The sequence below is a fragment of the Pteropus vampyrus genome, unplaced genomic scaffold (genome assembly GCF_000151845.1).
Source record: "Pteropus vampyrus isolate Shadow unplaced genomic scaffold, Pvam_2.0 Scaffold74, whole genome shotgun sequence".
Classification (NCBI taxonomy): domain Eukaryota; kingdom Metazoa; phylum Chordata; class Mammalia; order Chiroptera; family Pteropodidae; genus Pteropus; species Pteropus vampyrus.
Window position 1 is genome coordinate 5,889,594 of NW_011888855.1, and position 141,580 is coordinate 6,031,173.

Here is a 141,580-nt window from a genome sequence, read left to right on the forward strand (position 1 = left end):
TTTTCACTCTTATAAATAGTATTATAGTGAACATCTGTAAACTTTGCATGTCCATGGTTATTTTAGAATAATTTCAGGGAGTGGAATTGCTTTGTCAAAAAATTTTAAAGGGCTTTATTTAAGAATATAAAGAAATAGGAAATTTCCTATGGGGGTGGCTCCATAGTGTAGTGGTTAGTACATCTGCTTTACGTGCAGAAGGTTCTGGCTTCGTGCCCCAGGTGGAGCCATGGACCATATCCCGGGGGCACTAGGCCCTGGGTGCCCGCTGCAAATGCGTGGGAGGAGATGCCCTGCCTTCAGAGATCCAGTTCTTAAAGGGAGACATCCTAGGTCAGAGGTGGAAGTGGGCGGGGGTAGAGGGCAGGAATTAAAGGGAGGGGAATAAATAAATAAAAAGATTTGCTATATGGTATGTGTTGAAAAAGTTTAAGTCCCACTCAGCCTCCTGATGAAAAGGTGCAAAATAAGAGACCTTAGTTTTAAGACTGGTTTTCCTGCAAGACAGAATGTGGTTTACTTATTTTCTAATGTTCAAAACTTCTGACTGGACTAAGCATTCTGTTTGTGATAAAGATTTCTTTTAACGGTTAGATATGACAGTTAATATGTAACCAGTTTTAGTGTTGTCTTTACAGTGTATGCTGATGGTAGCATATGTTTAGATATCCTTCAGAATCGATGGAGTCCAACATATGATGTATCTTCTATCTTAACATCAATTCAGGTAAGTGTGTGTTAACATATATCATAATTTTTCAAGATTCCGTGGGATACAGTCAGATCCTTTAGTAGCAATCTAAAGACCAAGTGAGCAAACTAACCTTCCCAGCACACAGATAATAACCAATGGCAGAGTTCAGAAGCCCATGATTTTCAGACAACTGGCCTCCTTTTTCGTTAGTGACCCCCTTAGGTCAGATCTACAATCATTTTCCTGATCGTGTCTAAGTGTCCTCACAGATCAAGTATTGTTTGCACCCATGAAGCATAGCCAGAGGTTGTGGAGAAGAATGAAAGATCTTGGGGACAGATAAAGGTGATTGCTTAGAAAAACCATAGGGACCTAAAGAAACTGCCAAGTGCAGAGAAGCATTGATTATGTTGCCCTATCCAAGAAATTGTCTTTCAAAAAAAGAAAGTACTGTAACTATTTGCCAAAGCACTCTGGCAGAATATGTTAGAGTTGACCTTGAGTGACAGTTTTGCAGAGGGGTGGAATGAGGGATGTTTATTAACGTGGATTTGAGAGAAGACAACATTTTGGTATGTGTAAACATTGTTTTTAACCTTCCTATTTCATTCCCTTGCTGCTAGATGTATACGTTTCACTGATTAAAAGAAACGAGATTCACTACTTGACTTACTGTCAGACATTTGCCAAGTAACCACAATAATAGAGCTTAACTTTGAAAACTGTTAGTTGCTAAGCTATTTATACGTATTATATATTAATCAAAACAAGCTGCTTATTTCCTGGTTTAATGTGCTAGTATGCTGAAGAATATTGTTCTTTTCTAATTTCTTTGAAATTATAGAGGTTTTAAGGCAATTGAGAGCTGTTTTAGAAGCTTAAGTTCTCTAGCAGCAGGAAACTTCTTACTGTATTTATCAAGCCATTTCTGAAAGTATTTAGACCTAAAAATATGTAAGACATACTAATTTCTGCCATTTCTTTATTGGATAATGTGTTATTTTGCATAACTTCTGTGCTCCTTACCTGACCCATGTTAATATACAGAGTAATTCTGCAGATGTTTTTTCTTCTCTCTTTCCTTCTAGTCTCTGCTGGATGAACCGAATCCAAACAGTCCAGCCAATAGCCAGGCAGCACAACTTTATCAGGAAAACAAACGAGAATATGAGAAAAGAGTTTCGGCCATTGTTGAACAAAGCTGGAATGATTCATAATAGACAACTGGTCTGTTAATCTTTTTCATCATTGTTGTGTATAATTTACCTCTCAGTAGAAAGGCTAACAAATTTTAAGTGCCACAGGTTTTAAGGATTCTGCAGAAAAAAAATCCTTCAGTTTAGAACCTACAAAAGCTTGTGTATCTTGATTAATGTACTTTTTATTGCATGGTGTGAACTAAGTTATTGCTTACATAAATTTGTAATATATCCTGTTTGTATTTTTTTCCAAGTGTATAATGTTGGTGTGGAGTTTTCATGACAGAATATACACATTTTGTAAATCTGTACTTTTTTCAAATATTGAATGCCTTATTTTTGAATTCTTTAGATTTTTAAATTGGAGAAAAGCACTTAAAGTTTTTTATAAATGACTATTACATGTAAAGCTGTTAAAATACATAACTTCAGTGCAAGAGACTTTGTCACTTATTTCCTTATCTGTGTAGGAGGGGTTAATAAGTCTCTAGCTCTCCATCAATTGATAGTTTCCAATTTCAAAAGAACAGATTTATATTTTATCAAGAAATTATTCAAATTTGATTCTAAACACCAGTTATAATCTCAGACTTTATTTTGAATGCACCTATATTGGTTTCAGTTGAGTAGTTCTAGACATAACTGACTTGATTCTGTCCAACTCTGTACTTGAGCCACCTGTTACTATTTTTTCATGCACTACTTACTGTTAAACTGTACCTTTTGCAATTTCACAGTTTGCACCTCTGCCTTGAGCAGAGAGCTGATGCGACTTATTTTGCTGCTTGATAGCACCTTAAAAGATTTCTGATAATGAAGTAAAGTAAAACTATAAACATTTACCAAAAATCCTTGCCCCCCTATTAACAATGAGTAAGAATTAGTTGCATTGGTTTGAGCAAGGCAGATATTTGGAAGGAATCTTGGTGTAATTTAAATATTTGAAAACTGCCTTTTAATGCAATTGCATATCTGTTTATTCTGGGAAAATGTTTTCATACCAAGGCCTGCTGAGTTGCTTTCTCTTGTGGAGATTTTTTTAATCTCCTCAGTGTATAAAAGTTGTATTGCATCTTAGTTTACTGGATAAATTTAAAACACAGTATTGTAGAAAGCTAATACAAAGCTTCCTATGCTTTCAAATAGTATAGAAAATGGAAAATATACAAGTAAATTCTGTTGAACCACCTGTGTAGTCTTTCTAGTAGTTAAAACATTTCAGTAACCCCAAGAGTTTCTTGTCATACTCATACTAGCTTAGTAAGCTGACAGCTTCTTCTCTATTTGAAGACTGATTTCTTCTTTACTGGAAGACTATAAGTTGGCAATATCTACGGCTTCTATTTATTTAGCAGAGTTTAACACTGGAAAAATTAAGTGCCGATGGTTCCCTTTAAAAGTTATTACTTGAGAAATTTGGGGTAAGTGTAAGATCTTAGGGAACTTTTGATGCAAATGAAGAGTTCACTCACTGGAATTATGGCCCTCCAAAAAGGTGCTTTATTTAAAGGTATTTTTTTGGTCATATTACATGTGTGATGCTTTTATATTCAGCTCTAAACTAAATATGCTTTCTGTAGACATTTACTCCAGTGAGTGACTCTTAAATACAGTAGCTATGAGAGTCTCCCCTCTTCATTACATGTTATTTGGATACTGCTTCAAAATCTATTTTTATCCTTAATATGTTTTTCCTCTTTCTAAAACTGAAACATTTCAAGTATTGACAGATAGTTATAAGGGAATTAAATCTTAGTTTGCAGAGAATCTGAGCTCTAACTTCCAAATTCAACACATGCATAAAACTCACACCGTTAGTCTGCATTCCCATTGGGAAAAATTCTTAGGAAAGTTCTCCCTCTCAATTACTCATAGTTTTTTTCTTTCACCCTTGTAACAGATTCCTATTTCTTTAGTTAAATACTAGATGTAAACCTTCAGTTTACAAAGTTGTCATACAAAAAATGCTTTTAAACTCCACATAAATCTTATAAACATATGGTATGGCAAGAGGCTAGAACTAAGTTATTTAGGTATGAAGTTGGATTCATGTTAAAGTGTTATTATATTACAGATAAGGAAACTTTACATTATAAAGAAATTAAGTGACTAGTTCTAGGTCAACCAGCTAGTAAATGATAGAGCTGGGCTTTGAATCCAGGCAGTCTGGTCTTTAAGCCAGTAACTATAATCTCTCTCAAGAGTTATTAAAAGATTGAGTTTAGTTTGAGAAATTCTACTGAACTTAAATATTCATCCCATTTTGTGAAAATTCTTTAGTTGATTTAGTTCTGTACAGACTTATATCTATCTAATGAAGTTTTCTTGACCACCATTTTTCACTTTTTCCTAGTATAAAGTGTGAATATGGGAGCACTTTCAGTCTCTAATACAAAGGACTATGGCTTATCAGTAGACCAAAAAATTTTCCCCTTCCTAGAAACAGCCTTGAGTCTACACCCCACCCTCCAAGAAATAAGTTCCATGAATATGAACAACTTCTAGAACTGATCTAAAAATTCTTACATAGGCGGAAGGTAGTGGAGAAATAAGCTATTAAAGGTGGCTTATTCAGTTAACACTTTTGTGCTCAGTAAATAAGGTACCTGTGTAATTAGTTTATCCATTTAGTACTCTTGAGAATGCTGGGGCTCATACCACAATTTAGAGCTAAATCTAAGATATTTTAATATCAATTCTCCCAAGTTTTAAGAGACAGAGACCAAATTTTTAGGTCTCGGTGTTTATTACAATTCCTTTCTATTGCATTTAGCAGTGCAAAGTCGCAAAGGAACCTGTTATGTGGGGATTGTGTATGTAAATAGAAAAAAATGGTTGGAAAGCTATTAAAGGTAAATGAAACTGTCCATAGGACAGGCGCCTTGTGCCAAGACATGCCCTGTTACTTCAGTTCCCATCTAGTTAGGAAAAACCTGATCTGTTGTCAGATAAGGAAAAAGATTATTTATCCTGTTCTAGTATATGACAGAGCACAGATATTACGAACAAAATCTTAAGAGAATTGACTTACTCTCTCTCTCTTCGAAAAGAATACATAATATGTGCCTTTCAGTAATGTCTCCACACCATCACTAGAGTTTTTTAAAATTTTGTCAGTAGTGTCTTGAGTTTTTTAAGTTTCCTGTTCATATCATAGGCTAGGGCTTTATTTTATTTGGACCAACAAGATGGATGAGACGTTCCCTTTACAACCTGTTTGGGTATGTGTCTCTCAGCTCTGCAACATGAGCTCTGTTGGTTGAAATCAAGAACCCTGGAAGGAAGGGCTCCAAGCTTCCTCTTTGGCATATGGAGGATTCAGACTTGAGTGTGAACCCTGCATGGACTGACTTTCAGGAGCTCTGCCATTGATTGCTAAACTTGGCCACATGATGCTCTTGTTTACCAGTGACTTCTGGAATATGTTTGGGAAGACTCTAGTGTATCTGCTGAGAGAAAGCAAACAAGGTTTTACCTGGTTAGCTACAAGTCTAATGCTTCTGTAGTCTGAGGGAGGTTAGCTGAACTCAAGTCTAACCTGAAAGACTGGGATCCTTAAAGTGCCTCTGGGTTGGGAACTTGTGTAGAGGGGACCAGAGCCTATCTCTGAAAGGACCACCAGAGGCTCCATTAGCCTGAACCATTTGGTTGTCATTCTTCCTAGAAGGCGAGCGGGGTCCTGTAGTGTCTTGAAGGCTGCCAAGGTGCAAACCTAAGAGCACTTAAGGCAGACCTCTTAATACTGCTTCCTGTTTGAAGCCCAAAGGACACAGTTGCCCCATTCCCTTCCCCCTTTACAAACAAGGCTTTTTGCCAAGAATACCAGAGCCTATCAGCTGAATTAGACAAACAGCACTCCTGAGCAGGAGTCACCTGCAGAGAGGCGTGCAGTTCTTTGGCTGGCCTCTGTAAGTCGTTTTACAAAAGTGAGTTGGGAGGTTTAATGTTTTTGTATTGGTGCTAGTACAAAGACAACAAGAAATAGGAAGCTTCTAGCCTAGTAACCATCCTGGGCTGAAAATAGGAAAGAATCCAGAGACTCCAGCCAGCCCATGACATCAGCTTCAGCTAAAGGCTTGGAATAACAGCTCCAAAGAAAAGCTATATTAGAAACCTTGCTGTGTTGTAGTGGACCTCAGCTGTAGGACTGTACCTGTGTGGGCACATACGGCTGTGGTTTCAGGTGGAGACTCCCTGGAACATCAGCTGGAAGGTTACCTTTAGAGTGAAGACAGTGTCCACCCCAGAGGTGGGTATAAAGGATCTTTTGCAGGCCAGGTCCATGAGGGCAGCACTGGGGCCTCGTGGTGGTGAGCTGAATCCATCTGTTAAGGGAGAAAGAGAAAGTTCCCCTCCCTGGCTTTTGTTAGCCCTTACTTACTGGTTCTTTGACCAGGGTTGGGTATTTTACACAGAGCAAATTGAGAACAGACCACAATCACCATGGCACCCTCTCAAGACAAAGTCTGAGACCACAATCACCATGGCACCCTCTCAAGACAAAGTCTGAGAGATCAGGCTGTAAGAGCAACAATATAAGTACCAAAGATTGAAACTTAAAGCCAAAAACTGAGAACTGCTTTCCAGACAGCCAATGGGACAGCAGAGGACTTCCAGGGTCCAAGCTTTGAATCCTCAAGATACTTTTTAATTAGCAGTTTTCTGTGGTTTTGTTATAAAAGTAGAACATAGTCATAAAAATATCATTTGGTAAACACAAAGGTAGATAGAAGCATGAGTCATTGTCTCACCACCTGAGAAGGTGAAAACAGCTGGTTTCATGGAAAGTGGGGACTGTAGGTGATGGTCCAAGCCCCACTGTTCCCAGCAGGCTGGGGCTCACAATTCACACCCACAGTGACAAGGAATCTAGTCAGTTTGACAGGGTGAGACTCTGGGGCAAGCCTCCTACCATGGAGCCAGTGCTAGAGCAAATGCCATGTTCACAAAATAGTGTATACCTACAGCCTTTGCAAGCCCTAGACACCTAGACCCAGGTGGTACAGGGTGCCAAGGCACTTAGTGTGTACGGAGGACTACAGTGGACACAAGTTTTGAGTAAGGCTGGTCATCTGCTGACCCCTTTCCACCATCCTGGATGTTTTGCTTCTGCCCCCTCTCCAGAACAGCTTGGCGTTTCACTGGTGCTGCATTGTTCAGTGCCTGCTGCTGTTCACTGTCAACATATCTACTGAGTACCTGATGGGTACATGTTAGGCCCTGCTCCATAACTTGAACCAAAAAGATCTGTCCTTTTGCAGTTCTGGGAATGGAGCCTGGTCTGGTGGGGTGATTGTGAGTGCTCATTTTTCTTTCATGTAAATTTAAGTTAGTTGAAACTTAATATCCTCCCAGCTTGGCCTCAAAAGGAAAGTAGGGCAGGAATGAAGCAGGGAGAGTTCAGTAAGTACTAGGTACTTTCGCAGAACATGAAATATTTTCCACTGCATCCTCCAGTAAAGATTAAAGTAGGAATCATACCCACTTTACAGATCCCTTCACTGAGGTGAAATAACTCGGGGAATTATCTACCAGTTCACATCTACTACTAGGTTCAGTAAAACATTCTTAATATAAGAAAATGTCAAAGGGGAAGGAAAATGCAGCCTTAAACAAAGGATGAAATTATAAAATACTGGTTAATTTAGTACTAGCATTCACAACAAAGCAAGAGCTTTAGTCACTGGGCCCACCAGTTTAAGGTTGACCTTACTCATAATTGCTTCACTGTTAGGTACCAAGACCTGCCTCAGGCCCCCAACGGCATGTTTCTCCTAGGCAAATAGGTTGGAGGGCCAAATTCACAGACAGTTTCGGTTTGTTAGCCTACTTTTCCTAGGCTGGGAAAGAAAGATGGGATTTGGACTGGGCCACCTGGCTTATATTCTAAAGAGGGAGGCCCCCTTTCTGACAGCACTGTCAAGGAAAAGCTCTGGTTCACATGCTCAGGTCTAGAATAGGTAAGAATTAGCTCCACCTAATGGGAGCTTAAAAGTTTCAGTGTTTACTTTTGATTTCAAAGGGCATCTGTTCAAGTGTTGCCACCACCTCTTGTCCATAGGCAAGCTTCAGGCCCACCTCCATCTCTGACAAAAGTATGTGCAAAGCACTCTGCTGGCATTGTGAGAAAATCTTCCAAACCAAAATGAGAAGGGCAGCCAACACTGCCACCCTAGCCCCGGGAATCATTTCTTTGAAGGGACAAGAGTAAACTTTGGAGAAGAAACCACCTTTCCTGGCTTGCTTTTTATTTAAATAAAAAATAGGTTTTGTTGCATGCTCTCCCTTTAATGTAAAGCCAGGCAAACCCAGAGTTTGTGTGTCCTCATGAGGGAAGATATTTTTTAGCAATTTCCATATGACCAAAATTCTATTTAGGTTCTAAAACTCTTGCCTCTTCAGATTTATGTTTACTCCAACCGAAAGGTGTCCTTAAACTAGTCAAGAATGAGAGCCATGACTAGATGACATAACTAGATGAAAGGCCCCAGATCCCAGAAGTTGACACTCTCTTCCTCTGCTGGGTGTCCAGCAGAGATTTTAGAGCTGGACAGTTGGGAAGCACCAAATTACCTGACATGTAGGGTAATATAAATATCAATCCAGATGCAACAAAGTGTATTTTCATGGCCATTTACTACAAATAACAAAGCACTGAAGCACGGGCAATTGATAGTGTGATTCCTCCCAGTGCCCATGGAATAGGTAAGCCATAGGTCCAAGTGGATCTTGGCATAGTTCAGAGGGAATCCTTTCCTCTCCAATGGTAGATCACATGGGCCACAGGCTCTAAGAATGTTTCAAAAAGCAATTTTCTGGATAACACGAAAAGGCATCACTATTAACTAAGCACCCTAAACTGTTCCATTAGTACTTGCTTCTCACAGGTATTGAGACTTATGTCTATAACAGAAAAAGATGCTCTCCTAGTCATTACCTAACGGGTAATACTTTACTGTGTCCCTTTCTAAAATCTCACTTGACCCTCACCCATCTGGGTAGGACCATATGGATAAAGGGGCCGGTATCTTTTAGCTTGTATCTGGTGTGAGCTCCTGTTTGAAAGTTGAGTGGGCCATTTTACCTACACCTCAGGGAGTGCTGCAATGCAAAAAAAAATTAGATTTCTATTCCAGAAAAACAAAGGATGAAATTATAAAATACTGGTTAATTTTATAAGATAGCCACAAAGGTTGTAAAGGTTAAGACAGAGGAGGAAAAAAAAATGGTGTAAATGATACAGGCTGTATTCATCCCTCTGGCAAACAAAGTTGTGACAGAAACAAGGAGCTGCAGCAAGGAAAAATTGCCTGGGATCTAGAGGAAAAAAACTGTAAAATCCAAGAAATCACCCTGCAACAGCAGAAGGTAGGACGGTGAGAGGATGCGGGGCTGCTTGGTCTCCAGTGGCTAAGTGAGATGGAGGCTGCAGCAGCAGCAGACACCTCTTAAAGGGGCCATGTCCGCAAGCAGATTTTCATGGTGACAGACCTGCTCGCTCTGAGCATCATTGCCCATTCGGCTGCACGTAGCGGGCACCAGGGACTTACAGGGAGACAATGTCAGAGTGAGGGCCGAGGTGAGACACTGTACAGAAGTGCTGGTATCCATTGTTCTCTATTGAACCCTCCCCATTTCCAGTGCATCGGACACAACGTGGCCATAGCCAAGATGTCATCAAACTGGATAACAGATTGTTCCACCCAGAGGATTCCCTGAAACCCACCTCCCCCAACTCACGGCCCTACTCAAGCCACATCCAGGTGTATCCTCAGCGAGTCAGGTGCTCTTTGCTGAGCAGCACCTAGACTCACACTAGAGGCAGCTGGCTCCAGTTTCTGGTGTGGCCTTGTGAGGAAACTATAAGCACAGCATCTGTGGATTGCCTGTTGAATCTTCACTGGTGGCCCTGGAGGGGCAGAGGCTTGGGCTAAATTTGGCCTGCAGCGGAACCCCTCCAAGGACTGTGCCACTGGAAACCTACCTCACAAATCCACACTAATAAGACCGGGAGACTTAGGAGCTTTGCTTAGTACACAGAAACAGACACAGAAAGGCAGCCAAAATGGGAAGACAAGCAGAAACCATATGAGAACAGAACAGTGATCCAGATATAATGGAGTCAAGTAATCTAACAGATGCAGAGTTTAAAACACCGGTTATAAAGATGCTCAATGAACTTTTGGGAAGAAGTATAGATAAATTCAGTGAGAACTTCATAAACATAAAAATGAAAATGGAAATTATAAAAGGGAACCAGTCTGAAATGAAGAACACATTATCTGAGATGAGAAGTATATTAAATGGAATAAACAAAGTAAATAAAGAAAAGGATCAAATGCCCTATCTAGAGGATGGGAAAGCCAAGGACATGCAATCTGAATGGCAAGAGATGAGATGCCAAGACTATAAAAATAAGGAGCATATGGGACACTATTAAGGGTCCAAATATCCGTCTGATTGGCGTAACTGAAGAAAATCAAGATGTTGAACAGCTGTTTGAAGAAATAATGATGGAAACCTTCCCTAACCTGGTGAAGGAAATGGACATAAAACTCCAGGAAGCTCAGAGAATTCCAAAAATCAGGAATCTGAAGAGGCCCACACCAAGACACGTCATAATTAAAATGCCAAAGGCTAAATACAAAGACAATATTAAAAGCAGCAAGAGAAAAACATAGTTACTTATAAGGGAAAACCCCTAAGACTGGCAGCTGACTTCTCAAAAGAAACTGTGCAGGACAGAAGGGCTTGGCAAAAAATACTCGACAGGATGAAGACCCAGGATCTACAACCAAGAATAATTTATCCAGCAAAGCTATCATTTAGAGTTGAAGGACAGATAAAGAGCTTCCCAGACAAAAATAAGCTAAAGGAATTTATCACCACCAAGCCAGTATTACAGAAAATGTTGGAGGGACTTCTTTAAAAAGAAAAAACGTGTATCAAAAACAGGAATAAAGCATAGTAACAACTACAGTCCTATCAATAAGTACCTCAAATGGAAAAGAATTAAGTGCTCCAACTAAAAGAGTGGATGAAGGGAAGGGAAAACAAGACCCCTACATGTTGCCTACAAGAGACTCACTTCAGATTAAAAGACACAGACTAAAAGGAAGGGGATGGAAAAAGATATTGCTTTGATGGACCTAGAAGGTATTTAAGTCAGACAGAGAAAGATAAACACTATATGATTTCACTTATATGTGGAATCTAAGGAATAAAAAGAACAAACTAATCAAAAACAGACTTGCAAATATAGTGTATAATTTGGTGATGAACAGAGGAGAGTTTGCGGGGCTGGGAGAATGGAGTGAAGGGTTAAAGAAGTACAAACTAGTAGTTGATAGATGGTCACAAGGATGGGGAGCACCACATAGGGATTGCAGTTAGCATTAATACGTTGGCTAGAGGGAGGGTCGGTGGGGGAGGGAGTAATTGGGGAGATCGTTTTATGAACTATATAGATGTCTAACCAATGTACTGTATACTTGAAACTAATTAAAATATAGAAAAAAATAATTTAAAAAAATAAAGGTAAGACAAAAAGAAAAACAGAGGCAGCTTAAACTGAGGAAATAATGAGAGAATACCCATTAGAAAATGGTATCAGAAATTTTGATTTTGGTTAATCAGAGAAGTCTTCAAAAATAAACTGAAGGAGATTGGGGCAGGAGGATGATCCGTCCACAATTTAAGGTTGAGGTATGCAATGGATACAGGATATTATTTTATTGGGACACTCTATCTTACAGGGAAAATAGAATCCATGATGAGAAACCTATGGAAAATGCATTTTAAAAGTGAATAATCACACTGATTTTTTTACTTTATAATTTGTTTTTTTAAGCCTCACAAATCTGTACAAATCATGAGACTGGAAAGAGCCTAGGGTACATTGGAGGAAAAGCAGCAGCTAAGGCTCACCAAGCACATGCCTGGCCCCCTGACATCTTAATTCTCACCACAGCTCTTTGTGGGAGCTATTTCTATGATCTCCATTTTCCAAGTAAGGCTTGGGGACAGAAGTGGCTTGTCCAGGGTTTTAGACCAGAGATCCTGATTCTTCATTGGTCTACCCTACTGGTCACAAAAGATTTAGAGACAGAAGCTGCACAGAGATGTGGCCCATTTAAGGTGTGCAGCCTGGCCTTAGCCTTGCACCATGGGCAAGAGTCATCTCACTTCTCTGCCCACAGACACCGTGCTCCCACAGCCAGCTCTCTTCAGCACTTCTGGTTGTTCAATTACCTGAGTTTACCAGTAAATTAAGCTAAGGAAGGATCCACCATCTTATTCACCACTATCCACAAGACCAAGCACCATGAGTGAATCCTGCTGTGATTGGCTATTACATTGCTGTCCCCCAAATGAAGTCCCTCTCTCAGTATTTATGGCTAGAGATAAGTACTTAGTAGTGGGTACTAAGCACGAAAGAGGAACAGGGAAAGGATAAAGAAGATATATTAACTAAAAGAGTAAAATTAATACCAGAATTTCAGAGCAAAGCAGCACTGCACTAAAATATTTCCTGAGAGGCCATGTGCATGGCAACTCAAGTCTAGAAGACCACGGCCTCAGGCTCCCTCCAGAAGAAGAGAATATGGGCTTTAATCGGCAGCCTGGGAGAACTTCTAGAGAATCTATAGATCGACTGACTGCCTGGACCAAGCTGTGGAATCTTGTCAGTTAGTTTTAAAATAAAGGCAGATTTTTATTTTTTTTTGGTAGGGCGCCTCTTCCCATGAACTGATGGGTACCCGAGGCTTGTGGTTTGACTCTCACTCATCTCTTTAAAAAAGATGAGTGTGTGTGGTACTGGGATATATGGATGGCATAAATTTCAGGTAGAAATAAGAAAATAAGGGATCTGGTTTGCCTCAGTAGGGGAAAAAAAAAGACTATAAAACAGTCACATTTAAAGGTACATTGTTGAGAAATCCAAAATAGTAAAATCCACCTGCCATTACATCAAGGTACATTGTTGAGAAATCCAAAATAGTAAAATCCACCTGCCATTACATCAACATAAAAAAAATATGCATTTTTAACAAAAAGTTCAACTGATATTCAAAAACAAAATAAAAAAGAGGATATAGTTTATAAATATGTAAATATCCATGCATTCTTTTACAATGATAGCTAGCTACTTGAAGAATAAGAACTTTTAAATTGACACTTTCATTCCAGCTGCCTCTTTCCTACATTTTGGTGATACCAGGAGTCTTAACAGCTGCTGCGGTCAATGTCACATTTGTCCCAGCCTCCTTTTGAGCCTGTAGTTGATGATGAAAATATGATGAATCTTCTGCCTTAGCTTTGATGCTGGGAGGAAAAAAAAAGGTTATATAGCTATGCAGTCTAGTGAATCAGATTCATAAAATATAGCAGTGATGCAATACTTATGTATGACCTACATGGTGAGTAGACTCAAATTATTACTATTTTACTACATACGAAAAAAAAATCAGCGGAACACTGACCATCCCATCCATCTGAAAGTCAGAACCTATTTTTTTTGTCTTGTCATCTGTGATCTATAAATGTTCACAATTTAAAGTGATAACAGAAATACTTAAAATATAACTTTTTCCTGGCATGTTCCACAATGAAGGGTTCTAAAAGCAGAATCACACAAACACTTATTGTTCTAAATTAAAATTAGTTGAATCCAGGTAGTAATTCACAACATTTCACATCAAGTCAGAATATTTAGGAGATGTGAAGGTTAAGTATTTCTGGATTTCACACTATTAGAAACTGTAAATGCTTGTCTTCAAATAGTGGCAAAGCAAAACAGATACATTCTTTCTGGGTTCTCTCTAGCACCTTTGATAAATTTAAACTTGGCTTTAGACAACTTTTAAGCAGGGTGTGAAGAAATCATTTTGGCTGTCACCTTGTATTTGAATGGATTTCCTTAACATTTAGCAGTGTGAATGAATCAACCTGAGTCTTTTTAGTAATCAGAGTTTTCAAGGTATGACCTATTTCCTAGCCAAACCTATTGCTCTAGTCTTTGAGAAATGAAAAAAGCAAAATTCCTCAGCAAAAGCAAAATATAAGGTCTTTCTACTTTTAGGAGAATGCAGTATGACCTAAAAAAACCATCTTTAGGCCAAAGGGAAGGAGATTCCCTAAGCTGTCTCTCAAATTTCTGATCAGACAGACCAAGATTATAGCAGCACAACAGCTGCCACTGGCTTTGGTTGCTGCAAGTATGGTCTTTGACACAAGTTGGCAAATGATTCATTCATCCTGGGCTCCAGGCAACAGACTGGCCTGTGGGATGAGACAGGTTTCCCGGCTTCTAGTGAATAAAGGGAAAAGGTAGTTCCACTGAGCATTTATCTTGGGGATACAAGACAAAACTTGATTTTACTAATCTGATAGGCTGAATTTTTTTTTTTTTTGAATACAAATACTTGTCACCTTAGAACCACATCTCCTTCCATCAAGGGTATGGCTGCTCCATTACCTTCGAGCTTGCCAAGACTGGACATAATCCAGAAATAAAGAACCTCCTGCAATGCAGGCAAACTTGTTTTTCTAACTTCTCTTTCACATTTCATATAGTCACTTTCTATTCTGCCATTTTCCCTCTTGGATAAAAATGTTTTCAAGGAAAATGGACAAGTAATTAAGCTGACAAATTCTTTGGGCCAATAATGACAGCTTCCTAGTCAATCACTCCTTTTTCTTCTTAAGACAATGCCTTGGAAACATTAACTCTGACAGTCATAGTAATGACACCCTTCCTGAGAGAGCTGCTACTCATTTGTTAATTATTGCTTATTAATGGGTAGAGCTGGTCAACCACAAAGGCTGCTGGTAGGTAGGTAATTAGGGATGACTGTTAGATAATTAAGATTGTTTGTTCAATATATTTGTGACTAAATCCCCTTCTTTCAAAAGAAAAAGCATATGCTGCAACTGTTTGACAAATACCACCAGAGGCCAAAGCTCATTTATTTTCTTACAAAAAAGTTGGACAAACCGCAGAGATGTACTTGCCCCAAAACTGCAGAATAGCCATAAAGTATTTTTAAAATCTTAAAGAGCTAATGTCCCTAAGTCATCTTCATTGTCTAGTCCTAAGATACCAACAATGCCAGGTGATTCATTTCTACTTGGTAGCTAGCTTTAAAACCCAACTAAAGTCCAATTTTAGAGCTAAAGATCAATTCTGGGCAGAACTACAACAGACATTTTCAGGTGCATGGCTCAACATCAAGGGTTTTTTTGTTTGTTTCTGGGCTGGCAATGTTGCTTAAGGTTTACCAGCATCTATTACATGTAAAAACCTCAAGCAAGACACAAAAGAACTGCTGCAAAGTCCCCATGGCTCTCTTTCCAGTGGGCTCTCAAGGTAGCCTTCAATGGAGAAGGGACAACCTTCAACATCGCCCAAATCTGTCATGGCACACGGATCAGATGACTCATTCTCAGGATGGGCTTGCCTAGAAGAGTCTTAACAACTGGCAAAACTGCGTGCCCTCTAAGTACCTCACTTTTCAGCATCAACTTGAGTTTTATTTTCAGTGGCATCAACAGTCTAAGATTAAATTTGGTTACTTACTGAGAAAACGTAAGTTATATTTGAAGGAAGCTGAAATACATGTAATACCAAAGGACTACAGAAGTATAGGCTTCCTGCAGGCTTCTTCCAGGTAGTTAGGTGCTAATGTTTAGTATGATGGCAAAGCTGGTTTCAAAGATGCCAGGTTCATGCCTGAGGACTCTTCTCAGGAGGGTACTATTGTGTAATGACAGTGTCAAAAACAAACATTCCAGGGCAGGGATCCCTTTACAGTGTATAACAGTTTAAAGAGATCTTTCCTCTCAACACACATACACTTCCTCACAGTGGTCTATGGATGTTAAGGATATGCATATCAATTACGAAACCATTTTAGTCTCTCCTGGAGGCTGCAGCCCAAATATCATGAAGTGATCTGATCTCAAATAGCCCAGCATGACTGGAAAGTGTACAGCTACATACAAGGCAGAGAAGTATACTGTAATAGAAAATTGATGTGAAAGATCTTAGGGAGGGCAGAATACCTTAGGAGTAAAACAAGGAAAGAATCTGCCACACGCAGTTAGGAAATAAAGGTTCACCCTATTCTCTGCCTGCCTCTCCCTCACAGGGTACACTCAGGCAGCCAGCAACTATCTAGCCACCCCCTACCTAGGCCCGAGGAACCTCATCACTCTGGGGCACTGAAGGACTGACTGCCCAGAGATTTTTTTAAAGTATTACATGAGGGGATCCAACCAGTCGCACAGAAGGGAAACTCTTTATATGCCCTGCCTTCCAAAATAAGACCCAACTAGAATGAGACAAGGGCTTACCTGTTTCTGAGGGCAGAACTAAGAAAGAGGCCAGCAGCCTTTTAATTTATTGTTTTGGTCAATTTTGTAAGCATTTTCTGAGCACCTTCTCTGGATTATGCTATAGTAGGTTTTGGAGTTAGAAAGACTAAAACTCTAGGCATCCCCTCAAGAACCTTCAAAAAGAGGCCCAAGTAAAGTGACAAAGAAACAAACTTTGGGAGACCTAGACAAATGATGAAGAGCATGTCTTGGGAGATTCTGAAAAACAGCTGGGTAGCTCAGCCTCACCATCTCAGCTTCTTTCTGCCACACTCTCCACAGCCCGGCCCCGGGATCCAGATACAAGGTTCTACAGGCAACAGCTCACAATGTAAAAAATCCACGGGCTCATATCAAACCCTACAGAATACAGAACAGCTATGATGTGTGGACATTAACCCATCTACATTCCCATCAGCAAATCGGAGAGGCCAAACAACACTAGTCAGTCTCTCACCTTTTGGGTTAAGAATGAGTTAATGTTACCAACCAGATTTTTTAATAAGTGGGAAATTGTAGCACTTTAGCCAATATTTTCTTCAAAAATCAAGCAAAAAGGTCAGAACAATGTTCCTAGAGGAACTGAAGAGGTTAGGTTTGTATGTTACTCCACCAACAATGCATAATTTATCATTCTGTGTTGTTATCTAGATATAAAGGTTTATACCAATTACGGAGAAATAAAAATGAAAGAGTTTAGATCTTTGGGATAGTAAACAAACATTCAGGAAACAATATATACTCATAGAATATTTCATCATACATACAGGGGCCTTTAACTGTACCATTTCAAATGTACTTGGAAATCCTATTTACCTTTTTCATTAATTCACTTCTGGTAGTAAACTGTGGCAGGTCTTCCACTTCAATCCCATTAGCCATTTCCATCACCTTCTCTAAAAGGTCTTTGTTGTAACTGCACAATAAAGAGTAGTAAGGTTAAGAACCTTGGAAGAATTACTTGTTAGTATGGCGCTAACAAGAAATTGCAGGCAAATGGACTGTAAACTCAACTCAGAGGACTGATTTGATACTACAGGGGAAAACCAATACATGTTCAGCAGCAGGTTAGTTAACAGTTCTTCCCACTTGGGGATACAAAAGTGGCTCTAGGAATGCCAATAGAGCAGGTGTTTCAAATTTACAAAACAAACAAAAGATTTACAAAAATAGAGGCGCTGTACATCTGGCAGTACATATTCGTGGATATGGTATGAGGGCCAAAAAATTTTTAGTTTTTGAACACATGGAATGTTGGTCTAATGAAAATAACATTATTTGTTTATTCTTCCACTTTTCTGACATTTGCTGAATCTTGGATCCTGTTAACTACAATTTCCAGGGGCACCTAGGAGACAGAGAAAAAGGATGGATGCAAATGGTGCTGCTTCTCAAAATCCTGTTCTAATAACTCCTAACATGTGAAATCAAAACCAGGTGGCTTAGGGCTAGAGGAGCCATGTGACCAGAGTCAGATAGCCACAAGGAGCACAGAAAGCAGGACTAAGCCAAGTCATCTCATCCTAATACAATTTCAGGAAAAGCTAAAATAAAAGAACGTGGGAGCCTCAAGATTTGCTACCACCTTCATGGTGGGGTAGGAGGGAGGGGTGCAAGGCATCTGTTATTTTCGTAAGAGGAAAGCAGTGAGGCGAAGGCTGGCTCTTGCTCAGGGTCCAGCCAACTGGGGAGTGAGGAGAAAAAGGCAAGAGCCACATATTACATCCAGCCATAAATCGTAAAATCCATCAATCCTGCCTGAAGCTGCAAGGCCCTTCCTTGGGATATCACTTCCCCTCTCTCAGCTTCACCGTATGTAAATTGGCGGTCTCAATTTCTATCTCTGCATTTGCTATGTGAGTGAAAGGAGCTAATGGACTTAAAATACACTGCAAAACTGATGGTTTGAGCTCATACTGGCAACACAAATAACAATGGCAAGTTTGGCGCTCAGCATGTATTGTGCTGTTGCTAGGTGGCAACCTGTTAAGTGTTTTTCACCCTTTAATATTGTAGTCATCACAACTCACTCTCTAAATGAGAAAACTGAGGCTCAGAAAGGTTAAATATCTTTCCAAGGGCTGGCTGGGGTGGGGATCAGCCATAATAGGCCTGGCCAGTGCGGCTGGAGGTAGGAGGCGGGGTCAGCCCTGGGCGAGGGCGGCAGGTCGGAAGACAGGGGGTCGAATCAGACGGCCGGCAGGGGTCCGCACCTGCAACCCAGGAAGAGGTGGTTGGCCCAGACCATGGAGAGGGACAGCAGCTGGTCCAGGCGGCCGCCGCCGTCGGGCGGGTCGCGGTAGTCGGGCAGGTGGCGCAGGATGAATTCCATGCGGGCCCTCCATTGCTTCTCGCTCTCCGAGTAGGAGCGGAACTGCTCGGCAAAGTCAGTCGCCTGCCGCACCCCCGAAATCAGCTCCTCCACCGCTGCGGCAGCCTCGCCACCCACCATGGCGCCCTCCGCCGCCTTCCCGACACGCACTGCGCCACCTCCCCGCGGCTAGAGGGGCCCCGGCGGCGCGCGACTGCTCCAGAGGACCGGCCTGGAGCGCCCTCGCCGGGCGCGGCGGCCTGACTGGCCCGGCCCCTCAGACCACCTCAGCTCCGTGGCTCCTGGGCGCAGGGGCGGTCGACCCCGCGGGGAACCGGTAGGGAAACTGAGGCCCCCAACCACGGCACCGGGCGCCCCTCTCCCATTCGACAGTTGGATACCAGCCAGAACTGTGCTGTGTTCTTTCCCTGGGGGTTCTTGGGCACCCGGCTCGCAGACGAATTCCCCCAGTTCTGAGGACTTATATGTGTAGCTGCTCCGGGTCTATCATTGGTTCCCACAGGTCCCAACACCCTACCCAGGTTGTGGCCCACCTTCTCAGAGCGAGTCATCCATCCAGTTAAATACCTGCCAGGCTCTTTGCCAAGTGCTGGGGATGCAGTGAGAGCAAACTCAGAGCCCTGCTCTAATGAACTTTACTATATCCAAGGGAGGCAGACATTAGTGAAATATCTAATTGCTCAAGTGAAAAATGTCAGTGTTGACAAATTTTCATAAGGAGAGGCCCAGAGTGCTAGGAGCATGAGTAAACAAGGGATCTGGCTGAGATGCGGGGGTCAGGGAAATGATGCTGGAGAGCTGAGACGTGAACAGGAGATAACTACATAAATAGGAGTAGGCCATGGCAAGACAGAGCCTGTCCTGGTAAGGGAACTACAAGAGCTGGGTGACAAGGTCCAAGAATAAGGGATCACAGAGCAGATGAGGCCACAAAGACCAGTAGGCCATGGTAGGTCCTAAGGGGAATGTGGAGCCACTGATGGATTTTAACCAGAGCAGTGATGCCTGTGTTTCCAAAAGAGATTGGAAGGAGCCAGAATGGATGAGTCCAGAGATGAGCAGGTGAGCTGGCGAGAATGTTTGTTTAGGGTCAGGTAACAAACTACCTGAGAGACAGAAAAGCTCTGTTTTAAGTGGTGCATTTCCCATCCTTGAAAGCATTCAAGTACAGTAACAAGGAAATCACTTGAGCCTCCAGCAGCCTTGAGTTCTTCTTCACCTAATAGGCTTCCTCATCATTCCCCATCAGCTGTGGGATAGAGTACAGAGCTGGGCCTTGAATTCAGGATTCAGGGCTCCAGTGTAGGCCCTATGTTGTGAGTGGAGCTCAAGGGCAGAGCTAACTGTGTTCTCTGCTGCTTCTGCAGCTTCTGATAGGACATCAGGGTCCCCAGCAGGCAGAAACCCCAGGCAAAATGGAAATACCAGGCAGTCTTAATGAGTAGACTGTGCTTCCAGATCCAGCACCAGGCCCAGTAACATCTCATTATTTTTAACAAAAGGGAGGCATGCTATTCTCACCCTGGTGAGCAGAGAGAAAGTGAACAGGGCTATGAAACTAAATCCAGACTCAGCTTCTCTACAGCAATCAGAAATAGGTGCCCGGAGCTGGGACCCCCAAAATGGTACAAATCACATCTCCTGAGGAGCCTGATAAAATAGCAGATTCCCAGGCCCATCTCTGGATGCTCAGAGCCAAGGCCCTAAGTAATCGATTCACCTGAGGCTGACCAAACTTTGAAAAATACTTGATGTTGATAAGCGTTCTCTGAACCAAATTCTTGGTCAGAGAATTATGCGGTGGAGAGGCTGGCCGAGAAATAGGAACCTGGGATCTGTGACCAGCGGCTGCAGCTACACACCATGGGTTGGGGGCGGAAAGGGGGAGGTGCGAAAAAGCTAAGGGGTCATCCAGAAAGTAGCTTATTTAGCATCATCTTTAACACTAATGGGACATAAGCATATATGTACCAACATATAAACATACTGAGACATGCATGTAGGTTATAAGAACCCCAAAGTGCACAAATAGGTATTTTTTAATAATAAGCTTTCAAAATATGAAGTAGTCTAGAAATGTTAGTATTAACATTTTATAGGATCCTGTGTCAAATTACTGCCCAGTTTATTGTTTCTAATTTGTTTTTATGATTCAGCTTTTCACAGAGTGGAGCTTTTACTTGTATAGATGGATCAGTTTTCCTACCTCATTTTTTTAAGCATCTTTGTTGAGATGCAATTCACATACTATAAAATTCGCCCATTTGAAGTATATAATTCAGTGATTTTGGTTTAGTCCCATATTTGTGCAACCATTAACACAAATATGGGACATTTTTACCACCTCAAAAAGAAAGCTCATACCCATTAGCAACCACTCCCCTTTCTCTCCAGCCTCTGGCAACAATAAGCTACTTTTTGTCTATATAGATTTCCTATTTTGCATATTTAAAATAAGTGGAATCATACACCATGTGATCTTTTATGACCGGCTCTTTCACTTATATATTTTCTAGGTTTATCCATGTAGCATTGTCAGTACTTCATTCCTTTTCATGATTGAATAATATTCCATCATATGAATACACCTCCTTTTGTTTATCCATTCATCAGTTGCTAGACTCTTGGGTAGTTTCTACATTTTGCCTACTATGAATAATGCTGCTATGAATATTCACATACAAATTATTGTGTGGACATATGTTTTCAACTTTCTTGGATATATAGTGGATGGCTTGATCTATGTTTAACTTTTTCAAGAACTTACAGATTGTTTTACACAGCATCTATACCATTCTACATTTCTACCAGCAGTGGAGATTTCCAATTTTCCTACATCCTCATCAACACATTATTTTCCCCTTTTTTGATTATAACCATTTTAGTGGGTACAAAGTGGTATCTCGTTGTGGTTTTATTTTGTTTTTCCCTATGCACTAATGATACTGAGCATCTTTCATATGCTTATTGGCCATTTGTATATCTTCTTTGGAGAAATGTCTATTCAGATTCCTTGCCCTTTTTAATTGACTTTATTTTTAGAGGAGTTTTAGGTTTACAGAAAAGTTGAGAGAAAAATATGGAAAATTTCCATATGGCCCACCACCACCACCACTACACACACACACACACACACACACACACACACACACACACACACTCCTCCACTATCAAATTCTCACTCTAGAGTGGTATAGTTGTTGAACTGACACATCGTTATCATCCCAAGTCCATAGTTTACATTAAGGTTCACTCTTGGTGTTGTATGTTCTATGGATTTTGACAAATATATAAAGACATATATCCACCATTATAGTAACACACAGAATAGTTTTACTGCCCTAACAATCCTAAGTATCTTTTGAGGAGGAAGTTTTTATTTCGATGAAGTCCAATTTATTTTTTCTTTTATGAGTCACTTTTTGGTCCTGCCTAAGAAATCTTTGTCTAATCTAATGACAAAGATTTTCTGTTTTCTTCCAGAAGTTTTATAGTTTTAGATTTTACATTTAGGTCTATAATTCATTTCAAGTAAATTTTTGTATATGATACAAGACATGGGTTGTCAAGAGCAGTAAAAAAGGATATAAGATTTTACCCTACTTGCAAGCTAACAAATTACCCTGCCACAGTTCAATGGATGCTGGACATAAGCCTCCTAAGACAGAGACAAAGAACTTTATTACAGCACAACAGGTAGCATGAGCTTCATGTTCACATTGGCTCTCCTTGTCCTTCAAGTTCCACAGCGGTTATGCCAAAAGGCCCAGGTGGATGAGTACAAACAAGTTCACACAGTAGGTCTGTATCACAGCTGAAGAACCACAAGCTTAGGGAATATCAATTTTTTATAAAGGACAGCAAGCAAACCTGCCCAAATTTTGCCCCAGAGCAATATATTACCTTTTTATCTGGACAGTAAACAAACTTGCCCTTTGCTCTAGAGGTAGACATTATCTCTAGGCTGTTTTGTGGGCAAATATCCTTGAAAAGACAGTCTGGAGCAAAAGGAGAGTTAGTATCTAATTCTTACAGTGTTCAGGAACATGAGATACCCATGGAGAATTACCTCCAAACGTAGTTTGAGATTCTTTCTCTCTCTCTCTCTTTTTTTTTTTTTGCATATGGTTGTGTAATTAATTGGTCGAGTACAATTTTTTGAAAAAACTATCCTTTTTTCGTTCAATTACCTTGATACCTTTGTCAAAAATCAATTGGCCATATATGTGGTGAGTCTCTTTCTAGACTCTCTATTCTGTTCCATTGGTCTATGTGTCTATCCTTTTATCAATACCATACCGTCTTGATTACTGTAGCTCAAGTGTTAGCCAACTTTTTCTATAAAGAGTGGGCTACATATAATCCCTGTTGCATACTTTTCTTTGTTTCTTTTTAAATTGTTTAAAAATGTAAGAAAGCATTTTTAACTTGTGGGCTTTTTAAGAGTAGACTGCAGGCTAGATTTGGCCCACGGGCCATAGTTTGCCAACCTGACTGTAGCTTTATAGTCTTAATATCAGATCATTTGAGTCCTCCAATTGTGTTCTTTTACGAAATTTTTTGAGCTATTTCAGTTTATTGCTTTTCAATACAAAATTTAGCATTAGTTTGCCAATTTCTAGAAAAACAGGCTGCTGGGATTTTAATTGGAATCGTATTGAATCTATGGATCAATTTGGGGAGAATTAACATTGAACAATATTGAATCATCCAATCTATAATCATGGTACATCTCTCCTTTTATTTAAGTCTTACTGATGTGGTATATTTTAAAATCCAGTGAACTATTAGATTTGTATGCATATTTACCATTTTATTCTTCATTTCTTCTCTATCTCTTAGTTTGAATCTGGTTTCATTTTCCTTCTACCTGAAAGTTTTGTTAGCGTTTTCTTTAGTACAGGTCTGCCAGTGGCATGCTCACTTTTTGTCAATCTAAAAATGACTTTATTTTGCCTTCTGTATTAGTTATGTGGCTGCATAACAAATTATTCCTAAATTTAATGACTTAAATTAGGAATGCAGAAGGGGCTTAGCTTGGGGTCTCTGATGAGGTTTCAATTCATTGTTGACTGATGCTTCATGTGTGTGAAGGCTTGTTTAGGAGTAAAGGCGCCACCTCCAAGATGGCTCACTTACATGGCTGTTTGCCACAGGTCTCACTTTTGCACTATATGGACCTCTCCATGGGGCTGCTTGAGTGTCCTCACATGGCAGAGGGGTCTTGCTTTAGAGTAAGTGGACCAAGAAAGAGGAAGGCAGAAGCCACAATATCATCCATGACATGGACTCATAGGTCATATGCCATCATTTCTAACTTATTCTATGCATTAGAAGTCAGTCACGAAGTCCAGTACACATTCAGGGGCAAGAGAATTAGGCTCCACATTTTGAATGGGGTGTCAAATGAATGTATTTCAAACCACCACACCTTCTTTTCTTTCTTTCTTTTTTCTCCTTTTTTTCTCTTCTCCTTATTTCTCCTTCCTCTTCCTCTTCTTTCCGTTCTTTCTCTTTCCTCCAGTCCTAAGATTATCTTCTAGAACATTCCTCACCAATTCTTTTGGGCCTGGAAAACTTAAGAGAATTCTAGAGAGTACTCTAGAAAATAATCTAGAGTGTTTCTCTTTAATTCTTTTACCACTAATTTTTTTGTCATATCTACATTGCATTGGTTACTGGGTCTAACATATCTTATATATTAATGTCTCTAATATTTCTCTGTTAAGCAAACTGTTGCTTTTCTGCTGAGAATAAAATTTTTTTTCATTTTGAGGAAATATGTATTAATTCCCATTTTACTAAATGTTTTTAATCAAAAATAAGTATTTAATTTTATCAAATGCATTTTCAATATTTATAAAGATGCTCATATGATTTTTTCTATTTAAAATTATTAATATGATGATTTATATTATTAGATTTTCTAATATTAGATCTTTTTTTCATTCCTAGAATAAACTCCATTTGGTCACAATATATTCCTTTTTCAGTGTGCCTTTGGATTCTATTTGCTAAAATTTAACTTAGGATTTTTGCAATGATATTTTAAAATGAGTTTGGCCTCTCTTTTCTTTATTTTTACAATTATTATATTTTGGTATCTATGTACTTATATTTGCTTTATAAAAAGAATTTGTTTTATTTTCTTTTTTTAGGCTATTTCTAGGAGCATTTAAAAACCACTGGAATCATCTGTTCTTTAAAGGTTAGTAGATTTGTAGAATTCTATAAAACATGGGCCTGATGTTTCTTGAGTTTTCTTTGGGGTAGAAAGGGAGTAAGAATTTGACAAATTTCGTCAAGTTATTTTGAAAAATTTATTTATTAAAAGTGTTATTTTAATTTATATAACATATCTATATGTTATATTTATGCATAATATTCAAATTATTTTGAAAAATATGCAAATTTGTCTATTTTAGTTTTCTATCTTTAGTTTTCTGATGAAATTGTATATTTCATACAAGTTTTCAAAATTATCTGCATAAAATTGTGTAAGTTATTTGCTTATGGTTTTTCTGTTTTGCTTTATTTTGCGTTTTACCTTCTAATCTTTGTATGAATATTTTTAACTTTTAATTTCTTATTTTGGGTATTAGTATATCTCTTTTTTATTATGATTAACTTAGCTTGTGACTTACCTAATTTATTGAATTTTTTCTAAGAACAAGCTTGCTTATTTATGTTATACTGAATATTTGCTATATTAGTTGATTAATTTCTGTATTTATCTTTATTAATTTTCCTTTTTCTTTCTTTTGCTTTATATTTAAATTATTTTTCTAGTTTTTTGAGCCAGCTGTTTAATTCATTTATTTTTCTTTCTTTATGTCTATGAATTTTCCTTTGACTACTACTTTAACTGTACTGATAGATCCTTCTATATGATATGTTCATTATTATTGTTTTCTAGAAATTCTGTAGTTTTGAATTCGTATTTTCTCTTTGATCATGGAGTTATTTAATATAGACCCCACACACACATCCAAATAGAAGGGTACTTTTTATTTGTTTTCTGAATATGTTATCAATGTCAGTGTTTATTGTGTTATTATAGAATGCTATCTATCTATATTATTTTTACAGTGGGAATTTAATGAAGTTTGGTTTGCGGCCTAACATAAAAGCTTTTGTGTGTATATGAATATTCTAGAGCACTGGAAAAGAAAATATATTCTCTAATCTCATGGCATAATGTATGATGCATATCAGAACATCTACCTTTTTTATTGTTTTGTTTGGACTCCTAGATCCTCATTTAATTTTGACCACTGGTATGTTTTAGATTAGTAAAAGTGAATCAGAGTCTTCTTTTTTTAGTGGATCTTGTCTAAATCTCCTTGCATCTCTATAGTTTCTATTATATGAAAGTTCCTACTGCATTACTTGATGCATATATACTCATAACTTAAATTTTCATGGTGAATTGTAGTCTTTAGCATTAAAAAGCACTTCTCTTTATCTTGTTTAAACCTTTTGTTCTGAATTCTGCGTTGTCAAATATTAAGATTTTTTAATGTTTATATTATTCTAGTATGCCTTTCTTTGCCCATTCTTTCATTATTAACTTTTCTAAATCATTTTGTCTTATACATATATAGCCTATAGTTGGATTGGGCTTTGTGATCTATTTTGAAAACTATTTTAAAAACATGAGTTAAACCTATTGATATTTATTGAGGTGATAGATATATTTGGTCTCAAATCTATTATTTTGTGTTGTGTTTTCATTATGTATTTGCCCTTTTTCTTAATGTGGTTTTGATATTTAGGAAGGTTTACAATTTTGTTCTAAAAGTTATATTTATAAAATACTGTTGGTCCACTCTCTTTGGGAACTATCATTTGGTTACCTACTATGAGCAACAGTAAAATTATCTTGTAATCTCACCCTCTACCCTTCGCTTCTCATCCATCACACAGTCAGTAGAATTATCAATATTAATGTTTATGTTACACATGCTTAAGCTTTTCCTTGATTCGGAAATTTTATTGTATTTATTATTTTTTTAATTAAAATTATTGAGGTGACATCAGTTAATAAAATCAAATAGGTTTCAAGTATACAATTCAACAATATTGCATGTGTGTTCACCATTCAAAGTTAAATTTATTTTTATCATCTAATATTCGACCCCTTTTACCTCTATCTACCTGTTCCCTCCCTGCTTCCCTCTGGTAACTACTCATGCAGTGTCCATGTCCATGAGTCTCTGTTGCTTTTAGTTTTATATCCCACACATGAGCGAAATCATATGGTTTTCAACTTTTTCTGTATGACTTATTTCGCTTAGTATGATTATCTCAGGGTCCATCCATGTCGTTGCAGATGGTAATATTTCATTTTTTCTTATGACTGAGTAACATTCCACTGTATATATGAACCACATCTTCTCTATCCGATCATAGGACACTTTGGTGGCCATGTCCTGGCCACCATGAATAATGCTGCTATGAACATTGATTTGGAAACTTTAAATACTGTCTTTTGAATCGATTAATTTGAGGTGATCAGTTAATTCGTTGTTTTTCCTACCTTCTCTCTCTCTGTTCTTCAATTTTTTATTAGCAGTGAGAAATTTCTGCAGTATTAAGGCATGTAACATCTGCATTCTGATCCTTCACCCTAACCTTCATATCTGTTTACTCTTATTTCTACAGTTAAATACATTCAATGCTAAAGGAAGGGCTTTTACCTGGATTTTTTCAGGCTTGCTCAGTGGTGCTGAGACTGCTGTTTCATGGTTCTAGTAGGTTCTTCAGAAAAGGCTCATGATAATAATATTCCCTGATTTTTCACAGGTTTTAAAATGTTCATCTACAGGTCTTATATTTGAAGATCAGTTAGGCTGGATAGAATCCTTGACTCATATTTCCCTTCCTTTGAGTGTCTTACCGGTGGTGTTCCACTGGTTGTGGTAGTTATTGTTGCCCTGAAGTGGAGGGGTGAACAGATGGGACCAGGGGAGTTGTTTCTCTTGTCATAATGACAGACCTCAAACATGGTCCCTGTGAGAAGTTACCTCTTCTCTGGATTTCAGAGCTTCGTTGAGGAGACCTTCTCTCATTCCCAGATTTCTTTACAGCCTTTGTTTCTAAGACAATATACTCACTTTTTAAAGTTTTATCATTTTTCCAGTGCTTTCCAAGACTACTCATTGTCCCCAGCAGTCTTGCTTTGTTCAATTAATGTCTTGTTCTCATAGTTCCCTTTCAGAGTGGTGTCTTCCCCTTCTGGAAGGGAATTGCAGGAGCTTTCTGAACTCTCTGAGGGTCGACATCCCATCCTCATGCTAGGTTTTTCACCAGGTTTCCTGCTTTTTTACCTTTGGCAGCTCTTATCAAAACTTTGGAGGTTGCATCTTTCTCCTGGTTTCACTAAATACGTAGTTGGCAGACTTGCTGTTGTCCTTATTAAGTGAGTCAATTCAAAACTAAACCACTGCTGTGTTCCTTCTGAAATGGAACATTTTCCTATTTTAAAACTATAATAAAAAATTTAATCAATGCTACTATGACTTATCCTTTCAACTAAATTTCTATGGACATCCAGGTTTTATTTTCCTTCTGATAAACTTCTAGCAGTGGAATTCCTGGTTCAAAAAGCATGAATACTTTTAAAGCTATTACTATGTTTTGCCAAAGTACCTTCTAGAAAGTTTGAGCTTAAGTTTCCATACCTACCAGCCACAGGCTTCCTCTTTAAAATTGGTGAATCATGCAAGACTGCAAATCACTGTTCTCAGATTTTTTAATTTCCAGACTCTCTTGAGCAAAACCTTCCTTCTTTTTGTTTAGCCCCCCACTTTGTGGCTGAAGCTCTGTAAAAGCCTTCAGCGCAGAGGCCCTGGCACAGAGACATGGGCTAGAAAAATAGCTATCCCTTATTCACCCTCCAGCATTTTCAGCTCTTCTGTTCTGATTTTGGTCTTGAAAAGGGCCAGTCCGACCAGAGAAAAAACACCCGTGGAAGTGGCTCAAGGAGGCCTCCTAGTGGGCAGTCAGATGAGAGCACTGAACCATGGCCCCAGGGTTTTTTTTCTTCCCTTCCCTCCACATACAAGCTCAGCAAGTGACCTAAATTCAGAGTGGTCCTAGAAGTGGCAAGGGGGGAAAATACCTACTTTCCCTTCATACACAACAAAACTGTTCTAAAACAGCCAAATGGACTGGAGCAGTGGTTTTATTCTTGCCCATTTTGCCTTGGAAAAGCTGAAAATTCAGGCGCACTAAAAATATCAAGTGGAGAAAGCTCTTGGAGCTCTTCGAGCTGGCTTCCCAGCATCTACAGAGGAAGGTTTTTCCAGCCAAAGGCTAGGAAACATTAAAAGCTTTGAAACCTTAAGATTCATGACTTTTAAAGAGGTGTCTATATTCTGAATATTATTCTCCAAGGGCTTCTCTATCCTAACTCACCAACAGCACAGGGCTCTCACAAGGACAAATAATATGTAAAACTTTTTTAGTCTACTTATGATAATTGCCTCAAATTAACATCACAAGGCAATTGAAATTACATTCCCCAAAGGCTTCCTACTACAGGAAGTTACCCAGTTCCTTACTGTAAAGGTAGTAATGACTAAATTCTGGTTAGCTTCTGTTTTGCAAGTTTGTCTGTTAATCTATTATTTATATTCATATAAGATGGTATTTCTGTATCAAAATGCATGAATGTTTTAACCTGTTGTAAATGTAAGCTTAAGTTTTTTTTTTTTTTTTTAAATAATTGAATTAGACAGGTCTTCTCTCTCTGCCAGAAATCTTCAAATTGATATTCTTATAACAGCAGTGAAGTGGCTGGCTGCTTTTACCTAAGTGAATGGATGTTCAGCATTCAAGATCACAGAAAGTTGTAGTTCTTTGCTATTTTGTACGCCTCAGGCCATACCAGGAGAAGTTCAGTCTGAGTGCCTTATTTTAAGCACAGCATTGATGAACTAAAGTGCTTACAAGGAAAGAATGGAGGAGGGGAACCGGGAGACCAGGTTACAGAGGAGCAGAGGACACAGTTGGAGAGGCTCTGTGACTGTCTTCAGATCTTTGAAGGGCTGTTTTGTAGAAGACAGCTCATTTTTTGCTTTTCAAAGCAGGCATAGGGCCAAAGAGTGAGAGCTGTATAGAGTCAGATTTCATCTTTAAATAGAAGAACTTTAAACAATTAGAGCTGCTTGAAAAAATACAAAATACCCCTTAAATTGAACTGAGCTCCCAGTCATTTCACATCTATAATAAGTTCATGATTAAACTAGATACATAACTACATATTTTACAATTTAGATAGATGATAGATGGATGGATGGATGGATGGATGGATAGATAGATAGATAGAGCCACAGCTCTTTGTTTTTAGGAAGCCTTGAAAATGTTTAAGCAAAGCAAACCGTTTGTTATTCTGCCTACTAGTTTTGTAAAATCAGACTGTGGCTGGTTAATCATCTTAATCCCAATTGGATTTCTGAAACCTGTTGCCTGCCTAGCTGCTGTTGACATCTACTCACGTAAGGAATGATTAATGGCAAAACAACAAAAATGCTTTATATTTGTGTTCATTTTTCTTTTTAAATATCTAGATTTTAGCTGTTTCTCTTTATACATTTATGTATATGTACTTCCAAATTATATATTTATAAATTCCAAAGATGATTTTAGCTTTCAGGAAGATGCACATAGTCTTAATTCTATTAACCCGGAAGAAAAGTTTTCCCAGCACAAATCGGGAAAAGTGGTTATATCCCTACCATTAATTGTTGGTGGTAGTGCATTTCCCCACGGGTTTGACAAAATCCTTTGAAAGTAAAACTCTTGATAAGCACATTGTAGACAAGATTAGGCACCTATGTAAATTAGCTTAAAGAGATAATTTTTCAATAAAAGGTGAGAGTTGATGACATGGGTGTGATCCCTCTCCTTAATTTACCTAAATTTAGGTCCCTTGTCATCCTGCCCTCCTCTCTCTCAGGAGAGAAAATGCAGCCCAGGTTCAGTGATGGCCTGTAGGAGTCCCGGGCTCAGCTTCTGCGCCCTCAGGGGACAGGTGGAAGGAAGAGTCTCAGGCCTTTGGCCCTCAGGTAGACCCTGCTGCCAGTCGCAGGACAGGCCCTGCACTCCTTGAAATGTACTTCTGAGCTCACAGAGACTGGCCAGGAGCTGGTTGACACCGCTCGGGACACATCTTGAGTAGATACCAAATCACCACTGGCATAGAACCAGGAAGTTTTGTCAGTTTCTATACATATCTCCCACACCGTGAATATTAATTGCCAAAGAACTTTCTGATTCCATTATCTTTTTAGCCACAGGCCTAGCCTGCAAAAACAGTGAAGAGAGAGCCCACATTTTAAGGTACCAAATTTAGCAAATAAAATACTAGACGTCTGGTTAAATTTGAATTTCAGATAAATAACGAATAATTGTTTAGTGTAAGTATATCCCAAATGTATTTTCTCTGGCAACCCTACCATATTTTTCAATCAATATTTAAGACTTTGAAAGAAAATAAATGAAAGAATACCTGAATGAGTAAATGGAGAGGAAGATCAACAGGACAGAAACAAATTACAGAGCTGTAATTAATGAATATTTAACACTTTAAAAATTTTTTGTTTTGTCAATTTAAGATGTTTTCTATTTTCCTTTTACAAATTTCATTTTCATGAAAATAATGTATACAAACATAAAATATAAAAAGTCAAATAGTACTAAAAGGCATATGGTAAAAAAACATCAGTCCCCTGTTCTACCACTAGTTTGATCCCCAGAGGTACCCAATTAAATTCTTTTCTGCTGATTTTCCCCCTTTTAACCTCCTCCCCATATTTTTACATAATATGCTTATAGTGCTATTTTGTTGATTTGTCAATTTTTGAGAGTATCAATTTTCTTGCAGTTATGGGAGATGAGGGTTTGTTTCTTTGGCCACCAGCACCTGCATACTCCTTCTCTTTCCCCCAACTTCCCAAATTGTTTATTACAGTCTGGTTAAATCAATGCTGTATGTTTACATTATTATGGCTATGTAAATTGTTTTTGATATTACATTTACTTTTTTTAAACAGTTTATATGTTGTGGGTTTTCTGTAGATAGTAATTGCCTCATATTTTTTATGTACTCATTTTTTTAAATAAACTTACTATTAATTCTCACAACCCTCTAATAGCCCCTCAGCATAATTTCCCACCTAACTGCCCTGTCGGGTAATCCATTTGGCCCATCTCTGTCCTGAAAGTCTTCTATTCTCTAGTTCAGAGGGAATGCTCATCCTCGGGCCTCCTTTCCTGCTGTCATCCAGGGGCTTTTCCCCCACCATCCTGGGCATCCCTTCTCCTGGGCATGTCTTCCTCATTCTTGGATTAGTCTTGTTTGGGTAGAGAGTTTCCTGAGAAAGGGAGCATGAGAGGCAAGTTATTTGTGATCTCCCGTGACTGAAGGCATCTTTTATTCTACCATTTCTCTTAATTCATGGTTTGGGTTTAGATTTCTGAGCCACAAATAATTCTCACTCAGAATTCTGAAGGCTTCACTCCACCGTCTTCCAGTTTCCAGTGCTGCTGCTGAGAAGTCTGGTGCCATTCTAATACTTCATTCTTTGAATTGACCTGTTTTTCCATCCTGGGTCCTTTTAGGGTCTTTTCTTTATCCCTAGTGTTCTGACATTTCATAATAATGAACCTTGAGTTGTAAACCTTATTTTCCCTCCCTGAGGATTTTATAGTATTTTAAAAGCTTTCTTCTCCTCCATGAATTTATGCATTTTTTCTCCTCTTCCATTCCTCCCCTTCACCCACATATCTGTACCTCATGTCCGAAGCTTGCCTTAAAAGTCTGGGAATCTTGACTCTCTGATCATATTTAAAACTTGTGTGCTAAAGAGATGATTAGCTAGTCAGGATGCTTGGGTAGAGCTTGTCTAATGATGGACTTCCCTGTAGGAGGTGGTTGGTCATGAGCTGGCTCTTCCACTGAGGGTCCCAAATGTCCATATCAGTACGTCTTTCCCTTGAGCCTTCTCAGTTCTACTGAAAGGGATTCTGTAGTTTCCAGCCTCGGACTAAGAGGTATGACTGGCTGCCAGTTTGTCTAGAAGCAAGGTGAGGAAAGGGAGCTGGGATTTTACCTTTTAGTATCTAGATTTCCACTTATTTCCCATATTTTCAGTTCTGTACTTCATACGCCCCCTCCACAGTGCCTGATGGGCTGATCCATATTCCCCAGCGAGTACCTCAGGTCTTCTGCAGGAGTAGGCAAGGTGTGGTGATTCCACTGGCCACTGGGACTGTGCTCTTACACAGGCTCCACCAGTCTTCCCATTTGCACCTCTGCCCTCTCTTTCCCTGCAGCTTGCCCTGCTTCCCACCTTCTCACCAGGAACCCCTCTGTAGGCATCAGGCCTTCAACCTCTCCCACACTGCTGTGTGATTCACCGCTCCTTCATCTGCTTCCCACCTTCCAAAAATGCGCTGACATCTTTGTCTGCTGCTATCTCCTATTCTCATAGACCTTGTGGATTTGTAACTCTTTTTACTCCTTTATCGTTTGTGGTAGGGTATTGGGAGGGAGCAGACAGAGATTCATGAGAGGCTCTTCTGCCACATTTAACCAGAAGTTCTTTGGGGGTCCATTTTCACTCCGAAGCACTAGAAGGGAACAATTTCTAGGCCCCGTTCTGAAGTAACTCATGCTGTCAGTCAACACAGTCACATTTTATTTTATTATGGGGTACATGTTTCTTTATGGGAAGAAGAGCAAAGTCCAAACACACACATTGTTTAATCATATTAGTAAAACACTCATGACCTTTTGATCAAGACCTGAATATGTTTCTCTGCTTATGTCTAAGAACCGGAGAGGCACTTTGAAATGTGGCCCTGGTGCTTACCAAACCTGCGCTGTCTTCTGGGCTTGAATAAAAGCAAGGAAAATGCCGAAATACCATCTCCTCTGAATTAATCATGAGCTCCCCTCCACCCCCATCCTGTGTTTACACATTACTGCTATTGTGTTGTATCTGCTGGCGGATCTCCTTTCATCTTCAAGCCACACAAAACTCTCTTCATTTAAAGCTGCACACGTGGCTCTTGAATTAAGAGGGGGCATTTTAGCAATAATCCTTCATTCCTCCTATTGAAGGGCTGAAAGTCTTAGAGAAGGATCGCTGCTGTTTCTATGTGCTCCTCTGTGTCTAGATGACAGCTGAAGTCCAGACAAGCTAAGGAAAGAGAGCAGGGCCAGAAGGCTGTCACAGGAAAAGGTGACTCTGTGAGGTAAGGCAAGGGGTTAGTAGGAGAGTGGGTGGATCAGGATGGAGAGGGCTTCAAATGCCCTGCTAGGGAATTTGCGCTTTCCTGTAGGGAATGGGGAACCACCCAAGGATCCTGAGCAGGAGAATGACTTGAGTTAAACTATGCATCAAGAAAATTAAGCTGATAGCTGTGAGTGAGAGGGTTTAGAGCAGGGAGAGGCTGGAATCTAGGAGGCCAGTTAGACAAAGTGGTTCTTAACCCCAGCTACCAAGATCACTGGGGGAGCTTTTTAAAAATCCAAACCCTGGCCTCTGATCTGGGATCAAGAATCAGTGTTCTTAAAACATCCCCCAGATGTAGCACTGAGCTGGAAGGCTATTGTGACAAGCCAGTAAAGAGCACCAGACCTCAAAAACGGGGTTGTGACTCTGGGAGATAGAGGAAGAAATAGATCGACAATGGGGGAGTCCCACCTGACCTCTGCCTGTTTCGACCTGTGGGAAGGAGGCATGAGGAGACCATTGAGCTGGCCCTGGAGAGGCAATGAAGTCTGGTCCCCTTCCTGCAGGAGAACTGGAAGGAGATCAGATTTGAGAGAAAATGGTGACAAGGGATATTCAGAATGCCAGGGGACTTTAGGGAAGATGACTCTGAGCATCTGGCTCCTACATACAGTCATGGAGTGCATGGAGCTGGGAAAAAGAGACTACAGTTCAGACCCCTCTGGTCGCATACATGCATGGAGACATGCATGCATATACATGGACACACACACAGCTCTGTTCTGTAGGAGCAGAAAGTGTGGTGGTTCAGAGACTGAGCTCTGGATCTGATTGCCCTGTCCGTCCGTGTGAGGCTGAGAACCATAGCCTCCTCACCTACAGAAAGCTAATGATGCCAGCATTAACTCAATATGGCTATTGTGATGACTTAATGAGATGCAGCATGCAAAGGCTGGGCACAGAGCCTGGCATGCAGGGAGCACTCTGTAAATGGTAGCTGTGAGTAATACTAAAAAATGTGATCTCACTTCTGAAGCCAGTGAGCCATAAAGTATTTCATTCAGTGTTAGGAGACAAGTCCACAGGAAGGCAAGAAACCTTTCATTTGTTGCTACCCGCTCTTGGTGGCTTTCTCTGGGTGTGTGCTTGGTGAGTCCTTTGCCTTTTATTTCTAGGACTATTAGAGAAATGACAGTCCCTTGCTGCTACGTTTAATTGGAGAGGAGCTCAGAGGCCTGAAATTATAATGATGACATCTTAAATGTCGAGCCTTTCAAAAGTCTGCCATTGCCCTTGTTGTCTCCCTAAACATCTCTGGGGACCTAAACCCTGAAGCCCCCAGGGTTTGTGCTGGGTCTTAGACAGGCCTCACCTGGGAAATCTGAGTGAGTGACGTGCAGGCAGCAGGAAGACACAGTAAACGGAGAGCCTGTGATGAGCTCAGAGGAGGTGAGTTGATGATCTGCTATTTATAGCCCCACTAAGAGGCTCTGGCCGCCAGCTCCATGTGAGGCTGGGTGGAAATGATGCCTTCACAGAGCTGAGAGCACAAAATGAAACTGGTGATTCATGGGCAGCAGCCACTTGAAATACAAACACACCCGCACCTCAGTCCCACTGGCCTTTCACAATCCCACTTTGGAAGCATGTGGAACAGAGTTGCTAGCCTGCTGCCTCCTTGTCTGCATGCGTTTGCAGCAAATTCTGCTCCAACAAGGGGCCTGAAAAGGGCTACAGTACTCCTCGGAGAATCCCAAGAGTCTAAACCCGCCCCTCCCAGAGGCCCTGGCTAGAACCTAGGTCCAGGCTGAGTAAGAGGCAAGCCCTGGGCTCAGGAGGCCACCTTCGGGTGCTGGGACCTTGGATGGCCTGTGAGTCAAAGAGAGAGGATAGTTCCTGCTCCTGCCCTCTGTATCCAGGGGCATTGCTGGCCACAGAACAGCTTCCTAATGACGCTAGTTCTGCTGAACATGCAAACATGTACAATGAGGAAATCCTGGTAGCTTTTAGATTCCCCCTGCAATTCCATGGTACAGCACCTGTCACCTGAAGCTGTTGTTTATTTTTTTGGGGCAACATCTTGGCTTCCAAGCCAAAGTCTACTTAGAGGTCCTAGTTCAACCTACCCTGTGTGAGGAACGCACAGGGTGTCTCTAAGCTGCCAAGACTGGATCAAAAGGGCCAAATCGAGATCATGAGGCATAAACCAACCAAGCTCTGGAGCTAGATTGTCTGGGCTCAGATTCCATCTCCACACTTGCCAGCTACACAGCCTCCATTCCTCACAATTCCTCTCTGAGACTCAGTTTCCTCACCAGTAAAATGGGGATAATAAAAGAATCTACCTCACTGAGTGTGGTGAAGATGAAAAGAAGGAACAGATATATAGCAGTCAGCATAGTGCCTGGCACATGGAAGCCTCAGTCAGTGGAAACTGCTGCCTCTGCTGCTGCTGTTTTCTCTCTGGTGTCTTGGTCCCTAGGCTGATGTCATTCCTTTTCTCATAGCTTATGGCCCTGAGGCTCCTCATCGAGATGGTGTCCTGGGGCCTCTATAAAGACCCTCTGTCTATCAAGAGCACACTCCCTCCAGGCTGCCCAGCATAATGGGCTTCCCCGCTGGGCTGCTCAGCCCTTTGCTTTTCCTTTCCCTGCCCTTGCCTGGCAATCAAGAATTGGGCCTTGCCTGGGCTTGACCAGCCTACTTTTCTGCAGATCTGACACCTGGGGTGGCCTAAGGGGGCATTAACTATCACTGTCCAGTGGAGGACTTCACCTGAGGGTCCCAAGTGCTAACTTGAGGTCTGTAGCCAGCAGGCTGCCCACCAAGGGAAGACTGGACGACTGGCAGGGTAGGCTCACCTCACCTACCAGCTAGACATGTAACACAAACTGCTGATTCATGGAGGCTCATGAGGTCTTGGCTGTTTGTATATTCTCTCATCTCCAGCTGTCGGCCAAAACATAATTGTAGCTGTCACTTTGGCAGCGAGATGCTGTGATGTATCCTAATACAACTGCCTCTGCTCCATGGCAGTGAGCTTTTGAGAGATGGAAGGACTCTGCAGCTGTTCCTGTGGAGAGAGCCATTCTGGAAAGTGGTCTGTGTGCTTTTCACCCAGGTGCAGCCACAGGAATGGTGTAAGAACCAGGGTAAGGTCCTGCGTTAGAGCGGGCACTGGCATGCCTGTATCTGCATCTGTAGTAATGCAATTCTGATGACACCAGTTAATACAAGAGAAGCTGCTTTGGAAATGAGGCATTTGGGGCAGCTGTGAGAGCTTGGAAAACAGCCTTCAACGCACAAATTGGAATCTAGTATGCATGAGGTGAATGAGTGGTTAAACAGCAGAGTACATAGCGTAGAGAGATATAGCTGGGGCCAGATTGGGAAGGAAGGGACTTGAAGGCCATTCCGCAGAGCTTGGACTTAGTGCTAGAAGCAATGGCAAGGGAGTAATGTGATCAGACAACGTTGGTGTCTGAGTTCAAACATTCCCCAAGAAGTGGCACTATGAATAAGGCTCTCCCTCCCCATAGCAGTCTGTAAGAAGTGATGTGCTACTTGGGAAGGTGTTCAAGAGAACCTGCAGCACCAGCCCCAGGATTCAGAGTGGCCGCAGCTCTGTGTTTAGTGGATCAGTGTGAGAAGGACTGGCCCTTGTCAGGCTAGCTGAGAGTGTGCAGCAAGTGAGAGGAAGCCCTGGGCTCATGCTTTTCCTTCTTCCTTGGTCCTCCTAGGCTAGAGTTCATTAGTGAAGCATCTGCCTGCAGATGTGCCAAGTACAAGGGACTGCACATACTCATGCTAAAGATCCTGCAGGAGAGGTTCCTGGGGCCGAGAGATGGTCCCACTGCCTGTTGGTGTTGCCTCCCTCACCACATACACACACTAAGAAAACAGCAGAGACAAATGTCCAAATGTGGTTGATGGAAGAATTCTTAGAAGGAGGGTTCTATCTTCATGTACTTAAATACTGGGTTATAGGTTGGCTAAAGAAGACAGAAGAATATAAAGTATTGGGAGTCATTACTAGTAGGTGAGCCACCCATGAGCTTGAAGGCTGAGCACATCAAGACCATCGAATAAGTCAGGAGGAAGACAATTGAGTTGAGAAAAATTTTGTGTACCCTTCTCAGAAGTGCATTGTTGTACAAGCAGTGGTTTGGCAATGATTCTCCCCTTTCAGCGGCAAGATAGGGAGGGCAGGATGCCTCTCCGGTTGTTAGGGGAGGAGGCCAGGAAGAAGGGATTCCCATTCTGGCGTCATCTTCCATCAGTGTTCTCTGAGTTGGGCTGCCAGCGGGCTGGAGGGTGGAGAGGCAGCTGGTGTTGAACAGTGGGGAAGTCTCCTCACCTAAGCAGCTCCTGACACAGGGTAGGTGTGGTAAGTGTCTGGAACCGTTTGGCTGGTGGGTGGGCCCCAAACCTTATCCTATTCCCTGCAGGCAGACAGCATGTCATAACCACCTCCTGGTAGCCTTGTGGCTAGCTTGGAGCAATAGACCCAGATGTAGTTTTACCTATTTGGTTTATTTTTTCCTTTAAAATTTACAAAATTTAGCACAGCAGAAGTGTGCTGGGCCCATAAAATTTACAAAATTTAACGATAACATGAATCCAGTTTCTTTTATTTTATTTTAAAATATAATATACAATCAGGAAAGTCCAAACAACCATATGTACAGCTTAAAATGAATACTATTTTTACATATATATAAAAAATATATTAAAAAAGAAAACAAATGGCCCTTAAATTTTTGCTTAGACAACTTCCGTTGAAATTCTTGTAACATACAAAAAGATAAAAAATGAAAAGTGAGTGCCTCCTCCTTTGCTTTTCACCCATAAGTAGCCATTAACAGTTTCTTGTGTATTCTTCTAAAATTTTTTCTCTGTATCAGTAATGTTTCTAAAATGAGTATGTGATCATACAGGCTTTGTCTATATTTAGTGATAAGTTTTAAAAGAGTACGTAATCATGACTCTCCTAAGATGTAAAATTAACGTGTCAAAAATTTAACACGTTAATTTTAAGACTGCGAACTACTAAAATATTACAGTCAACTCAAAGGATAAGTCAAAGGATCACACAGGATAGTCAGATAAGGAATGTTGAAATGATTTTAGAAATGGACGCAAAACTGATCGATCTCCACAAGGCCATAGTCATTAGTATTCCACAATTTGCATTTCTGTGAACAAGAATTACCTGCATTACTATTAAGATTTTATAACTTAAGTTCCATGTTTAGAGTTGAGAAATGTCAACAAAAGGCAGAGATAACCTCGGTGGGTAAGTTAGTGATTCAAGACACCCACAAAATTTCAACATCTTTCTCAGTTTTCCCTACACTTGTAATTGGCTCCCTACCTCCATCTTTCCTAGGATTCCCCTGCCACAATCCCTGCTGCCCTGTTCATACCAGCTGACCCAATCCCGTTGCCCATGTTCCAGGTGTTGGGCTGGGACTCAAGCCTAACCTGGGAGAACCAACCATCGTCTAGGTTGAGCCAACTAGGTGTTCCTAAGGCTCTGACACTCTGCTTCTATGGTGGTGGGCCCTGGAGTTGTGAATTAGGCCAACTCAAGGCTGGTGGTCATGTTGGGCCTTGTAAAATATGGTCAGGGGTTTTGTGAAAAGAGGAAGAGATTAGCAATGCAGAGATAAAGACCTGTGGTCCAGCAGGAAGGACAAAGTGGCTGCCTAATGAGCTTCCTGAGATGGCTTCATGCATTTGGATTTCATGAGAGTCCTTTATGCCCCAGTCAGCTTGGATGGTTGTCTGTTCCAATAATTCTCCACCTGAGAGAATAGCTGACATGTAAGACGTACAGTATTATGGCCTAAGGACCTGGGGTAGTGTCTCAACCCTCCTGGTCTGAGGCAGTTTCCCACAGAGCCCAGGATCCATGTTGGCTTCATGAGGCTTTATGTCAGCCCCAGAGGTCAGGGACAGAATGGTCTATGATATAGCAGAAAAGAACAAATACCAGACCCTCTCTGCACCTTTTGATGATCAACTCATGTCCTGCAAACAGGTTTCCTTATCTTAAAAATGGGGGACAATATTCCTTTCTGTCTCGCCTCCTAGGGCCTGTGTAGGGATCCAGTGAGAGGGTGTGAGTCAATTGCCAAGGCCAGTCACATGGTGAAGACTGAGCCCACAGCTCTGGCAGGACAGGAGAGCTGTGCCTCTCCCCCCACACCACCTTGCAAAGTGCTTTGGGAGAAGAGGTTTTGTGCAAATGGCCAGTCATTATTAATTGATGGGGAGGCCCTCAGGCAAAGGATCAGATTTCACAGATAAATATATATATATTTTTTGGCTTTCCTGAGAAGGAAATATTCATTCAGTGTAAGGCAAGTATATATAAATCAAGATTTTCATACCTTCAATGGGTACCTTTTCACCATCTTCATTCATTCTCTGAACATGTATTGAGCACTTCCTGTATGCTAAGCACTGTCCCAGGCACTGAGATACTGAGATAAAGAGAGCTAGTTCCTGCCCTCGTGGTGCTGGGGGCAGGCATAGAAAAAGAACTTTACTGAGGAGTGTGATAAACACAGACAGAATTAAACTAAGGATATGCCTGCAGCACCAAGAAGGGTCACCCACCAGTGACACTGGTGGGGCATCAAGGATCCGCAGGGCATGTACAGAGGAATGTCTGATGTTGTTAGAGTGTCAGGGACAGTGGGACCAGTCACGTGGGGTCTTGGCCTCAGAAGGAAGTCCGTACTTCACTTAAGAAAGTGAGTGTTGTGGTCAGATTTGTACTGAGAAACAGCCACTCTGGATGCCCATGGAGAACAGCTTGGAGGGGAATAGACTAGAGGCATAAAGACTCATTAGGAAAGAGTTGCAGGCATCCAAGCAAGAAATAAAAATTTGCTTTTAGGAACGGGGTGGAGGGAACTGATTCAAAAAATCTTTTGACCAGGATTTAACTTGAGAAATGAAACAATGATGACCCTCAGGATTTCTTCGTGATTGACAATGTGATTAGGGTGTCACCTTCATAGGAGAAAAAAAGCACAGGAGGAAAAGCAGGCTTGGGGGAGGGGGCTGAGCTAGGCAATGGTGAGTTCAGTTAGAGACATAATGAGTATGAAAGACCTATGGGCACCTCGGTGGAAGCATCTGGTGGGCAGGTGGAATGATGCACAGGTCTGAAATCTAGGGAGCTCTTTGGGTTGTGAAGCTGGGGAGAAGAAGTTGGAGTGAATGTGGGCGTGGACAAGTTTATATGATTGTGGAGGAGGAGGAGAGAGAAGGAGAAGAAGTGGACTAACATGCATCGTGACCTTTGGCTTTAAAATTCTTACTTGCTGAGAATGAGGGTAGGGGAGGGGCTAAGGGCAAGGAGTGGATGATTAGAACCCTTGTTTTAGGAAATAGAGAATCTGAACTAGGCCTAGGAGTACAGGGCTCTGCTGGCTTTGGTGGTCATAAATCTATATTGGCACTAATCTGTCTACCTTGGCTTTTTCCCAGGACATAGAAGCTAGGAAGGCAGGTTGGCCTGGAGTGCCTGGGTGGTGGTCTTGTTAGGAAGGTGTGGCAAAAGGAAAGGAAGGGTGTGTACCACAGAGAGCTAGCTGTTCACCAAAAAAAATATTGTCACCACCCCCAGCCCTTCCAAAGAATAGAATTGAGGCTTTCCAGCAGAGACTACATCTTCCAGTACAAGCCCAAGATAGTTAAGAAACGGATGTGCCTCTGCACCCTTCCTTTCCCCTTCTTCCAGTTTGATGCCCCCTTGGAAACCACATGTTTAAGATGGCAGAGCCACAAGGTGCAAGGATCCTGGTCCCTGAATCATCCCTTGGAGGAGAAACACCACTAATCAGGAACGCCTGTTGGGTTTTTTGTGAGCAAGAAATCAACTATGTTGTCTGAGCCAGTACACATTTTGGAATTTGTTATAGCATCTAGCATTACCTGAACTAATATAGGGTTTATGAAAATGCATCGTTGTTTAGCTGATTCAGATGGGCCAGGCTGAGGAAACAATTGAGGCCTCTAGGGACAGAAGGTCCTTGTTAAAGTCCAAAAGCAGTAGTGGAGAGAGGACTGGAAAAATCTAGAAAGCAGGAAGTCAGTCAAGGCCTCTGGTACAATTTTGGAGGCTATGATTTCAGAGAGAAGCTGTCTCACGATGTGGGAAGAGCCAAGTGGGAGAAGGTGAGGAACATTAAGCAGGTCTAGGAATTTTGATGCCGAGAGTCAGGAATTAGCTGGCTAGTCTGCCCAGATGTCATAGTCGGTGATGAAGCAGGACGTGGATGGAGAGGGAGCCTCAGAGGGCCAGCCGTTGTCTTGCAACCAGGGCACCGGGAAGGAGCACTTTAATATAAAGAATAAACTAACAGGACTGTCATCTCTCAGTTCTGTTAGCTACCATGGCTGAATAGAACTGAGCAGGGCATCTCATCACTGCTAAGGATCTACTCAGTAGGCCACATGGGGTGCATACCTGAAAACTAGTCCATGAAAGGGACACCTGTAAATGTTGACGTAGGCTAACTCCATCCAGAGACAACCAGACCCACAGCAAGAGAACTATCTTTAGTTTGTAGAGCTGCTTGGCTCTCTCTAAAGCACTTACAAATTGTTTGAGGCTCATGGAAATCCCAGGGAGACCCATATGAAGATGATATCTCTGTGTCAGGTAAAGTCACCAAACCATTACATAAAATCCCTCAGGAGGGGTTGGAACCAGTGTTTCCTGATCCTTGGCCTGTGGTTCTCATTATGAAATTCCTTTTATAGACATTTTTAGGCATCAGCTTAGGAAGATTTAGGCCCCAACGTGCCATTGGTAGGAGAAATGACTGAGATGGCCTCCAAAGGCACTTCCAGCTGGTGAGTCTTAGAAGAGTTTCTGAATGAATGGCGGGTGCCAAATCAGGGACAGGAGTAGGAGTGACACAAAATGTAAAATAATAGTTGTGAAAATAAGCTTATTTCTCTTTTTCAAAAAAAATTCTGAGGAAGGTATGAAGGGTTGTTATGGACCTCCACAATTTCAGAGGGCCAAGGCTCCTATTTTGTTGCTCTTCTCTGTTGTGTAGCAAATTATTTCAAAACTCAGTGGCTTAAAACAACAATAAACATTTATTATCTCATACTTCTTGTGTGTCAGGAATTCAGAGTGACTAAACTGGGTGGTTCTGGCTCAGGTTCTCTCATGAGGGTGCCGTCAGGGTGTCACATGGATCTCTGGTGATCCGAAGGCTTGACTACAACTATAATACTGCTGGCAAGTATTATAGTTGGACCTGGTTGTTGGCAGGAAGCCTCAGTTCCTCACCACCTATAATCCTCCATAGCATTGCTTGAGTGTGCTTACAACATGGCAGCTGGCTTCCACTAACCTAGAGCAAGTGATCTAAAAGAGAGTAAGGCAGTAGCTACAATATTTTTTATGTTGTTACCCTATTGGTTTGCACAGGTCAGCCCTATTTAATATGGGAGAACATGAATACCAGAAGTTGAGAATCATTGGAGGCCATCTCTGAAGTTGGGCTACTACATCTGCCATCCTCAAAGTGTGGCTTCATTCTCATGTTCCAAGATAGCTGCTATATACAACTCCAGCTATCACATCACAGAAGCTTTTTAGCTAGCATGAATAAGGAAGAAAGGAGGAAGGGCATGCTTTTTCCCTTTAAGGATACTCCCCAGAAGTTGAATGCACCATCTTTCTTATATCTCATTAATCAGAACTTAGTCACATAGCTAGAAAGGAGGCTGGGAAATTTAGTAATTATTTTGGATGGTGAAGTGCTCAGTTAGACTAGATACTGGAGGACAGCTGGCAGTCTCTGCCACATCTGCAATGTACCTGTGTATATTTCAAAAGATGGAGGAAGGGAACATAGAGAATATTACTACCTTGGGTTACTGACCTGACTAAGGAGTTATGACTCATCTTGTCTGAGAAATAAGTGTGTGTGTGTGTGTGTGTGTGTGTGTGTGTGTGTGTGTGTGGTGTGGTACAGGGATAGGGGAGGAGTATAGATTAGTGCTTTACCCTGTAATTAGTGAATCTCAGTGTAAAGAGAAAATAGTCCTTAGAAGAACTCAGGAGACAAATGAGCTTTAAAAACAGGCCTAGTTTAGTCTCAAGAATTAAGATGACCCAGAAAATGAGAAAATTCAAGAGGCGTCATGAGGGCAGCTTCATTCTGCACCCAGACCTGCAGGTTTAAATAAACTCTAGGTAGCCCAATTTACTGATCCAAATACAGAAGCACAGATAGGAAACTCTACCAGCTGTGTTTTTAAAAGGTCATATGATTCCTGATCAATGAACCAAAGAGACCAAATACGGAAGTGTTTAGAGCTGAGCTGCAGATTTGCCCAGAGACCTCTGGAAGGACCAGAGCCAGGGCTTGAGCAGCCAGCTGGGTGCTGACTCAAGCTAGGGGTAAGGAGATAGGGAGGGTGGTGTTGGGCTTTGGAGCCTGGCTGAGCAGATGAGCCGTAAGCCAGTCAGAGAATTCTAAGGCTTGAGAAGTCCACAGAAAAGCTGCCCTGGCAGGAAGGCAGGGCTCTGGCTTGGCAAAGTGGCCAGAGACAGGGAGCATTGTCATCCTAGAGGAATGCAAAGTCTGAAGCAGGATGCCTGGGGTGGAAGCCAAGGCCTTGTGGCAGGGGCTGGCCTTCTCTTTGCTGCCACAGCCTGCCTGGACATGGATCCTTATCATGAAAGTGGAAGAGGGTAGACTGAGCACTCAGAGGTACTTGCTTCATGGAGTGTGGCTGGGGGTCTCCTACCTGCCTGGCTGATCTTACACACCCTTCCCATGGCCCAAGCTGGATGATGTACTGGGTCCTGAGTATCCACCTGGTCATGTCCAGATGGGTTTGTCAGGACACCTTGGGCAGGCAACATGCTCAGTCACTCGGGCCACAGCCCATGCTCTTTATTGCAAGTGGGTTGTCAATCATCACCACATTGCTGCTGCACAAGGCTCAATTTCCAGAGCAGTGAGGGATCAGCAAATTTCCCAGCCTTCCCCACTCTGCCTTGGCCTCAGTCCCAAGTTCATCAGGAACTTGGGGGACCTCCACAGACTCCTGTTTTGAGGACTCTTTCAAGAGAGACACCTCCAGATGTGGCTAAGGGGGTGGTGAGGAGAGGCAAAGTATTCTGTAGTACCCTAAAACTGGCTTAGGAAATCTCTAACTCTGTTCTGTGACTGCCCCAATGCTCGGTGAGCACCTGTCAATGAGGCAGATACTAGGCTACTCCCTGGGGACAGAGAAGAGTAAGGTGTATGACATCACTCCAGACAAATAATTAAAGCGCAACAGCTGAGAGTGCAATATGCAGTGATGGGTTAAGTACAAGGTACAGAAATAATGGAGCGGGGAGTGTGCTAGCAGAGTGGTAAAGGAAAGCTTCACAGAAGAGGTGATACTTGCAAAAGGAATGAGAGTTCCTCAGCCAGCAGTGGGGCCAGGTGAGGAAGGGCATCCTGGCAGAGGGAACAGCAAGCCCCAGAGTTCTGAGCTGTGAGACCACCTGCGGTAGAGGAAGGGATTTTGTTTGCCTGGTGGGTTTACAGTACTCTGAAGTTTTGGGGCCTGCTCAGGGTAGAGTATGGCCTTGATCTCTTTCCACTAAGCAACTCAGAGGAGTCAGAGAGGGAAGAAAATGCTCCCTTGCTGCAGGGTTTGTTTGGTTTCCTTTTGTCTTTGAGTCTTTGATATCTGGTCATGATCGTGGAAGTCCCATAGTTAGGAAGGGGAGAAGGGTTCTCTGGTCTTGAATAACCTGCCCAAGGCCCAGTCCTTCCTGTAGATCCCTTAGGCATGATTGTTCCTCGCAGGGCTGGAAGGTACATCAGGTGGGGCACTTCTGGCCTCCGCTCCCTGCTGTCAGACCCAGTGCCTCCAGATCCATGGTGCTCTCCAGAGCCCACGGGAACCCCCAGTATTGCCAAAGCACCCATCCTGCCTCTTACAGCTGGCACTACAGTATAAGCAGCAGCATCTGGCTCATACGGGCACACCCTAGTCACTCTTTTTGTGGTGTACAAGCTTGCTTTTCCTTCAGGACCCAGGAAAATGTGATTTGCAAATGAATCACCAAGTGACCCAAAACCAAACAGCAGCTCTGGAGTGGTTCTATGAAGACAGAAGGAAACAAAGGCCCCAGGAGGTCCAGTGGGCACCACTTCCTCTCTGGATCAAAATGGGCAAGTAGGACTGAACCAGAGCCATGCTGGGATGTCACCCTGTCTCCAGCTTCAGGTGGACCGGGAGCCTCAAGCACAGAGCTACCAGTGCAAGGCTATGGGAGAATTTGTGGTGCAGGTAGAGGGTAGGCCCTGCCCTCAGTATCAATGTCCGGGCCAGTAAGCTCATTCATCCAGGGACCCCTTTTCCTTGATTATTATTCTTCTCACTGGGATGTGCAAATAGTCACCTGGCAGTTCTGGCCGCTCTCATCTTTGCCAGCTCCAACCCCAAGACCTAGCTCGGGTCATGTCCCTCTGGCTTTGTAATTAATTCTCTTAATTACAAACTCCTTGATCTGGCTTTCAAGGCTCTAACCACTATGGTTTTAACTCACCTCTCACCAGGCTTCCTTACACTCCTTCATCCATTTTATCCTCTGCCTGTGAATCTCTCCCATCCTTAGGTCCTGGGTCTTGCCTTTACTTGATATAAATACTCCTTTGTCACTGCCATAGACACGTGCCCTTCTGACCAGGTCCAACTACAGTACTGTCTCACTCTTAGTAAGTTTTCCTTGTCACCCTCTGCCTTCTGAACCTATGGCCTTAGGGATGGAGCTTTTTACTAGATTTGCATTTCTAATTACAAGAGTCATACATGCTTGTAAAAACATTCCCACATTACAGAAGTGTACACAGTAAAAAGAATATGTGTGATTCCCAACTCTCCTTCCCTAGAACTCACTCTGGTTAACAGTCAGCCATGCACATGGGTACCCATTTACCCAGCATGAGAGGTGCCCTTGGGGACCTTCCATAACCATTTGACATGGTGGTGGTAGGGTAGGACTTGGGACAAGCAGAGTTGATAAAAATTTTCAGAGAGTGGTGACTTGAGTTGACTTTGAAAGAAAATCCTCAGTCTGTGGGACCCTTGGTTTCTTTTAAAGAACAGAACCCCATGGAGGCATTTCTTGTTTGCATGGGAATATTCATTCTATTCACCAAAGAGCCAGAAACACAAGTTCAAAAAGCACCTAGGCCCCTGGAGAATCCTCTTGGCCTAGCACAACCTGCACTACAAGCCCAGGCTGAGCTGAACCAGAAATTGGCAACCTTAATTTAATGACATGGTCACTCAGTTGGATGGAGAGAGGCAAGGTTTGAACCTTGGTCATTCTTTCTCCGGCCTGGGCTTTTGCCTGGCCCAGTGTTCTGGCTGGGCAGCCTGGAGCCCCTCTACCTCCTAGGTGATTCTCCTTATAATAGTCCAAGAGAAGAATCTATCCTAGAGACTAAATGGGCCCTGTTCTCCTTAGAATAGGATCTATGCTAGCATTTCGAGAGGGAAGAACAGGGATGTGCTGGTATTTCCTTCTCCGGGAATTCCAGCCCACGTTTCTAGGCAGTTTGAAGAGCAGGGGGCAGATGTCTTTTCCAAATAACCTGGAAACCTCACTGTCTCCCACCCTCCAATTCAAATAAATTTGAAGTAGGGAGAAGGGACTGGAAGTGGGGTGCACTAAGTTGGGAACACCTAACCTGAACTTAGGGACATTGGGGAAGGCTCCAAGGTATTGGCATCTAAACTGACACTTGAAAAATAAGCAAGAGGACATGGTTCCATAGTGTAGCAGTTAGTATGTCTGCCTTACATGCAGAAGTTCCTGAGTTCATGCCCCAGTGGAGCCACGGTCCATGGTCTACGGCCATGCCACCCTGAACAAGCCTGATGTCTGATCTCGGAACCTAAGCAGGGTTGGGCTTGGTTAGTACTTGGATGGGAGAGCACCTAGGAAGACCAGGTGCTATAGGCATTAATACTAATAAATAAATAAATAACAAATAAAATCTAAAAAAAAAAGAAAAAGAAGCAGGAGCTGACAGGCAAAGATGAGAGCAGCATTTCTTGCAGAGGGAACACCATGGACAAAGGCCTGAAAGTGAGAGGGAGCATGACTCTGGAGAAACTGAGATTCACTGTGGCTGAGCTTAGTATGTGAGTGGGTTGTGCAGGGCCATGGTTGGAGAGGTCAGCTGGCTGGGTGTGTAAACCCCAGTGCTTTGTCCCAATGGCCAAGGGTAGCCAAGGAAGGGTTTTAAGGAAAGAAGTGACATTTTAGATAGATGACTCTGGTTGCCACATAGACCATGACCTAGAGATGATAAGCCTGGAGGAAGTGAATGACTTTAGGTGAAAATAGTAGTGGCCTGGACTAGGGTAGACACAGTAGAATATGAAAAGAGGTGGAATTCAACACAACATGTGGGGGTGAGGGAGAGGAAGGGGACCCTGCCTTAGGTGTTGAGGATATAGATTCTAGACCAATGGTTGCATTTAGCAAACAACTCTTAACTGATTGGACTCAGGACATGGTGGTCTGGGGCACCCCACATTGTTTCATAACCAAAGTACTGAAGGTCAGTGGCAAATAATAAGCCCTAATCTGGCCATCTAGCCTGCTGACATCAGTGGTAGACCTGATTGGACACCCAGATCTTGATTCAGGCATGTAACGCATATAGAAGCTGCTAGACACCATATGCTGAAGCAGACAGTCTAGATACACAGCTGACCACCTCCAGCCAGCCCAGTGCTGACTGGACCTCTAAACCTGATATCCCCAGTCACTCAGCAACACTCAGAAACTTTGCTTTTTAAATACAGAGCAGAGATAGTTCATGACCAACCCCATTTCTCTCCCTCACCCAACCCTGAGCGTAGACTCCGCTGGAGTAGTTTCTCTCTGTGGCAGTAAATCTTTTCTACTCAGCACTCAACTTTGATCTCTAGTATTAACTCAAGCCAGAGGTTCCCACCAGCCACAGGGGAACCTGAAGGAGCTTCAACAAAGTTGGACACACCCTATAATTTCTTTGCATAATTCTGATATCCTGCACTCTGTGGTTTGTCTTTGGGCTCTCCTGGACACCTGGAGGTACAGTGATTGACCCCAAGAGGGGCCAGAGGTGTTCTCTGAGGCCATGAAGCTTAGGGGTGTTGGGCTATGGGATATGGTGGAAGAATATAAGTAGCAATCTTAAAGCCTCAGTCTGGTCTCCAGCTCCTCAGGTGACCTTTCCTCTCTGGGCTTGTCCTCCCAATCTCCCCAGCTCCCAGGCCTTTGCACACGCTGTTCCCTCTGCCTGAAATACTCTTCCCTTTTTTCTCTGTTTAGCTCATCCTTCAGGTCTCTGCTTTCTCAGGGCAGACCTCACTGACTTCCTGGTCCAGGTCAGAGTTTTTAGTTAAATATTCCCGTAGACCTGTGTTCCATGACTTATCCCCCTTCATTAGAGGTCTTATTTATTTATTTGCTTGTTTACTACCATCTGCCTTCCCCAGAAGACTGTGACTTACATGAAAGAGAGTTTCTGCTTGTCTTACTCACTGCTATTTCCCCAACCCCTAGCAAGAAACCTGTCTAGGAGCAGGCAATGGATGGATGAATGGATAGATGGATGGATGGATGGATGGATGGATGGATGGATGGATGGATAGATGGATAAACAAACAGATGGACAGCTGGATAGATTTTATTTGGTAAAACAAAAGGCTCAGTTGGATGAGATCCTTCCCAGCATTAGTATAATTTTCTAGGCCTTTTTTGTTTAATCTCTGAAATAGGTAGAATGTTATCTGCTTGCTACTTTACTTCTATATCTAACATGACTCAAGTCAGCCTGCTAAAGTTTGGAATGGTTTAAAAACAGCTTGGATAAAGGCTCCTGTTTGGCTCAGGATCTTATTTTCTGACACCTGGTCTTATATATGTGAACCTTGGGATAGAAATTCAGGCTATGCCAGAGACCACAGGCTCCTCTTTCAGAGCTGGGATTAGGTCTCCGGCTCCCCAGGCAGGATGAGTTTCCAGAAGCCCTAGACATACCTCCTAAAGTTAGGGCAGTAAAAGCTCCTCTATGTCTCCAAAGTCAGACAGAGAGGGTAGGTAAGTGTCACAGCTCAGAACCGGCAATTGTGTCCCATGAGGGGTTCTGCTCCTTTGTCCTTCAGTCTGTCTGCATTGCTGGACTGAGTGCAGGAGTTTTTCTGAGGCAGAGCCAGAGGGCTGACTTAAATCCTGGTGAGTCATCTCCCAAGAGTCTGGGCTACACAACAAGGCTGCCTGTGCCCACCTTTGCTTTTACTGCGGCAGGTGGACCTCACTTACTGAGACCTGGGTCTGCTTGTGAGACAAACCAGGATGAGGAGAACATCTCTATAATCTTTACCAAGTGATTTTGCCCAGCCATCCTTTCCCTGAGGGCCTGGAACTACCCATTCCTATTCCTTCCAGTCTCGAGGAAACATACTCCTCCTAAGAGGGATAGCTGGCTGGACTGGAGGGATGACTTGTCTAGGGGTAGGAGTGAGGCAGACTCCTAGCCACATCAAAAATAGTGCTGATGTTCTCAAGAGCCAGGATAGGGAAAACTATGTCCTAACAAATCAACAAGAGACTTGGAAGAGCTAAAAAATCTAAATGAGGGGAAGTAGGAGGCATTTGATTCTGGAGGAGCGTTCTTAGTGGCTTAGGAATTTAATGCCCATTATACAGATGGGTACACTTCTGCCCATGGGGACCTGCCTCTGATGGAGGCCTGGGAAGAACCAAAGCTTTCAGTATTCTAAAGAAAGGGAGCCTCTTGTCCCTCACTCTTTGACTTGTCAAGTCTGTGCCTTCCCCTTCTGCTCAGACCACCATTCACCCTTACTGCACTGCTGGTTCCTGGTCACCTTGGAACACCCTAACTGGCTCAGATCTTCCTTGAAGTCACAAAGGCAATACAATCACTATCAAAATCCCAACAATGTTTTTTCAGATATAGAAAAATCTATCCTAAAGTTCATGTGGAATCTCAAGGGATCCTGGATAGCCAAAACAATCTTGAAAAAGAACAAAACTGGGGGATCTCATACCTCCTGATTTCAAAATTTACTTCAAAGCAACAGTAATCAAAACAGTGTAGTACTGGCATTCAAGACAGACACGTAGACAAATGAAGTAGAATAGAGAGCCCAGAAATAAACCCTTACATATATGTTCAAATGATTTTCGACAAGGGTGTCAAGACTATTCAATGTGGAAAGGACAGTCTTTTCAACAAATAATATTGGGAACAATAGACATCTACATTCAAAAGAATGAAGTTGGATCCTTACCTTACACGGTATACAAATATTGACTCAAAATAGATCAGAGACAGAAACTTAAGACTTAAATTATAGAACTCTTAGAAGAAAAGATAAGGAAAAACCTTCATGAGATTGGATTTGGCAATGATTTCTTACATATGACACTAAGAGTGCAGGCAATGAAGGACAAAAATAGATAAATTGGGCTTCATTAAAAAAATTTTTTTAAATAAGTTCATGGGGTAACAATGGTTAATACAATTATGTAATTTTCAAGTGTACATTATAATTTGACATCTGTATATTCTATTGTGTGTTTACCACCCAAAGTCCAGTTTCCTTCAGCTACCATATATTTGATCCCCTTTACTCACTTCACCCTCCCCTTTACCCCCTATATTTGACCCTTCTTTACCCCATCTACATCCTCCCTCTTCCACCACCCCCTGCCCTCTGCTAATCACTAGTCCATGAGTCTCTGTTTGTTTGTCTTGTTCATTTGTTGCTTTTAGGTTTATATCCCACATATAAATGATATCATGTGATTTTCAACTTTTTCTGTCTGCCTTATTTCACTTAGCATTATTATCTCAAGGCCCATCCATGTTGTCACAAATGGCAGTATTTCATCTCTTCTTATGGCTGAGTAATATTCCATCGCATATATGTACCACAGCTTCTTTAGCCAATCATCTATTGTAGGATGCTTAGGTTGCTTCCATGTCTTGGCCACCGTGAATAATGCTGCTATGAATATCAGTGTGCAAATATCTTTTCGGTTATGAGTTTTCAAGTTTTTGGGGTAAATACTCAGTAGAAGGATTGCTGGATCATATGGTAGATCAATTCTTAGTTTTTTGAGGAACCACCACACTGTTTTCCATAGTGGCTGTACCAATTTGCAGTCCCACCCACAGTGTATGAAAGTTCCTTTTACTCTGCATCCTCTCCATCATTTGTTATTATTTGTCTTGTTGATTATAGTTATTCAGACAGGTGTGAGATGGTATCTCATTGTGGTTTTGATATTCATTTCCCTAATAGCTAATTTTTTTAATTTTTAAAAATATTTGAAAAACTTTTGTGCATCAAAGGACAATACCAACGAAGTGAAACGGAAACCCATGAAATGGCAGAAAATATTTGCAAATCATATAACTGATAAGGGGGTCAATATCCAGAATAAATAAAGAACTCTTACAACTCAACAACAGAAAACAAACAACCAGATTTAAAAGTGGACAAAGGACTTCAACAGACATTGCTTCAAAGAAGATATATAGATAGCCAATAAACACAGCAAAGGTGCTTGACATCACTAATTATTAGAAAAATAAAAATCAAAACCACAAGAGTGTGGAAAAATCAGAACCCTTGTGTATTGCCAGTGAGAATAAAAAATAGTTCAGCTTCTGTAGAAAACAAAATGGTAGTTCCTCAAAAAATTAAATATCAAATTACCATATGATCCGGCAATTCCATTTCCAGGTAGACACCTAAAAGAATTGAAAGCAGAGACTTGAACAGATGTCTGTACACTCATATTCATACCAGCATAATTCACAATAGCCAAAAGGTGGTGGCAACTCATGTCCATCAGTGTATGAACGGATAAACAAAATGAGGTACAGACACACCATGGAATACATTCAGACTTAAAAAAGATGAAAATTCTGACACATGCTACAACATGGATGAAGCTTGAGGACATTATGCTAGGTGAAATAAGCTAGTCACAAAAAGACAAATACTGTATGAGTCTGCTTGTTTGAGGTACCAAGAGTAGTCAAATTCATAGAGACAGAAAGTAGAAGGGTGGTTATGGGCAAGGGGGAAGGAAGAATGGGGAATTATTGCTGAATAGGTACAGAGTTCCAGTTTGAGATGATGAAAAAGTTCTGCAGATAGAAGGTGGTGATGGTGTACAACAATGTAGATGTACTTAATGCCACTAACTGTACACTTAAAAATAGTTAAAATGGTAAATTTTATGTATATTCACCACAATAAAAAAAAAAAAAGAAAAAGTCGCATGGGTGAGAGGCACTTAAATCTCTAAGTGTCCTCCTCTGGGAGCTTACTCAGGGCCCTGGGAGATAGTGGGAAGGGTTGGGGTGGAGGAAGAGGACTGTCTGGTCCCCACTCCCACCACCAAGTTTCCCCTAATTTCTCCCTCTCTAACTCCTGCCCATCCTTTGAAGCCCAGCTTTGATCCTTTCCAACTTCCTCCAGGATGGGATCTCCAGCCCTCACTGCCCCGCAACAAGTTCCAGCTCTCCTTGTCCTGCTCTCCTTCCTCAGGGATTGAAGCTCCTCTGGGGCTGGATGAACTTCTCTCCCCCAATGGAGGAGGCCTGCAATATCTACTCAGTGCCTTTGTCTGCAAAACGAGTCTCTTCAGATCCACCTCTGAAGGTTGTTGTGAGCATCCAACAACATAATAAATATAAAGCTCTTAAGTACAGTGACTTACATAGTAAATGCTCAACATATTATTATTACTGTTATGATTATTCTTCATACTAACCTGGAATACTTACCCGGTTGCATCTTTCAGTTACTACTCATTCCTCAAGCCCCGGCTTCACTCCTACTTCCACCACAAAGCCTTCTTGTCCACTTCAATCCCCACTGACCTCCTATGAGGCATCTTGGAATTTAAGAAAAATCTGACCTCATAGGATTGTTATGAAGATCAAATGACTTAATCCATGTGAAATGCTTAGAATAGTTGCCAGGCACATAAAATGTGCTCAGTAAGAGCAGTGATAATGATGAAGACAGTGATGAGTTGTGGTCATTTAACATGTCTGTTCTATGTGTGTTGTTACTGATTGTTACTGTCATTCTTAAGTAGGTAGACTTAAGAATAAAGAAATATCAAAAAAAAAGAAAAAGAAAAAGAAAGAAGCATCACAGTAAGAGGTAATGGGTAATCGAGAGATGGATTCAGGTTCAGCGGGCATTCTCAGAGCCTTGGAGGGGGTTGGCAGATTGGAAAGTCTCCTGAGTCTTAAAAGATGAGTAAGTGACGGCCAAGAGGCAAGGGAGATGGGAAAGTCATAGTGAAGCTAGGGGCACACGAAATGAGGCCACTGTGGTTGAGCTGTGGTCAAGGTGGCAGGAGATGAACCTGGATCCGGACTAGACAGGACCTTTACCCAAGAGGACCATAGCACCCTGGAGGTTTTGCAGCAGGAGAGAGACCCATTTGACCTACATTTTGAGTAGCTCACTCCAGCTGTTGCGTGGAGAATGGACAGCAGGGGGCATGGGTAGGAGCAGGCAGACAGTGAGAAGCTGCTGCAGGCATCCAGAAGAGAGGTGGTGGTGACTCCGCCTGGGTGGTGGCAGTGGAGGAGGAGGACTACGGACAGATTTTAGCGGTGTTTTGGAGAAAGAGAGGCCAAGGCCTGTGGCTGGATTGGCCATGGGGTTGAGGGGCTCGCTGCCCAGCAAGTTTTGCTGTATAGGTGGAAACACCATTTCCTGAGATCTGACCAGTGGAAGAACAAGTTGAAGGGACAAGGCTGGCACCTGGTTGCTGGGAGTTAAGTGATCAGTTCACCTTTTTCCACCTTTGCCATTTACATATTATAGCTCTTATATTTAGAAAGTTCTTCGTGTCTGACCCTGACCTTCCAGCAGTTTGCACTCAAACCATTCCACACTTGCCCTTATTGAGTGCTTGGTGCTAAGAAGCAGTGGGACTGAGGCATGGGCTGGGGGCCAAGGGCTTGGGTGGCAGGCATGCTTTTTGCATGACCTCTATCAAGCATGCCAACCTCTGGTGCCCGTCAGACTCAGACCCAGTGAGCCCGTGCCAGAGTGCGTAGGCCAGAGGACCCAGTACAGGAGCCTGCCTCAAGCACTTCAGGTCCACACATGCCCCTCATCCTGCCTCTAGATTCCCTCTCTTAGATCAGAAGCATCCCCCAGGGCCATTGAGAAGGGCTCTTCTTCATGATTCCTTCAGAGGTAGGAGGTGGAGAGCAAAACCTCTGATCTTGATGCCAGCCCAAGAAATTACTCCCAGAGGGTAAAGCTTCAGAAATCCAGGCAAGGGGCCCTGTCCCAGATCTGATCAGAATGGCTGTTCACCAGGGGCTGTGGCACTGGGGGACTTTCAGGGCTGGGGCCAGGACCCTGCCTAGGCACAGCTCCTTCCAAGGCTGGGCCACCCTATACCTCATCTTACCTAACTACAAGTGGGGACTGGTGGACCATGGCCTGAGCCTCCTTTGGACCTGCCCCTCTAGCTGACAAATTGGGTCTGTCAGAGTCCTCAGATCTATCCAAGATTGACCTGCTATGTATTTTGGAATCTTATCAGCAGCTTTCTTATCCCTAATTCCTATACTGCCCTTCTGGAAAGTGTCATTTGGTGCCATAGTGGCCCCCATCCTGAAAGCCTGTCGTCTGACACCCTCAGGAAAGTGTCCCAGCTTTGGCCTCTCATGAGCTCCTCATCCCCAAGAGCTGGGATCAGATAACTAGCCTGCTCGGGGTGGGGGGTTCCTTCTCTTGTCCCCCCACCCATCACTCAGCCCCCCCACTCACCACTCAACCTGGCTCACAGCCATTTCTTTTGCAGTCACAGGCCTGCCAGAGGGTAAAGAGACAGTCATTAGGAAGGTCTAATTGGCTGGGACAGAGCCAGGGAATTGTCTCTGCAGAGGTGGCATTTTGGGAGTCATTAAATCTGGAGGTAGGCCTGGAGGGGAATAGCCCTGTAACAACAGCACACTCTCCTCATGATGCTTCCTGTCCTATGTTTTTGCAGCTCGAGTGGTGAGGATGCCTTCCTTATAGGAATGGGGTCTCCAGGATCCTCAGTCCCAGACCTAGTTCTGCCCTGAAGTCGCACAGAAATGCCTGCCCCCGAACCCCCTCCTTTGGGGCCTGAGGAACCCCCACCCTCCCAAAGGAGACTGATCTTTGCTGGGTCCTGCAGGGTGAGGCTAGAAAGAGCCTGGTACAGCTTCCCATGCTGTCAGTTGAAGAGTCCTCAGGGAGTTGAACAGTGTCACTGTGGGTCTTGGTGTCACTTTGGCCACTTACCAAAGCTTCATGAGCTCCTAGCCCTCTCTGGACCTCAGTTTCTTCATCATTAAAATGGGTATCATCATTCTAAGGTCTCAAAAGTTTATTTTATTCTCAAAGTATCTCCCTTCTCTGCCTGTCATTCATTCTAAAAGCCCACTTGCCTTAGTTAAGTTTTGGTCAGATATCACTCTTGAAAGGTGGCTGGGGGCACAATGAGTTTCTCATCTTTGGGGAGGATGCATTTTTCTGATTCCATCTTGTCTTCCATTCCCTTTCCCCAGAGCTGGCCATGCCCCCATAAATTGAGACCTGTAGGTAGCACCTTGCCTGCTGCCCCCTGTGCTATGCCCAGACGATCCCAATTTAATGGACTGGAGCCTGAGTAAAAATGTCAAAACAACATTCCTTTGCTAGTGGGAGCCTAAACTGTTATTGGCCCAAGCAGGACTCTGACACTTAGCCACACCACCCTCTATTTCAACTGACACCTGTTGACTGACCCCTTATTTTGTGCCAGGCACCTTGACAGGCTGGGAGTCAGGAAGTAGGTAGAGAGGAAAGTTAGCCATGCCCTGCCCCCATTGGTCCCCACACACCAGTAGCATACCATTCTCACAGATGTGGCATTGAGCTTCCACTCTAGCAAAATCCTCAAGGAGGAGACTTGCCCCTGGGAGCCAGGTAAGGAGGGTAGGGAGGGTTCAGCCAGGTCTCCAGGCCCCCTTACGCCCTTAATGAGAGGGCAGTGCCATGCGATATCTGGTCCAGCAGGCTGACCAGAGAGCACAGGCCATTCATGTTTAGGGGAAAATAGGATGTTGGGTTTGCTATCAAGCTCAAAGCAGGAAACTGGCAATAAATCAAGAACTGAAAGCGATGTCACTGCTTCAAAGTAAATTTCCAAGCCCGGGAAACAATTGCGCATTAAAATCCATCGGAGGAAAAAAAATCTATTAAAACTTCAGGAGAAATGCTTTGCTATAAATTAGATTTTTCTGCCAACCAGGATAATTCAATAATTTCCCCTTGACATTCTCGAGATTGCTCTTTGGGGGAAATTATGATGCTTCAGAGTTGGGAACAATTTGTTTCCAAGGAAAGATGAAGAGTCAACTGGGAGTGGAGTTGAGAGGGCAAGGAGGGGGCTCTTCTGTCTAAAGGGGAGGGGGCCCCTTTTGGGGGCTCAGTGCCACTGGACAGAGGTTTTCCATGATGGCCACAGGACTGCAGTGCAGGACTTTGACTAGGGGATGCCCCAGGCCAGACCATGACTCTGATAGGATATTGGCAGAGAACTTGAGGGAGGCCTTGGGGTCCTCCAGTATCACCTTATAGTTAGGGCAGCCTCAGTCTTCCAGCTTCCCCGAATAACTGTCTAAAACCTTCCTCAACCTTTGTGGAACCAGAGCTGGTCTCAGGTAACAAGGTGCCTAAGGTCACTGCTTGGTTCTTGGGTGCAAGGTAGATGGGGATGGCTGCCTGCCTGCCAGTCTTCCTCTCTTTTTTTGCTGTGCAAGATTCAGCACCAGCCAAGACCCCTCCCCCACATCCTCTCTATCTCCTGTCATTCAGGCCTTTGATCCTAGCCCCTGTCAACCCTAGTCTCTACTAAAAGTCCAATACAGCCATGATGCCAGATGTCTGGTTGGCCAAAGCTGCTCTGGCAGGACAGGGCAGCTGGCAGAGGGAGGGTGCTAAGCAAGGGCAGGGATCTCGGAGGACTGGGCACAGTCTTCCTGGCCACTGGGTACCGGCCTCTAAGACCATGGTAGGAGCAGAGACAGGACTTAGAAAAGACAGGGCTCCAGAGTAATCCTGCCTGGCTGCGAATCTCGGCTCCTCCACTGGCAAGTCGCTTAACCTTTCTCTAAGCCTTGATTTTGCTATCCATAAAATGGGGGTAATAACAGTACTTGACTTACAGAATTAAATGTGACAGTGTGCGTGTAGCACCTAGTACCACATGGCCCTGGCACAGAGGTGGTGCTTAGAACACAGGTCCCCCGATCACAGGCCATAGCCCTTCCCACTGCAGGAAACCCACCCCTTGCAGCCCTTACTCAGGCCCCATTCTCTCTCCCTCTTCTCCCACTCAAACTTGCCTGTCCTTGGAGACTTACCTCCTCAGATAGAACCACAAAGAATGATGTCTGCCCTGTATAGCTGGAATGCCTGCTGGGTACCATCACACGATTGTGCTTGAGAAGACCTTACCCACAGTATTCACTCGTTGCTACCAACAACCCTCACAGGAAAGGTGGTTGGTATTAGAGTTCTCTCATTTTGCTGAGGCCCTGGGAGGTAAAGTGACATTGTTCAAGGTCATGTATCTGGGAGAAGAGGTTAGAGCTGAGATTGGGGCCTAGGTTAAACCAACTTGACCACAGAGGCAATCTCTCATCTCAAGATTTTTCCCTCTCTCCCTCCCTCCCTCCCTCCCTCCCTCCCTCCCTCCCTCCCTCCCTCCCTCCCTCCCTCTCTTTTTTTCTTCCTTCCTTTCTTCCTTCCTTCCTTCCTTCCCAGGAATCAGAGCCTCTCAGCTCCCAGAACTCATGTGGTGGCCAGAGCGGCAAATTGAGGCAGGGAGATGTGGGAGTGATCTTCTTTACTCCTAGTCTCTGAGTCTCTAGGAGGAAGATCCCTGGGCCCAGCAAAAAGAAGTCAAAGGGGAAGGAAGTGGGAGAGTCTGGGAAAGTTTCCATTTAAGCAGCTGTCAGAACAAGTCATTCACTTGGACACTGCCTGACTCATAGAATAGAAGAATTTGGGGTTTAAAGGTCATCTCATCCCACCTTCCTTTTGAATCATTTCTTCCACAGGTGCTTCCCTACCCCAGATAACAGGGAGCTCACAACCTCCAAGGGCAGCCCCAGGGTGCAGGCTGCTCTTGCTTCTCACCCCTTTCTGAGGCTCAGACTTGGCTTTCTGTGGCACTGTCCTGGCCCTGACCCCACATCGGCAGGGGTCAGCCAGCAGCAGTTAGGTGGTGTGCATTTGCTGCTTCTCACTTGGCAAGGCCCCAGGTTTGGGGGGTAACCTGTGAGCAAGGCAGGGGCTTTCTGGAGACTGCATCTCTCCAGAGGACAAGGTTGGGTGCTGGTGGGGCAGTATTCCCTGGAGACCCAGCACTGTGCCCAGGAGTTTCCCTCAGAGTGGAGGTCAAGGGGAAACTCAGGGCTGGGGAACTTTGCCACCACCTGAAACCAGGCTGGGAGTTCAGCAGACACGTAATCAATACCTCAGGATTTGCCTTAAAATGATAAATATTTCTATCGAATTAGCCCCTAGGCCAGGGGATTGCCAGGTTCCTGATTTTGCCAAGAAAGGCACCACCAGGAGAACCCGTTAGGACCCGGAAGGACAGGACATGGACGCTGGGAAGGGGCAAGAGGGGTTTGCGGGTTTGGAAACTGTGGCCCCTACCACCCAGTAGCTGTGTGACCTAGAGCAAGTCGCTTGGCTTCTCTGAGCCTCAATTTCCTTGTCTCTGAATGGAATAATAGTGGCGCCTACTATAGAGCCTTGTTAGAGGTAACAAAAGACTCAGTGCCTGCAAAGTGCCCAGCACAGAGTGAGCGCTCCAAAAGTGTTAGCGTTTGTTACTATTTGCAGCAAACGGGGAAACCCGTGGGAAATCCGGGCGCCTCTGGGAAGTTGGGGGTGGTGGGCCGGCCTTCCCGGAGCCAGGGCACGGGGAGGGGGCGGGGCGTCCCAGATCAGGCCCCGCCTCCCCTGTCTGGCTCTTGTGGGGCCCGCTGAGCTTCCCTGCAGCCTGCAGGAGCTGAGTCACTGCGGCCCCGCCGGCCGTTGGCCTTATCTCAAGATGTCGCTACCCCCGAAAGCCCCCAGCCTGCCCGTCGAGTGACATCTAATTTGTGCCAAGTCCCTCTGGCAGTTCTGGAAAAATAGAGATTCAAGGGTTTAGGGTCCTGAAGAAAGAGGGAGCCTCCTTCCCAGCTGTCTGAGGGTATCCAGTAAGCCCCTTTCCTAGGAAAATCTCCCTGCGCCTGCCGGCACAATGCCTATCTTTCTACCATTAGCTAAACTTTCCTTGGGATTAAGCATTGTGTTCTGCAGATTTCTGTTTTGAAATGCACATTCCCACCTATGCTTTGAAGGGGAAACCAGAAGACTGGAAAACGGGGGCGGATAGACCCTCGGAGCCAAGAAGGGGAGGGGGACTGGGAGACCGACCTGGGATTTGGCCGCCTCCTAGTCTCCCTCAGGTCCTGCCTGGCCCTCTCCCAGCCCCCCAGGACTCTAGGGGAAGTGGTGGGTGGGGGAGGGGGAACAGAGCTGACATTCTGTAAACAGAGCCGGTTTGGGCTTCGGCCAAGGACGGGGTGTCCTGGCCCGGCCTGGGTGTGAGGCCCATACTCAGATCTCCAGGACACCCCGCCCTGCCCGGCTGCCCCGGGGGTGCCAGGCCCACAGCCAGCTCCGGCCAGGATGTGTCTTGAGTTTTGGGAAATGGCCAATTCTCTCATGGAGAATGTGTCCTGGACTTGAGAGACAGGGAATGGGGTGGGGGCTTCTCTCTTAGAACCATCATTGATCTTTTATTCATCAGGTGCCAGGCTCAGGCATGGAGACAGCCTCTGGCCCCTGCCCATGAGAGAAGCTAATACTGGGTTGTTGCCCCACCCCCATCTCTACCTTCTATCATCCCCCTGCTCTTCAGCTGCCTGAGACAGAGTTCCTTTGAGGTAGAGAAGCTGAGGGAGGGGTCAGGGTCTGAGAACAAAACACTTCAAGGCCCAGTCCTGCCCCCTTGGCTTATTGCCAAGTGTGATATCCCATGCCTATGGCTTCACAAGGGCAACTCAGAGCAGCAAGGAATGACTTAGAAAGGAGTATGGGGAAAGGACAGTCATCAGGAATACTGAAGGATATTCAATATTGAAAGCAATAGCCAGCTGTGGATATGAGGTGGGGAGAGGGGTCTTTGGGTGTTCAAGGGAATAGATTCCTCTGAGATACTGACACCACAGCAGGTGGAGAAAGCTGTGGGCTATGCCTTGAAGGAGGAAAACGTGTCAAATATGAAGAGGAAACCTGGTGGCAGGAAAGGAGACAGGTTGGCCAATGAGACTTGTAGGCTGGTCCCCAAATGCCAGTCACAGGTATTAGACTTCATTGTTGAGCAATGTGCTCCTGGATGATGGTGGAGTGGACAAGAAAGGATCCTATGAACAAATATGTTTCCAGAACACTGTTCAAAAAAGCTAAACAGTACTTACTGCAGGCTTTATCAGAGCCTTTACTTCATATGCTAGTTAATGAGCATCTTTGTTCTCCAATAGTGAGGCAGAGTATGCAGAAGGTCCTTTCCCCACTGAAGCTCAGTCTCATAGGACTTGCGCTTTTCTGAAAAAAATTGGGGCCCAAGGATTAATAAATATGTCTCACTTGCTGGCTCTGGCTCAGATGGAATGGGTAAGAACACATAGGCACCAAAGTAAACATGGCTTTCCTAGAAACCCAGATTCCATGACCATCTCCTCAAAGGAAAGCCAGCCTGCAGAAGCCCAAGGAGGGGTGATGGTCATAAGAGAATGCTAAATGAATGAGTTCGGCAGACTCAAGATTCTGGGTCCCAGGTTCCATGCAATCTCCTACTCCCCAGCTCAGGTGAATATGAGATACCTGGTCATCCTTGGGGAATCCCATGGCCTATGCAGAGAACCTGCTGATTAGAGGTTATAGATTGTGGCTGAGATTGCAGCTTGAGGCTACTTTCAGTGTGATTTCTCCACTAGGACATATCTTGAGCCTAGCCTTCTATGGTCTCATGTCTAACTCCACAGAAAGCAGAGGAGCAAAGTTGGTCATCAAAAATGGGCTTTCTTATTGCTTTGATAAAGTAGTGGCATCTAAGCTGTGCTGCTGAGGGATCCCTTTGACAAAGTGTAGCCAACACTAGAAAGACCTGCATCCTCACTAGGAAGCAGGGAGTGACCAGAAGAACAGCAGAGGAAAGAGACTGTAGATTCTGCACGGGACCTCCCGTGCATTCCCTGGAGCTCCCAGAAATCCTTCGGGCACCAAGCAGGAGGCTGCAGATGCCCTGCTTGAGCAAGTTGGAGTTAGAGTCAGGATATATAGGCTGGAACCATTCATGGGTCCCCTTGTCCTCACAGGCTGGGGAAGCAGTGTGCGTGTATGTGCCTGCATCTTCCCCATACTTGCAAGCTGCTCCCGTAAAGTGTAATATATGATATGGTGATGACATCTTGTATGCAATGCAAAAGCAGGCTGAGAAAGGAGAGGTCATTGGGAGCTGGCACCTCCAGGGAAGGGCTCCAAGATGAAGCCGGGTGTGGTAAGCCTTTCCAGGTGGCTAAGTTTTAGTGGTATAGAAAAGAGAGGACTGGCCTGGCCGGTCTGGTCAGCATTGGGAGAGAATGCTCTAGAGGCCCAAGGAGTCAGCTTCACTGGCTTCTTTGAGGAGCTGATTCTCAGGCTGAGGGATATAATGTGTCTTTATGGGGGCCTGAGAGTACACACTCCCCAAACTTCCCTTCCATCAAGGCTCACTGTTGCCTTCATGGCTAGATGAGTCTCCAGAGTCTTCTCCATGTATTTTCCTTTCTTCCTTGCTGGCACACTTTCTAGACTGTAACCCACCATCACACTGAAATGGCTTTGGCTGGGGATCACCCAGAGTCCTCCTGACTGTCAGATCCATTGATTTTTTTTTTAGATAAACAGCTCGATTGAGATATAATTCACATACCATCCAATTCGCCTATTTAAAGCATACAATTCAATGGTTTTTAGTCTACTCACAGATTTGTGCAACGATCACCACAATCAATTTTAGAATATTTCATCACCTTCCTCCTCAAAAAACCATACCCATTAGGAGTCATTATCTTTTCCTACCATGCCCCACCTCCAGTCCTAGAAATCATTCATCATCTACTTTCTGTCTTTATGGGTTTGCCTTTTCTGTGTGTTTATTTAAATGAAATCACACAACATGTGGTCTTTTATTACTAACTTCTTTCACTTACTTAATGCTTTCCAGGTGCGTCCATATTGTAGTATGTATTAGAATTTCATTCCTTTTTATGGCTGGATAATACTCCATTGCATGGATATACTTTGTTTGGTTTATCCATTCATCAGTTCATGGTCATTTGGGCTCTTTCTACCTTGTGGATATTATGGAGAATACTATGGATGCTCATGTACAAGTTTTTATATGGACATATGTTTTCATTTCCCTTGGGTATATCCCTAGGAGTAGAATTGCTGGGTCATATGGTAACTCCATGTTTAACATTTTGGAGAACCATCAGATTACTTTCCAAAGCAGCTGCACTACTTTAAATTCCTACCAGCAACGTATGAGGGTTCCAATTTCTCCACATCCTTTCCAACATTTGTTATTATCTAACCATTCTAGTAGTGTGATGTAGTATTTCATTATGGTTTGGTTTGCTGTTCCCTGATGACTAATGATGTTGAGTATTTTTTCATGTGTTTATTGGTTATTTGTATATGTTCTTTGGAGAAATGTGTATTCAGATCCTTTGCCCATTTTTCTAGCTGGATATTTGTCTTTCTATTATTGAGCCCTTTCTCTATAAGAGCCCTTTATATATTCCAGATAAAAGTCCCTTGTCAGATATGTGATTTGTAAAAATTTTCTGTCATCCTCTGGGTTGTCTTTATACTTTCTTGATGCTCTCTGCAGCACACAATTTTTAATTTAGATGATGTCCAATTAATCTATTTCTTCTTTGGTTGCCTATGCTTTTGGTGTGTGTGTTGGTGGATGCGGGAAGTGTGGAATGGAGAGTGTGAAATGCTTATTGGGTACAGAATTTCTTTTTGAGGTGATAATAATGTTTGGAACTAGAGAGTGGTGGTTGCACAACATTGTGAATATACCAAATGCCACCGAATCATTCATTTTAAAACGGTTATCTTTGTGTTATGTAAATTTCACCTCAATAAAAAATTACATGTTTGAGCATTATTAGATGTGATTTAAAGCTCTTTAAAGTGTGATTTTAAAATAATTATAATATGTACATATTTGCTTGTGATGAAGTGAAATAATAGTTAAGATTTATGTGCAAATCTTGGAATATCATGACTTTTCAATAGCTACAAAATATTTCATTAGAGATATACCTTATTTTATTGTTTATCTAACTCATCTAAAATTTATTATTATTATTTTCATGCTATAATAATATCCTTAGGATTATTTTTTATAAGTGAGTTATTCTTCCTGAGCTTTATAAGATACCATAGGGGAAGAAGCTCTTCATGATATCATGTTAGAGAAAAATTTATTAAGCTAGACACACTCAAAAAATCATAAAATTAATGCATAAATTGAACTATACCAAATTAAAATGTTCTGTTCATCAAAATATCATTACAAGAGTGAAGTGGCAAGATACAGAGAAAGCGAAAATATTTACAAAACATATAGAGTTGATCCTTGAACAACATAAGTTTTAACTGCATGGGTCCACTTATATGCAAATTTGTTTTCAATAAATATGCACAGTACTGTAAATGTATTTTGTTTTCCTTATGATTTTCTTAATAAAGTTTTCTGTTCTCTGGCTTACTTCATTATAATAATACAGTATATAATACATATAACATACAAAAAATGTGTTGACTACTTATGTTATTGGTAGCGACTCCTCCTTAGGACTTCAGCTTCAAAATAGGCAACTTTGTTAAAGTACTTGAACAGCCTGAGTTGGACAGAGTTTCCAATATGGTTTAAACTTGTCCTCCCTGCTGTCTGTGTGCATTTCTGTCTTCTCTTATCCCATATCCACTTGGGGCTTTCATGCAGCAGAATCCAGCTGCGCTGAGGAGTTCTTATCTGACCTCCAGTGGGTCCTGGGGCTGGCCTAGCACTCACGTGACACCATTCCAGTAGGCTAAGAGTAGTTAAATTTTTGTTTTTTTTTTTAAGAGAATAAATGGACTTGAATGGTGTCACGTGAGTGCCACCATTCCAGTAGGCTAAGAGTAGTTAAGTTTTGGGGGAGTCAAAAGTTATAAGTGGATTTTTGACTATGCAGGGGTTGGTGCACCTAACCCCCGACGTTGTTTCAGGGTCAACTGTAATTAGTAAATGGTTTATATCCAGAATATATAAAGAACTTCTATAAATTCATAAGAAGAACTGAGTAATGGTGAAAATATTGTACATAAAAAGTGCGAGTGTAGCTAAGGTAGTATTTAGAGGAAAATTTATAGCATTAAACGTATACACTTAAAAAGAAGAATTGTTGAAAATATGAGCCAAGGATGAATTTCAGGAAGTTATACTCAAAGAAAGTAAAAGAATGAAATAAATATAAGAGAAGCAATGAATAAAAACAACATACACATGAGAGAATTTTTTTAATACTAAACTTTGTTCTTCAAAAAATAAAGAAATTGATAAGACTTGTGAGACTAATAAAGAAAAAAGAATGAACAAATAATTCATATGAAGAATGAAGAATGGGGACATTACTAGAGGTCCTGTAGACATCTAAAACGTACTAAGAAGATGCTATGAACTACTTAATGCCAATAAATGTAAAAGGTTTAGATAAAAAGGAAAAATCCCTAGAAATAAGAACTTAATAAAAGATATTCATAAAGAAATGGAAAACCTGAATAGTCCCATAACTATTATAGAAATCAAGTCAGTAATTTAAAATCTTCCCACAAAGAAAATTCCAAATCCAGATGGCTTTACCTGTGAGTTATATTGTACATTCAAGGAAAATAAAAATCCATTAACACATAAACTGTTTTAGAATTTTAGAATTTTTACTCCCAAAAAACAAAAATTATCCTCCTCAACTCATTTCATAGAACTAATATGACCCTGATCCCCAAATCTGACAGAGTCAGTATAGGAAAATTAAAGGCCAATCTCACTTACGAACATAGATACGAAAACTCTAAATAAAGTATTATTAAACAAAATTTAATATTATATAAAAAGAATAGTGCATATGATCAAGTTATAATTAATCCTAGGAATGCAATGTTTGCTTAACATTTAACATCCAGTTAATGTAATTTATCACATTAACAGATTAGAGGAAAAAAATCTTATGTTTGTCTCAATGGATACAGAAAGAGCATTTGATAAAATTTAACATCCATAGAATTAAATAAATAAATAAATAATTTTAAAAAACTTTTGCCAAACTGGAACTTCCTTAATTTTATAAAGGCTGTCTTTAAAAAAAAAAAAATAGCTAACACAAGCATCATATTTAGTGGAGAAACATTGAAAGTTTCCCTTGAAAATTGGAACAAAAAAACCCATACTCATTACTACCACTTTTATTCAACATTATACTGGAGGTCCTGGCCAGCACAGTGAAGAAAGGAAAGGAATAAGGACTGGAAAAGGAAGAAACAAAACTGCCATTATTTATAGATGATATAATAGTGTTCAAAGGAAATTAAAAATAATCTATAGATAATTAGAATTATTAAGAGAGTTCGGCAGGTTTCCTGGGCTTAAAAAGAATCAATAACCAAAAAATCAATGTATTTAACAGCAACAAAGAGAACATTATATTTTAAAAGGATAGCATTTGTAATATCAATTTAAAATACCAAATCACTAGGAATAAATCTAATTAAAGTTGAGTAAGTCTCCAATGCAAAAAACTGAAAGCATTACTGACAGAAATTAAAGATCTTAATAAGTGAAGATAATGGTGTTTATGGATTGGTAAACTCAATATTACAAATATTGTCAGTTCTTCCCAAAGTGATCTATGGATTCAACTTTATTTCTAATGAAAATTTATCAGAATTTTTTGTGGAACTTCACAAAATGATTCTTAAATTTATATGGAAATGCAAAAGGTCAAGAATAGCTAAGTCAATCTAGAGGAAGAACAAGGTTAGAGGAATTGTTCTACCAGATTACTCTAAAGCTATGGTAATTAAGAGAGTGTGACATTATTTAGGGATAGGCAGTTCAATGAAATAGGGATGAGATTATGGAAACAGACCAGCACACATCTAGACACTTGATTTCTGACAGAGATGGCAGTGTATAGCAGTGGCAAAAAGACAGAATCTCAGTAAACTTGGCTGGAACAATTGAGTATCCGTATGGGAAAAGAATGAAATTGGACCCCTACTTCACACCATATACCAAAATCAACTCCAGGGACATATGGACCTATTAGAAAGGCAGAATTAAAGGGTTTGAATAATAATGTAGAAAGAAGAGTATCTTCATAATCTTGGGTAAGAAAAATTTTCTTAAACAGAGCACAAAAAGCGATATCACAAAAGAAAGATAGATAAAATGAAGAATCCCTGTTCATCAAAAGACAACATAAGAAAGTGAAAAGGCAAACTACGAAGTAGCAGGAGATAATTGCAATAGGTAAAACTAACAAAGGGCTTATATCCTGAATATATATGGAACTCACAAGAATTAATAATAAAAGACAACCCAATAGAAAAATGAGCGATCCTAACTCATAAAGTTGCATATAGAAAACATTACAGCTTTTTATATGTCAATCATACCTCAATAAAGTGGTTTTTAAATAAATAAATAATCTTGCAAAAAAGACAAAGTGGGCAAAAGATAGGCTCTTTGAAAAAGAAGAAACTCAAAGGCCAATAACATAAAAAACTTCTTTGGTAATCATGGAAATGCAAATTAAAATCATGATGAGATACCACTACGCACTTAACTAAATTGACTAAAATTGAAAAGCCACAATACCAAATATTAGCAAAAATATTTATCCATATAAATTTACAAAACTTATACAGCCACCTTGATAAACAGTTCGGTACTATCCAATTAAGCTAAAAAATAACATACTCTATGGCCCAGCAATTCCATTCCTAGATAAATACTTAACAGAAAATAGTGCTTATAGGACAGGAAACATGAATAAGAATGATCATAGAAGCTTTGTTTGCAATAGTCCTGTTAAGTTTCCTGGTCAAGTTTCCAGAAAGCAGTGCTGAGATGGAGTCTGGGATACAAGATATTTACTAGGGATATTAGGGATCAACATCTATGAAAGGAAGGGAGAGGAAGCAGTACTGAGCAGAAGTCAAACTTTGATGCAGGTTCAAGGAAGTCCAAGCCAACTTGGCAGGGAACTCTGGAGCAAATATTGTGCATCTGAATTGTCCCATATGGGATGAAAATGGCCGATCCTCTATATCCTTGTTTTGTTCAGCCACCGGATGCAAGCTGCTCTGGGAAGGCACAAGGCAGCACAGGCAGACCCTGAAGAAGCTGTCAGCTGCAGATTTCTTCTGACCACATTGCCTGCAGCTGGACAGCAAATCCTTCAATGAAGTGGAGTCTGGGTGGTGAATCTTTGTTTGCATCTGCCACAAGCTCAAACTGGCAACAACCCAAATGTCTATCATCTGAAGAAAGGTTAAATTTTGCTGTGTTCACACAACATACCCATAATTCCCCAACGTTTTCTTCATGCACCTTTGTGATCTATCCATCCCAGGGCAACCACTGACCCCAGTCTTGCCAGTACTTGATTTGGTCAGTCTTTAATTCTAGTCCTTCTAGTGAGTGTTTAGTTTTAATTTGTATTTCCCTAATGACAAATGATGAGCATATTCTCATGTGTTTATTATCTAAATATCTTCTTTGGTGAATTCTTCTTCAGTTTGTCTTTTGTCCATTTTTAAATTGGGTTGTGTATCATTTTTGTATAATATTTGCATGTGTAACTTTGTATACGGCTCATACATACAGACTTATAATCCATATCAAGTTAGTATTTGTTTATGATACATGGTTTAACAGTAAAGGTTCATTATGTCACATGTGGTTATCAATAGTTCCAGCATCATTTGTTGGAAAAGATTGTTCCCCACTGAATTGCCTTGATACTATTTGCTGAAAATCAATCAATCATGTATGTGTGGGTCTATTTCTATTTTTACACTAATATCACATTTTTTACACTAGCTTTTCAATTCACCTGAATTCATTTAGCATAAGATCTAAAGTAAAGATCTGGATTTATCTTTTTGTAAATAGTTAACCAGTTGTCCCTGGGGATAAAAAATCATGCTTTTTATCTCTTCTATTTTGAGGGCCACGTTTATTATAGATAGATTTATTATGCCATTTATAAGAGTCTATTTCTGGGCAATTCTCTTTCATTGACATGTCTGTGGTTTTAGTATTAGTTCTATAGAGAATGTTTTGATTAATATTCCTCCCTGGGAGTAAAGAAGGAGCCCAAAGCTCCACCTGTTCTGGGAAGTCTGCTCCTCTTCAGACCTCCAGACCACCATCAGCAGGAGAGCAGAGGGCTCCTGACCAGTACTCTCTCTGCCCACCTCCCAACAAAGCCAGCCTGCCACCACCCTCTGCCTTGGGCCCCTCACAACTGCTGTCATCAGGCCTTTTATCCCTGTTGCTATCAGTCCCTACCAGATGCCCAGAATTCTTTTTTGTAATTAACTAATTAATTAATTTTATGGTGACCTGGTTAACAAAATCCAGTAAGTTTCAGCTGTATACTTTAACAGTAAGGCATATATATATATATATATTTACACTGTGCGTTGGGCCAGAATTCTTAAGGCATCCCTCACTCAGGACTCTACGCCCCATTTGGCTCTGTATCTCCCTTTTCTGACCTCACCACCCACCCTCCTCCATGGACTCTCTGAAACTCATGGTCCGGCAGCAGTAAACTCCCTCACATCCTCAACCTGATTTCGGAATGTCTCCTGTGCTTCTTGCTCTAATGGAAAACTGCCTCTCCTGTAAGGACTCCGCTTCCCCAGCAGCCTCTCAAGCAGTGGCTGTTTTCCCTCTTGTGATCCTTGTGTTTCTGGGTCTAGGGGTGGGAACTGCCCATTTTCCTCCCCAGTACCACTTCTAACTATTTGCCCTCCCACTTACAAACACCCATGTTTGAATGCCATGCAATCAGACAAAACCACCCATTTCTCTACCTTTTTGCAGTCATTTACAGACCTCCTGGCACTTGCCCTCATTTCTTTAAGATTTTAGCTCCCGGCCAGCTGTAACTCCCTCCAAGGCCCCTCCTGTCTTCATTTTTTATTTCATCGTTCCTGTAGATGAACGGGCCTCTCAGCCCCTTGGCCTCCTCTTCACAATCTTGGCTTCTGCAATACCTCAGCCTCTCACTCTCATAGCCAGACTTTGAATTAGTTGTTATCCATCAATGCAATCCCTTCATCATCTCAATGTCATGCATCCTGCTCTCCGATAAACACTGCCTCTCTCCAACTCACTCCCTCCAGTACTCCCACTCTGACAATTCTTCCTAGAACCTACTGATCCAAAAGGAGGTTCATCATCCCCCTCCCCCTCGTGCCCCACTTCCCTCTTTACCCAGCTAAGAGTCCACGATTCAATATTATACTTTCGCCCTTGTCCCTCACTATAGTATAGTCACCTGGCGAAACTACAACCCTGGTTAAACTCAGCCCCCTACCCACTCTACACCTACACCCACAGGCTGCCTGGGACTGACGAAAAACCCAATGGGCTGACCAGTTTCACTTTAAATTAATGAACACAAGCCTCCCTAAATGAGACCTAAAAGCTGCCCAGTAATCATACTACATCCCCAAATCTACTCCCAGCCGACTGCTTCGCACCCCCTCCTCTACTTCACTCTCCACTGACAACCTCTTCCTAGTTTGCGAAGAAAAGAGAAGCCCTCAGAACAGTTCCAGGGGCTTCCCCACTGCTTCCCCCACCCACTTGCACCTCTGCTCATCAATTCCGCCTCCTATGTCCCTAATATGGGGGAACCATCCATGCTCCTATTCAAGGACAACCCCCTCCTTTGTATACCAGATGCTAGTGTCACCTGTCTACTCAAGGACTTCACGCCAACATTTACCCCTTTCTCACCTACATCATCGAAATTCCCCCCTTTCCAGAATTATTCTCATCAACACAAAGAAATACTGGGAAGTCTATAATACTGTAATGGTTCCATCTTAAAGAAAAACCTCTTGGCCTTATAATCCTCCTCAGACTCCTACCCAATTTGTCTGATCCTCTTTATGGCACAGCTGCTAGAAGGAATTGACTTCTTGCTACCTTCAAGTCCTCTCCTTCCTTCCTTTCTCCCATTTGCTCCCATCAGGCTTTAGCCCACACTACTATAGCAAACCTGCCTCCCCAGTACCACTTCTAACTATTTGCCCTCCCACTTACAAACACCCATGTTTGTCAAGGACTCTCCATGCTGTTCAGTCACAGGCCTCACCTCCCTTACCTCTCTGGAGCATATAAGAGTTCATCTCTTCATCCTTGGCATCCAGATCACCGCCACCCTCTCCCCTCCTATCTCTCTGGTTGCTCTTTCTCATTCTCCTTTGGTTAGAGCACTGCCTCATCTCTAAGACTAGGTCCTTGGACTTTTTTTTTTTTTTTTTTTTAACCTTTGTCTATACTCATTCCCTTGATAATCTCCTCCAGTGTCCTGGCTTTTAAATACCATTCAATTGCTGACAACTTCCAAATTTACATCACTGGCCTAAGCCTTTTTCTGAGTTCTAGCTCTTATTGTCTCTAGGTAGTCTCCTAAAGCTGAATCATGACCACTTGCATCTAATCAGACCCAAGCTCACCAATTCTTTCCAATCCATAGCTGGCTCACTTCCCTGTAGACATTTGAGTGTTGAACCCCAATCTAGAGAATGAAAAGTAAGACTTTCCTTCTGCATAGGCTGGAGTGAGGGCAGTTGGAGTTGGGGCCAGTGGCTCAGCAAAAGTTGCAGGCTGGTGGACTCACTCTCCACTTTGGGCTGGCTGAGCAGCTCAGCATGCAGCACTCCTGGCTGGGTCAAGGTGGCCACTGTGGCTGCATCTCATACGCATATAGGTGTCTGCCCCTCAACACTTTTACACTCCGCCTGCTCCGTGTCTCCTTCCCACCTTCCTCCCTAGGTTCATAGGCACAATGACCTTTCGGGGGACACCACTAAAGACCCAGTCCTGAGAACATTGCCCATCCGTCTTGTGGTCACCTGGCCACGCTGGGATTATCTCTCCTCTGGATTTCATAGCTCTCGAAGGGCCCCACAGAGACAAGGCCAAGCGGGAGCTCTGTAAAGCTCCTCTCCCACCTTTTCCGCGCTCATTCCTCTAGAACCATAACTTACCTGGGGAACCCACATAGGCTTTCAAGGTGGGTTATGTTGCCCAGGCCTACTACTCACAAATAGTAAACTAACAGTGCTGTTCACTGCAACGGGGACATCTGTCCTCAAGAAGCCTCCTGAATGGGCTTCTCAGCAGTGGATGGGACATAGGGCAGTCTTCCCCTCCCAACACCACTCAAGGCTGCAATTTTGCAAACCAAGAATTAAAGGCTGGAATACTCAATGCCCTGCGGTCTCACAAAGTGGGAGGATCCTAAAGGAGGATCAGCTTCCCTTAGAAGCTAGGCACATTGGCAGGAGGTACCCGGGTAAACAGGCAATCTTAGGGCAATGCTAATTTGCTTTTTCCTCTTCTTCGGAGTGTCTGGTGGAGTCTAAATTGAATTATTAATCTAGTCCTGTGTGCCCATGTCACTTTTCCAGACAACCAGTTTATTCACGAGTCACCCACTATCAATTTCAACATGCAATTTGCAATGAAATTTGACTGATCAGCAATACCATAATTAGTTGCAAATGTCTGTGCTTGTATTTGTTTGGTGTAGGGGCTTTTTCATTAAAGTGACAGAGGCCAATAAGCACCATGGCCTTGCTATGGGATATAGGACTAGCAGCAGTTGTGTCTTGGGCCAGGGACAGGCTAGCTGGTTAAGAGATTATGAGGACTCGAAGCTACAGCACCTGGAGTTGTGTTTTCACTTTTGTGCTCACAAAGAATAATCTGAGTCTACAGCCATGCCACCCTAAACAAGCCTGATCCCGTCTGATCTCAGAAGCTAAGCAGGGTCGGGCCTGGTTAGTATTTGGATGGGAGACCACCTAAGAAGACCAGGTGCTGTAGGAATAAGAAATAAAAAATAAAGGATTGTAAGCTGACAAGGTCCTTGCAATCTGTGAGGTCAACCAACGGTTGCTCCGCCTAAAAATAAATAAATAAATAAATAAGAATAATCTAAGTTGAGCAGATGATAACATGTGTAATCCATGAAAAAGGGAGCTGCTGTTACCTTGTTTGGCCTCTTCCCTTCAATTTCTCCAGATCTGTTTGCACACTTCCAGTAACGGGCTTCCTGTCTGGTGAGGCAGCGCTACTTGTGAAAAAGTTCTTTCTTGCCTGGGCTCCCACCTGCAATTTATAGGTCTGTTCCACCTAGTCCAGGGTTCTGGTCTCAGCTCAGAAATTGTCACATTGCATGAACTTGGGCCAGTCTCTAAGGCTCAATTTATCTATCCGAAAAATGGGAATCCAGTTGTCTTGTTTCAAGAATTATAACAGAGTTTCCAGCTGCTAGTAACAGAAATTGACTCTTAAGCAGACTGACTTAAGCATAAAAATAATAAGGAGAGTGAGCAGCTCAGAGAATCTCTGGGCAGAGCAGAGAAGCAGCCCCAGAGGCTACACAGCCACAAGCAAGGCCCCAGATCACACTGCAGAACTGGCTTTCAGGACCTTACTGCCATTACTGTCACCACCACCACCATGCACTAGGCTCTGCAGGCTGAGTTGCAGCATCCTGTCCATGACTTCAAGTGCCACCAGCTCTACTGCCCTAGGAACTGCCCTGGCCTGTTATATCCACAGTAACCACCAAGGGGAACTCTCTGTGGTCCCTGCTCCTTTGGGCCACTAGCTCCTGGGTCACAGTCTGGAGTCACATGTCTGGTTGCCAGAGACTAGGTCATGAGCTCTTGCCCTGCCACAGGAAGGCTGGGAAAAGTGTGCACTTGGTACTTTCAGCCTCTATGGTGGAAGTGGCTCTACCTCAGAATGAGGGGAATTCCCCATCACAGGAAGAGGGTTCAGATCCTGGGTAGCCAAAAAGAAGAACAGAGAATCAAATAATATATGTTAAAGAGGTCTGGAAAGCTATCAAGCTTTACATACCTGCCGAAGATTATTATTCATTCTGTAACTATTTCTGCTGATGCACAGGGAAGAAAGTTATGGTCGCTGTCCTCAAAGATAGCACAGTACTATCAAGGAGTAGAGAGGTATGGGCTGGATAACTCTTGTTCCAGTCAGGAGCTGGTGGCTCTTGTGGATTTCAGGGTGCCCAGATTATCTGCTGATTAGCTGTGAAGTACCAAGTCCCAGAGGGATGGGCAGTAGCTGGGGCTTCTCAGGCCACCAAGTGTTTTCTTGGAGGTGGGTGGTATCTCATAATCTCACTGTATCTGGGGCTGTGTATCAGTCCACTGATATCTTATACCCAGGCCCAAGGAATCCTGCCCACGCACACCTCTTCCCTGTTGAGAACTGTTGTAGTCTCCTTGCTTAGTATCCATTCCCTCTCTTCTGGTAATATACCCTGATCTTCATCTGAGGAACTACTCCTCTTGTTATTTTTAGCTCACATACTTCAGGAGGAGTTGATCCCTGGCTTGAGAGTCACACGTGAATCAGAGTCATATAGCGCATTAAGCATTGTGCAGAGTTACATAGTGGTTGGTTTAGGGATGAGCATGTGACCCAAGCCAAGCCATCAGATCCAGTCAGAGCCAATACCCGGTGTTTGAGTGGCTAAGAAAAAGATGTCCTTTCACCTGGACTCGGAGATGTAAGGGTGTCAATTTGGAGTGTCTGGGTTCTCAGAAGTCCTAACACCTGAGGTCAACAAGCAGAGATGTTGGGACACAGGCAAAGAGGGAGGTGGCCTATGGGTGACTGTGCCTAGGAGGTAGCTGAGAGTCTCAGAGGGCACAAAGGAGGCCTCCACAGGGCTCATCCTAGCCTTGTGTAAGCAAACCAGGCAGACCCTGCAAGTGCAGAGCTAGGGCTTGTGAAGGTCCACGCTGAGGTCAGTTCCCTGCAAGCCTTCCAAGAACCTCATGCTGCTCAGGTACCCCCTCCCCCCCACCAGCCCTCTGAAAGAAAAAGGAGAGTGCAACTTATCTTAGGGTTAGGGCGGAGATGGGGTAGAGGGGTCAAGTTGAGGCCCATTTTAGACTTTGCATTGGGCCCCAGTTTCACTAAACCCCTTCTACATCATTCAAGCTCTCCTAGATTGTCAACTGCCTGCTGGCTCAGCTCAATAGCACATAGGACATGGCCTGGTACCTGAGAGGTTTCTAGCGATGTTCACCAAAGGAGCGGGAGTCATGGAGCTAATGGCCCCACTGCACTTTCTCTGAGTGGAGAGCTTCCCACTTCCAATGTCTGGATGACATTGGATCATTCCAATGTTAGGAGGCCCTAAGAGTGCCTTGCACATGGTAGGTAGGTGCTTCCTGACCCTGTTGAATGGCTGGATAGAATGGTTTCCAGTCCTAGGAGCAGAATCTGGGTCTGCCTTAAAGCCAGATAAAGTACCCACTCTGTAGGCTAGAGAAGCTTCAGGGTTGGGCCCAGAGGGAGCAGGACCTGCCTTAGCCCATACAAAAGTCCCTGGAGATGCTGAGTTATTAGAGAGGACAGTATCAGCCTGGAAGACGAGGCACTGAAGTCAGAGAGAAGCAGAGCCTGCCTGTCTTCATCCCCCTGTACAGATTGGCAAACTGAGTCTTAAAGAAAATTGGTGCCTTGTCCCCATCTCACAGCTAATCTGCTAAATCCCAAATTAGTGCTGTGCCGTCATGCCCACTTAATTAATCTCTCCTTCTGCAGTTCTGAAGAAGAAGTTCTGAAAAGCATCACTGCCCACTCACACACAGCCATACCTAGCACAGATCAGGCACTTCACCCTTTCCCCCCCTCTAGAACAGGTGCCAGCAATCTGTTTATGTAACATTTGACAGTAGATATGTTAGACTTTGTGGTCCATAGGTCCATACAACTCTCTGTGGCAGCTACGCAGCTCTGTCTTGTAATGTGAAAGCAGCCAGAGACAATATGTAAATGAATGGGCATGGCTGTGTTCCTTTGTTTATGAGCACTAAAATTTGAATTTCATATAATTTCCACATCATGAAATATTATTCTTTAATTTTGTTTTCAACAATCAGAAAATATAAAAAACTATTCTTAGCTCATGGGCTGTACAAAAATAGGCAGAGGGCCAGATCAGGCCCTCAGGCCATAGTTTGCCAATTCCCTGTTCTAGAATGTGCTGTCCTGGGGCCTGGATGCCCAGAATCACTGAGGCAGTAAGTCATGTCATACCGAAATACGGGTGGTAACAGAATGACAAACCCTTCTGTCTTGCCCAGGACTGAGGGGTTTTCTGGGATGTGGGATTTTTGGTGCTACAGCCAGGACAGTCCCAGGCAAACCTAGGACAGTCCCAGGATGGTTGATCACCCTAGGTGGTAATCATTAACCCAAAGAGACAGGCTTCAGGAGGCCACAGGCCAGGGTTCTAGTGTGGGCCTCCAAGGCCTGCCCCTGCACTGCCTAGTCCTTGTGGTTGTGGTAGAGCCTCCTCCTGCTCTGCCTGGCCCTCAGCAGGGAGATGCCCCCTCCTCCAAGCGAGAAAGAAAACTTCTGTGGTCTGGGCGCTCTCAAAAGGCAGGAAGTTGAATCATCGGCTTCAGTAACGTCTCCGTCAGCCTGTGGGTCTGCCCTGGGAGCTCAGGGCTCCAGGCCCAGGGGGCTGGCTCCACACTTTGTTTGCTGCTTTCTCTGACCAGGAAAGCTCCAGAGGGAGGCCTCTGAAGAAATGACAGCCATTGAGTCAGGTGGAGAGGAGAGCAGGATGGCAGGTCCACCTAGGCTCTCACCCAGCTCAGGCCTAAGCTCTCTGTGTGGCCTTCAGTGACTCCCTCGCCCTCTCTGTTTCTTGGCTTTGGATTCTACCACAGAAATGCTGATTCTTGAAATCCCCTTGATTAAGAGTGTGGATGGTGACCAAAGTGAGAGCATCCTGGGTCCCTGGAGGACTCATTCTAGCTTTACAACCAAGGATGCAGGATGCTCAAACACACATCTCTTTCTCCCATTCACCTGGGAGCAGGTCCTGACCAGCCACCTGGTTCAGACTGTTGAGACTTTAGAAAGGCAACAAGTCTGGATTTAGAGGGCTAGTGGAGAGAGGCAGACAAGGAGAAGCAGGTTAAAGAGGGATACCTACTGATAATAACAATGGTAACTATACCATCTGTTGTTTATTAAATGCTCACTATGTGCCAGGCCCTGGATGATCTCATTTGACCCTCACAATGTCCCTTTAAAATAAGGACTATCATTATTTCCATTATATAATTCAAGCAAAGGTTCAGTACCTTGCCCCTGGTCAAACAGCTATCAAATGGTAGAGCAGGCATTAACTGCTTTGTTAGGGATGTAGCTTTGAGGTTTGAGGGCTGTGGCCTATGGCTCAGGAAGCCCACAGGTGGCACGGGGGAGAGATGAACTTCCCAGAGAAGTTGAAGGTAGGTGGGGAGACAAAGTGTTCTTCCCTCCTGGTGCTGCATAGGACCTCCAGAAAATACTTAGAAGTGCAGGGTTTGCTGGGCTTGGGGATTGTGCCCTCAGATGAAGCAGATCTCGCTGCACAGATTCTCCAGAACATCTCCAAGGGCCTAGTGAGGGAAATTGGACACAACTTAGCTATCCTCAGTAACCAAGTAGGTAGATGATCCTGGGGAAAGAAGCCAACCCGGCTACCACCCCCATCATAGACTCATGCCAGGCCTGGAGAAGCCTTCTTCCCTAGGAACATTAAGTTTAAAGGTTTATTCAAACCCCTGAGCATTCCCAACCCTCCCTGGGGCGCCATGAAATTCTGCACGAATCCCTTAATCTAAAAAGAGTTTTGTTCATGTCTGCTATATGGTCACTTACTGAATTGATAAGAGGCTTCATTAGCCTAAGGACCTACTAGGGGGCTGGGCCTGGATTGAAGTCTTGGGGTGGAGATAGGGGGCCTGGAATCTGGGTGCGAAGGCTGAGGCTACCCCTCCTGATCCCCACCTGGGCCAAACCATCCTTGCAGACTCTTGGCTCCCGTTACCTGGCTATTTTGGGCAGCCCTGAGCTAGACTTGATTATGGCAAAACTGAAATAGCTCCTTATTAGACATGGCTAGCTCTCCCTTCCAAACGAGCCTTTTTGGGACCCTTGGGGTCTTGTGGTGAACACCCACCCCTCCCCCATCCTACCCTCCAGTCTCTCTGGCAGGAAAGGAGGAGCAGCCCAGGCAGCCCAGCCTCACCCAGGGCCTCTGCACACAGTATGAGCTCCATGGGCACATGTGGGGCTGAGGGCCAGTGGCAGCACAATGCCTCTGGCCATGTCTGGGCCCTGCCTCTTCCCTGCCCCCAGCTCCTCCCCACTGGAGAAAGGGCAGAACAGGACTGGCCGGTTGAGGACACTGGGACTGTGCCCAGGGAGTGACAATTCTGGGCCTCTCCCTATTCCCTATGAGTGTCAGCCTGGGTGTGGGGCCTGCAAGGCCCCAGTTCCTCCCCAGTCCAAAGGCCACTAACAGCCCTGTATGTGGAAGGAGCTGTTTTTAAGCCAGGAAGGTGCAAGACAAAGGAGGGCAGGTAGGAGAGAAGGAAGAGGCTGAGCTTAGTGCATATCCTGGAGCCTGAGTGCATCTCTGCCTGGGCAGGGCTAGCCCACCGGGGCTGCCCTCAACTTCACCCCACCCTGCAGCCTGTGCTTCCGGACAAAGCTCTGTAGAATAGCCTGTCTTCTTCAGCCGCTCCTGCTCCAGGGTGGCAAGTCTCCTGTAGGACTTGAGTGAGATATCAGCAGGCTGCCAGGCTCCAGAGGCAAGTCCCTGCCCAGCTACTCCTAGCAGAGAGTCTCCTCTCCAGGGCATTTGGCCTTATCAGAGTTGGATGCTGTCAGAGTTGCCAATGGTGGAATTTTTGACCCAAGGCAGGTGGGTGAGGGAGATCATCTGGCTCAGGGGACCCTTTGCAAGTCCCTCAAATTGCCTCTGGTGGGCAGTACTCCACTGCAGCCCTGGTCACTGGTGGAGCCAAGTGGGTTCAACGGAGCCCCAAGTTCAACGGTGGGAGCAAGGGGACCTCAAAACTCCCAGGGAGCTCCTTGGAGATGCAGTGTGGCGGAGCAAGGGAGACCATCTAGCAGTCAGGGCTATTGGTGTGGGATGGCTCTGCCTCAGAGGTGATGAGTGACTGTCACAGGGACATCCAGGTACAGTGAAAAGGCTGGGCAGGGATAGAGAATTTTGAAATGGCTGAGAGCAGGACTCAAAACCTCTGGCTCCCTGATCCTAGATTTCGCATGGAACAGAGAGGAGGCTGAAGGGAACAGGTAAAAAGATGCCCACCTGGACACTATGTTGTAGACTAAACGAGCCCTCAGACTGTGAGACTCTCAGAAATCAGAGAAAGGCACCAGCACTTTGCAGTCAGTGTCTGAGAGTGTTTCCTGAAGAGGGGGGCCTGCTGATGGAGAAAGAAGCTGTCGAGACAGGGGGACTGTGGGAGCAAGAGTCTAGAGGTTGGAACATTCAAGGCAGGTGTAAGGAAATGTGTACAAAGGTGGTGAGTGATGAGGTGGCAAACAGTAGAGAGCTCTGGTTCTGTGCTCCATGTCTCTCCAAGCCTTTGCCCACTGTGTTATGGGTTGAATTGTGTCCCCACAAAAATATATATTGAAGTCCTAATACCCCTTATTTGAATGTGACCTCATTTGGAAATAGGGTCTTTGCAGATTTAATTGAGTTAAGGCCATTAGGGTGAGCCTTAATCCAGTATGACTGACATCTTTCTAGGAGGGAAATTTGGACAGACACAGGCACACATAAAGAACGCCATGTGAAGACAGAGAGACAACAGACACAGAAGGAAGACGGCAATGTGAAGATGGAGGCAGAGATTGGAGTTATGTTGCCAAAAGCCAAGGAACGCCAGGAGTCACCAGAAGCTGAAAGAGGCCAAAAAGGATTCTCCCCTAGAGGCTTTGCAGGGAATGTGGCTCTGCTAACACCTGGGTTTCGAACTTCTAGCCTCCAGAACTGTGAGAGAACACATTTCTGTTGTTTTAAGCCTCCCAGTTTGTGGTACATGCTTTGTTGTGGCAGTTCTAGGAAATTACCACAACCAGGCTGCTGCCGCTGCCTGGAACACCCTTCCAGCCAGTCCCTTCCAGCTGGCCCTCTCATTGCCTTCTAGTTCCATTACCTGCCCACACAGGCAGAGTTGAGTGCAGTTTCTCTGTGTGACCCCATGCTGAGCCCTCATCCAATAGATCTGTAAGGTTTACTGATAGTCTGCATCCCCAACTACATTGCAATTTCCTCAGGGCAGAGCCTGGCCTGTAGTAGGGCAGCACAGCGCTGGTACACAGTAGGTACTCAGTCATTGTAGAGTGAAGAGAGGAGTAGTTGAAAGGTTCTGAGCACCTCTCAAACTAGGATGAGCCATCTACTTTTCCACAGCCTGGTCTATATTAGATGGGCACAGGACAGTCCAAGGAGAGATAACAGCATCAAGCATCATCCACACAGGCCGCTCCCAGCTCCTGCACTCTCCAGTCCCCTCCTGGCACGGTGTGAGTCTGAACAACCTGGGGAAGTTCCTAACCTTCCCTTTCAATTGGGCCAGTAGCCCTAGGAGTTTGCTACAATATAACTGCTCAGGTCCCTCCAACAAGGGGACTGTGTCTGTTGCTTGATGACTCATGTGCACTGCTCCATCCCGCAGCCTTGGGCGGGACCTAGAGCTGGGGACAGTGCCAGCCAGAGCAGGCTAAGAGCTTGGACATCCCATTGCCCCAACCCAGTCCCCAGGAACGGAGTGTACTCAAGGCTTCAGGACAAGAATCTGGAAGCAGGGAGGCAATTCTCATCTGAAATGAGATCTGAGTGACGAAAATGAGCAGACAGAGGAAACAGTGAGTTCAAAGGCCCTGAGGTAGGAACGAGTGTGGCATGATCGAGAACTGAAAAGAAGGCAGGGAAGAATCAAACATGGTGAAAGAAGGTCAGTAGTAGGACATGTGATTAGATTGGGCAGACCTGGAAAATTCGGGATAATCTCTCCATCTCAACATCCTTAAATTAATCATATCTGCAAACTCCCTTTTGCTATATGTTAGTATAACATATCCCAGGTTCTGTGGAGCACAACACAGACATCTTGTGGAAGGGATTATTTTGCCCACGTCAAGGCCTCGCTCATCCTCTTGTCTGTCTCTCTCACTCTATTGCTACACTTCTGTTTTCCTATCTACCTATTTGGGTCTGACAATGGATCTATTGGCCTATCACCTGGCCACAATTTATCCTTCTTTCTATCTGTTTATCAAGTATCCACAAGTTATTTATCAGTCTATCATTCCTCCATGGCTTTAATCTTTCAATCTGATAACTGCCTCACCCCTCAGCCATCTATCTAATAAACTAACTTTTAAATTCAATCTATCATTTAGTTGTCCTCTACCCATGACAAATTATCAATCATCTAGCTCCATATTTGCACATGTGTCATATATGTGGACATTCTTTCTCAATGTCTACAAATAAGTATTCCTTGAGTGCTTGCCATGTGCCAAATTCTTTGTCATGTGTGGATGAGATAAAGGGCTGATGACACCCCAGTAGTCATATTGGGTCCTTTTTCTTCATTATCATCATTATCACCATCAATGCCATCACTGCCAATTCATGCACACTGTTTAATTTTGTTATCCACATAGGGACCATTTTTATATGGACTTTCCAGCCAAATCCAGACTGTTCTAGTCTGCCTTTTGCTTACTAGCCATCCTGTGTATACATAAATAATGCAGATTCATTTCAACTTGATCTTAGATAAAGAGTGGGTAGAAAAGTATATCTGCTGGGCAAGCATCTTATGCATCAAATAGCAAATCCTAAAGTTAAATGGAAATTATTTTTAGGTTGTCTGGGCAGAAAGCACAGAAAATGGGGACTCCAGAGATAGGGACCCCAGGCATGTTTGGGTACGTGCAGACACACTATACACACACAAATGCATATGTGCACATGTAAGCTCATGTGTGCCCTTCCTCTTCCCTCTTCCCTCACCTAGTGGCTCCTTCCTGGCTCCCTCCTCTCCCCTCATCCCCACACACGGGCTAAAGCAGACACTCCAGCACTGATTCATATCCTACCTCATTTAGTTTCCATCTAGGAATCTCACCTCTCCACCTCGGCTGTGTGGTCTTCCAGGGCAAGAATGGCACCTGTTCTTCCTTGGGCACACCTTCCTAGCCTGACCAGACACTTAAGAGCTGCTTGCCTTTCCTTAAACTCTGAGGGAAGTTGAGGAACAGAGAGGTAAGAAGTTAGATCCCTAATGGTAGAGGTTCTCTAGAGGAGACCCCACTGCTGAATACGGTCCTCTCTGTACCCGAGAATCGGCCTCTAGTCTCAGCTGGGTGCCAGGGTAATGCAGGGTTTTCTCTTTCTGTAGAACTCTCCTAGAGGAGCTGTATTAGGTGGATAATCTGCGTGGAGCTGGCCTAGCTGGGGATCAGCTCAACAAGAATTCTCTTGTTTCTAAGCATCCCCATTGCACAGGCATCCAGTGCCAGTTCCTGTCCAAGCCTCTCCCCAGGGCTCTGGCTGAAGATCCATCACATTTGGAAGTAACTTGCCACCTGCCAGAGCTGCAGGTCCTGGATGTCCAGCAGTTACAGTGCCCAAAGCCAGCCCAAGCTCACAAGTCACTTTGTGCACAGCCGTAAGGGAGGAATAGCTTGCTCACTAGTGCCTGCAGGATCTTGCATGCTAGAGCACTTCCCAGCAGTGAGAGGCTGGTGAAGGCCAGGACACCATTAAGGAAACCTTGATTGGGCTGAGGCATCTCTTACGGCCAGTGGGCCTTGCTGCTCCTGGTTCTACACTGAGCCTTGATCCTATCAACATACTTGACCCCATCCAAATTCAATGTCCACCCCTCTCCCATCTGTGGTATCCTCAGGGAGGGACCTCATTTAACACATCTCTGTAGCCTGAAGCCAGCCCAGAGCAACCACAGGAATTGTATGCAGAATAGATCTGCTCTTGTACACAGGTCACACCAAATACCCAGGCCCAGAGCCCAAGCCCTGGCCTCGGGCAGTCCCCACCTCTCTCACTCAGCCAGAGCCCTCACTCAGTAAGTTTCATTAACTTTTTAGGGCCCACCAGGCAATGAATCATCCTCATATTTGCTCCCTAAGGAGCCAGGCTGAGTGAGGTATCCTCAAGTGAAATATGCTGGGAAGAAATGACACACCACCTATCAGCGGAGGGAGCTCCCCCAGGAGGCCCTGCTGCTCAGAAAACTCTCTGAGCACTGGTGTGTACTCAAGGCTTCAGGACAAGACAAAACACTGGTTCCTAGTCCCAGCAGATCAAAGGTCAAGTGAGGCTTTTCTGCGCTCCTCCTGGTGCTCAGACTCCACAGGAAGGTTCTGGAATGGACTTAGAATCTCAGCTCAGGCTAGGCCAACTGGAAAAGCCCAGGGGTACTTTAATGCTGGGGACCAGAGAGGGCCAAATAGGCCCCAGACCACCTAGGAGTCAACACTGGGGCTGGACCAGAGGGGAGGCTTCTTGCCTCTGCCCACCAGGAAAACAAGCTAGCCCAACATTGAGCTGGGAGAGCTCATCCCTCCCTTCAACAATGCTTCTGTCCCTGAAGCAGTCTCAGTACCTGTGGGGCAGCCAGCACTGCCCAGATGCAGAGGGCTTTTGGGGGCTCCTCCATCTCCACAGTCCCTACCCCAACCCTTCACCCCTTCCCAATCTCACTCCCTACAGTCCAACACAGGCAACTGTTTGTCAATTTGGTGAGTATCTTTCCAAGCACTTTGTTTTTTTCTATGAAATTACATACATCTGTGTGTCTGTGTTCAGATAAAATGTAGACTTTTGTAGGTATATTTGGAATGCGAATAGGATCATATTGTGCACATTGGCCAGAAATTTGCTTTTTTTTAAGTGTCCAATAAAATGATTCAATATTTGTTTATCATGAAACCTGCTTTATACTTAACACTTTTATTAGCGCTCTTTTTACATCAGACACGCAAAACCACACAATACTTCTTCCTTGTCTTCTTTTTGCACTGTGGTTTATATAGCCCATTTTCTAGTGATAAATAGTCAAGTTTTTCCTACTTTTCCACTGAAACAAACAATGCCGTGATGATATTCTTTAGCACACCCCCCTGTGCCCACATGAGAGGGTCTCTCTAGGGTAGATTCCTGGAAGTAGACTGCATGCTCTCATCTCCTTCCACCCTGGGACTCGCCTTTCACCCTCAAGCAGCTGACTAGTATATTTTTCCATACGAGGGGCAGTTCCCTTTTCAGGAAGAACGCCAGGGCCAGCTGTTGGCGTCATGCTCTATCTCCTGCTGCACTGCTGTGGACCAGGCAGACACCACTCATCTCTCTGAATCTAAATTGCCATCTAGATGCAGGTCTATTTTTAGGCCTTCTCAAGAAACTCTCTTGACCATTCCACCCCACAGGCTCCAAGACAGCTTATTTTACCTTGACTACCCAGCATATATGCTTAAGGACTAGTTTTCCTAAATAGACATAAGTTCCTTGAAGACAGATCTGGACCTGGAACTCACTGCCCTAAGATAGAGCCTTGTTTGTATCGGTCTTTGTTAAATGCGTACTATTTCTAATAAAAACCAAGTTACCTCCAGCATGGCTCTGAACTCATCAGTAAATGCATGGGAAGGGTCTTTGTAAGACTGCCAGATGGGAAGAGATTTGCTTCAATTTATCAGAAACCATGGGCAAAGGTAAATGAAAGAGTTTGCTTGAACTGCTCAGTTTGACTTGGAGCCAGTGCCTTTGGTTCTTGGTGGTTCTTGGATTAGGTCAGACCCCTCAGCTCCGAGTCCAGTGTCTCACACTTTGATTCTGATCAAGCTGGCCCCTGACTTGGCTGGAGTTACTGTCTGCTGCCAGTTTCCAGGGAGGCATTTGGAGGCCCCAGGGATCTCTATTGCCTTCTGCCATCTGTGACCACTGGCCTGGGTCTGAGAGTCTGAGAAGGGACAGGTGGCCTGGCTGGCACATCATCCAGACATCTCCTAGAGCTGGTCAGTACCATCTCTAAAACAGTTGGCCAAGGATCCGAGGGGTGCCTCTCCCAGGCATGCGTTTATAGTGCACCACAGAAAGGTCCACGGCTGGATCTTGCCAGGGCAGGGTCTTCGGCCACAGGCACAGACCTGGGCAGCTTTTCTCTCTGTCCCAAATTCCAGCTACAGCCTAGGAGGTAGAAGCCGCGGGATTTGTCCTCTCGTGAATGCCAAATTATGTTCTTTGCACAGGGCTTGTCACAAAGTAGGCAGTCAGCAAAGATTTGCTGAATGACCAACAGAACGAATGTTCTCCCTCCCTTACAGGGCCACCTAATGCCACTGACTATATGTGAGAGGATAAGGACTGGATTCCAGAAACAGGGCACAGAGGAAAGTATGAGTAAACCTCACCTGCATTTGTGCAGTCTTCTCAGATTTCATTTTTTCACTTCAGGATTCTCTAAATTCTCCAGGAACTCTAATATTAAGGTAACTGTTGTAATTCAATTTTCCTAACCCTCTAAACCCATGCTACTTTGAGTGTGATCTGTGGACCAGCAGCATCAGCAGCATCTGGAAACTTGTTAGAAATGCAGACTATCATGTCCTATCCCAGATGAATCAGAATCTGCACTTGAACAAGATCCCAGGTGATTCAGGTGCATGTTATCTTTGGACAAGTATGGCTTTATGCAGCCAGTAAATGAACATAGAACTTCTCACCTGACACAGAGGTTGGTTGCTAGAGAATGTGGCTAACTACATCTGGGGCTTCTGCCTACCTTGATGACTCAGACAAATTATTGAGTCATTTACTTTCTGTCTCTCCAGCCCTTGAATACTGTCCAGAACATAGTAGGCACTCAGTAAATATTCGATGAACAAACTTTGAGTGATACAACTTAGTGTGTATAGGGCATGCTGGACCTCTGCTTCTGAACATAAAGTGCAAGTTATTAGACGTTTTGGTCCCAGTAAGGACTCCTGGAAAAACAGCTATTGTCAAATGAGCAATTATTGAGTGCCAGGCCAGTACCATGTGGATAAGCTCTCAGTGTTTTACAAAGTGTGGCTCAAGGCCAAGGACATTAAGCATGATCAGGTGCTTGTTAAAAGTGCTTAACATGTCCAACACTGAGCTCCTTAACCTTCCCCAAAACCTACTCTTCCAGTTTCCCCCATATCGGTTAATGACATTGGCTCACAGTAAAACTCTTGTCCTCATTCTTGACTTCTTGTTTTCTCACACCCCATCAACAATTTGTCAGAACTAGCTTCAAAATATATACAGAATTCGACCATTTCCACTGCTACCACTCTAGTCCAAGTTAACGTTCTCTTACTTGGTTTATTTCAGTGACTTCCTAACTGATGTTCCTGCTTCAGCCTTCCCCCCTTCAGTTTGTCCTCCATCTAGCAGCAGAATAACCTATAAAATCCAGTGTCAGATTATGTCACTCTTCTGCTCCAAGCCCTCCATATTACTCCTAGCAAAAGCCAAATTTCTAACAATGCCCTACCTCAGTGGTCTCCAACCTTTTTGACACCAGGGACCCGTGCTCCTATGAGAGTCTAATGCCTGATGATCTGAGGTGAAGCTGAGGTGGTGATGCTAGCACTAGGGAGTGGCTGCAAATACAGATGAAGCTTTGCTTGCTTGCCCACTGCTCACCTCCTACGGTCCGGCCCGTTCCTATCCTTGGCCCCAGGGGTTAGGGACTGGAGACCCCTGCCCCATCTTTTCTTTGCACATGTACATACTAAACACATTTACACTTGCTGGTCTCCAGTGGTTCTTAACGTTTTATTCTGTGCCATGGACCCCTATGGCAAACTATGGTGCCTGTGGACTCCAGAGTGTAATATCTTTAAATCCATAAAATAAGTTACATAAATTATAAAGAAAACTAATTATATTGAAATACAACTCTCAAAATATTTTTAAATGCGTAATATAGTAACATATTTCTTATTCATTAAATATAAGAACTAGCAGCACAATTTTGAAGTAGTGATGAGTATGATACTTTAAGATATTTGCAACAACTATATATAATGTGATATGAAAAGGTCTGATTTTTACTAGCAACAAGGTCACGGGTGCTGCTAATATCACTGATTTGTTGTCTGCATTCATAATTGAAGAACATGCTGAATTTTAATTAGTGAAAATACAAATATAAATTTTCTCCTTCTAAGGTCAAGACCCTTGAATTCTATCCACAGACCTCTGGAAGGGGGTGTCTGTGGACTCTGGGTTAAGAACCCAAGGTTTAAAATGCTCTTCCTCCATAAACCCTCAAAGCTCACTCCTTCACCTCCTTTTACTCAAAGCTGCCTTCTTTCTCAGTGAGGTCTTCCCTGAGGACTCTATTTAAATTGCATTCTCACATTCTCTTACTCTTTTCTCATTTAATTTTTTTCCATAGCACTTATTCACCTTCAAATATAATATTTTTTATTTTAAAAAACTGTGTATAGAAAGTGAGTTCCATGAGAGTAGGCATTTTTGTCTGTCATGTCTGTACTGTGTCCCTAGCATCTAGAATGGTGCCTGGCACTCAATAAATATTTGTTGAAAAAAATGAATGATTTTAGCTCCAAGAATTCTGTTTCTTCTCATTTTCTTTCTGTACGAAGTTAATGATTTGTGAGACTTTTAATAAACATTAAAGAGTTATAATTAGCTTTATGGCTATCATTTTGTTAACATTTCCAAGGGTGACCTTAAACAGTAGCAGAGAGCTGTGGGGAACTCAAGGACTCTGAGAGAGCTTCCAATACTAAACAAGAAGTATCTTCCAAGGACTCTTTAGGGAACCTGGATTATACCCGAACTCAGGGAATCACCTCTTATAAAATTCTTTCTTGCCTATATAGCAGTCAGGCTCCTATCCTCAATCAAACCAATAATACTAATACTTTTTATTTCTGGCAATGTCGTAAAATAGAAAACACATCGACTTCAAGGTCAGCTGGACTAGGTGCCAATTCTGCAACCACTTGCTAGCTGTGTAGCTGTTGGTAAGTTACTAAACCTTTTTGAATAGGTAAGATGGGTTTTTGTGGAGATGAAATGGGATGGCCCTGCATAGTGCACAGCACAGAGCAGGCGCTCTATAAATGGTCATCCCCTCCCTCTTCCATCTCTCTAGGTCATTTTTAACTGCTTGCCAAGGTTCATGGGATCCTGATGGCTACGGGGAGCCTGTCCAGTCCTCTCTTGCATGTAAACCTTCTGCAACTAGACCTAATCAGAGCAGTCCCCTTGGACTGTGTGCCACTGTAATTGGTGCCTTCACTCCTACCTAAGATGTGTGGCTAGACTGCTGTTTGTATCTTGACTATGAAGCCCACCAATTGTCACAGATTTTTCTTCTGGCTTTCCTTTTTGCCCACACCGGGAGATCATGTATATCTCCTCATAGAGGGTAAGACAGAAATCACTCCACCTCCAAGTTTTTCAGTGTTAAGAGCTTTCAGAGAGCACATTCACCCTTCCAAAATATAAGCACCAGTGAAAGTGCTAATGTGAACTACACTATGAGCCAGACCCTGCTTTATACACATAACATGTATATGTATACATATGTGTATGTGTATGTACAGACATGGCCTCAGGTTCCGTGCCATCACCCCATTCTACAGGAGAAAAAGAACCAGAGAGATGAATTCACTTGCCCACATCAAGGAGCTTCTGAATTGCAGGGCCAAATATTTAACCATTTTGTTGCATGCTCACAGACTGCCACATCTGTCTCCAAGCACCAAGCTTGGGCTTGGGCAAATCCTACCAACTGACCACTGAGAGCTAGAACCAGGTCTAACTGGTAGGTGATACCCAGCCACTCGATCTTGCTAGACAAGCCTCCCCAGACTTTGTGAATGAAGGCCAGGGAAGAGAAATGTTGCACTGATTCCCTTTTGAGCTACTTTTTTCTTGTTGCAAAAAGTGCTTATTTCAGCATCCATCATCTCCCTCTTTGTTATATAGACAAGCCACCCTGTCAGAAGATTTGTGCTGTTATTATGTGTTTGTTTATTATTAATTTATTTCTCCTATAAGTAAATGTGTTCACAACATTCCATTGGGGAATCTTAATTGTCACATAAATGTCATCTTATGTAAATCGAATATTTATCTTTCCACGGAACTGGGTGGAAAGAAAAGAAAGAACAAACAACCTTCAGTCTTGGAGAGGGAAGGCGGTTCCTATCTATGTTCACAACTCACCCATGTGCCTCCAAAGCCAAAGGTGAGCTTAAAAAATTATTCTATCATTTTTGAGAGGAAACCGAAAGGGAAGGGGAAGAAAAAGTTGGCAACGGTGATTTGGGGATATTGGGCCAGGCTCCCAGGTCCCCTCCCCCCGCCCCCCAAATCCTGCCTGAGACTAGACCACCCCCCTCCCCAGCTGGGAGCATCCGGAGAAAGCAGCAGCTTGCCCCTCACTCCTCCCCATCCAGGAGACCAGCCCTACTCCTTCCTCGAGAGAAGGTGAGCGCGGCGGGCGCAACGAGTTGAGTGGGTGTGGCCCGCGGCTCCGGGAACGGACCCAAGGCCCCGCCACCGCCCGCGAGCCGCCCCACAGTCCGCCTGCCTGGCGAGCGCAAGCTCTTCTTCCAGAAACTGCGAGGATCCGAGCGCACTGTTTGTGCACCACAAGGTCAAGTCGGGAAGTGGAGCCGGAGGAGGAGGGGCGAGGAGGCGAAGGGTGGGGAGAGGGGCGCCCCGCTTCCTCGCCAAGTACCAGCCCTTGGAAGTTGCCCCTCGGTTTTTAACCCTTTAGGGAGAGTGGGAAGGGCAAGCAAGGGGAAGGGGATACCCCGGGGCAAACTCCAACTGGGGCCAAAACGTGCAGCCAGCCACCCACCCATCACTGCGTTCCCAAGCCCCCGGAAATGCGGGGCAGAGCTAGGTGCCAAGAGGCACCCGGGCGGGGGGAGGGGGCGACGAACCCGAAAGGGACCCTCTCTACGGACCGCCCTTCCTTTCTTCAGGTCGCCCACAATTTCAAGTTTCCCCCGCCCGGGATATTACGTTCCATCTGCTGTGGGTGGGGGAGGAGGGCCGCGCCCCCTCCCCCTGACTCTCGCGCGCCCCTCCCCTACGGTCCTGCCAGCACACTTTCTGCTCACTTCTGGCGCTGTAAAACGCCACGCGATTTATTCGATTCGCATTTTTAAACCAGCGATTCAGGAGCAGGGCCTAGGGCAAGGGTCTTCCAGCGCCAGAGCCCGGGGAGGCGGGTTGCTTAGTGCAAACCTCGTTTCCCTCCGCGAGTGTCGCCTTCAGGCTGTTATTTGCAAAGAAACGTCTTTTTGACGCAGGGAGAAATGGCAAATTTTAAGTACGTCATTAATATGGCGCCAAAAGACTTTTTTAAGTATAAGCCTTTTTTTTTTTTTTTAAGGTTGCGGGGGGCGCCGCCCGGGTCTGGGGCGCGAAGGGGGCGGGGTGTGAGCAGAAAGTGTGAGTGAGAGAGTGGAGGGGCGGGGTATGTGTGTGAGTGTGTGAAGTGTGAGCAGACCTGATGGGACTTGTACGGGCGCAGCCGCCGCTCGGGCCCGGCCCTGGGGACAGGGCGGGCTAGGGGCGCCCCAGAGCCCGTGGGGAGTCCAGGCTGGAGGTGCAGGCAGGCGGGCGGCCAGCAGGGCAGCCTCCCTCCCGAGGCCTGCAGCGCTACCTGGACCAGCTGCCGAAGCCAAACAACTGGGCTTAGGGAGGGGGAGGCGGGCGACTGGGGGTGTCAGGAGTGGAGATCCGAGTGAATAAGAAAAAAGTGGCTACTCCCCTCTCCCTTGCTCCTCCCGCCCGCCCCCACCCCCACCCCAACACATTTTTTTTTTCTAAAGAGATCACAAGGAAGTCTTGGTTTAAAAAGAAACAGAAACATACACAGGGGGGTTGGTGAATGGTGCCGACCGCGGCCATCGCAGTTGGAGGCTATATTTTGGGGAGGGTGAGTAGCGTCCATGGAGTTACTTTGCGCCCACTCCTAACGGCAAGGGCTCGGATCCGGTGAGCTGACCTTCCCCGGCTGGGGTGCGGGGCTGGGGACGCCGCGGGGCCCGTCGCCTCCCTCGCCGCGACCCCGGATGGATGCGCGCCCCCTGCCCGCCCGCGCCGGCCCCAGGAGCTCCGGATTTCGGGAGCATCCTTCCCGCGCCGGCCCCTGCCGCGGCGCGTAGCCGAGGGCAGCGCCCCTCGGAAGGGCACCGCGGAGCAAGGTAAGATCCAGCCCCCGGCGATGGGCCCTGCGCATCTCCACGGTGTTATTTTGTGTTTTTGCAACAGATCTGCCAGCGCTCCTCGCTCCCTCGCTCGCTCTCTTGCTCACTCGCTCCCTCTCTCTCCTGCTGGCTGCCTGTTCTAGGAAGCCAGCGCGCGGGGGGGAGGGGGGATGCACAGCACCGGGGAGAGAGATTGCGCATGTTGGTCAGTCGTGTTTTAAAGAGTACATTGCGGGGAGGCTGAGAGGGGCGCATGCAACAACAACTTTTGGAAGGGTGAGCTTGGCGACCTTCTTTATTAATGACTGCGGCAAAGCGCCCCCGGGCCGGCGAGGGGCTGCGAGAGGGCGGGGGCGCACCGGGGCTGCAACTTGCCCCGCGGGCTCCAGCGGGGCGGAGGGACTGCGGCGGGAGACCGGTGCAGAGGGGAGATCGCGCGGCCGGGGACGGGGGTTTCGAGGACCTGGAGCTAACTGCCCTCCTGTCACCCCGAGTTTCATTTTGTTGATACGCAGCACGTCCGGGCGCCGAACCGGGCTGAGCCGGTGCACATGACCCCGCACTAGGCTCACGTGCAGGCGGCCCCGGTCCTAGACACCTTCCGGGGGCCACCGCCTCCGCCCAGTCGCCCCCTCTCCCTGCTAGCTGCACGCGGGCGCTGCACGCGGGGGCAGCATGTTCAGCTCCCGGGCGCGGAGGCTCTGCACAAATTAAACAGTTTTTTTGGAGGGGTGGGGGACGCCCTTTCCAGGTGAGTATTGAGGGTGCGCAGCCCGGTGCGGGGGAGGTGCGGGCTGGGGTCGGGGGCTGCTCCCCCCTCCAAGGCTGCGCGGGAGTCCAGCGGGGGAGAAGCGCTGAGAGAGTGGAAATGTACCGGCGGCGGCCGGAGCGGCGGGTGCGCGCCCGCGGGGCGACGGCAGGGGGCGTGGCCCTTGTTTACCTTCTCCCAACTCAGCCGGTTCGTGTCCCGCTCCGGGGATGGTTATGCAGTCCCCGGCCCTCCTTCTCCGCCCCTACGCCCTGGGTAGTACCGGGAAGACGTAGGCAAGTGGCGGCCCCAGCCTGGGACTTACACACCTGACCCCCAAATGAGTGACAGTGCAGCCCCCGCCCCCACCAAACGCCGCTGCAGTCCCTCTCCCGGATCCCCGGCCCGGCCCCGCCCCCGGCAGTGGCATCTTCCCGGCCTCACCTCCTTCCTCCCTCTTCCTCCTTCTCTCCCTCCCTCCTTCCCACCCACTCTCCTGCGCCTGCGGAGCGGCTCCCGCCTGCCTCCTCCCTGCCTGTGTGCAGACTTGTGGCTCCCTCCGGTCCCTTCCCGCCTATCCCTGGGCGCTGAGACACCCTCTTCTCCAGGCCAAGGAATGAGAGGGGTTAGCTTGGTAATCAGTAGTTGTTATGTCAGAAGATGGGGATGCCTGCGAGACAGGCAGGAAGGCTTCACTGTAGCTTCCAGAGGCCCAGGACCACCCCCACCCCCCCACGAACCCTTTTCCCCAGCACACAGAGCTGCTCACCCCCCCAAGGCGCTCCGCCGCCCTCACCCGCATCACCTAACCTCCTTCCCCCACCCTGGGCGTCTCGTCCACCTCCCGGCACCACCCCCGGCCCGAACCGCCTCTTGCCCTTCCTTCGCCTGGGCCGGAGCCCCCCGCAGCCACCTCCGGCTCCTCCTCCCGGCTCCTGCGGTCGGAATCACGCCGGCGCGCCTCCAGCTTGCCGTCCCGCGGACTACCTCCAGGGGCAGGCTGGAGGCGCGTGCCACCAACTCCTGCCCCCGCCCCCCACCACCTCCAACCCAATCTCCACAGCCTCTGCTGCCCGCCGGGGCACTTGACTTTTTTTTTTTACCACCTTCGCCGCAAGTCTCGTGCTCAGGGCTGGTGGGGGCGGGAAGGGCCATGTTTCTCTTTGCCCGATGCCAAGAGCAGGCTGCAGTTGGCAACTCCGTCTGCAGATTTGCAAACCTAGCCTTTGCACTTAGCAACAACCCCCGCTTATTTACTGCAGGGTTCCGAGACAAAGTTTCATCCAGGGGCTGAGTTGCAGGGGGTCATCAGGACGCATCTTGTTTGCACTCTGCATTGCCAAGGGGGATGGGGAGGGGCTGAGTGGGCATGGCTGACCTGCTGCCTTGCCTTTGTTGGAAGGAGAGGAGCCCTGAGCTTTGAGCCCAGACAGGCTGTCAGGAGGTCTCCTTTATGGTTCTGTTTGCAGACTGCGTCCTGGGCCCTAGTGGTGGTAGGGACGTCTGGCCCCTCCTCCCAGGGTGGCATTAACTCCCTTCACTGGTAAAATTCCCAGTAGGACATTTGGCAAAAGGGCCGGGCAGGGAGCTGCCAACCGAGTCTGGCCCTGTTTCCTGGGTTCCCAGGGTGCTGGCTTCTCCCCTACCCTGACTTCCTCTCTCACCGTAAGGCCCCAAGCGAACGCACCATCCCTCCTGTCCCATCTTCCTGGAGCGGGTTGGAACTCGCAGAACCATCTAACAAGCAGAGGAGGGAAATAACAACAGAATAACTGTAAGGGGAAGGAATGAGTAATAAAGCCTACCCAGGCAGGGAGGAGGGCTTTCATGTTTAAGAGATGCTATTTGCTTTTTAGGTCACAGGCTGCAAAAACAGGCTTTGATCCGAAGTGGGGGAATAATTTATTGAGAAAGTTTGCATGGTAGAAAAAAAAGGGATGTTTGTTTGATCTGGAGCCCTCTCAGTTGTCCCAAGTGCTGTTGGCTGTTGTTTAGAGTGGAAAAGCATTTGGTTCCACAGCAAATGCTTCACAGAGGGAAGTCCTTGCCCCAGGCAGCAGGACTTGCAGTGAATGTTGGATTTGAAACTATTTGGCTAGGGGTCTCCCCAACACTTTTGGAGATGAAGTGTTTAAGGATAAAGTTGTTTGGGCTCAGGATGCAGCAAATGTTTCCAGAACATTTCCCATCCAACATGCTTTTCTTTTTCCTAAATTGCCTGGCTAAACGGCCAGTAATACTGATCCAAGAGGCTGTCAGAAATCTTCACTTAGTTTTCATTGACAGGTGAGGTGAGACTGCTGGTCCCCAGCCCCCAGGTGCACCTGAGTCTTGAGGTTAGGCTTTTGACACTGACTTCCATGTCCTTGAAGTTGGGGGCAGGGTGTTGTGGTTAACGGGGAGCTAGTTGTCCTATACCCAAGATCCAGGTCAGAGGCTTCCAGTCCAAATTCTTCACAGCTCATCCAGCAGGCTCTTTGTGGGCTTCAACTTCTCCCTTTAGATTGTTCAAGGGGAGGCCATGTCAGCAGTGCGAGGTGTGTGGTGGGTACCCCTGGCTTTCCCGTCCTCCACACAGGATCCTTACCATGTGATCAAAGCTTAGAAACCTAGGAAAGTTCTCAGACAACCCACAGGAATCTAGAGTGCCCCAGCCACACCTGAGTTGTAGGCCTGTGTGTTGTAGCCCGGTGGGATGGGGTACACTATCTGGAGCTGAGGTTTGGATGCTGGCTATGCAGTCCCCAGTCGTGACAGTTATCCTGTGTCTCAGTTTCTTCATCTACAAGTAGAGTTAGTAACAGAACCTACCTCATGGTGGGTGTATGAATTAAGCCATATTGCACAAAGAAGATTAAACCCAAAGCCAGGCATGTGGTCGTAAGCACTTGGTTAGTATAAGTCATTCTTACTGTTAATATTAATGATCTGGAGAGAGCCCAAATGTAGCTTTGAACTTTGATCTCTCCCCTTTAGGCTAGGCTGAAGAGCTAGCTCCCTTCTCTGAAGAAGGGATCAGAAGGATCCTGCAGTTGCCAATGGGCAGCCATCTGTGGGAGCAAGCGGATTGAGCTCTGCCATCTCTGAGGTGGAGAGTAGGGTGAGAGGTGCTGAAGGACAAAGTAGACAAAGCCCCTTTCATTCTCCCAGGATCCCCTTGGTGTGTCCCCAGAATTGGGTCTGGAGGGTGGGTGTGGGCAGCATCTCCTAAGGGAGCTGGGTGCACTCTGGGACACTTGGCATTGCAGGTGGGCAGTGATGGATGTCAGAGGAGAGTGCAGGCTTCCCTGTGCTTGGAGAAGCAAGTTTGAGGATCTGTGTGTACAAAATCATTCTTGTAATGGCAATTATTGTCCCCGAGAAGGCATTAAAGTTAATGAGAGATAGGAAAGAGTGGGGCTCTGACCCCCGTTTAAAGACATTTAAGAGTGTGCAGTTCTTGTTTTCTGAATGTCTGGCCTTCCCGACACAAGGAGGCTCTGAGGACAGGTTTTCCAGCCGAAATATCATTAAATTGTATTAGCATCTTATTACACACACGCCTTAGTGGTCTGCCTCAGACAGGGAGAGTTTTTGTTTCTCTTTGAAAGATTGTGTCTGGAATGGTAAATTGCCTGCTTGAAAGCTTCCCCCACCCCCTTTTTTAAAGAGGAAGACGAAATCCTGCTGTGTATGGTGGCGGTCAGGGCAGGCCTGGTGGCCCCAGAGAGGAGAGTCCGGAGGCCAGGTTGGGGCATTTTAACTGCCCAGGGAGCGGCTGTCGTAGCAGGCCTGAAAGGCCCACTGTTCCCAGGGTCAGCTGGAAGGGCGTTAATGGAGGCCCAGGGTGTTTATTTGAGTTTATTTGCAGAAAGGTCTTTAAAGGGGGCTGGCATTGGGCATTGGTGTTTCAAGTCCAGATCCGAGGCCCCCACTAAGACCAATGACTAGTGCTGCCAAGAAAACATCTGCCATCAAATTGCTGCCCTATTACTGAGTTGACATTGATCATTAGCCAGGAGCCCAACCAAATAAAGCCTCTTGGAAAATGTGTGAGGTTAAGATGGGGAAGGGGGCTGTGAAAACAGGATGAAATCTTGGGCTGGGGTGTTTGTTCCTGCAAGCTACAGGCAGGCCAGCTGGGCTGTGTGGTCTCCACACTTCTAGAGGGAGGGGGCAAGAATACACTCGCTATTATGCGCTGCGTACAACGTGAGGAGGGCCATTGGGACTCCGGCAGGGATCCAGACAGACTTACTCTCATGGAACTTACATTCTGGAGGAGAAGGATATTCAACAAGTAGATCAACAAACACAAATGACGATGGATGCTGTGAAGAAGTTGAATAACGGGGTGATGAGCTTTCTTTAGATGAGGCCCTCCGCATAGACCTCTGACATTTAAGCTGAAAGATAAAATGTTGGACGTGCATAGACTGCGTCAACCATTATAGGTAGAGAGCACAGCCTGTGCATAGATCTCGAGGCATGGATTATTGAGCTTGTTGCAGGAAATGAAAGGGGGACTGTGTGGCTGGAAAGTGCTGGGGAAGGGGTAGTGGTCCATATGGACTTGTCGAGGTAGGTGAGGGCCAGATGTGTAGGGTCTTGTGATCAGGAGCTTGAGTTTTGTCCTTTGGCCAGTAGGGAAGCGTTGAAAAGATTTTAAACGGGCATGACATGGTCTGATTTATACTTTTTAAAGATAATTCTGGCTGCTGCGTGGATCCTGGATTATGGGAGAACGACAGTAGAAGCTGGGCGATAAATGAGGAGTCAGGCAAGACGAGACTGGCTCGGACTAGTGTGTATAAGTAGAAATGGAGTAAAGGGGGTGGATTCATGGTATATTCTGGAGAGAGAGCCCACTGGACTAGCCAAGGGTTGGTTGGCTGCGGGGTAGATAGAGGATGCACAGAGAGGCCGTAGGCTGCTGCTGCATTGAGGAGACCCTATGATACCCACACTGCAAAGGAGAGATTCCTATCAGTGTGTCCATGCTGGGGATGGTGTGGGAGGTAGAAATGGAAGGAAAAGTGGACCCTTTCTTTCCTAGAGTCTCCTTTGTAGGAAAGGTTTCCGGAGCACTTTCTGTCCCCAAAAGCAAGTGCCTTGTGACACTAAGGGATTTTCACAGAACAGATCTTGCTTTGGGAAAGATTAGAGGGGCCAGGGGAGAAGGAAAACCTAGAGACTAAGATCAAGTCTCAGCACCCACAGCCCCCACCTGCGTTTGCAGCCCTGGATTTCAGCTCTAGTGGAGTCCTCCCTGTCCTTCTTGCTGAGGTGGAGAGGGGCATTCGTGAGGTGAAGGGTTGTCCCACAAGAAAGCCCAGGCATCATCTGGGCCTCCATTAGCCACTGATGGTGGAGGCTCACCGGAGGCAGGGAGGCCCTTGGAACAGAGTTAGTTCAAAGGAAAGAAGATTCACTCACAAAACAGTGACTTCCCTCTGAAGCCTAGTTATTATTCTAATTAAGCCACCACAAAATCTGTTCTCTTAATAACACCCTGCCCAGGAGGACTCTGCGCTGTTCCACGGAGGGCAGGTTGGACAGGGAGCCGGCTGAGGGTCGGGTGCAGGTCTTCATGCTGGCTGATCACTGATCCTGGGCAGCAGGAAAGAGCATTATGAGACAGGTGGCAGCAGTCAGGGATCCTGTTATAGAGGCCCTTCCTTACTATACATTGTCACAGCTCCCTCTGAGGAGCCTTTCAGGTAGGTGCTGGTAGAAAGACTCACCACCTGGCCCAAAGGTATTAACTGGCACCTATGTGGAGAGCAAACCACTGGGCTAAGGGCTTTACGCTGCTCTCATTTATTCTCACCAGCTGATTCTGGCCCAGAGATGTGTTTAGTTTGGCCCTCTCAAAGTGTTTTAAAAATTCTGAGTCATTTGCCAATATTTTAAGTTCAGGAGATTTATGTAAAAATTCAGGTCCAGTTGGCCTTCTCTGGGAGGTGTGTCTTTCCCCGTGGTCTCTGATCTAGTGAGGGGTGGAGCTAGGCTTTGAAGCCAGTACCCCTGAATCTAGAGCTCCTGCTTTTATGCTATGGGAGAGCCTGGCTTGGAGGTGCCTGCTTTGCAGGAAATGAACAGAAATGCAATTCCTGGACAGCCTATTGCCGGAGAAAATAGCTGGGTGAATTTATAGTACCTCTCCCCTCCTCTTACCCTACCCGTGGCAGGGCTGGATTGGCAAGATGTGGGCTATAGTCAGGGTTCTGTTGAAGTCACCTTTGACACTCTCAGACCCCAGATGACAGTGAGGATGGGCTGCTGTGGGTAGTGGAGCATTATTGCCCCGTTTGTTCTACGACCTGGGCCGCTGATTGCACTCTGCTGCACAGTGGCAGGGAGGTCTAAAGGTCAAGAGTGTGGTCTCCTGAGCCAGATTTGCTACAAGCACTAGTCTTGGGCAAGTCACTTAAGCTCTCAGCTTCGTTTTTATCTGCAAAAGGGAAGCAACTGTCATGGTCACTGGCATCGAAGTTCTGTTTGTTCTGAGGGTTTAATGAAGTCCCTGTGTACCAGGACATCCTCCTCCCCTGCTGCAGTGAGTGCTTAGTAATTTTAGTCCTGTTGTTCCAGCCTCCCTGCGTGCCATCCATGCTGCTCACACCACCAGGAGTCTCTCTGTACCTCCACACCCTCTGCAGAGCACTTGTCCACGCACCTTTGGAGCTGGGCAACAAGCAGCCTCAATGAACCTTCCTGTCATCCTGATCCTGCTGTTGGGGAACACTGGGGTGGAGAGAAGCTCCTAGCTGAGGTCAAGTCCAAGGCAGGCGGGACCCCCTGGTCAACTCAGAGGTCTGGATAGTCGCGCCCTGCCTAATGCTCCCTGGTCTCTCTGGGCCACAGTAGGAGAAGGGGAATCCCAGGCCTGGCATGGGCAGACTCGGGGTGGTGACATGGCAGGTAGGATCCCAGGCAGGGTGGGGAGCCTGGCTGGCCTGCAGCAGGGCTGGGCAACAGGGCTTTCTTTCTGTTGACACTGGCTTCTTGTCTTTTGCTACGGGTAGTGAGGCAACTCAGAGTCCAGACTAATAGGAACATGGTGGAAAGCGCTCTGGGCCCCGAGCCCCAGATCTGTTCTCACCTTAGGACTCAGCCTCCGACGAGCTGCGAGACCCAGGGCGTATTAACAAGCCACTCAGTATTCTCCCCTCCAAGTGGGGACAAGAACAGGCTCTGCCACCCTGGACACTCTGCGGGATTAGAGGACCTAGTGGGTAGGAAAGCACTTCCAACAGGCAGGAGCTGACAAAGGCACAAAGGCAGCTCAGCGTGGGCTCAGGGATCAGCCCACGTGGATTCAAATCCCAGTTCAGCCAGTTACTAGCAGGACAAGGCACTGAGCCTCCCCAGTAAGTGAGGCTAATAGCTCACAACTCACCAGGTTGTTAGGAAACAGGAGACAGCGGAGATGGTATGGGTGGAGGAAGCAGCTCAGCGTGGGAGAGCTGCCCTTCTTACCTTAAAGTTAAATACTGCAGTCGAGATAAAGTGAATTTGTAGTATTCTCTGGAGAAGGGCACTGGGAGCGGGAGGGAGCCCAGCCCAGATCCAGTATCCCTGGGCCTGGTGTATCTATGGGACCCAGCTTGGAGCCTCCCTGCCCCCACCCCCATTTCCACACTCTTCTAGCCACTCCTCTCAGATGTGTCCTCAGTGCTGTTCTTGCTGGCTTGTCCTTTAAACCAGATAGCATGGTCCTACTGGAAAAATCAATCTTGTTTCCTCCGCCTTCCCCACCTCAGGCACCCAGCAGGGCACCCATTGCAACTGAGTGGGAGTGGATTCTCTGATGGGCCTGAGTTTCCTCAAGTGGAAGCTGGGGCTGGCCAGGTCCTAGTTACTGTTCAGTCTGGGCTTTTGACCACCCCCCACCCTGCTGCCCTCCCTCTCTGTCTTAGGCTCCTGCTCCTCTGAGACTCTGGGCTCAGGAGATAGGAGATGCAGCCTCCTCTCCCCAACCCCATTCCTCCCTAGGGTGGGTGGAGAGGGGGTGGGGCTGGCTGAGGAGAAGCCTGGGGCAGGGCCTTGTTCTCATTCTGCTTCAGGCGGGTGTGGGGAGGTAGGTACTGGTGATTTTAAGAGAGATTGAAGATTTCCCATTCCGCCTGTTAGTGTAATGGGACCTGCCTTTTGTTGCAGATGGAAGAGAAGAGGCGAAAATACTCCATCAGCAGCGACAACTCCGACACCACTGACAGTAAGACCTTCCATTTGGGTTCCTACAGGGAAAGCATTTGAGTCATCACTGGGCCCTCAGGCCCAGAGTGGGGAAGGCTGCCCCATGGTCTCAGTGTTGACAAAAGCGTGAGCTAGATCAGATCCCTCTGCTCCTAAGAGAGTCCCCACACCACCCTGGCCTCCAGGGTCTTGCTGTCCTCCTTACTTTACTCCCCTTTTCCCTCCAGGTCTCAGCTCCCCTCTGAGCCTTTACATACGTGGCTCTTAGGTTCCTGTCCTTGTGGCCCTACTGTTGTGTCAGAGCCTTATAGGACGTCCCCAACCAATAGGAAACCTGTCACTATTGTAATTACCTGATAAGTATCATTCCTAACCACTGGTAAGCTCCTTGATAGAAGGGTTATGTCTTATTCACTGCCTTATCTCCAGCTAGATCAGGCACATAATAGGTGTTCAGTAAATATTTGCTGAAGATATTATTGGAGTCTGCCTTTCATGGGATCTTGGTAATAGAATCTCAGAGGTAGACTTACGTATGGGCTAGGGGTGTCATTTAGATGTCTAGGGGGTGGGGGACATTGTCAAGGAGGAAATGGAGTTTAGAGAGCCTTTTCCGAGAGCTTTTCTGTAGTAGCAGAAGGCAGCTCTTCTCAGCTGCCCCAAGAACCTGGGCCTGTATCAGCCGGTTGGAGTAAGGAATTCCATTCTGCCCTGTGGGAGAGACACACTGCCAGGAGTATCCCTCCTCATTTGTGGTATATCCCGGTGGAAGCCCAGGCTGAGGAAGAGGCCATACTGCCAAGGAGGCTGGGCCTGGAGTTCTACAACTCTAGACCTTGGTTTGTTCACATGTGTGGTGAGCACCTGGGATTAGGGAGATCTCCAAGGCCTCCTAGAGCTCCCAGAGTTTTGCAACGCACCCCCCAGAACCTGAGGCAGATGAACTAGAATGGTGGGGGTCAGGTCCCAGTCCCTTCTCCTCCAGGTCTCATGTGTGTCCTTTGGGGTCTGTTTGCTCCGCTTGGCTCTGGCGTCTAACCTGGCCAGTCAGTCCTTCCTGCCTGCGGCAAGAGATCACAGCGTCAGGCGCTCTGTGGCTACAACCACGCTGCCTGTGGCCTGGCTCAGCACAGCCAAAAAGAACCGCATCCTCTACTTCTAACTTTATTACAGGCAAAGGAACCCTTGAGGGCGGAGCACCTGCAGGGGTGGGTGTCTGGGCAGCTGAGCCCTGTAGCTGCCTCGGAGTTGGGCCAGGCTGTAGCATGCTCCTTCTCCACCTTTCCTCCACTGTGCCCACCTATGACTGCTGCTCCTTTGACCCATAGGGCTGGAAGCCACAGCCTTGTTGTCCAGTAAGGGCTTAGACCCTCATAATAATTGCTCATGCTTATTAAGGCAGCACCGTGTGCCAGGGACTATGCTAAGACTTTACAGGTATGATATCTAATTCTCACAGTAACCCTTTGAAGATAGTTATTCTCTTACCCCCATTTTATAGAAGAGCAAACTGAGGCTCAGAGAGATTAAGCCGTTTGGCCGGATGACGAGCAGTTAAGTGGCTGAGCCAGGCTCAAGCCTGGTCCGTGGGTCTGCTTTAGAGCACTACTATTCCAGCTGCCCTGTCCTACCTCTATCTACCCATTTGGCATCACGCCAAGGAGGAAGCAGAGGACCAGAGAGTGCAGAGGATTTGTCATGGGTCACACGGGAAGCTAGTGATTAGTCCTAGTCACCGCCTTTTATTTTCCAAGCCCCTTCTAGTTGATGAGTGGAGGAGGCATCATGTCCCCACTCATCATTTGAAAGGCTCAGAGCAGGGACAGTTCACCAGGTGCTCACAGAGGTGTTCACCTCCTGAACCTTCAAGCTAGAGCTTTCCTCACAGGCTTCCTATCCTTGGACCGCAGGTGGATGGTGTTCCTGGCCTTGCAAGAGCTGCTAATGAGCTGTGTTCTCTCTGTAGGTCACACTACATCTGCCTCAAGATGCTCCAAACTGCCCAGCAACACCAAGTCGGGCTGGCCCCGGCAGAACGAAAAGAAGCCCTCAGAGGTGAGTAGTGCAAGTGTCCTGGAGGAAGATGAAGCAGAGGTGGGGAGGTGACAGGAGCAGAGACCTGGGGCGAATGAGGGAGAGTGAGCCTTGCAGATGTGTGGGGGAAGAGCACTCCTGGCAAAGGGCACAGTCATTGCCAAGTGAGGCCGGTGTTGCTAAGTGGAATTGATGGGAGGGGAGAGGGGGTGTCGCTCTCTTAGCCTTGTAGGTTGTCGTAAAGATGTTCCTATTGACCTGGACTAGAAGTTTCTTTCCAGGATTATAAGCAGGATAATGACATAGTCTGATGTTTTAATGAAAGGTCCCAGTGGCTACTGTGAGGAGAAGACGGGAATATGGGGGACAAGGGCAGAAGCAGGAAAGATTCTTTTGCAGTTGATCAGGAGACAAACGATGGTGGCTTAGAGCTTGGTGGAGACAGTGCAGTAAGAAGCAGTGGCATGTGATACACTTTAAAGACCAAGCCTTTAAAGGCTGAGTCTTTAAAGTGTATCACATGCCACTGCTTCTTACTGCACTGTCAGGATTGCTGATGTAGGGGCGAAGGATGGGGTCCTCAGAGTCACCCAGTTATCTGCTCCTTATTATGCCTGATTCACATGTGTATGCATTTTAATCCTTCCTTACCTCGACCTGGGATGTCTCCTGTGGCAGGTAGAGGCATTTGGCTCCTGGAGCTGTGGAGAAGAGCATTGGGGTTGGGCTGATGAATGGACATTGGCGTCCAGCTTCCTGCAGCCTCTGAAAAAATCACACCCTAGGGTCTCATTGCTCCCTCTTAGGTCTTCAGCACCTTTCCCTGAGCACAGATGAGGCTGCAAGAGCACCGAATATCTAAGAAGGGGGATTTGAATCTAGACCTCCAGAGAGACATTGCTCTGCAGCCTACAGGGTAGCCAGGCACTGGGCTGGACACTTCGGTTTTTTAATTCTTAAAAGTGGCCCAGAGTCCTCAGTCCTGCTACAATAAGCAAACTGAGGATCCCAAGGTTATATAGCCAAGACTTGAAGTTTTGGGGGCCAACAGTGCCCAGGGTGGGAAGGCCCAGAGTTCTTGGGCTGAGCCCTTGGCTTGGGGTAGGGGAGGGTACTTGTGTTCTCAGTCTGGGGCTCTCCTCTCCCTGCCCTCACCACAGGGGCAATCTTGGTGCTGCTGTCATTAGCCAGCCCCTAGGGGTTCTTCCACAGAATTCTGCATTTGAAAAACGACTCCCCGCCTCCTCCAGGAGGTGGCTGAGCCTAAGACTCTTCCTTTGTGGGAGGCAGGGAACCTTTAAGACCTGATGCCTCCTACCCCCATCCCCCAACCTATTGTCCTCCCTTGCCCCTTGGAGGAGGGGTGGAGATGGAAGGAGATGTCCCCAGGAATGCAGTTAGGACTGGAACGGAAGCTGGAAGCTGGGCATGGGAGGCTCTTAGTGCCCTCCTGGACTAGCCCTGCTCAGTGGGATGTGCCCAGGTGCACTGGGAAGTAGGTGCTAGGAGCCCCTGGGACCACCCCCCCCCACCCTACCATCCCCCCTCTCCTTTCCCACCCACCCCCACCTTGAGATCTATAGAGACTCCTCAATTGTTGCAGTTGAATTAGTAAAACAATAACCACCTTTATGTGTCTTCCTGGTCTTGGGAGGCAGCAATTGTCTTGGCCATTTTGGAAAAGAGGAACCTGCCCTCTGCTTTTTGTGGTTATTCGAGTTGGAGAAAGGTGGAGAAGTTCTGGGAGCTTCTAGGGCCTGGCTCCTTGCCCCACCCCACCCCCTCATTCCCCCTGCTCTGATCCCTGAAAGCACCTGTGGGAGGAGGGGCAGAGATCCCAGGGGCCGGGCTACCATCTACACCCAGGATAGGCTGGGGCCTGGGAGGAAACAGGTGTTAGCAAAGGCCTGGGGGAAAGAGTGATTTGCATGGGGCTGAAAATTCCCCTGCCTCTTGTGTTTTCCAGCTCAGAGCCTTTGAACCTTTCCCCACCTAAAAATAGAATCAAGCCATTGTAAGGGTGTGAGTGCCCAGCCCTGCTGGGGACTGGGCTATGTGCGGCCCTGGGTTCCAGCACAGGAGCCTCTCGGGAGGCTGTGAGGCCTGACTGGGGACACTCGCCCTCAAGTCCTGGGCTACAGGAGTACTGAGGAAGTCTTCCCCGCCTTGAACTGTCGCCAAGGACAAGCTTTTCCTCCCATAGCAGGCTGGAGAGCAGCCTGAGAGGTTTCCCTTGTCCCCTAAGTGAGGAGGCTGAGCCATAGCTGCCATAAATTCCAAGCTATCGTGGGGCAGAGGAAACCGTCAATGAAAGCTTCCAAATTATTTGGCTCATGAGAAGGCGGAGATGAAAGCGAGGATTTGGCGGCAGAGAGAACATTTGCACTAAATCTCGCTGGGCTATTCCTTTCTCTTTCTGTGAATGGGTTGGAGAGAAGGGCCTTTCTAGTCTGCTGGGCCTGGAGGCTCAGGGCTTTGGACCCCCTGATGGGACGGGATCTGGGAGCCCCATCTGCCCTGTCCCTCGGCCCCCCCCCCACCGCCTGCAGTAAGAAGCCTGTAGGGTGTTTGTCAGGCTGGTCACACAGTCTGCTCCATTCTGGCCCAAGTTCCCAGCCAGGATGTTTGCAAATTGATTTGAGTGGTGCAGGAGGCTCCTCCCTGGTGGCTACATGGTCCACTTGTCTTCTCATCTCTGAACATGGATAGTGATGGGGTGAGGGGCTTGCGGCCCAGGAGTACTTAGCAGCAACACTAGCACATAGTGAAGCCAACAGCTATGGAAAAAGCTGGGGTTGGGTTTAGGCGAGACTGGAGGGGCTGCCTCTGTGATGACCTACCAAGGCCCGTCCTTCCCAGGGCACCCTGAGGGTGCCAATCCAGGGACACCCTCTGCACCAGAATATAGTGCCCCGGGGCAGAAAAAAGTGCTCCAACCATGAGTCAGGACCCTGGACAGGGCCGAGGCCCTGAAGCCCAGCTTCTCTTCAGGCCCTTAACCAGTGGGTGGCCTTCTTCAGCTAGAGTGAAAAAGAGTGTGAGCCTCAGTGTTGGGGGCTGAAGGAACAGGCCCTAGGAGTCCTGGGAGGCTGGGTTAGGATTTTTGGTGGAAATACACCAAGATTGGCCCTAGGATCTCCTCTGGCAGAGGAGGATGAAGGTAGGGCTGATCCCAAAGGCACAGACTGCTGCCTTCTGCTGCTCTGCCTGCCTGCAGTATCCCAACAAAGCTGAGATCTGTTCCTTGGGGCTTAAAATTCTGAAGGAGGGGAAGGGATTAGCCTGCCCTGGGGAGGTGGTTTTAGTGGAAAAACTGTGCTGAGGCCTTAGTCCTTGGTCTGGCCCATCTCACCAAATGGCATAATTGTTATTGGTGCTTCAGACTTTGTGGGTCATATCTCTGTGAATCTGATGAAGATCACAGATCTCCATCTTACCTCACCCCCAGGAATTGTGACTTAAATGGTTTGGAGTGGGGCCCAACTACCTGTACTTTTGAACAGCACTCCTGCTGGAAGCCAGGGTTAAATGCTACCATAGACCTTTCTTAATTTGCTCAGGCAGGAGTTCCTGGCTTGGGCCTCCCTGGAAGATCCTGAGTGAGGTTGAGATGCTTTTTAACCTGATTCAGTGACCTAAGCAAAGGCAGTATGTGGGTAGGGGCAGCCCCCCAGCTCACCCCCAACCTACCCACCCCCGCAGCGCCTAGTGGACTGAGAGGTTTCTGCCAAGCCCTCACCCTGGCAGGGCAGATAAGGAAAGCCCTGGAGGCTGCCATCTGTGGCTCTGTCTTCCTCAGGCCAGGCAGAGAAGCAGGTGAGGAGGGCAAGCCAACCCTGGGGGTTTCCCCCCAGGCAAGCTGTCTTGAAATGGAAAGCTGTGTTTTTAAGAAGTCAGCCAGTGGGCAGAGATGTGGGTCTTCAGGACCCAAGAGCTTCTGATTAAACTCAGCAAGCACTAGAGGGTACCTGATAGGCCCTGCCTGGTGCTAGGGGGCCAGAAAATGCAGGCCCTGTCCCCAGGGAGCTTGTCCTCTGGCTGTGGCAGGATGCAGGTGCTACGTAGGAAAGTGTTCGTTATTAGAAGTGCAGCCAGCTTTGCCACCGAGGAGCTCTGTGACCTTGGACAAGTGACTGTTTCTCTCTGAACCTCAGCGTCATCATCTGTGGAGACTTACCCTGCACCCTGCCATGGAGTTTCTGTTCTGTAGATATGACTCTCCTTTCCTGAGGCCTGTTGAGCCTGGGGGTGGGGAGCAATCCCCAACTGAGCAGAAGTGAAGCTGGCCTCCCTGGGACAGAAGCCTGATGGTCCCAGAACAGGGTGGGTGGGAGTCGAGATCCAGCTGTCGGCTCTCTTGTAGGCCTTGGTGACAAACTTATATATCCCTAGATGAGGGAATGAAGCCTCCATGCAGGTTCCACAGGGTCCCTTGACCCGTGCTTAGCTTCTAGCCCCTGGGAACAAGGCCTGGGAGAAAGAGGTGATCCTTGTGGATATCCTCTGTCAACAGTAGGGTGTCCTCAGGACCCAGTGCTGGTGAAAGTTCCTACATAAGGTGGCCTCCCTCCTAGAAAAGGCAGTGAGTGGAGAAGAATGGGGATGCAGTTCATTGGCACGACCCATTGCTTTTAAAAATCGGACCCTTCTACCTTTGGTGAAGGCAGGGTGGCCAGATTGTGTTGGGGGTACAGAACCATAGGATCAATAAGATGCCTTCCTGGAGGAGCAGAGGTATTATCCAGACATTTGACATAATCTTATTTATATTAAATACAATGATGGCATATATTGTAGTAAAATTCAAAATGCCCACAAGCTTGAGAGAGAAAACAGTTTTTGAGCCCTGTTTCTAGCCAGCAGCTCATCTGCTACCCCAGAGCAGGCGGGCAGTGAGGGGAGAACCCTTCCGTTGGGCTAAGCGCCTGCTTGCTGAGCCTCCCGCTGCCTTCCTCTGGGTGGGGAGCAGAATCCACTTCTCTTATAGTGGAAACATTGCTGCTCCCGCCAGCTGGAAAGGCCGCCTGGCCTCTGGGACTTGTCTTGCAAAAGAAATGTGTGCAATAAATTCTCTTTAAGAGCAGGAAGTGCTGTTATCCTTGTGAAAGAGAAAGAGATGGGGGTGTGTGTGTGTGTGTGTGTGTGTGTGTGTGTGTGTGAAGTGTCTGACCAAATGTGGTAGCTTGAATGAGAGACTGGGCAGAGGGTGGCTTTTCTCAGAGCCCTTCTCTGGTGTTTTATGCCTAATTTTAAGTAACTTTGCTTTTGGCTGAGATACTCTTTATCAGGTTCCAGCCCAGGAAAGAGAATTTTTTTAAAAGAAGAAATAGCTGGGTGGTTTGCAGGTGGTATTGCAGTGGTTAAAGGACAATGCAGACCTCCAACAGTGGTTTAACCTCTCTGGGTCTCAGTTTCCACAGCTGTAGGATGGGAGTAATATGAATGAAGTGAGGTTATATATATGAGGCATTTAGCACAGCACCTGGCAGGTCACAACAGGGCAATTACTTTTCACTATTAGCTTTCGTTTCTAATGAGATGAGTTGCTCAGGAAAAAAAATTTGTGATCAAAATGAAGTATCTGGTAGTAATTTCACTGGGCTTTTTCAGGACAGACCCTCAAACATCCTTTGGAGGACTCGGGGCAGGTGCCACTCCTATGCTGGCATTAGGACTCCTCATATGGACAGAGGTCAAGGAGAGGCAGTCTTGGTCAGAGCCATTTGGGACAGTGACCAAGAACAGTTCCTGAATTCCACCTGGAAGAATCTTCTGGACCAGTTCCCTGCCTCCACATTTCCTGCTAGCAGGACAGGAAGTTTCAGAGTTTAGTCATACTTCAGACAAATCCTGAGGTTCATTCATTCATTTACTCACTTGTTCTATAGGCATTTCTTAAGTACCTGTTGTGTGCCAGGCATTTGATAAACTGGCATATTGATAAACGGGATACACATGCAGTCTTTGCCTCTCTCAGCTTGATTATTAGAGGAGATGGATTTTAAACAAATAATTACACAAATAATCGTATTTTGTAATTGCGATAAGTGCCGGAGTCTTTCTTTAAGTAACTAAACTCGGTGCCTCCTTGTCTGAAATACACTTATGATACAATAATTCACCCTTGAGAAAAGGAAGCAGAGCCCAAGGTCCTGGGATAAAATATTCAAATAACATCCACAAATCTTGTGGTCATATATAAGGACTCTTAGTATAGCACAGTGAAAGTTACCCATTGTCATTTGCTTTTGGAGATCATATCAGACTCCGCTGATACTTTCTGGCAGAGCTTGTTTTTGATTCTCTCTAGGAAAATAAGTGCAGAAAGCCAGATAGACTTTTTGATGGTTGTAGAGGGCAAGGCCATGAACTGTGTCTCTACATCTGGGCAGCACAGGGTCTTCGGCTCCCTCCAGAGCAGCACTGGCACCTTGGCACTCAGATTGGTTATCAAATTAGAGTTTTAGACCTCTAAACATTTTTCATAGTGTTTGAAGAAGCTACAATTAACATCCCCTAAGCAGCTCAGCAGAACTTGGTTGCTAGGCAACAGACCTTTAATGACAATTTGTCAATTTCTACCAAAAGAGAAAAATAGTAAACATTCACATTCTTAGAAAATTGCTTGTTTTCCAGCTTTCAGCTTTCTTGCCATGGCACGGCCTCCAGTTCATCAGTGTCTATTTTATTCTTTATTTAGTTTTCATAAATAATTCAAAGGTGTTCCAGGAGAATAATTGAGCCTTTTTTTCAAGCCTAACCTCTGGCAACTCAAAACAAAAAGATGTTTAGGTTACAGCTGGGTTGCCATATTTGTGGACGGGCTTTATATGAATGGACAGAGGCTGCTGTAGAAGGTGCAGAGTACCCAGCTGTAGCCTTAGGCAGCAACCCAGGAAGGTGGTGGCAGATCGTGGAAGGCTTTTGAGTCCTTCAGCCTCTCTTAGCACCTAGCACGTGCCAGGCCTCGTGTGCACTGCTGGGCTCCGACCTGCCGCGCAGCCAGATCTCACTGAGCTTACCTTCTCGTGGGGAGATGTGGCAAGAAACCAGGAGATTCCCATACCGGGGCTGTGGGAGTTCAGAGGAAGCCCAGAACCCAGCCTGTGATCGGGAAAGGCTTCCCAGAGCAGATGTGGGCTGAACTGAGACCTTAAGGATGAAATAGGCCAGCCCAACTTTGGCAGGGGAGGAGAGTGTCTCAGCAGGGTCCTCTCCTGTGCTATGTGCCAAGGGAGAAAAGTGCTCTGGATACTACATTCACGTGGGCACAGGGCCTGGTAGACCCTGCAGCTCAGCCTGCAGGCAGTTGCAGCTTGCAAAAGCCTCCATCTGATTTGCATATTCCAGCCCTTGGGGAAGCCACCTGATTTGACTTTAGGTTAACTCAGGGGCATTGGCAGTGAGCCCTGTGTCCATAGGGGCAGGGGGCCTGTGAGACAGTGCTGGATGGCGCAGGAGTAGTCTTGGCCTGGGTTTCTTTGCCACTGCCTACATGTGGGACCTTATAATAGGCTATTTAACTAACCTGTGTCCCAGGTTTAGCGCCTGCCTCACAGAGTTGTAATAAATTAATTCAAGAACAGCCCTTACACTGGTATTGGGCACAGGGCACTCTGTAAGTGTAGGCTGACACCATTATGATGGTACTGCCCTTCGTGTGCTTCCATGGGTCCTCTGGTGTCCAGTCTGCCACCTGTTCCCTGAGTGACCCAGGACAAAACTTGGAGCTCTCTTGGGACCAGACTCCTCTCTTCCTGACCGAGTTGAGCCTAGTATTCCTTCCTGCTCTAGGTTCTCAGTGCCAAGGCTATTCCTAGGTCAAAGCCACCACTCCGCAGCTGGTCTGGCATGGCACTCTTGTCTCTCGGACTCCAGCTTGGGCGGCAGCTTGATCCTTAGGCTTCAAGCCCTGCAGACCAGAGACTGTGTTGCTCTGTTCACGTGCATGTGCTTGGGATTTCAGCTCTGGGTATATCCACGAGTTGTGTCACCCTGTTAATAATGGGGGTGTAAAAAGCACCATTGAGAGACAGCAGGGGGCCTCAGACTATTCAGATAATTCCCCAGAGAAGCCCATTCATTCATTCACTCAGTCACTGTTTACTGACTACCTACTATGTGCCTGGCACTGAGAATGTATCAGAGAACAGGACAGGCAGGTATGGCAGGGGAATGATGAGAAACCAGCGACACGAGGACACCAGTTAATTTTCAGAAGTGAAAGTGCTGGGAAGTAAGGCAGGATGATGGGCTAGAAAGTGGCTCTGTTGGGCAGTCAGTACTACCTGAATCAAGGTGATCAGAGAAACAATCCTGGAGGAGGTGCTGCTTCAACTACAGCCTGTGGCATCAGAGCAGCAGGGTTTGGCTGTCATACCCCTTTGCTCGCCTGGGTCGAAAGAACTACAAGGCAGTGATGAGTCTACTGTGCGTTCTGTTCATCCGCCAGGTCCTGTACTGGGGCCCAGAGGGAAGTAAGGCCCAGGCTGCTGCTGGGAAAGGCCCTGAAAAAAGTACCGAGAGTGCTCAAGTTTGTGTTCTGGTATCAGCCAACTTACTGCTTGCTAATAAGATATGCAAATTATCAGGGCTATAAAATCTTAGCCACATTCCATCTTCTGTTTAATTAGCATTTAATCATAATCTCATATAATTTTTTTTCACACTGGCATCCTAATTAAATGTTAGGGTGTTAGTCTTTTTTACGGAATGCTCTACGAATTTGCGTGTCATCCTTGCGCAGGGGCCAAGCTAATCTTCTCTGTATCATTCCAGTTTTACTATATGTGCTGCCGAAGCGAGCACTAGGGTGTTGGTCTTAACAGTTAAATTATATCGGAAAAAATGGAGTCTTCAAGAAACTCGACCTTTTTCAAGCCAGGGCTCTCTCTAGCTAGACACAGGCATTAATTAGGTTTCTGCAAGATGCTGCCTCGAACCCCCTTGGTGCCCCCATTTCAGTTGTTTTCTTGCTGTCATGGCCCTAGATTTGAATGAGACACACACAACCAGTGATTTAGGCCCTGATCAGGCAGAGGTTACTGTGAATGGGTTTGTCACGAGCCTCTGGAAGGCCAGCAGATGCTGACTTGTCCTGGAGGGGGTCCAGGACTTGGAGTTTGGTGTGAGGCCTGGGGGACTCCTCGAAGTAGTTTTTCTTGTCTCGGTGATGCAAACTCTCCTTTAACTTGTGACTCTCATGTAATGATCACTGGGAAGCTGGTACCTGTGCAAGTCACATAGTCGAACTGCCACCAAGTCCTGCAGCAGCCTTTCCTGGGAGGTCACAGTGAGGTCAGGCAACCAGGGCAGGAGGGGCACTGCCGGTGCTGCTGGGGCTGGGCTTAGAGATTGTTTTGCAGTAGAGAGGGAGCAACAGACAATGTTGAGAAAAGCATTTTCCCCTGAGTGACCAGAAGAAAAACCAGAGTGCGAGGGTGTAGCCACTTATGGCCTGGCTCTGAGGGAACTCAGATGGACTTGACTGAGAAGGATTCAGCCTCATCTTTCTCCTGCCCTATCGCACACACAGGCCGCGACTGTAGAGCTTCTGCTGAGCAGGGCACGTGGTATCCTTGTTCTTGAGGGACCGAGGAGATCTTGACCAATGGAAGGTCTTTATCTAGGCTGCCACAAACCCCAGCCTCCACTCAGCTATTTGCATATGGTCCTGGCATTTCATTTGCCTGGGATTGGCGCCCTGCACTCTTTAACACCTCCACTTGTGCCTATGGTGCAACTGCAAACATAGTTTTAAACCTTCATCTGAAATTCCCTGAACACTTACTTAATGACAGTGTAATGTTCACAGAGGCCTTTCTTCCATCTGATTTTTCCGCTTGTTTTGTTTTGATTTGTTTTGTTTTTTGCCTTTCCCAGTGTTTCTTCTTCTGTCTGAGGTCCATTCACATTCATCACTCAATTCTTGTCCTTTAACAGTTCAGAACACATTCAACACATTTATTGAGCATCTTGCTGGCTTCAGAGAAGATGCATTATTGTACTTAGTGCATTTGTGTTGCCTTCTGACTTAGAGTCAGTGGGCAGAGAGCCACGTGAGTTGCATTTGCCTTTCCCTCCTCTGGCCTGTGGAGCAGACCACCCAGAAGCAGTCTGAAACCACTCTCTCCACCCTTGTTCCCACCAGGTTTTCCGGACAGACTTGATCACAGCCATGAAGATCCCAGACTCGTACCAGCTCAGCCCGGATGATTATTACATCCTGGCGGACCCATGGCGACAGGAATGGGAGAAAGGCGTGCAAGTGCCCGCTGGGGCAGAGGCCATTCCAGAGCCCGTGGTGAGGTGAGCCAGGCAGCCCAGGCCCACAGGCCACAGGCAGGGGAGGAAGGGGAGACAAGGACCCAGCAAGGCACCTGCCATTCCTGGGATTCCTCTCTAGCTCAACTCTGTTCTTAGATTCTTTTGGACCATAAACCATTGAAACGTTCCAGAAATACTGGTAGTTTACCTTTAAAGCTAAGGGCTTGGGCTCAGCTCTGGAACCAGACAACCTGAGTTCAAATGGCCACTCACATTCAATGTGACATTGAGTCAGAAATATAATCTCCCTGGGCCTCGATTTCCTTGTCTGCGAAACAGGAATGATGACAATAACACCTGCCTCTTACGGTGGTCGAGATGATGTAGAGAAATGATGCAGGAAAGGCACTTGGCACAGGGCCTGGCACACAAGGACTTGGTAAAAACTGGCCGTGGATTAGCTTGATGTCAGTCCAAACTGGGTCCCACAGCACAGCTCATCAGGGATATCTTCAGGCTTTTAACTAGTCCTTAAGACAGAGATAAGCCATGCTTCTTAAACCTTTCCAAGGAGGCCTGAGCGGGAGAGAGTTGTGTGCACCCAGTGGATGCTCAGGAAGCAGTTGCTATGACCAGCATCTGAAGAGTCCCCTTGCCAGAGCTGGGTCAGGGCTGAGTCCTCGCTGGGCTTCATAGCCTTCTGGGCTTGTGGGTCAGAGACCCCCTGGTGCTCTTGTCAGGAGGTGGCCCCATGGCCATGGGCCTTGCCGCCAGCAGCAGAGTTCAGCCAAGTGCTGCTTTCTGCACCCTGGGAAATCCTCCAAGTCAGTCTTGGGGCAGAGAGGCCTGCTGTTCTGGCCTCCTCCGCCCACCAGCCCTCCAGAGCTGGGCAGCTCATGTTATTGGCAGCCCACTCCTGGCTTTGGCAGCCCCATGGCTCTCAGTTAGGCCCTTTTGACCAGGCCTGGGGCAAAGGTCGCAGCCGTCACCTCCCATGACATTGACGCCGTAGCTTCCTGGCAGCCACACCCATGACTGGCTCACAGATACCCAGTACCTGTTTGCTGCCAGACCTGTGCTGGGCATGGGACTACAGAAGCGAAGCAGACCGATCCCTGCTCGGGTGCTCGGTGAAGATTGGGTGCTGGGCAGAGCTCATCCTCCTGTGGCTCCTGAGGGCCGAGTTCCTACCAGCATTTGACTGGGGCCTTTGGAGAACCAGGAAGCTCCAGGCCTTTCCAGAAAGGAGTACATGTGAGATATGGAGAAAGAATTCATTCTCCACATCCCCTGCCCAGGGCTAAGAACATGGGTCAGGCTTCTAGCCAGTTTTGCGCCCTTACCTCTGCAGACTGAAGAACTGTTACTGCGCTCTTTGAGCCTGTTCCTTCCCCTGTCAAACGGGGCTGAGAACAGTACCTGCCTGGTGTGGTGGAATGAGAAAACACAGCCCAAAGGGCTAGGGTGATGCGGGGAGGGGCGGGCCACCAGCTGGGCAGAGAGGGGTGAGTCTTGATTAAGCTTGGCCTAGCAGTCTGTCCTTTCTCCTTGATGTCAATGTCAGGGGGTTCCAGAAACATCCGCTGGCCTGAGTAATTAATTGCAGATGCTTCCACACCAGTAGCTTGGCTTCGGTCTGCCTGCCCGGTGCTTTATCTGTTGACATCAAGAGCAGCAGAGCACGTGTTCACATGGCTCTGGCTCTAGTAGGTGTGTTCTCCACATATACACAGCTGCTTTAAGTTGACAGGAACCAGGCACTCCTGGCCTGTCCATGCTCTCTCAGGATAGACCGGAGGGGGAGGGGGAGAGGTGTTCTCTTGGTGAGATCTCCATGCCCCGTCTTCCCCTGTCTCCCTCCCACGCGGTGTCTCCAACTTCCTGAGTGCCTCCTACTGCACGGCCCCCATCTGGAAGCCAGCATGGCAGCCTCTGCAGTCAGTGTTGTTACAGGAACTCTCTTCCTGACAACTTGCTGTGCTGACCCTGTTAGGTTCATCTTCTTTAATTATCATTTTAGCCCCAGAAAGTTGATATTACTGTCCCCATTTTATAGATGAGGAAGTTGGGAAATTCTGGGGAATTCCCTGCATGACCGTCAGGGCCTAGCAGGCCAGAGCAGGAAATCACAGGCCACAGGAACAAGCCCTGGATTGCCCCAGTGAGGCCCAGAGAGAGTCTTGTGCCATGATCACTCTACATGCTGGATCTGACATCCCACCCCCAGCTGCTACCCCGACCCACTCTGTCCTTCCCTCCCCGCCTAGTCCTCTTTGGCCCTTAGGTAGGTCTGCCCACCTCATGGTCTGAAATTTATCTGGATAATGCGAATCTGTCTTTCCCCCAGATCAAGAATTGAGTGAGGGCCTATACTGTTCTCTCAGTGTGGCCAAGAGACTCAGCCCAGGGCCAAACCAACCTCTGGTGTCTGTCTGGTCTTCTAGAGTAGAGACTCTTTCCTCTCCCAGACTCCAGCCCAGCTATCTGACACCTCCTCTCAGCTGACCTCAGTTCTGCTGGCTACCACTGAGACCAAGGCCCTGGCCTATGGTCACGTTGGTCCATGCCTGGCGAGAGTGCTTCCTTCGTAGCCAGAGCCAGAAGAGGCCACACAGATGAAGGTGAGAGGCCCAGGAAGCACAGGAAATGCCTTTTCTTTGTGACACCTTTATCCCCAGCTTCCTAGAGAAAGAAACGTGATTTTAGCCCCAAGAGCTCTGGCAAGATGGCAGCTGACTGAGCACACAGGTAGTTATACCAATAGGTGGTGAGCATTCGGACAAAGATTATCCAAAACCCTGACTAAGCACATGCTGGGGACACAAACAAAGCAAAGTCACAACAGCAAAATCAGTCTGTGTTTTTAAAGGAATGTATTGATTCAAGTAAGAACCTCATGAAGAAAGGCAGAATTTCTTAGGACGAGGAGTATTTGTCTTCTATTTCGAATGACCTGTTAGTCATGCACTGTCATCTCCTAAGGCCTTTCCTCATCTGGGCCTCTGCGCGGGGAAAGGGGGCACCAAGCCCTTTGCCTTTCTCCTTGCCCCTCTCAACCTCCTCTGGGCCTCCCTCCTGGCCAGTCTGCCTCCTGTCTCTATCCTTCCTGCCCCTCTTGCTCACATCCGGGGCATTTCCTGGAGCCCAGGAGCCCTCCCCATAGCTCGGCCCTGTGTCTGTGCCATCCAGGGCCCTGCCCTCCCCTCTCCAGTCGGGCGCTGAGTCACAGCCCCTGGCAGCCCTGCCTCCGACCCCAGGAGGCCTCTTGGGCAAGTGAGGGGCCTCTCAGCCCCAGCAGGACTGGCCAGATGGAGGCCATGCTCTGCAGCAATAACCATGGCAACCGGTGGGGGTGGGGGGAGCTGGCATATTAACTGGCATCAGGAACTGAGGGGCAGCACACAGCTGAACCAAGAGAGGACACTGCCCTCGCAGGGCAAAAGCCCTCATATTCCATTTCAGAAGGAGCAAAGTGACTTCTTAAAATATACACTCACATGCATATATTGCTCACTGTGTGCCAGGCACTGTTCTAAGAGCATTACAGGTGTTTATCCATTTCATTCTCACTCCAGTCATAGAAGGGAAATACTATACTTATTAGCCCATTTTTTGAGATGAGGTCACTGGGGCACAGAGAAGTTAAGTGGCTTGCCCAGACTCACACAGTAAGTGGCAGAGCGGGGCTTTGCTCCAAGCTGCCTCAAAGGCAGAGCCGTAGCCTGAGGGAGGGCCAACCTGGACTGTGATCCTCGGACTGTTGTAGGTGCATCTTTAGTATCCAGGGGAGGAGGCTTCCATCTTGGGGCGGGGAGCATTGTAGGCAGAGACTCATGGCTCAGGTAACAGTCTTTCTGGGGGAAGGGCAAGGTGTGTGAGCAACACTGTGTCCTCTATAGCATTAAACCTTTTATGTGGAAAGGGCCACTCTGGGCTGCAGTGGTGAAACCAGCCATGACACTGCCACACCCCAGAGGAGACCTAGATTCAGTTCCCCTCAGGCTGTAGGTGAAAGAGGGCCTAGGGCTTTCGAAGGTATGGGGACAACCCCTGGCCTCTCCCCAGCCTTGAGAGTTATGCTGAAGGACCTGGAGCCAGCCACCTGGCTCTATCCTACTTGTCTCAGAGTGGCTGGCACCGGGCACTGCGCAGGACAGCACTTGGGATGCTTCCCACAGTTCTGGGCAGGGCATATCCAGATCATGGGGCTTCTGCTAAGACCCAGGTACCCTGGTGGGAGGGGCAGTAAGGGGTGTGCTCTGGGCAGGATGGAGTTTGTGGATTGCGCAAGGGTTGTGGATCAGCCCCAGCTCTGCCCCACAACCCGTTGGTCTCCTGTCCTGCTTAGTCACAGTCATCTGAGACTGCAGGGTGGGCAGGTGGGAGGAGGAAGTATAAGAAGGGAGAGGAAGGAGGTGGGCCCTGCTTGGCACTAAAGTCTCACCTCACTTGCCCACCAGCTTCTCACCTGGGCTGGCCAACTCACTGTAGGCCCCCAGACCCAGCGAGGGTAGCAGACTGAGGGTCCCTCCCCTCATGATTCCCCCTCTTGATTTCCTAGGATCCTCCCGCCGCTGGAAGGCCCCCCCTCCCAAGTGTCCCCTAGCAGCTCTGAACTTGGCGAGGGCTCCCAGCCTGATTGGCCAGGGGGCAGCCGCTATGACCTGGACGAGATTGACGCCTATTGGCTGGAGCTCATCAACTCGGAGCTCAAGGAGATGGGTAGGTGACCTGCCAGGCCAAGAATGGGATCGGGGCAAGCCAGGCAGGTTTTTCTCCTTAACCCCAGCATCCTCACCCTCAGAAGGGCAGAGGCCACAACTGGGCTTTGGCACTGAATGGATCTGGGGAGATGGTCCCTGCAGCACCACTGATTGGAGAAGTTATGTGGTATCTCTGTGCCTCAGTTTTCATAGATGTCAGGTGAAGGGTGATAATAGCATGTAATCGACAGAGTTCTTGGGAATATTGTTAATAAGCCTGACCGTTACATAAAGAGTGAGGGAGCACACAAGTGATTCTAGGATGACAAGTGGGGTCGAGTCAAGTCAACCTCCTGGCTGAAACCCACTAACATGGTGAGGAAGGACCAGCTCTGTCATATGCAGCCACCTGTGGAGATCCCACCATACACATAGCACAAGCAGTGGATTCCCCATGGAGTCAGCCACATCCCAGAGATACTTCTGTGTTATCTGCATGTTCACGTGTGTGTGTGTGTGTGTGTGTGGTCACAGGCAGGCTGTCTGAAGTCAGAACACCACGACAGGCCCCCAGAGCCTTTGAGATTGGAAGGTCCAGCCCATTCGATTTTCAGACAATGGAGCTGAAGCCCATGACAGTACACACATTTGTCCAGGTCATAGTAGGGGAGTGCAGATCCTTCTGTACATCTGTCCTGAAAAGTGGGCTCCTCACACCCTCCCTTGCTGTCCTCACAGAGAGACCAGAGCTGGACGAGCTGACCCTAGAGCGTGTGCTGGAGGAGCTGGAGACACTGTGCCACCAGAATATGGTGCGAGCCATTGAGACCCAGGAGGGGCTGGGCATCGAGTATGACGAGGACGTTGTGTGTGACGTATGCCGCTCTCCCGAGGGCGAAGATGGAAACGAGATGGTCTTCTGTGACAAATGCAATGTCTGCGTGCACCAGGTGGGCAGGCCCCTACGAAGGAGGTCAAGAGGGGAGGAAGGGGCTTGGCATGAGTACCCCGAGGTGCCAGGGACACCCAGGGCCCCTTGGCCCAGCTCCGTCAGGCAGACTTGAGTAATTACCCATTGGATGGTGTTTCTTCCCTCTCCCGTCAGCCTCCCTCAGACATTTTCCTCTGAACACGCTGCCCTTGCCCTCCGCTCTCTATTCCTCACTGTTCTGAACTTACAGAGAGGCAGCACAGTGTAGTGACTGAGAGCAAAGCCTAGAGCCAAGATGCCTGGTTTCAAATTGTAGCTCTGCCTTGTACAAGCTCTGTGGCTTTGGGCAAGTTTCTTAACCTCTCTGGACCTCTACTTCAACTATAAATAAAAGTAAGTTGAGAGGAGTAAATTACTTACTGTGAGTTATTTTCACAGAACAATATCATAAGGGCTATAAGTATTTGTTACCATTATTGATAATTATAAAATGTCCTTCTTGACCAGGCCCCCATCTTGATCTTGGGTCCAGGACCCTAGGTCTTAGGCATCTCTGGGCCTTATTGCAGAAGACGACCTGACTGGAACACAGTGGACCTACTTTGTCCCTGACTTGGATGCCCCGCACCTACCCACTACTGCTCGAGTAGCTCCCGGGGAGCTCCGAGGGGCTTCACCTAGCTGGCGAGTGGGTAGGCAGTACTCCGCCATTCATCCACGCCCCTTAGACACAGCCGCTCTTAGGTCCATCAGTCCTAGGCTTGACCAGGAGGATCTCCCTTGGCAGAGATCCCTGTGGAAGAAACGGGTGGAAGCTCTGCTCTTTGTCCTCAAGCAAGATATATACCAAAATTTGTACTCAACTTCAAGCAGTTCATGGACACTTCTGAGGTCCATCATCACTGGTTAGAAACCTCTGCCTAAAATTGACTGTCCTCCCAGCAGAGGGCAGACCTGAGCCCTTTCACAGGATTGTGAAATTGTGTGTGACCTTTCAGGTACACAAAGCAAGTAAAGAAGAGCCCTTGCTTTATGACTTTCGGGGGAAGTCTCCTTGCCAGAGCCTGGTAGCTGGTAGCGGTGTAGCTTCGTCACTCCTACCTGGGGCTAGGGCTGGAACCATTCACAGCTGACCGCTGACCAGATGCGGATTGGACAATGCCTCTGATTCGTGACCGCCTGCTCTCTCCCCAGGCATGCTATGGGATCCTCAAGGTGCCCACAGGCAGCTGGCTGTGCCGGACGTGTGCCCTGGGTGTCCAGCCAAAGTGCCTGCTCTGCCCCAAGCGAGGAGGAGCCTTGAAGCCCACCAGAAGTGGGACTAAGTGGGTGCATGTCAGCTGCGCTCTGTGGATTCCTGAGGTGGGCAGACATGGGGGTGGGCAGCCCTGGGGAACAGCTATGGGGAACAGCCTTGGGGAAGTCGGTCTGCGTGGTACTCAGAACTCAGGTAGCAAGAGATGATGGGCCACATAAAATGGGGATATCTCAGATATTGAACTGAGGTAGCAGCCCACAGGGAACTTTGCCAGTGGACTTGGGCAGAACTTCGGTGGTGGTTTTCATGGGAAAATGAGATTATAGGCTCCTGGAGGATCCAGTGGTAGGTCAAAGCTGACTCCAGGGAAAGCAGGTTGAGGGTCCCCTAGCTAGGCAGTGGTTCCAACCAAAGTCAAGCTGCCTGTTTAAAACAAAATAAGCCAACTGACCTAAAAAGAAATCGGGCAGTGAGCCTAATTAAAAGTTGGATAGTCTACAGCCATGCCACCCTGAGCAAATGCAATCCCATCTGATCTCGGAAGCTAAGCAGGGTCAGGTCCGGTTAGTACTTAGATGGGAGACCACCTAGGAAGACCAGGTGCTGTAGGCGGAAAAAAATAAAAAAATAAGGGATTGTAAGCTGACGAGGTTCTTGCAATCTGTGAGGTCAACCAAGGGTTGCCTCGCCTAAAAAAAGAAAAAGTTGGATAGTGGGCCTGCTGTTGTGGCTGTGGCTAGATAGAGGGGTGGCTTGGGTCTGGGTGAGGAGGGACTATGGGTGACAGGCTGGACCCACTGTGAGTTATCTGAGGCTCTGGGCTCCCAGAAGGCATCCCATTTTATTTGAAATAGGAAATGCTGAAATTTACTGGAGTTCCAGCTCCGGTCCTTCTGTGCGCTGTGACCCAGAATGAGGCCCGGCTCCAAAGCTGACTGTGCCTGGAAGCAAGCCAGGTAGCCCCGTCAGAAGGCCTCACCTTCCTGGGCTCCCAGTCTGAAGGTCTTTGCTGAGACTCACACTACAGGCTTCTGTGATGATGGCAGTTGTGTCAGCAGTAGTCACTTGCTCCCAGATCAGCATCTTGAAGGCTGGGACTCTCTCTGAGTATATCGTGGGCTGGGCACAGCAGGGCCAGAGAGAACCAACAAGGACCCCACTGTGGGGGCCTCTTGATTCAAGATCTCTGGACAGGGGCCCTTCTTCTATCCTTAGGCATGAGCAGTGGGAGGACAGGTTATGCCCAGGAGATTTGGGCATGGTTGTAGGTCTGTCTGCATAGGAGGGGCTAAACAAAAGCACATTCCCATTGGGCAAGAAAGCCCTGAGGCCTCGAAGAAGAAAATGCTGCCTTGGGGGCTCTACTTGCTGCCCCCAAAACTAAATACAAGTTATGATAAGAACTCCGAATATGCTATTACAAATGCTGGAGGTACAGAAGAGAGGGGGAGCTTGCATGTATTCATTCATTATGTGTGTATGCACACACACACACACACACACACGCACACACACACGCACACACACACAAGCATCTCTGTCTCGAGTGCCACATAGTCATAGGCACACACCCTTAGTCAGCTACACACACTGATGTGCACTCTGCCACAGTCACAAGTAATGTAAGATTTATCACAGGTGAGCATACACTAACATGCTCAACCCAGCAGTCAGCTTGGGACAGTCAGGAAGGACTTGGAATTTAGGGGCTCTCCCTCTGCCCTGTCTGCCTCCTGCCTGGTTTCAGCAGAGAGCCCCCATTTGGGCTCCTTGGGGCAGACTGAGGATGAGAAGCCTGACACTGCTCCCCGTGTCCCGCCCAGGTCAGCATCGGCTGCCCCGAAAAGATGGAGCCCATCACCAAGATCTCGCACATCCCAGCCAGCCGCTGGGCTCTGTCCTGCAGCCTTTGCAAGGAGTGCACGGGTACCTGCATCCAGGTACGTGGCCATTTCACCCCGCTGCTGCTCCACAGCCTGTGCGAGAACCAGCTGCCACCACCTTTCACCTGCCCCCATGGTGCTATACACACAGCCACTGCTGAGCCAAGGAGGTCTGCGACTAGGACCAGAGTCAGAATCCCACTGGGAGGCGTTCCCCCATCCCAGTCCCTCTAGGCACAGGGCGCAGGCCTGAGAGCCAAGGCTCAGCACCGCATTCCAGGGCTGAGGACTCTCACTTCCCCCAAGAGCAAGTGTCTTTGGCATTAATAGATATATTGACCTCACTTCGAACCAAACTTGACCTGCGGGAGGGCCAGGCATCAGACTTCCTCCAGCAAAGCTACTAGGCTCTCCTGATAAAGGGCAGGGCTTCACCGGTCTGTCTGCAGCAGCGGTTCTCAGATTCTAGTGTGATCAGTATTACCCGGAGGACTTGTTTAAACACAGATGGCTGGGCCTACCCACAGAGGTCCTGATTCAGTCGATCTTTAGTGGGGATGAGAATTTGCCTTTCTAGCAAGTTCCCAAGTGGTACTGATGCTGCTGGTGTATAGGTTGGGAGATGAGGGCATCCTCTCCCTCATCTCTCCAAGGAACAGTTGTCATTGCAAACACTAGATGTGCCTCCACCCATTTGTGAGACTTTCAGAATGGCTTGTGAGTGCAGCAGAAAGGGACACTTGAATAGTTGGACGGGTTGTTGCTGAAACAGTTAATAGCTGCAAGCAGCCTCCATCCAAGACTGGGAGGGAGGGGCAAGCCCTGGTTGGCCCCGGCTGCCTGGGCAAGAAGGGAAGGAAGGGGTCCAAGTCCAGCCCTTCTTCCTAGAGGGCAAAGGAGGAGGCAGTGACCCATCGTCAGCCTCTTTTCTTTTGTTGCCTCTGATTCCAAAGTCATTTTGCCCACGCAGACGTGCAGCTTGCCCCAGAGGGGTTGTCCAGTCATCTGATTGTTGATCCCCGCCATATAAAGTGCTAAACTCCGTTTCCTTTCCATTTCCCCCTTCCCATCTGCCATAGCGTCCTCCCTCCCACCCTACGGGTTGTTGGGAGCCCTTGCCATTTTGTTTAGGGTCTTACCAGCTTTCTGCATTCTGTATTCCCTGGGGGATGCCCCACATCCTTCCCTCCTACCAGGGCCTGACGTTGCCCTTCCTGTTCCTCCAGTGCTCCATGCCTTCTTGCGTCACAGCATTCCACGTTACCTGCGCCTTTGACCATAGCCTGGAAATGCGGACTATATTAGCAGACAACGATGAGGTCAAGTTCAAGTCATTCTGCCAGGAGCACAGTGATGGCGGCCCGAGGGGTGAGCCCACGTCTGAGCCCGTGGAGCCCAGCCCAGCCGCCGAGGACCTGGAGAAGGTGACCCTGCGCAAGCAGCGGCTGCAGCAGCTGGAGGAAGACTTCTACGAGCTGGTGGAGCCAGCTGAGGTGGCCGAGCGCCTGGACCTGGCCGAGGCTCTGGTTGACTTTATCTACCAGTACTGGAAGCTGAAGAGGAAAGCCAATGCCAACCAGCCGCTGCTGACCCCCAAGACCGACGAGGTGGACAACCTGGCACAGCAGGAGCAGGACGTCCTCTACCGCCGCCTGAAACTCTTCACACACCTGCGGCAGGACTTGGAGAGGGTGAGTGCCCCTGCCGCCCGCCCACCCGCCTGCCTGGCGGGCCATCCCGGGAGGCCTTCCCTCTTCATTCTCACCACCCTGGAGCAGCCATGGCTTCCTCCATGGCTGTGAGCTCACGCTCAGGGGCCGAGGGCCTCCAGCTCTCAGACAGGGTTGGGGTAGCTGATACTTTGCAGAACAAGATCCAGCTAATGAGTTTGAGTCCCTTTGTCCCAGCCCTTTTGAAGGCCTGGCGAAGGGTGGGGGCCCTGCCCCCATGAGCTGGGAGACACCAGACCTGGAGCAAGGACCTAGACTTCTATCTTCTCATAGCCTCCGGCCCCTTTTATGGTCTCTGTGGACCCTGCCTGGTCCCAACACACGAGCTTCTGCTTAGAGTCAGAGGCAGAGGAGGGACTAGGAATCACAAGCAGATTGAATCAGCTTAACAGGTATATGCTGGGCCAGGGCAGGGAAGGGTGTGAACAGAGGCGTGAATGAGGGTGGGCTGGAGACCAGCAGCCGCCTGCGTGGAGTGTAAGGATGGGGCTAGGTGGGTGGACACAGTGGTCTGGAAGCTGCAGAAGCGTTTTAAGCAGGGACTGTTCTCCTGTGACTGCAAATTCTAAACACTCAACCTGGAGGAGGCGTAGATGGGTTGTCTAAAGCCCCCCAGCTGTGTGCTGGGGAACAAGTGATCTTGGCTTGGTCCAGGGTGGTGGCTTCGGGGGCCGAGCTGAGTGAAATGAGAAAAGGGTTCAGACTCCATGGTTTGGGGCTGGGTTGTGGAGATTGGGAGGCAGTGAGAGTCGCTTTCCTAGAGCATAATGGCCTCCAAAGCTTCCAATCCCTCATACTCCTCCAAGAAAGGTGAGAGGGTCCTGCCTTCTGTGGGGTGTGCCCCTGAACTTGGCTTTTCTGGCACTACTCCCCTGTTACCATCAGCTGATAAAGTACCACGCACAAGCTAGGGGCAACCTGAGGAGGAAGCAGTATGTTCTGGTTCCTTGGTTCTGGTTCCTTGGTCCAGTCTCTTGAACCTCAGGTGCTGCTCTGGCCTCTCCTCTGTGGCATGTTCAGTTCTAGGGGTCCAGAGCACACAGGATCACTTCCTCCATGAGTGCAGACACATTTCCCCAGGCCATTTTAGGAAGCAGCCCTGGGCGGAAGCATCAAGGGGGCTTCGTATGACCTGAGGCAGAAGCTTTTCTTAACATGCATCTCAGTCGGCAAATCTGTAAAATAGGAAGAGCACCTTGGCAGGTATTGTGCTGGGGGGAAGGCATGAGGTGGAGGCTCTGAGACTGGACCTGGCTTCCCCACCACCCTCACCCCACTCACCTGCCCTGCCACCTCAGCAAGGGGAAATGACCCTATTCACCTGGGAGGCAGCTTACTGCCTGGTAACCAGCCTGCCACCAAGTCAGAAGGGAGGGCTAGGGGCGGGAGGATGGCACTAAACATCCTGGCCCCAGCCAGGGCAGAGGACAAGGCCACCTACATCACAGATACCACTTCCTGGGCAGCCCAGTCTTCTGCCTCATGTGGCAGGATCATCAGGTACAGACCCTTCTGAGACCAAAGCCACTGCCAGAGTTGTCCTCAGGCCAGCCCTGAGTCTCCACCCTCGGGTCTCCCCGACTCCCGGGTCTCCAGTGCAAACACCTGCTTTTACTCCTGATGTTTCCATCAGATCTGACCCTGGCTGGGCTGTGTGGGGAGACCAGAGGGTGGGCTCACTGTTTTAATCATCATCCTGGACAAATAGGCAAAAAGTAGACACTCTCGGCCCAATGAGCAGATGAGGAAACTGGGGCTTAGAGAGAAGTGACATTGAAAGCCTCAGAGGACTGTGTGTGTTCTAGGGTTCGAGATGAATTTGGACCTGAGTGGTGGAAGGGGTTTGTCAGAAAGAGGATTGTTGGCTTATTCTCTGTTCTGTACATTTCCTGGGTAAAAGCATCCTCTTATCAGTCCCCAGACCTCTCTACTGCCTTGATAGCTGGTACAGGTGCACCCAGGGGTCAAGGCTGTCAAGGACTGGCATGCCGGCCAACCGGCTGAGGCCAGCTCTGGGGTTCTAGGCAACCAGAGCTGCCGCAGACCCCTCCAGCCGAGGGATCTCATGACCCTTCCAAAGTCATGTGTGAGCTGGCCTACTCTTTTGCCAGGAAGAGGAGGCAGGGTTGACTTTAAGTCTGTGCAGCTTCTTTGAGCCCAGGAAGGCCCTGTCAATAAAATGCTCCAACAGCCACTGAGCTGGGCTGTTGGCACCAGCTGGGAGGATGGTGAGGGAGTACACAGCCCTGGCAGACTGAGGAGCGGAAAGAGTCAACAACCTGTGTTGCCAGGTGGACCCACTCCAGGTCTGGCTTTGGGGCCTTTCACAGCCATGTGTGGGTGACTTGAGTGAGTGAACAAAGCCATGAGCTATGCCACAGGAGAGGCTTTCTGCCAAGACCTATGACTATTGGTGGCCCTGACCATGGCCCAGAGCTGATGGCTGAGAGTATCCCTCTGACTGGGCACCAGGCCAACTTGGGCCGACCCCATCTGGGAGGCAGGGCAAGAGATCGAGGCCTTGGGTAGCCTGGGTTTGCATCCAGGTCCAGCACTTATCAGCTCTGTGCCTTTTGAGTTTCAGTTTTCACTTCTCTGAGTTTCAGTTTCTCTGTCAGTAGAATGGGAATACGGATGGAACTGACCTTGAGACCACAGTGATGATAAGGGACAGAGCTTAGCACAGTGCCCTCCGTGATAGTGGTGATTATTGTTGCTTCTCTGGCTCATGAAAGGGTGGCCTCCATGGAGGACCGACAGGCAGGCCCAGTGCCAGGGCCTGGGGATCACAGGGCATCCTCCCTGGCTAATTTATCCCCAAGACCAGGTGGTGGGTTTGCTGAGAGAAGCAGGAGCCGGGGCCATGCTGCCACCACCAGCATAAAATCCCATTTTCTGGTCAGCCTGGAAGGTGTGTGCCTTTCTAACATTTCAGCTGTAGGCCTGCCCTGCCAGGCAGCTCTGGAAAGCATGGCCACTGCAGCCTCCCAGAGTTATTCACAGCTGACAAAAAAATTGCAGCACTGACATCAGCCCCACAAGCTCAGCTGGTGTCCCCTAGCAACCAGGAAGGCAGTTCAGGCTGCATAAGGCTTTGCTGCTTGTGGCCCTGGATCTGGTTACCATTTATTCGAGAACCTGACTTGGCTGGAACGGGGCCGACAGGACAGGGGCCCCTCTCAGACCACCCCCACTGCAGAGGTCAGTCACGTAGGAACTCCCCCAGGCCTCATTTTCGGTAGCTCTCCCAAGAGAGGAAGGTCCTGCCACCCTCCCCCCACCCATCCCACTTGTACCTGCTTCCTTGTCAGTTGGTCACACCTCACTGACCGTCCTCAGTGCCTGGATTGTGGTCTGCTTAGCCTCCCACCAAAGCCTACCTTGTCCTGGGCAGCCTTGGCTTCCAACATTCTCACTGGCTTCTCAACCCCCATATCTCTCATCTCTGGGACTTTTCTAAGCCAGTAGTACCCCACCCCACTCAAGCCCTGTCACCACTTCAATTACTCCCTGTCCCCAGATCCCCACATCCTCTTCCTTAACCACAGCCTCCTATTCTCCCTGCTCAGTTGCCTTCCAGGCCCCCCACCCTTCACTGTCCCCAATTTTCCTGACTACCACCCCGTCTGGCATTAGCTCACTGCCTCAACCAGTAGGGAGCCACTCTTTGCCCACCAGGAGCAATTCTACAGCAGTGAGCAGGCGGGTCCCCCAAGACGCCTGCCCCCCAGTCTTGGCGGGACCTATGCCAGCAGCATTCTGAGCTCCCCAACATACCACCTGTCTCCACTCCTGCTCCATCTTCCTCAGGGCTCCCTTTCCTCTCCGCACACAGCCTCACCTCCTGTTCCTCAGACCAGAGCCCTCCAACTTCCTGCCAGGGGAGTCCTGTGTGTCTGTTCTCTGCTTTTCCTCCTGTCTTCCCCTCCCCTCCTCCTCAGGGATCCCTTTCCAGCCCACACCCGCAGCACATGAGCTTCTCTCCTGTTCCTCCTCTGTCTTCAGGATGTCACAGCACCTGAACCTATTTCACCTTCTCCCATCTTCAAAAGCAAATCCTCTCCCCATCTCCATCGCCCCCATCTCTTCTTTCCTGTCATGCCTCACTGCTCTTAATTCCTCACTTCCCTCCCTGGGCAAGCTTCTGCCACAACTCTCTTCCAGAACCTTCCACCAGGACCGACAGCCTCCAACTTCCTGTGTCCAGTGGTTACATCTCTGTCCTTATCCCCTTGGCCTTCTCAGCAGTAGTCGCCACTGTCACATGCCCTTGGTCTTTAAAAACTCTGGTGCTCATACCAGATCCTCTCTTGGGTTCTCCTTGTGATCATTCACCACACTGGGCCTGACCTCTCAATACCACATCCACCCACTGCTTTGCTCCCGATCAGGAAGCTGGCTCTAGCCCACACCTTCCCCTGAGCTCCAGCATCTCATGGCCAGCACACCCACAGGTCCGAGCCTGCTCCTCCCACAACCTCCCCATCTCCACGAATGCCCCCCAACCCTGGTCCATTCTAGCTCAAGCTAACTGGCCAGGAGTCCTCCCTGCCCTTCTCTTCTCAGCCCATATTCCAGGTTCTCTCTGCAAAACTTGTTGATATCAGACAACTTCATCAGAATGTAAAACTGCTTTTTTTTTTACCAATCCCCGCCCTAGTTTGGGGGGACTTTTCTACTTGATTCATTTCTGTACTCTGATTTTTTTTTAAGAGAACACTTTGTCTTTGTAATCAGCAAAAACAATAAAGACAATGTAAGAATCCTGATAGCCTGAGTGAGCTTCTAAGGTAGTATTAACAATTTGTCCCCCAAAGCCATCGTAGAAGAGGAATCCTACAACATTTAGTAACAGGCAGCTATGTTACCAAGAGTCTTGGGAGAAATTAGACACATCATTGATGATTCTAGGATGAAGTGGGAATAAGGGGTCACATGTGACCAATGTACCAACCAGAGAATGTTGGTATCATTTGGGTTCTCACGGAAGGAAATATTCCTATCTTGTAAAGCAGGAAGCTCCAGACATTACTGATTGTGTAGTATGCCCTTATCAGGAAAAAAAAATGAGCATTTACCTGTAATGTATTTTTTTTTAATATCTCATTTATATCCACCATTGTATGAGACAAATATAGTCAGAATTTCTAATAGGATCAAAAAATATGCCAGTAGAAGTTCTAATATTTTCTTCCTATCTGGTGATGAACTATTTATATTTAACTCAATGGCCTGTGCAGCTCACCGTGGAGGCCTCCTGGCCTAGGGCAGCAGTTCCGATCCCACAGTGCTACTTGAGATGTGTATCTGCGGGCCCCACCCCCAGATGGTTTGACAGGCCCTCAAGCCTGGGAATCTGTGTTTTTAACCAGCCACTTCAGGGATCTTAGTGCCAGTATTCATTAGGGCATTCTTTAGGATACCTTCCTCTAGAGTTTCAGATGGAAGACAATATGTACCCAAAAAGCTGCGTGTGTATTTTAATTAGGTAGTAAATAAGTATAACTCACAGTTCTTCTGGGGAGAAATCTGCAACTCAAGAGCCTCACCTCATCTGGCCCTCACCTTTAGAGGTTAGGTTTAAGGGTGAGGAAACTCCAGAATGGCATGTTTTAAATTTTTAAAAGCTGGACCTTGACCGATCTGTTTTTAAGTTAGATACACTGACTTGTTCGTTTTGAGATCTCCAGAAGAGCCATGAATCCATCCCCCTCTCTTCATCTCCACTGACCTATGCATACTGGGCCATGTGACTGCCAGGAAGGAAGGCTACGGGGAGAATAATATTGGGCTGCTTAGATGCGGTGGACAGGGAAGGCCTTCTGGAGGTGACGTTTGAGCCAAGACCTGAAGGATAAGGTCCAGCCTTGGGAAGAGAGGGGCGAAGAGCATTCCAGGCCAAGAGTTGAATATATACCAAGGCCTCAAGGCAGAAGTGGGTCGAGTACAGAAAGAAGGTGGCTGGGGGACAATGCAGTTGTGGCCTGGAGGACGGTGAGACGTGGACTCCGAGGTGATGGTGGGTCAGATTGAACAATGCTTTGGGCTGTGGCCCTGGTGTTTTTCTTTTTCTTTTCTTTTTTTTAACTCTTACAGCACCTGGTCTTCCAGGGTGGCCTCCCATCCAAGTACTAACCAGGCCCGACCCTGCTTAGCTTCCGAGATCAGACGAGATTGGGCACATTCAGGGTGGCATGGCCATAGACACCCTGGCGTTTTCCATTGTAATAGGAAAGAAACTATATTTGTTTCCTAGGGCTCCTATAACTGCGTACTATAAATTCGGTGGCTTTAAACAACAAATTCTTTTTCTCGCAGTTCTAGAGGCCAGAAATCAGCAAGGCCAATTCCCTCTGGAAGCTCTGAGGGAGAACCTGTCGCATACCTCTGTCCTAGCTCTGGTGGTTGCTGGCAACCCTGGGCACCCTTGACTGGTAGACCCATGGCTCCAGTCTGCCTCTGTCGTCACTTAGCATTCTCCCTGTGTGTGTCATCACATGGCCCTCTGTGAGGACACTAGTTGTTGGATTTAGGGCTCACGCATAGCCAGTATGACCGCATCTTAACTAATTACATCTGAGGTTCCAGGTGGACATACATTTGGGCAGGGGCCACTATTCAACCTGGTACAGAAGCCGTTAGAGGATTTGCATTTTAAGAAGATCGTTCTGGGATAGCAGAGGGGTCCAAATGGATGGCTCTCCAGGTGAAGATGATGGGGGGGTGACCAGGAGGCGATGGAGCTGACGGCGAGGCGTCACTCCCTGGGAAGGACTGACAGGGCATGCTGATGGATCAGCTGTGGGGGCAGGTGAAGAAGAGCTGTGTCCTTAAGGATGACTCCAGGGGCTCAGCAGGTACACACACTGTACCCCACCCCTGCCAAAATTCTTGCACAGCTCTGCTTGGCCTGGCTCAGTCAGGCCTCAGCACCTGGCACTGGCCACAAGGCCTCATTCTGCCTCTCTCCTGCCTGGATTCCTTGTCCCCAGCCTATCCTTGTCCCTTCTCTGTGATCAACGCCCACTTGGCCTGGCTGCCCCTATCTCCAGGAGGCTTTCCTCATCACCAAGTCTGGGTCAGGGCTGCCTGATCCTGTCAGGTCTTGGTCAGTGTTTATCTGCCCAGATGGGCAGCAGGCCCTCAGGAGAAAAGGGCCCAGATGGCATTGCTCACCACTGAGCCCGGCACCCAACACGGCATGAGTTCACAGAGCCACATCCTGTGCTCAGGGACGTGTGGGAGGAGGTTGGTTGGAGGGAAGTCCTGAAAGAGTCCAAAGCTTGAGAGAAAGTCAGGCAGTGCCAGTATGCCAGAGCAAGGGCTCTCGGGCTGGGCCACGGTTGCTCCCCTGGGGGCCACTAGGATGGCCTGGTGCTCACAGTCTGGTCTAGGCACACACGCCAGTGTTGAGTGCCGCTCAGAATCCATGCAGAGCCCGTCCTGTGGAGGCCGAGACTGGAGTTCTGGGGTCTCCTTCAAAATGAGGCCCAAGAAGGGGAGGAGGCTGCCCGTACCTACAAAGAGGTCTGATCACCCCCAGACCAGGAAAAATGGTGGTCATGACAATGGGCCAGGGGCCCTGCAACGCACAGGTCACCCACTGGCAGCTTCAGCACAGGAAGCTTGAACTCACCCTTGAAGATGGAACCCAGCTGGAGACAGGATATTAGCTTTAGCTGGAAAGACCCTGGTGGGACTCAGGATTCCAATTCAGCAGCTCCTGGCCATCGGTCCCTGCTGCTGGGGGTTCTGACCTGAGTTGAAGATGACACCAGAACAAGGAAGTGTCTTGAGGGAGGGGGCCTGATCTTGGCCCAGAAACGCGGTGTATCCTAAGAGTAGCCTGTGAGGATGGGCACACTGGGGAAAAGTGCCACATGGACAGGGAGCAGTGTGGCCTGTCCTTCAGGTTCTTCCAGACCAGCTACACGGAGTATCCGTGCCCCACAAGTTCTGCAAACGTGAATCCCAAGCCCTAAGACGCTTTTCCTAGCTGGCCTCTGGAAGTCCGGCCCCTGCCCTTCTCCATGACGAGTTCTGTCTCTGGCTGAGCAGGCCCAGCCATGGGGGCATGGGGGCCTTGGCCAGAGCAAGCATGGGCCTGACTCAGGTCCCAGTGCAGCAGGTGGACCCAGGTGGGTTGGAGACTGCCTGTCCTAAACCGTTCCGCTGGAGCGCTCTCTGCACCATGCACCACGGTCTTTCGTGTCTTAGAATGGGAGGTGGTTTTGCCATGATGCTTGTGGCTGAAGAGTTTCTTTGGTGGCAGATAGGCCTTGGATGGGAAGCAGAGGGATGGACTTGGTGATGTCACGAACCTGATGAGCCTCAGGGCTCTGTGTAGTGTATGTAGGGGAGAGCACCTGTGTTAGAAGGGCCTTGGACAGCAGCGTGGCTGGCTGGGCCAGGAAGTTAAAGCTGAGAGGAGGAAGGTAGTATCAGCCAGAGCTAACCAGATGCTCTCTCTGCCCACGCTGGCTCAGCCAGGAGCCACAGGACTAAAGCTGTGCTTGGCCCCGTGTTTTGGATCAGAGAATTATGGCTTAGGGCTGAGGACACATTCAGTGTCTGGGAACTGATTCTCAGATGCCCTGGGCAGGTTAGGCAGTGGTGGCCCCCAGAACTGGGAGGTCAGGGATGGTTACCCTTGAATAAGGTGGAAAATCTCTCTTGTGTTTCCTCAGGTTAGAAATCTGTGCTACATGGTGACAAGGCGCGAAAGAACGAAACACGCCATCTGCAAACTCCAGGAGCAGATATTCCACCTACAGATGAAACTTATTGAACAAGATCTGTGTCGAGGTAGGCCTTCCTTACCCACCTCTGCCACCTTCAGTGTGCACACGCTCAGAGGCCTGGGTCCCAAGGAGGGTGTGTCTCTGGGGCCTGGTGGGGCATTTGCATGGTGCCAGGGGCCACTGGCTCCACCCCTACCCTGTATCCTCCAGTTAGGAGACCAAGGTGCATGTTGTTAGGCTAGGAGCCAGAGATTGGAATGTGGGCGTCAGGCCTGCCCTCAAAGAGCTCTCTGGTTCACTGGGGACACCCAGGTAGTGCTAGAGCCATAGCAGTTCAGGAGTGACTTGCATGTGAACGGACGCACACCAGAAGCCCCGGTGTCTCTATGCCAGTGCTGGGGCAGGAGGGGCCAGAGCTGGTGAGCCTCCCTGACCCCTGTGCACCTGCGTGTGGGTCCTGAAGAAGGCAGCTGCCCTAGAGGCAGAAGAGGACCTGTGCGTTCTTTCTCTCTGACCTCATCTTACAGGATTCGGGCCTCTGCCAGCAGTTTTTTTGTCCTTATTCTCCTGCCATCACATGCATTTAACAGATTGGGAAATCAGAAGCCAACAAACCTCTGACGTTGCTTTTATCTGAGTGTTCACAGTTAAGGAGGGCAGTGCTTAACCCCAAAAGTGGTACTCTCATGTTGAATTACATGCAACAGAAATGGCAGGATGGAGAGAGATTTTGAGCCAAGGGCTGCCATCGTCAGCTCAGCCTCTGGGTCAGGCTGGGCCTGGAGAGGACAGAAAGGAGAGCTGCCAGGCCACCACCAGAGCAGATGACTGAGGACCTGGTACTGCCCACCCCTGCCTGAGAGCCAAGCTGCCTTGTCTGCACTTAACGGATCATCACCCACTCTGGCCCAAGAAAGCAGCACTGCCACGCACAGGTGCTGGGTCAGGGCGGATCACGGCTACTCAGAGCTCACCATGCACCCCCAAGACTAGTCAGCTTCCTGGCTGCTGGAGCCTTCTAGGCTCCCTCTCATCTGTTAATTGATTCTGTGGGCACCAAGTGAGCATGAACAGAATGCCAGACCCTGTTCCGGGCACTACAGGCACACCGCTGTAGACTGAGTGGACAGGGTTCTTGCCCCTGTGGAGCTCACCATCTGGAACGTGGTGCCCAAGGGACTGCAGTGGGTCCAGTGCAGGGACTGAGGTATCATGGATGGCTTCACAGTGGTGGTGATTCTGGAGCAACATTGAGACACGCAAGTGGCAAGGCATGCAGTGCCCTCAGGCACAGGATTCTAGAAACATGATCAAGAGCCTGGTGGGTTTGCATTCTTGCATTCAGTCTGGGGACTAGACCTGGGTGGCAGCAACAGGCAGTTTTTTATTCAGGGTAGGACACTTGGAGAAAAGACTGGTTTGCCTCTGCCTGAAGTTGACTCCCTCAGTGTTGTGCGCTTGACCCCTGGGGGAACATGGGCTAGAAATATATTGCCATAGCTTGTCTGGCCAGAGTGCTGGAGAGGATTCCCAGTGGCAGTAATATTTAGGCTACGAAATGAACCAAATGAAGGACAGGACAAGGAAAGAGCATTTTTGGAGACCTAGAGGCCAGAGCTTGTCTTGTTGGAGAAACTGGAAGGAGACTGGCAAAGCTGCAGCCAGGGCAGGAGGAAGATGTCTCAAGTGAGGCCGAGGGGTTGCCAGGGTCAGCCACGCAAGGGCTCATGGCCTTCGGAAGGAGCTCAGACTATACTGAGGACAGAGTAGGGTTTCTGGGTGTTGACCCCGTGTTACAGAGGAGGAGACTGAGGCCCGGCCTGAGGCTGCATGGGGAATCAACAGCAGAGCTGAGAACGTTCCAGAGCCGGGGCCACACGCCTTGACCCTCTCTTTCAGGAAGAGAGGAAGCCATTCAGCCTCTAGCTAAGAAGCTGGGAAAAGATTTCTGGCAGCCCACGTCCCATCCCACCCCTTGCACCCCCCACCCCCGCTCCAGTGTTCTCTATGGCTCCCTAGACCTGCATAGTTGCAGACTGAAGGGATAGGAAAGCCAGGTCTGCACCCAGGTCTCCCATCTACTGTGTGACCTCAAGAGCAGTCCAGGAGGCCAAGGCAAGATACTTGCTCAGGGGTGCTGACCAGAGCGAGGAGTGGAACCAAAGCCTCTTGACTCCCCAGAGAGTGCTCTGTCCACCTTCATGTCCACCTCCTTGGCCGGGCATTCACGGCCCTACCCTGTCCACTCACCTCTAGCCAGCCTTCCACCCTCTTCATGGCCTATGTCCTCCTCAAGCCCAGCAAGGGCATCAGTGGGCAGTTGCCCTCACCCTCCCACACCGGCTGTCCCTTAACTCACCGGAGTCCCAGCTCTCCTGGCTCTGAGCCTGGGGCACAGAGGCAGGGCAAGGTGATCTGGATGGTGAGGAAGGATTCCTGAGGTGACACAGTGATCTTGGTCCTGGCCGAGGCTGTTCAGGATAACCACCTCCCTCCTGTTCTCTTGTTCCCTGACACAGAGCGGTCTGGGAGGAGAGCCAAGGGCAAGAAGAGTGACTCGAAAAGGAAGGGCCGCGAGGGCCCGAAAGGCAGCCCTGAGAAGAAAGAGAAAATGAAGGCGGGGCCCGACTCAGTCCTGGGGCAGCTGGGTGAGTAAGTGGCCATGCAGACTGGCTGGGCCAGCATCATCGCTCCACTTGCAGCCCCTCCACGTAAAGCCAGAAGGGACCACGAGTGCCCCCACTGCGCAGTGGGAAGCCCAGGAGAGGTAGCCAGGCCCTTCCTTGCCCAGGTGTTCCCACCTTCCAGCCATAAAGGAGGCTCGGTTCTCAGACCCCATCTGTCATCCCGAGAAATTCCCCTCTTGTAGACCTAGAGTCTAGGCACGGGCGCTCAGGAACTGCCTGCTCATTCTGCTGGCCAGGGTCCCGGATGCTAGATTTTCCTGGAGCCCCTCCAGGGACCTCCAGGCCATTGGGGCCCTTCTGGGAGCCCAGCTCCATAATGGAAGGTTTCTGCCAGAATCTCCATTCTCGTCCCACGCTGCTGGAATCTTCTCAAATGACTGTCCCTTCAGTACCAGTGAACCTTCCTGGAGCCATCCAAAGGAGCAGCCACAGAGGGACCGAAAGGAGTGGCCACAGACATTGGCCCAGCCCATCTTCGCTGTTGCAGACCTCCTTATTGCTGCCCCATCAAGCCGAGAAACTCTTGAGGGGATCCCAGTTGTGGGCTTTATCTCCCAGGATGTCACACGCTTCCCCTAGAACACTTCACAGGGGTCATGGTAGAGTGCCCCTCCCAACCTCACGTCTAGCACAGAAGTCCCAAGTCACCTTTATTTCCCTCAGTCTCAGGAAGGGGACAACTCGAGTGTCTAATGGGAGGCCCAGTCTTACCAACTGTCCCCTCTCAAGACCTCAGTAAAGGAGGGAAGGCCCATAACTAGGGTGGTCCTGACATCCAAGAGGGACCTTCTTTCTACCCAGATGTACCTTGTCACCCTGTTCATGCTGAGTTCCTTGGTTTGGAAGCTCTGGGAGGCAGTGCTTGTAGAAACCCAGCGCCCCCTAGTGGTCAGAGGGTGTTTTCCTCCATTTCTCCATCCCCTGCACCACCAGGATGGGGGTGGTGGGCAAGGCCAACCTTGTGGGTGTGCACCTGTGCAGTCTACAAGCCCTCGCTTGGTTTCATGCTGTACTGTTGCCACCTTGAAATTCTTAATAATTTTTGAAAAGGTTCCCTGCAGGAAGGAAGGTACACACTGCTGTGCTGGGGAGGGTTAGAGAGGGCTTCCTGAAAGAGATTGGGACACACACCTGCTGGCATCTCACCTGCCTCTTCTCTCCACTCCACCAGGCCTGTCCACCTCATTCCCCATTGACGGCACCTTCTTCAACAGCTGGCTGGCACAGTCAGTGCAGATCACAGCAGAGAACATGGCCATGAGCGAGTGGTCACTAAACAATGGGCACCCAGAGGACCCTGCTCCGGGGCTGCTGTCGGAGGAGCTGCTACAAGACGAGGAGACGCTGCTAAGCTTCATGCGGGACCCCTCACTGCGACCCGGTGACCCTGCCAGGAAGGCTCGTGGCCGCACCCGCCTGCCTGCCAAGAAGAAACCACCACAGGACGGGCCCGGGTCACGGACGACTCCAGACAAACCCCCTAAGAAGCCCTGGGGCCAGGATGCAGGCGGCGGCAAGGGGACTCAAGGGCCACCTGCCAGGAAACCACCACGGCGAACACCTTCTCACCTGCCGTCCAGTCCTACAGCTGGTGACTGTCCCATCCCAGCAGGCCCCAAGAGCCCCCCACCTCTGGCTCCCGACACCCCTGACGAGGCAGCCCCAATGGCTGCTGACTCGAATGTCCAAGTGCCTGGCCCTACGGCGAGCCCCAAGCCCTCAGGCCGGCTGCGGCCGCCTCGTGAGAGCAAGGGAACCCGGAGATCGTCGGGTGCCAGGCCTGATGTCGGGACAGGACCGCCTTCTGCTGTGGCCGAGAGGCCAAAGGTCAGCCTACACTTTGACACTGAGACTGATGGCTACTTCTCTGATGGGGAGATGAGCGACTCAGACATGGAAACCAAGGACAGCGGGGTACAGAGGGGCCCCCGGGAAGCAGGGGCTGAGGAGGTGGTCCGCATGGGGGTTTTAGCCTCCTAAGTCACCCCTACCCCTGTCCCAGGCCCTGTCCTGGTCCCCCCAAGAGGCCTCAGCCCAGTCACAACTGCCATTTCCAATCTTTGCTGAGTGTCCCAGACCCTTAAGGCTGCCACTCTACCGTGGTTTTATTTTTAATATAGAGAGAGTTTCGAATTCCACACTGTTGTCTTTCCTCTGTGCTGGCCTAGGACAGTAGGATTCCTTCCATGGCTCTGGCTGCAAGGACAGGGCCAGGTCCTGTGCGGCACCCCTGCTGCTGCGGCGTCCCTGCCCGGCTCACGCCGTGTTGCTGGGCTCTGGCTAGATGCAGGCCAGGTGAGGAAGAGCTCAGGAAGCCAGCCTGCTGTCAATGGGTGTCACAGACTGTCATTGGGCATTATTTCATGGCAGATGGGCCAGCCCAGGGTCTGCTCCACCTTGCCCCCAAACCCCACTGGAGTCCATTTGGGGGGGGGGTCCTGCTGCACTCCACTGATCCCCAAGGAAGTATAATAAGTGATACCCAGCCAGAGTCTACTCACTGTCACAAGCACAAAGAGCTTATACGAGAAAGCACTGAGGGGGCGCAGAGGGCCCTGCTGGTTCCAGGGGAACCGCAGCTGTTCCCAATCAACCCACATCTGAGGCCTGCCCGCCCACCCTGTGACCCTCCACCCCTTTGCTGCTCTGCCCCTGCCAGCGCCCAGCCCTGCAGCTCTGGGAAGGGGTTCCCAGCATCCTTCCTGAGCTGTGCCACTTAACTCAGGGGACTCCCAAGCAGCCAGCCGCCAGTGCTGGTGGAGGGCTGCCAGGGAGGGCCAGTGCCCAGACGGGGGCGTGGGGCTCGGACTCACTCGCTGCAGAGAATCACTCTGGGGCTCCAACTTCCTTCCTTCGGGGCCAGTCTCGACGGAAGTCTGGTCATTCACTCCCAGACAGCCGACTGGACCAGACCATTTGCCTTGTCAAGTTTCCCAGTCCTGCTAAGAGATGAGCTGCTTTTCGGTTTCCTGTTGGAAACGCCTCTTTCCAACCAGAAGTGGGATCCCGGGGCCCAGGCGGCCATGCTGGCTGCTGTGGCTGTTTTCAAGTCTTGCTGGAGGCTCCTGGTTCCTCCCCCTCTGAGCCTTAACCCCCCTTTCCCAGTGTGCCCTCCACCCCACCCCACCCCCCACCCACCCGCCTTCCCTGCCCCACCCTCTACTCCCAGGTAGTTGCTCTGAAGAGTTTTAGTGGAGTGGCCCCAGGGTGATAGCTCAGGGAACAAACAAAAAAGGAATTCAGTGAAAACGTGTGTGTTTTTTTTTTCTTTTGTGAATTACTCCTGGGTCACTTCTGCCACTGGTAAAGCCAGAACTTCTCCAACAAGAACCTTGCAAAAGTCCAGTGAATCAGTCGAATCATTCTGTGGATGCCAAAGAATATTTTGACCATAATACAGCACAGCCTGGACCTGACAACTTGTCGCTTGGACTTTTTTTTAACGGAGCTCTTTAGCAACAAAGTACAGAGACATGTTCGTCGCACACACCCAAGGAGACGAGCCCAAGCTCTTGGAAGAAGATGCTGTTCTGCTGCTCGGCTATGAGAACTGGGAACCGGGGGTTGGGTTTCAGATCCTGGGCTGGGCCCACTGTGAGCTTCCCGAAACTCGGACTCACGGGAGGAGGAACACTGGTGGCAAAACCAGCATGGCCAAAGTCTTGACCGTGTGGTCTCCCCCCCACCCCACCCCCGACTCGAATACACAAAGCGCAAGTCAGCGGGATGGGTTACAGCTTGACCGCCCACCCCGTCTCCAAAACTATCGAGGTACGACAGTGGTGTTGTCACCAACATTTAGTTTCATGTGAATTTTATCAAAACAGGAAACAAAGATAATGACTAAGTTCAGAGGACTGGACAGATATGTCCAGTTGGAGTGGACTTGGAGCAGGCTTCAAGGATTCTGCGTGTTGGGTTGTCACAAGCTACCATGTAGAGTTTAGTCTGCCCGCCGCCTTGGTAGTAGTGGTCAGTGCGGTGTCAGCATCGGTGTCCCAGCCCTGTTCTCTGTTTACTGCCTTTAACAGACCTCCTTCCCCTCGCTTCGGGTCACAGCCTTGTCTGTACTGGATCGCCCAGTCTCACCTTGTGGGAAGCAAAGGGATGAGCTTAAAGAACAACCAAACTCTGCCCAGGGGGTCAGAATGGGGGGGGTGCCAGGATGGCCCAGGTTCAGTAGACTCAGCACTTGCCCCCTGACCCCTTCATCCATCCTGAGGCAGAGTCTGGGCTGCCTGGCAGTGGGAGCGGGAGAAAAGCAGGGAGGGAGTGCAGGGGGTCTGGCCAGGTGGGGTAGCCAGCGCTCTTCAGTGCTCAGTTGGATCTTACTCTGCACTGGACTGTCCCTGGGGCCATGTCTAACACAGAGCCCAGGTGTCTGTTGGGCTGGCTGGTGGGGGCCCCTTCAATTCCAGGCCAGGCCCTAGAAGTGTCCTCCCCAGGCAGCTGTCCGCCGGGCTACAAGGACAAGGGTGCTGAACCACACTGCTCTCCTTTGTGCCATCAGCCGCAGCCCCTTCACTCTTTCTGGCCTACTGTCCGTGTTGGCAGCTTTGCTGTCCCTGAGGTTAAGGCAGGAAGCAGGGAAGAAAGAAGAAGGCCTTTCCCAGGCCAGAGACTGAGCCATCTTGCACTTGACCACACCTGTCCACGCTAAGTGGCCCTCAGGGGGAGAAACTGCTCTGTAGTTCATTCTGGCTGTCATTCTCATTATCCCAATCCTGGCTGCCCATCGCCTCCTTCCCCGTCATCACAATGAGAAAGAATAATGTGCAAGGAAAGTATTTTTATGGATCATAAATGTATTTTACAACAAATGAGAAGAAAGGTAGAAGGGTTTATTTTATTAAATGAGCTCTGACTTGGTGACTGTGTGAGCATTTGCAATGTAAGGGTCTCGGTTTCCTTGGAGAAGCTACCCAGGTTTCCAGACATGGGTGTTGGACTGTGGGTGTGTGAATGCGGGCCAGGGCATGCCTCGTGTGTCCACGTGCACGTGTGTCTGTGTTGTGGTGGGCACACCATGGGATTTGCTGGGGCAATTTTTAGAGAGTCAACTACCCAACTAATCGACATTGGCAGCAGCTAGACGTGGTATTTCCTTGCTCACTGCCAGATGTGGCCAGCTTTGCCCGTGCCTGAAGCTCTGTAGAATGGTCTGGATGCCTGTAGCAAGGCCCTTGGGGAAGCTACTTCCCATGCCCCTGGCCCAGCTGGCCACATTGGCCAAAGAGCCAGGGCTGGAGTTTGGGACTTTTGGTTGTTCTTTAAGGCACTTCCTGCCACCTTGTCCCTCAGACGCACAACATTCTGTGCTCCACGTCGGTTCGGGGTGGGGGGATGATATGAATGTCACAGGAGGAAACACCTTCTGTCTTTGTTTCAAAGAAAGTGATGTGCCATTTGTTAATATACAAGAGAATATTGAAAATATATTGAAAAGAGCAATTTTAAATTATTTTTGGCTTATGTTGCAATATTTATTTTCTTGTATTAGAAAAGATTCCTTTGTAGAGAAAAAATGTATTTTTCATTAACGCAAAGACCTATTTCTCCTTTTTGTACATCGTCCGTGTTCGCTACCCTTAATGAGCAATAGAATGTACGGCCGCCCTGGTGTGGCCAGCGCCCGCTGTGCCCTGCATGACTCTATGTTGCCACTGCTGCGTAGCTCCCAGTCTCATCCTGTCCTGCTCACTCATGAGGGTTTCCAGACCTGGGCCCCACCAGGGCCTGTGTCTCAAGGAGCCCTTTGCACTCCTCGTGTGTTGGCAAACGCAGTTAATAAAGCAATGTTTTCTGTGCCGGATGGTGTGAGGCTCCGTTCCATTAAGTGGGACCGGGGATCTGGGGGCCCTGTGGGCTCAGTGAAACACTTCCCTGAGTGTCCCAAGGGCCCTGCTGCTACCGCCCGAAGAATCCTGATGGTGATGGCGCATAGCGAGTGCTCAGTGCACACCCGGGGCCGCGCTCAAAGCCCAGTGTCATTTGCTCCTCATTGTGGCCCCCTCGGAATTCGGTGGATGAGAGATATATCCAAAGCCACCCCTCTGGTAAGTCTTGTGTCACAGGATGGCTGGGCTCTTGCCACCCCATGAGCCCCCCGCCTGGGACAGTGGGAAGGTTTGGGAGGAAGCCCAGGCATCTGTCCCTGTACCAGGGAAGAATTTTCCCCAGGTTTGTTTCTCGTCTCCTGAGCACCGACTCCACACCAGGCTCTGAAAGGTGTGGGAAATGTAGTCACTGTCCTTGCCCAAGGCAGCTCACAGTCCAGTGGGGACACAGTCGCCAAGGGAAGTGAGAGTCATTATGGAGGCCTGGGATGACCTGGGCGGGGGGCGGGGGGGTGGGGTGGGCAGTGTCACCGAGGAAGGGTTTCTCTGTGGAAGCAACACCATTCATTCATTCAACGAATCTGCTGACCACACACCTCCTGCCTGTGTGCTGGGCTATATGCCGTGCATGTCACGAGGACCCTGCCCTAGAGCTGCCAAGCAATGAACACCCGTGTGGACTGACTTAGTCATAGCTGCCCCATGGAGGGCTGGTACTCTGCCAGCATCTCCCAGGAGTAAAGCCTGTATTGACCCAATGCTCCCTGAACACTGCTGCTGGGCCCCAAGGCTACTGGGATGACCACATGCCCTATGGAGAGACTAGGCCAGTGTGCGAGGCAGATTTTAATCATATAATCCCAAAGCAATGTGTAATTACTCACTGAGACTGTGCAAGAGAGTTTAAGGCCAGGGAGCAGGAGGTCTCTGGCCGCCCTGAACTTCCCTTGTTCTTGATAAACTCCAGCAAGTTTGGGTCTGGAGCGCCATCTACCGCCAGCCGCCAGGCCCCAGCCTGGATGCCTCCAGCACCCAGTCCTG

At 47.2% G+C, this 141,580-nt stretch overlaps 4 protein-coding genes, 1 long non-coding RNA gene, 1 other non-coding gene and 4 pseudogenes across 17 annotated transcripts in view; 7 read left to right on the forward strand and 3 right to left on the reverse strand.

The window, feature by feature from the left end:
- The window catches only part of UBE2B (ubiquitin conjugating enzyme E2 B), a 14,164-nt gene extending 11,087 nt beyond the window's left edge, over positions 1-3,077 (forward strand). Inside the window, exons 5-6 of the mRNA XM_011362314.2 lie at positions 639-727; positions 1,783-3,077. Coding sequence (XP_011360616.1) covers positions 639-727; positions 1,783-1,911 — 218 coding nt within the window. The 3' untranslated portion in view covers positions 1,912-3,077. The remainder of the gene's footprint in view (positions 1-638; positions 728-1,782) is intronic.
- A 9,728-nt stretch (positions 3,078-12,805) lies between these two features.
- Positions 12,806-18,762, reverse strand: CDKN2AIPNL (CDKN2A interacting protein N-terminal like). Of its 2 annotated transcripts, XR_895999.2 has the most exons (4): positions 18,483-18,762; positions 17,086-17,185; positions 12,906-13,218; positions 12,806-12,853 (listed from the first exon to the last, which is right to left on the reverse strand). XR_895999.2 is itself a non-coding variant. In XM_011362315.2 (3 exons), the coding sequence occupies exons 1-3, from the start codon at positions 18,719-18,721 to the stop codon at positions 13,207-13,209; spliced, it is 351 nt and encodes a 116-aa protein (XP_011360617.1). In that variant the 5' UTR covers positions 18,722-18,762; the 3' UTR covers positions 12,806-13,206. The 2 variants fall into 2 exon arrangements, 1 of the variants encoding a protein (XP_011360617.1); XM_011362315.2 differs by having other exon boundaries at positions 12,806-13,218.
- A 129-nt stretch (positions 18,763-18,891) lies between these two features.
- Positions 18,892-68,643, forward strand: LOC111741142. Of its 3 annotated transcripts, none has more exons than XR_002780904.1 (3): positions 18,892-19,663; positions 24,760-24,809; positions 68,442-68,643. It is a non-coding gene; the product is annotated as an uncharacterized LOC111741142 (long non-coding RNA). The 3 variants fall into 3 exon arrangements; XR_002780906.1 differs by lacking the exon at positions 68,442-68,643 and adding an exon at positions 55,967-56,314; XR_002780905.1 differs by lacking the exon at positions 68,442-68,643 and adding an exon at positions 33,732-33,859.
- Positions 47,748-47,863, forward strand: LOC111741165 (annotated as a pseudogene).
- A 4,472-nt stretch (positions 68,644-73,115) lies between the features above and the next one.
- Positions 73,116-73,234, forward strand: LOC111741189 (annotated as a pseudogene).
- Positions 73,235-89,825: 16,591 nt separating this feature from the next.
- On the forward strand, positions 89,826-140,509 carry JADE2 (jade family PHD finger 2). 9 transcript variants are annotated; one of them, XM_011362316.2, is made up of 13 exons: positions 91,153-91,537; positions 98,862-99,042; positions 100,431-100,488; positions 102,436-102,524; positions 112,654-112,811; positions 117,331-117,491; positions 118,211-118,422; positions 119,598-119,765; positions 121,485-121,601; positions 122,771-123,235; positions 131,962-132,079; positions 134,535-134,663; positions 135,874-140,509. In XM_011362316.2, exons 1-13 carry the CDS (start codon positions 91,410-91,412, stop codon positions 136,680-136,682), a joined length of 2,793 nt encoding a protein of 930 aa, XP_011360618.1. In that variant the 5' UTR covers positions 91,153-91,409; the 3' UTR covers positions 136,683-140,509. The 9 variants fall into 9 exon arrangements, with proteins under 9 accessions (XP_011360623.1, XP_011360618.1, XP_023387689.1 ...); XM_023531920.1 differs by lacking the exon at positions 91,153-91,537 and adding an exon at positions 91,632-91,816; XM_011362321.2 differs by lacking the exons at positions 91,153-91,537; positions 98,862-99,042 and adding an exon at positions 89,826-89,973.
- LOC111741143 (formin-like protein 3) lies at positions 92,298-98,855 on the forward strand. The gene has a single exon (XM_023531922.1). It carries the CDS (start codon positions 92,629-92,631, stop codon positions 93,580-93,582), a length of 954 nt encoding a protein of 317 aa, XP_023387690.1. The 5' UTR covers positions 92,298-92,628; the 3' UTR covers positions 93,583-98,855.
- On the reverse strand, positions 111,205-111,311 carry LOC111741181. Its single transcript, XR_002780922.1, has one exon. It is a non-coding gene; the product is annotated as a U6 spliceosomal RNA (small nuclear RNA).
- On the forward strand, positions 120,155-120,273 carry LOC111741223 (annotated as a pseudogene).
- Positions 129,362-129,480, reverse strand: LOC111741211 (annotated as a pseudogene).
- Positions 140,510-141,580: the final 1,071 nt, after the last annotated feature.

Bases quoted from the DNA above. Each gene is read 5' to 3' on its own strand.
- CDKN2AIPNL (XM_011362315.2), bottom strand. From the start codon at position 18,721: ATGGTGGGTGGCGAGGCTGCCGCAGCGGTGGAGGAGCTGATTTCGGGG. The intron at 17,186-18,482 runs GTGCGGACCCCT...TTTATTGTGCAG, and splicing joins CACCTCTTCCTGGGTTGCAG to TTACAACAAAGACCTTTTAG.
- JADE2 (XM_011362316.2), top strand. From the start codon at position 91,410: ATGCGCGCCCCCTGCCCGCCCGCGCCGGCCCCAGGAGCTCCGGATTTC. The intron at 91,538-98,861 runs GTAAGATCCAGC...CTGTTGTTCCAG, and splicing joins GAAGGGCACCGCGGAGCAAG to CCTCCCTGCGTGCCATCCAT. The intron at 99,043-100,430 runs GTCAAGTCCAAG...CTTTTGTTGCAG, and splicing joins GAGAGAAGCTCCTAGCTGAG to ATGGAAGAGAAGAGGCGAAA.
- LOC111741143 (XM_023531922.1), top strand. From the start codon at position 92,629: ATGAGTGACAGTGCAGCCCCCGCCCCCACCAAACGCCGCTGCAGTCCC.